We start from the raw sequence: 131,804 nt of genomic DNA, 5'->3' as shown, positions 1-131,804 counted from the left end.
ACTCAGAGACATGGCCAAGGTGAGAAAGGCTGAAAGATGACCACCACTGAACAAGACACACAAGCTGAAACGTCAAGACTGGGCCAAGAAATATCTCAAGACTGATTTTTCTAAGGTTTTATGGACTGATGAAATGAGAGTGAGTCTTGATGGGCCAGATGGATGGGCCCGTGGCTGGATTGGTAAAGGGCAGAGAGCTCCAGTCCGACTCAGACGCCAGCAAGGTGGAGGTGGAGTACTGGTTTGGGCTGGTATCATCAAAGATGAGCTTGTGGGGCCTTTTCGGGTTGAGGATGGAGTCAAGCTCAACTCCCAGTCCTACTGCCAGTTTCTGGAAGACACCTTCTTCAAGCAGTGGTACAGGAAGAAGTCTGGACAATGCTCCATCACACGCGTCCAAGTACTCCACAGCGTGGCTGACAAGAAAGGGTATAAAAGAAGAAAATCTAATGACATGGCCTCCTTGTTCACCTGATCTGAACCCCATTGAGAACCTGTGGTCCATCATCAAATGTGAGATTTACAAGGAGGGAAAACAGTACACCTCTCTGAACAGTGTCTGGGAGGCGGTGGTTGCTGCTGCACGCAATGTTGATGGTGAACAGATCAAAACACTGACAGAATCCATGGATGGCAGGCTTTTGAGTGTCCTTGCAAAGAAAGGTGGCTATATTGGTCACTGATTTGTTTTTGTTTTGTTTTTAAATGTCAGAAATGTATATTTGTGAATGTTGAGATGTTATATTGGTTTCACTGGTAAAAATAAATAATTGAAATGGGTATATATTTGTTTTTTGTTAAGTTGCCTAATAATTATGCACAGTAATAGTCACCTGCACACACAGATATCCCCCTAAAATAGCTAAAACTAAAAACAAACTAAAAACAAACTAAAAACTATTTCCAAAAATATTCAGCTTTGATATTAATGAGTTTTTTGGGTTCATTGAGAACTCGTTAATTTCTAACGATAATTTGTTTTCCCTTAGTCCTAACAGCAGCACAGATGGGGGGTTAACTGCCCCTGTGGACTGGTAGGACCGGCGGAATTTTAATGAGCCCAAGAACCAATAAACGATCTTCAGCTCCCTGAAAGGGAGGAGATCACCCCCCAGCCCACCGTGTCTTTAACAAGTATGATGTAAATTAGGGAGGGATATTTGTGTGCTGCTGTTAGGACTAAGGGAAAACAAATTATCGTTAGAAATTAACGATTCCCTTACGTCCTACCAGCAGCACAGATGGGGAGATAGCAAGATAAAACCCCTAGGGAGGGTCCTCATGCCTGGCAGAAGTAAGAACTGTCTGCCCGAAAGCCGAAAACTCTGCCATCCTAGCATCTATCCTATAATGGGAGATGAAGGTTGACTCAGAGCTCCAGGAGGCCGCCTTACAGATCAACTCTAAGGGGAGAAGGCTTCTTTCCGCAACCGAGGTGGAGACCGCCCTAGTAGAGTGGGCTCTCACAAACTCGGGAGGATCTAAGGTTTGGGAGACAAAAGCTTCCTTAATGGCCTCCTTGATCCAGCGACTAATGGTGGCTTTAGACGCTTTACGGCCTTTAGACTTACCGGCAAACAGGATAAGGAGATTCTCATCTATCCTGAACTCTCTGGATCTATCCACATAGATCTGGAGGCATCTAGAAATATCCAGCGGATCTCTAGCTGGAGTATCAGAGGAGGAGGCTGTAAACAAAACTGGTAAGGAGATTACCTGGTTGATATTCTGAAAAGTAGGCACCTTAGGTCTGAAGTATGGCAGAAACTTCAGGAGTACTCTGTCCTGTAGAAAAATAATATATGGATGAATTGCAGAGAAAGCCTGCAATTCAGAAACTCTTTTGGCTGAGGCTATAGCCAGAAGAAAAACCATCTTTAAAGTCAAATATTTGAAATCAACCTCCTCCAAAGGCTCGAAGGGGGAAGATGCTAGACCCCTGAGCACTACTGAAAGATCCCACTGGGGAATGGGTTTCAGTATAGTAGGCTTTAGTCTTTCCGCCCCTTTCAGGAAGCGTTTGATGAGTGGATCCCGAGAGTATGGCCTGTTGAGACAGGCCGAGATGGCACACATTTGTACCTTCAAGGTAGCTGGAGATAGGCCTCTATCTAATCCGTCCTGAAGGAAATGTAGTATCGCAGGAAGGGGCGGATCTGCAGACGCCACCTGTTTGGAATCACACCATGCCACGAAGATTCTCATGATCCTGGAGTAGGCCTTGTTTGTAGACTCTGCTCGGGAATGCGACAAAGTTCTCAGGACCGACTCGGAAAGCCCTTCTATGTTGGGAAGGGACTGATCAACCTCCAGGCTGTCAGGTTGAACCTGTGCAGATCTGGGCAGAGGTGAGTGTCCCACGATACCAGGGTCTGCTCCGGGGGGAGTCTCCAGTATTGTCCCCGACTCATCTGAATGAGCTGGGTAAACCAGGATCTTTTGGGCCAAAACGGTATGATGGCTATTACCGAGGCCTGATCCTGACGGATTTTCATCAATACCCTCGGTATCATGGAAAAAGGAGGGAAGATGTAAGCCAGCCTGAACCTCCACGGTATCGACAGAGCATCTATCGCCAGGGGGTTGTCTTCCCGGTACAGGGAACAGAACCTCAGCACCTTGGCGTTGAACCTGGTTGCCATGAGATCCACCTCTGGCATACCCCAACTGTGAACTAGCTGCCTGAAGACCTCCGGATGCAGAGACCACTCCATGGTCGGTAATCCTCGACTTAAGCGGTCTGCTATCATATTGAGGGAACCTCGGATATGAACGGCAGATAGATGGGAAAGGTTCAGCTCTGCCCACCGAAGAATCACCCCGATCTCTGATAGAAGGGGTAATGACCTTGTGCCTCCCTGCTTGTTTATATAGAGAACCGCAGTCATATTGTCTGACTGGACTTTCACCGCTTTGCCCCGAATTTGAGGGGCGAAGTGAAGGAGGGCTAGCCGGATAGCTCGCATCTCGCGAAGATTGGAGGAAAGATGCCGCTCCAAGGGGGACCAAGATCCCTGCACTTGGGATCCGTCCAGGTGAGCGCCCCAGCCTACAAGGGACGCGTCTGTAGTCAATATGACCCAACTGGTTGGGTCATAGACTTCCCTGCTGGCAGTCGAAACCACCATCTGAGGGAATTCCGGGTTTGACCGGACAGGGAGCACAGGGAATCTAGCCCCGCAGGGCTGCCGTTCCATAAGTGTAAGACCTCCGACTGAAGAGGACGGAGGTGCCATAGCGCCCAAGGGACTGCGTCCGCAGCCGCTGACATGAGCCCCACCATCTTCATGAGAGTCCGAATAGAGACTCGACGAGGGACATGAAGGACCTTTGCCAGGTCCTGAATCCGCGCTTTCCTTTCTTGAGTCAACCGGAGGGACATCTCCACAGAGTCGACCACGAATCCTAAATATTGGATTGAAGATGATGGGCTCACATTCGACTTCTGCCAGTTGATGATCCAGCCTAGGCGGAGAAGAAAGGAGATTGCGATCTGAAGATGGTGGGTAAGGATCGGAACTGAAGAGGCTATGAAAAGCCAATCGTCCAGATAAGGAATGATAGTCAGCCCTTGGAGTCTCAATGCTGCCACCACCGATACCACCACCTTGGTGAAGATCAGGGGGGCAGAAGAGATTCCGAAGGGGAGCGCGGTGAACTGAAAGTGCCTGCGAACCCCTGAAATCTGGACCGCGATCCTGAGAAATTTCCGGAAGGCGGAATGGATCGGGATGTGAAGGTAAGCATCTTTGAGGTCCAGAGTAGCCATGACATCCCTGAGATTGAGGATATGGGTGACTGACCTTATGGTTTCCATACGAAACCTTGTTTTCCTTATAAATCGATTGAGAAATCTCAAATCGATGATAATCCGGAGGTCTCCCGTCTTCTTGGGAACCAGGAACACTGGTGAATAAATGCCTAGGCCTCTCTCCCCTGCCGGCACCTCCTCTAGGGCTCCCTTGGAGATATAGTCCTGGATGTAAGATTCCAGGACCACTTGTTTGGCCGGCCCGAAGTTTCGTGTAGCGACGAATCTCTCTGGTGGGAGAGAGAGAAAGTCTACCCGGTACCCGACGGAGACCAAGTTCAGAACCCAAGGGTCTGCGATCAACTGACTCCAGGAGTCTTTGAAAAAGGAGAGACGGCCCCCCACGGGTGTTTGGGGGAGTGGTATGGGAAAGTCTAGAGGAGACACTGCAGGGGCAGCAGGGCTTATCCAAGAGCCTCGAGGAGGCCCATAGTCAGGAGGGTTTTGCCTCCTTGGCGGGTTTACGGGAGCGCCTCGAATACTTACGAGACGGTCCCCCCCAATCTCTGCGCCTAGATTGCTGCCCCGGGCGTCCTTCGCGCCTCTTTCCCTGCCTGGGGCGTCCCCGGAAGGGCTGCTGGGGGAGGCTCTTCCCCTTTTTGTCGGAGAGCCCCTCCATTATTTTGTCCAATTCGGACCCAAACAGCCTGTTTGGTTCAAAGGGGAGCCCACAGAGGTTGAATTTGGACGCGTTGTCCGCGATCCAGGGTTTCAGCCAAAGTGGTCTGCGGGCAGCCGAAACTAAGGCCATAGTTTTGGCGGCCAGCTTCAGCTGCATCTGGGTGGAGTCAACTAGGAAGTCCATAGCCAGGTTGGCTGATTTGAAGGCTGCCAGGATATCATCCCTGGATACGCTCTGGTCCACGTCTGTTTGGATCTGGTTAAGCCTAGAGCGTAAATAGGTGGCCACTTCAGTGGCTGCGATAGAAGTTGACGCGGAGGCAGCGGCCGCCGCATAACTCCTCCTAAGGGTGCACTCTGCCCTCCGATCAAGAGGGTCCTGCAGACTAGACCCTTCGTCTGCGGGGACTAGAGTGCGCCGGGACAACTTGGCTATAGCCATGTCCACCTTGGGAACGGAACCCCACGATTCCACCAAGGGTTTAGCCATCGGGTACATCAGTTTAAACTTTCTGGTGAGAACTGGGCCTTTCTCAGGTTTGCGCCATTCTGTGCGCATCACAGAGAGAAGGGTCTCATCCGCTCTGAAGACACGCTGTGTCCGAACGGCGGGATCGGAGGACTCCCCAATGTCAACATCCTGGTCCCCCGACCTGATGGACTTAAGTAACTTCTGCGTCTTTTCTGGAGGGAAAAAGCAAGAAGTATTTTCTTCTTCCTCAGAAGAAGACCCCACAGACCAGGGGGTAGGTCTTTCCACTGGTGCGACTGGAGCGACCACATCCATGGGAGTCTGAGAGGGTGTTGGTAACCTCTCATTGAGTAACTGCACCACTCCCTTAATGGAATCATCCACGTATGTCTTCGTCCACTGAAACATCTCCTGCATCGTGGGTTCCGTGGATGTCGTGCGACAACTCTCACACCTAGAATAGGGACAGCCGTCGTCTAGGGGCGTGTTGCAATCAAAACACGCCAAATGCTTCCTCTTGGCCCCAGACTTTCGCTGATCCGGATCCCTGGGGGAAGCCATAGTCTGTAATTGGAAAGAAAAGACAGGTCATAACACCTAAAAAATTGGAGGTGGAGAAACAAGACCTTAAGGGGGCCCACCAGCACTAGAAGAAATATAGAGCTGCAGCAGAGGAACACACAAACCCACGTCAAGCAATACAACTAAGGATATCACAAGGCGCAGGGAACTCTGGAGCTAGCTTGTCAAAGCGATGCAACCAGAGCACTGAATGACAGGCTCTGGGCGCTTAAAAGGAGAAAGCCCCGCCCCCTGGGCGGGTCCCAGATCGTAAATAGCCCAGATATAGAAGAGAGCCAAATACTGGCTCAGCCTGCTGTAGATAGCTCCCCTGGTTCATCCTGGATCCCAGGATGTATATAGGGGAGCAACTTTAATCAGGGAGATGAGGAAAAAACCTCAGATCGCGCTGCGATGAAACCGGAAGTGACGTAGCGCACAAAGTGCGCGTCACTTCCGGAAGATGGCGGCGCCCATAGCGCCGCATGCATGCGGCGATGGGAAGGAACGGACACCCGAAAACACTGAAAGGAGAGGGGAGGGGACACCCCACCCCCCGACGGTCCCCAGGTACAAAAAATCGCCGCCATCAGCCTAAAATAAAGGCAAAGAAAGAGAGCCAAAAAAACGGGGCGATCCTATCTAGACGAAAGGAGCCCCTAGCACTCTCAGCTCCCTAAAAGGGAGCGATACGCCAGTCCAACCTGTCCAAAGGACAGAAAAAAACACGGTGGGCTGGGGGGTGATCTCCTCCCTTTCAGGGAGCTGAAGATCGTTTATTGGTTCTTGGGCTCATTAAAATTCCGCCGGTCCTACCAGTCCACAGGGGCAGTTAACCCCCCATCTGTGCTGCTGGTAGGACGTAAGGGAAATGGTTGTTGTTCAATAATAAAATTAATCCTCAAAAATACAACTTGCCTAATAATTCTGCACTCCCTGTATATCAAATGGCAACCTGAGTTTTCTCGGTTACAAATGGCAGATGTCAAATTGTTGTAGGTATATATACAATGGCAACATACATTTGCTGTATTTAAATGCAAATATAGTGCCTGAATTATATCAGGTTTACTGATGATCTATATGACCTGCAATTAAATATGCACAAGATATCTTAAATGCCCTTAAACAATGATTAAATTTCATCAGGGACCACCCCCTAAGTGCATGTCAAATATCCATTGCTATAGCACCAAAAGTTATTAACACAATTGGCCCTGAGGGTCCAATACTTGCACTTCTGTAGAAAAAATACATCCCATAAGGGATAGATGATTTAATCCGGGGTGGCTGTCTTGTTGCAGGTATAGTCGGAGCGCTATGTCATATTGCAGTTGTCGGTCCGCGATATGGAACGGCAGATAAGGTAAATAGCGTGCTTTTTAAAGGGAAGGAATTTTTCTACTCCACTGCCTCTAGCTATCTGACCTTCTGATGGTTGACTTAGTCAGAGCTGTACTAGAAATATGTTCTCGAGAAAGATTGGTTAGTGTGAACCATGCTTTGATGCAAACCGTTTTCAGAAGACATGTTATAGAGATGCATGATGCTTGAAAAGGCTACAGAAGCGATCAATCCAGAAGTTAGGGCTGTTTTACACCAATAGATTATCTGACAGATTTCCTGACCAATCATTGTTCAGGTGGCCATTTACACACGTAGATCTTTTGTTATACACACCAATTAGTGGTCTGATTGGATAGAAATTGGTCAGATCTGTTGGTGTAATACAGCCCTTAGACAAATTATCTGCTAATGGAGAAAATCAAGGACGGTTGCTATGCTGGTAACGGGCATACTATTAAGATCACTCTAAAAACAGAATGGGCAATCCTGAAAGGGTTAAAGCAAAAAAAAAAAAAAAAAAAAAAATACAGAAGACCTGCTATAGCTGCTGGTGTTCTTAAAAAAATATTGAGGGACATTTCTGAAGCTTATTACAGTGGCGTAAAAAAGTTACATTATGGTGCGCACCATAATTTGCGACTTTTTAGGCTTCTTGCTATTTTGGGAAAGAGGCGGGCTTATAGCGGTCGTAGACTTCATTTTCTGGCGCAGGGCAGAGATGAGCTTGATTTGTTAACAGGCTTCTGCCTCTTAGGGTCCATTCACACATCCGTTTTTTCTTTCCTGATCTGTTCCGTTTTTTGCGGAACAGATCTGGACCAGATCTGGACCCATTCATTTTCAATGGGTCCTGAAAAAAAACGGACAGCACAATGTCAGATTTTTTTCAGGACCCATTGAAAATGAATGGGTACAGATCTGGTCCAGATCTGTTCAGCAAAAAACGGAACAGATCAGGAAAGAAACAACGGACGTGTGAATGGACCCTTAATAAATTAGGCGCCTCTCATGCCAAAGCAGGGAGATCAAGACTGGCGGATGGATGTGCAAGTCTTGATATATCTCCCCCATTGTGTACAGTCTCAAGTATGCCAAGAAGACCCTGGATGTTCCTCAGTGCTTCTGGGAAAATGTTCTATGAACAGATGAGACAAAAGTAGAACATTTTAGCTCAAATACATAACACCATAATGTTTGTAGGAAAAAGAACACTGCGCACTACACTAAAACCTTATCCAAACTGTGAAGCATACTGGAGGGAACATAATGGTGAGGGCTGCTTTGCTGCCTCAGGTCCTGGACACCTTGTGGTTAGGGATGAGCGAATCTACTTCTGATGAAACATCCAAAGTCGATTTGGATAATACTTCATTTGAATACTGTATGGAGCGAGCGCTCCGTACAGTATTAGAATGTATTGGCCCCTATGAGCCAAAGTTATTACTTCGCAAAGTCTCGCATAATAACTCAATAAATCAATTTGTACTGTAAAAAAACATTTCCTGAACTCAGGCTAGGTTCCAAGTGGTACCTTGGAACCAAACCAGAGTTTGGAAAAAAAAAAATTTTACCGTAGAAATTGATTTATGAAGTTATGCAAAGTCTCGTAAGACTTTGTGAAGTAATACCTTCGGCTCATCGAGCCAATACATTATAATACTGTACAGACCGCTCCGTACAGCATTCAAACAAAGTATTATTCAAATCGACTTCGTTTGTTTCATCCCTACTTGTGATCATTGAGGTAACAATAAATTCTTAGGCTACTTTCACATTAGCGTTCAGGGCTCCGCTTGTGAGTTCCGTTTGAAGGCTCTCACAAGCGGCCCCGAATGCATCCGTCCAGCCCTAATGCATTCTGAGTGGATACGGATCCGCTCAGAATGCATCAGTCTGGCAGCGTTTGGCCTCTGCTCCGCTCCGCTCATCAGGCGGACACCTGAACGCTGCTTGCAGCGTTCAGGTGTCCGCCTGGCCGTGCGGAGGCAAACGGATCCGTCCAGACTTACAATGTAAGTCAATGGGGACGGATCCGTTTGAATATGACACACTATGGCTCAATTTTCAAACGGATCCGTCCCCCATTGACTTTCAATGTAAAGCCTGGACGGATCCGTCTGAGCTATTTTCACTACTTTCACATCGTCTGCATTATATGAGCGGACCCGTCTGTGCAGACCCCAGACGGATCCGCTCTGAACGCAAGTGTGAAAGTAGCCTAAGGAGTATCACAACATTTTACAGGAGAATGTAAGGGCAACAGTTCATGACCTCAAGGTGAAGAGATCTGCCTTGAGGCGGTAAGACAATGACCCAAATTACACAACTAAAAATGGCTGAAGATGATATGTGTTTTGGTCAGAGCCCTGATCGTAACCCCTTTAGGACTGTGCCCATTTTCATTTTTGAAGTTTTGCTTTTTCCTTCCCACATTCCAACCATAACTTTTGCAATTTTACGTTTATATAGCCATATGAGGGCTTATTTTTTGCAGAATTTTTTGATGGCACCATTTAAGTTACCAAATTTTGTATTGCAAAACGCAAAGGTTTTTTGGGTTTGATATTACAGCTAAAAATGACATGACGTCTTTATGCTACAAGTCAATAAGAACACAGCGATACCAAATTTGTATAGTTTTTATTTTGTTTTACTACTTAAATTTTTTTTTATTTTAAGTTGCTTAGTTTTTATTGGTACCATTTTTGGGGTACACATTGCTTTTTCTTCACTTTTATTCAATTTTTTTTGCGGGGGGACAAGATGAACAGAAATGGCAAATTGTGGATTTTTTTCTTCGTTATGCTTTCACTGTGCAGAAATATTTTTTATATTTTAATACTTTGAGCATGTTAGGATGCAACGACAGTTTGTTAATTTTTTTATTGTTTACTTTTATATGTAAAATTGGGAAAAGGGATATAAATGTTTTCTTCCTGGTAACTTTTAGTCTGGATTGTGCAATCTTCTTATTGTTTGTCCCATACACCACAATAGAATACTATTGTGATCTATGGGATTCTGAGACACTGTCTGCTGAGCTGTTCCTCGCTCACGGTTTTACAAGCAGTTAATTATAGCAGGCCTGGGAACCTTTAGAAGGCCACCAATCCGAGCAATGTGATTTCCAGTTGGAAGGTGAAGGGAGCCCCTGCCTAACCTCATAGATGCCACGATCGATATTAACCACAGCATATGAGGAGTTAAATGACTGGGTTCAGCGTCATTCCTTATCCCGGCCATTGCGGCCAGGTGGCAGCTGTGTTATACAGCTGGCATCTGGCACATATAGAGCGTGCTTAACATTGTGGCTTGCTCAATACAGCCCCTGCACACTAATGCCCTATAATGTGCTTTATGGGGTTAAAGACAGGCAAAAAATTGTAAAACAAAGAATTCTTTTAAATTCTTTCAAATGTAGCTTTTATTTGATGTAGCTAAACAATTTAGGCAGTACGTAGGAAGGACAGGTACAAAAAAAGCTCATGGCCCCTTCGCATGAGTACATGTTTTGTGTTTACGTGTGCCACCCTTGCTGTGCATTGCATGGGCACCGTACATGTGGCCTGCACTGATGCAGACCGATTCAACTTGAATGGGTCTGCAATCCGTTCACATCGCAAAAAAAATAGAGCATGTTCTATTTTTTGCGGTGCGGAGGCACGGACCAAAATGCCACGGAAGCACTCCGTAGTGCTTTCGTGGCCTTCTGCTGCATATCTTCCAGATTGAGACCCATACAATACAGGCAAGTCTGGCACATGAGCCCTTAAAAAGGGTGTCCCAGTTACCTAAAAATTTCCTGAATGCCTTAAAATTTTACTATTACTAATGTATTTCTACTCAAATGCTGCAGTGGTGATATACAGGTATGCAAATACTGGGAGGAGGACCAGGGCTACATTGCAGACAATGGTCGAGAAGAAACGGATGAATATATAATTTTTGAAATTGTATTTTAAGGCAATTACTAGCATGGGAGAAGATATAAGGCAACTCAGACAAACTTCCCAACATCCACCGTACATGTACGGCAAATGTCGGGTATTTAAAGATGGTGCACGCTCCGGAGCAGAGTGAGAGTCATAGCTACTGGGTACCTGCTGTTTCATACAGCAGACACTCACTGCTAATGTCCATGATCGGCGGTAATGCCGATCACGGACATTTAACGCCTTAGATGCCATGGTCGAATGTGACCACAGCATCTGAGAGGCTGGAAACCCGAAAGCGCGCACTTCACAGGCAGGAACGCCACCCCTGGGCAGAGATTGGGGAAGGCGTTCCGAATAAGTGATGAGCTTCAGCCTGTACTAGGCTTCCAGGTTAATTACTTGTATATTACAATTCAGGCAAGCAGGTGGTAGCACTGAATTCTAATAAATCTGTATAGGATAATGGAGAAAATTCCACTTGGGGATCTAAAAAAAAAGTAAAAAAAAATATATAAAAATTCTAATCACACTTCTTTCCCTAAAATCAAAATAATTTATAAAAAAATTGCATCATGGGCATCGCCGCATGTGAAAACGCCCTTACTATGTACGCCCATATGGTGAATGGTGTGTCAGGAAAAAAATGGCCAATTCGCCGTTACCTTTTACCTCACACAAAAAATGTAATAAAAAGTGATCAAAAAAGTTATACACACCCCAACGTCATATGCACATGAATGATTAGTGGTGTGCTCACGCACGCGAGACTGCTCATTGAGCCACTGAAAACTAGAGTTCACAGCGGCAGGGAACAATGTGAATGATGGGGACATGGCTCATGCTAAGAGGCGAGAAAGTGGGCGCAGCGAGCTTGACTTTAGACGAGAAAGCCGCTGCCCCTTTGACTTCAAGACCACAATTTCCATAGTGTGCGCAGTTGAATAAAATTATTTGTTCAGACTTTTGGCACATCAAACAGCAAAGACACAAACAACGTTGGAATCATGCTACAGGTGACAATAAGGTAATGCTGACAGTTTAATATGCTTTTACTAGGTAACAGGTTCCCTCTCTAGACGTGTCTGTTTTGCATCCAATCGTGGAGCTTCCATTCGTATGTTGTGCCATGAATGAATTACTACCAGTTTGCAACAACCCAGATGGGTGTAAAATGTTGTCTCATCCCAGTATAACACTGGCAGCCCAGATTGTATAGTGTCAGACTGTACAAGGACACCCCCCCCCCCAACTAGTTACACCCTGCTGGATCTTCATTGTAAACGGCTATTAACTCATTCATAACTTCTGGCAGGAAAACTAAAGGACTGGCACGTCATAGATCCATACAAAATGAGACCACATTTTATTAGTAAGCCATGCAGAAATCCAGATAATGTAATTAGACCATGACATACACTCACCTAAAGAATTATTAGGAACACCATACTAATACGGTGTTGGACCCCCTTTTGCCTTCAGAACTGCCTTAATTCTACGTGGCATTGATTCAACAAGGTGCTGATAGCCCATATTGATAGGATAGCATCTTGCAGTTGATGGAGATTTGAGGGATGCACATCCAGGGCACGAAGCTCCCGTTCCACCACATCCCAAAGATGCTCTATTGGGTTGAGATCTGGTGACTGTGGGGGTCATTTTAGTACAGTGAACTCATTGTCATGTTCAAGAAACCAATTTGAAATGATTCGAGCTTTGTGACATGGTGCATTATCCTGCTGGAAGTAGCCATCAGAGGATGGGTACATGGTGGTCATGAAGGGATGGACATGGTCAGAAACAATGCTCAGGTAGCCTGTGGCATTTAAACGATGGCCAATTGGCACTAAGGGGCCTAAAGTGTGCCCAGAAAACATCCCCCACACCATTACACCACCACCACCAGCCTGCACAGTGGTAACAAGGCATGATGGATACTGAATGGATCACGAATATCCGAATTTCGAATTTTTATCGCGAATATAGGTACTTCGAAAATTCGTGAATATTTTGAATATAGTTATATATATTCGTAATTTCGAATATTCAAATTTTTTTCCATTTTTTTTTTTTTTTTTTTAATCAGTACGCATGATCCCTCTGGGCCAATAAGAAGGCTGCAATATACTGCACTTTAGGAGTAGTAGTGTTTGGGAATTTTGCTCTATATTCGTTTTTATTCGAATATTCGCTATATTGCTATATATTCTTGTTTTAGAATATTACGAATATTCGAAAAAGCTAAGTAATAGCAATATAGCAAATATTAGAAAAAAACGAATATAGAGCAATTTAGCTAATATAGTGCTATAATCATTTTTTTTATAGTTGTAATTTTTTTCCAATCTGAACTTCAGATGAGAAAAAAAATTACAACTATTAGACAAAGAAGATTATAGCACTATATTAGCTAAATTGCTCTATATTCGTTTTTTTTGAATATTCGCTATATTGCTATATATTCTTGTTTTAGAATAATGCGAATATTCGAAAAAACTAAGTTATAGCAATATAGCGAATATTCGAAAAAAAATGAATATAGAGCAATTTAGCTAAGGGATCTTTCACACTTGCGTTCTTTTCTTCCGGCATAGAGTTCCGTCGTCGGGGCTCTATGCCGGAAGAATCCTGATCAGTTTTATCCTAATGCATTCTGAATGGAGAGAAATCCGTTCAGGATGCATCAGGATTTCTTCAGTTCAGGACCGGAACGTTTTTTGGCCGGAGAAAATACCACAGCATGCTCCGGCCAAAAATCCTGAACACTTGCCGCTAGGCCGGATCCAGAATGAATGCCCATTGAAAGGCATTAGTCCGGATCCGGCCTTAAGCTAAACGTTGTTTCGGCGCATTGCCGGATCCGATGTTTAGCTTTTTCTGAATGGTTACCATGGCTGCCAGGACGCTAAAGTCCTGGCAACCATGGCAAAGTGTAGTGGGGAGCGGGGGAGCAGTATACTTACCGTCCGTGCGGCTCCCGGGGCGCTCCAGAGTGACGTCAGGGCGCCCCACGCGCATGGATGACGTGATCGCATGGCACGTCATCCATGCGCATGGGGCGCTCTGACGTCATTCTGGAGCGCCCCGGGAGCCGCACGGACGCTAAGTATACCGCTCCCCACTACTACTATGGCAACCAGGACTTTAATAGCGTCCTGGCTGCCATAGTAACACTGAACGCATTTTGAAGACGGATCCGTCTTCAAATGCTTTCAGTTCACTTGCGTTTTTCCGGATCCGGCGTGTAATTCCGGCAAGTGGAGTACACGACGGATCCGGACAACGCAAGTGTGAAAGAGCCCTAATATAGTGCTATAATCTTCTTTGTCTAATAGTTATAAGTTGAAAAATTCACAATAAAAAATTTGAATCCGAAAATTCGAATTCCGAAAATTTGCATATTACGCAATCTTTACCTTGCCGATTTTTCGAGTAAAAAAAAATCGTAGAATATAACGAATATTCGAATTTGCGAATATTCGATGAATATTTTACATAATATTTGCAAAATATCGTGAATTCGAATATGACCCCTGCCGCTCATCACTACTGTTTACACCAAATTCGGACTCTACCATTTGAATGTCTGAACAGAAATTGGGACTCATCAGACAAGGCAACATTTTTCCAGTCTTCAACAGTCCAATTTTGGTGAGCTCGTGCAAATTGTAGCCTCTTTTTCCTATTTGTAGTGGAGATGAGTGGTACCCGGTGGGGTCTTCTGCTGTTGTAGCCCACCTTTCTTTCCCATTCTGACATTCAGTTTGGAGTTCAGGAGATTGTCTTGACCAGGACCACAACCCTACATGCATTGAAGCAACTGCCATGTGATTGGTTGACTAGATAATCGCATTAATGAGAAATAGAACAGGTATTCCTAATAATTCTTTAGGTGAGTGTATATTGTAAAGGTCTATGTAATCTTCCTTTTGTTACTTAATCATTCCCATACAGATTCTGTGATGTGCTTAATTATTTTGATTGATGATTAGAAACTCATTATGCATAAAGGTATGTTCACACAGCAGAAAAATCTGTAGCAGTGTCAGTAGCTGAAAACAGGTCATTATTGGAATCCATAATTAAATCTGCTTCCAATAAGTAAAATGTCACTTCTCAAGAGTTTTTCAAATCAGCTACTGAAAAAAACAACATTTGTGCATGTGGTCAAGAGTTTTGCATTGAGTTCCATGGGAAACTCTTGATTTGAATGTGGATTCTGCTGAACCATCGGCAGAGTTTTGCTGTGTGCACATAGCCTAAAGAATTTGCCTATCATATTTGATCACATTCCACCAATATCACCAAATACTTGTGCAATGTCATCTATTTTGAGGGCAGAATCTTATATAAAATTTCCAAAAATAATAGAAAATGTCCTTTTTTGTCCAGTCCAAGCAAGATAAAATATATAGAAAAAATGGCAGCCACAGATATACTTGTACAGGCGGTTATGTGTACCTCTGCTGTTGTCCCGGGCCCTAACTGAATTTGATATGCAACCCTTTGATGTTTAATAATTAAAGGATATCTACCAAGGTTACGATTAAGAACGCTTCAGTTCGGAACATGTCAACCGGTGGTGGTGGGAGGTGATGTCCTGAACATGTAATGCGCAACACAAACAATAAAGACAAACCAATTGAGAAGTGATCCTGTGCTGGAAAATTTATTTATATATTGCTATGCGAAGAACCTGCCTTGGTCCTTTTCCGTGCACGGTGAGCTGGATATTTTATTTTTATCTAGACTGATATCTACCTTACACCTGGTGGTATTAGAGGCTCATCTTTCATTTCTTTTTGGAAAGAGAGTTAATTTGTATATCTTTTTTTCCCCACAGGACCATTGTCTGGTCTGTGCTCTTCATAAGGAGAAATAGTACCTCCAAATAGTGAAGGGAAAAATTGGCACTTTGGGCAGCAATTAATATCTTCCAAGCTATACACGTACTGTGGATATTTGGTCTTTACAGAAGGTGCTCGCTCAGGAGCTGAGCAGGCACCGAGTGCCTGCTATTTTCCATGACAGATACTCGATAACAAAGCCGGTGATTGTCTATAATGCCAATCATGGACTTTTAGCTCTTAAGATGATGTGGTCAATTGTGACCATTGCAGCTGAGTATTTGATGAGACTGCAGGAGCTGTTCTGTTGCTATGGCAGCCTCAGGCCTTCTGAAGGCTCCAGGACCTGTCATAGGAAAGTTCCCTAGTTCCATAAAGGAACTAAAGAGAATCTCCCACAGACTGCAATGGTAAGTCATTGGAAGAAGGGATCATATGATCACACATTAAAGTCCCACAGTCTAGGAGTCTCAAAGGGTTTTTTAAAATATGAAAAAATAAATAAAAAAGGTATAAAAATCTTCCCCTTTCCCTATTTTAAAAATACAAATAATGATCTTTAATATTGTCCTGTCCCATACCATTAAAATATAAAAGTATTTATCCTGTACAGTGATTGAAGTAATGAAGAAAAATCTAAATAGATGATTTGCAGTTTTTTGGGTCATTTCACCTCTCAATAAAATTGATTAAAAGTGGTCAAAAAGTCATACACATCCCAAAATAGTGTCAATGCAAAGTACAGCTCTTGATGCAATAAATGAGCCCTCACACAGCTCCATAGATGGAAATATAAAACAAGTTTTGGGGGTCAAATGTTTTTTTTTTTCAGTTATTTTTTAAAAGTATTAAGACACAAGAAAAACTAAATAAATGCAGTATCACTATAATCGTACTGACATGCGGAATTAAGTTAACAGGTCAGTTTTTCTGTATAGGGAATGCTGTAAAAATGAAACCCATCGTATGCAATATTCAACAGTGCCATTAGAAAGTGCAGCTTCCTCATATGGCTGTGGACAGAAAACTATGAAAGTTATGGCTCCAGGAAGGCATTGAAAATAAAGAAAACAGAAAACTGCTGTGTCAGGAACAGGTTGATATTCATGCACTGTGATCAGGATAGGTCATCAGTATCTGTTCAGTGGGGTTCGACTCCTGGCACCCCCAGTAATCAGCCATTGGAAGGGGCTGTGGTACTCAGCCAAGTACTGCAACCTCTTCCTTGGCCTGGGAAATTACATCCATCGATCACGTGGCCTTCAGCACCTCAGTCCCATTCCAGTCAATCTGATTGAGCTGCAATACCAAGCTCAGCCACTATTCAATGGATGGCGCTGTGATTGTATGCCATGATGAGGCCACAGTCCAAACACTGTAACCCCATCATACAGCTGATTAACAAAGTTGTTGGGGAGTCAAACCCACCAATCAGATATTGTATCGATGACCTATATATAGGTCATCAATATTTAATTCCTGCATATGAGGAACTTAACCTGTCCATTCTATTTTCCCTAGTATCAGACAGATGTGGAAAGGCTGCCAAACCTTTAAAACATTGCACTTTTGCCATACAGTAGTAGCCATATATTTCATCATATGTGAAACTACTTACTAGGGAGTCCTCTACTAACACAGTGAGTGAGGCTATATGATAACAAATGATGCAGCAGTAATCTTGTTAACTCATGGTTATAACTAGTAAATAAACACTGTTGCTAATAAAATACACAAAATCTCTTCCTATTTGTTATCTAATATATAAAGCTGAGTGTATGTGTGCATGTGTGTATGTCCGCTAAAGGAATCCGCATCGTCGCATTTACAATCACGAAATTTGGCCCACAGATACATCAGGTGTCCAGGAAGGTTTTAGACCAGATCTCGGCTCTCTAGGACGTACTGTTCCTGAGATATATATATATAAAAAAAAATTGCTTTAGCCAATAGAAGCCTGGTCACATGACCCTTATCAGCCAGTAGAAGCTCACAGGCCCTTAGTCTCCACATACACACAGTTTTACACCAGTTTTCCATAACAACAAAGCCATTTATCTTCACTGCTGTAGGTCAGCTATAAATGGGCAGGGCACTGTGGATGACACTGTCAAGGGAGCGGAGTGCTGTGGAGGTCACAGTTAAGGGGGTAGGTAGGGTGGCCATTCAGGCCACCCTCAAAAGACGGACTTAAAAACCCTACCCCCAGGTTCCACTAAGCCACACCTCTGACCTGGTTAGGCCAAGCCCCTTTCCACTCCACAGCTGATGTGGATTGAGAAAATGAAGGTAAAAATTAACTTCTGTCAGCTGCAGGGGTGGGAAGAAGGGGGACTTTCTCCCTGCAGCTCATGTTTAGACAGCATTGTGCTGCTGTCTGAGAGTGAGCTGTTCAAAAGGACATTCCCGGACGGAGGACAATGAGTCTGAAAGCCGGGCTGTCCAGCCTAAAACCGGACCTCTGGCTACCCTAGGGGCAGGCTGCGGTGGAGGTCACAGTTAAGGGGACAGTCCGCTATGGAGGTCAGTGTTAAGGGACAGATTGCTGTAGAGGCCACTGTTAAGGAGACGGGATGTTGTGGAAAATCACTGTTAAAGAGATGGGGTACTGTGGAGGTCACTAATAAAGGGGCGTCCGCTATGGAGGTCAGTGTTAAGGAGAAGGGTCCAGTACTGTTAAGAGTGCGGGGTGTTGTGGAGGTCACTGTTAAAGGGGTAGGATGCTGTATAAGTCACTGTTAAGGGGGTGGGGTGTTGTAGAGGTCGCATTTTAAGGGAAGTGAGCTCTGTGGAGGTAACTGTTAAGGGGCCGGGTTTTTGTGGAAATCACTGTTAAGGAGATGGTGTCACTAACAAAGGGGCAGCCGCTGTGGAAGTCACTGTTAAAGGGGCGGGGTACTATAGATGTCACTGTTATAGTGGATACTGTCGATATCTTTTAAAGACACACACAAACAATAAATGAAATAGATTAAATATACCCGTGAAAAGCCGGGTCCTTCTGCTAGTATAATATATAGTTTAGTCCTTATGAATGACAATGTATATCTGTCCATATGTGTATACCATTTTAACATAATAGTTTCTGTGAAACTTGGAAGTATGTAGGAACACCCACAATGAGTGTCAGTAATCTGGTTAGACTTGTCTATAAATATGTTTAGAGAGAACATTTCAACTCCCTTTATCATTGCGATGCAGAATGTTTTACATTGCGCATTGAATTGTCCACAAAATATCCCACATTTACAGTGTGCACCCCTCAAGTGAATTCAGGGAGCTGCTTCTTTGTTATATCAATTGGGGTCTCAACTGGACACCTATCGATCTCACCTTTCTGATTCCCAAATACCTGATACCTGTGATTCCCAAAACGTATTACTCCATGGGATCCCTTATGTCCTCTTGATGCAAGGGTGGGTAAAGCAAATTTCTTGCCTACTGCTATTTTAGTACCCCAGAACTGGGATTATCTGCAAATGTTATGTTTTGTTATGTAATGTACACATGACAAGTATGACAAGGTATTATTGGCAGGGACAGTGCTAACCATCCTGTCCCTCCCCTCTTAGTAGGAATAAGCTGGTCCTGCTTCCTGCCAAGAGGGGGTGTTCTAGCTAGGAAAATGTGGAGAAGGAAGCACATCCAATTTGCATTTATTCCAAGGGTTTTAGGGACCAGCACGAGATTCTACTCATATCACGTCTGATATGGCAAGTAACAGACTTGCGGAAAGAGGAATACCCTTCCACTAGGGAAAGGGAGGAGTGGTGACCCCTAACTCACCTGGCACTGGCACCTGGATACCCTGACATCACTAGACAGGCTGCTAACCCATACACCGATCAGTTGCCTTGTCCCTGGCTTAGCCTGAAATAAGTCTTAGGTAGTGAGTAGGGCGGTGGGACCACTAGTCCTCACTACTGACACCTAGGGTAACAACAGGGAAAGGATAAACACAACAAACTACCCCCGAGAGAACCGGAGATCTGACAGCACCAGTTTCAACAGCTCCACAGCAACTTCAACTCCAACTCCACCAGAGGTCAGAATAGAAGATCTGGAAAGAAGGTCTAAATCTGGCAACAAGGAAAGCAGAAAGGAAAAATATAGAGTAGCTGGGAGTGGCTGACAGAGAACAGCTGAAAGTAAAAGCTACAGATTCCTAAATGGGACAAAAAGGATCGCAAACCTAAGCAGGAAAACCTGAACCAGAATTTATTCTCACCACCTCGTGACAGTAGCGCCCTTTCTACAAGGGGCCACTGGACACTCAGGACCAAGTCTATCCGGAATTAACCTTCTGGCGTTTACTTTTCTGGCAACATACTTTTTGAGCGATTTATGAAATACATTATGAATTAAAGTTTGAGGTAGCTCTAGGCGAAATGCTACTAAGTTAATGACTGCGACTATTTTATAAGGACCAATAAGCCTAGGACCTAGTCGACAACCACACATAGTCATACACCTCTAGGTCCGGACCTGGCGAATGTTTATATATCTGCTTCTCATATTTTTCAAGTTGCTTTGAACCTTTCGCCATACAGAAAAGAGTGATGGCGCAAATTGTTCTTCTTCAGGGATCCCAGAAGGCTCCCCCTCATTGAAAGTGCAAAATTGAGGATGAAAACCATATGCACCAAAAAAATGTGACTTACCAGTTGATTCTTGATGGCGATTGTTTATAGCAAACTCTGCTAAAGGTAAGTAATATGACCATTCCTCCTGATTTTCAGACACAAAACACCTAAGGTAAGTCTCTAGGTTTTGGTTGGTGCGTTCGGTCCTCCTGTTCGACTGTGGATGGAAGGCTGAGGAAAAGGACAAATGTACCCCAAGACTATAACTAAAAGCTCCCCAGAATTTAGAAATAAACTGGGTTCCCTGATCCGAAACAACCCCCCGTGAAGCTTCACAATTTCACTGATAAAAACCTGAGCCAGGGTTTTAGCATTTGGCAACGCAGGTAAGGCAATGAAATGCACCATTTTACTGAACCTGTCTACTACTACCAGGATAACAGTTTTACCCGCAGATACAGGTAGATCAGTAACAAAATATATTGACAGGTGTGTCCACGGTCTGTTGGGAATGACCAGTGGCAACAGACAGTGTGCATAGGCCATACAAGTAGACACAAAATCAATTACATCCAGGGGCAACCTCGGCCACCAAAAACTACGAGACAATAGATGTGAGGTTGCCCTATTAACTGGGTGCCCAGCGAGTGCATAGTTATGGTGTTCTGGTGCCAACTTTCCTGGGGGGCATGAGACCAGGCGTCCCCCTGAGCCTCCAACACCATCCAGGTCTGAGTGTAACACAGAGACAAACACCCCCTTTTGTAAAATTGGCACCAGATAATCAACATCACCCCCTCCAGGAAAATTTTGGGATAACGCTTTGGTATTTTTTGCCCCAGACAATAGTTGATAAGAAAATTAAACCTGGTAAAAAACAAAGACCACCTAGCTTGTCTAGGGGTAAGATGTTTAGCAGACTCGAGGTATAACAGGTTTTTATGATTTGTAATCACTGTGACGGGATGAGCTACCCTCTCCAAAAAGTAACACCATTCCTCAAACGCTAATTTAATAGCTAAAAGTTCCCTGTTGCCTATATTATAATTCTTCACAACTGCTGACAATTTCTTTAAAAAGAAAGCACAAGGATGCCATTTACTTGGAGACGGACCCTGGGATAGTACTGCCCAGACCCCCACCTCCAATGCATCAACTTCCACAATAAAAGGTAGAGAAACATCAAAGTTCCAGCAGAAGAATAACCCCTAAAATCACAATATTAATGATATACGTTAAAAAAGATCCCAAATGGACCTACTATACCAACACAAAAAATTGCATACAGGATAATTGACTGATAGATAACATCCATAAACTAAGTGATATACCTGGGGTATGGGAAGGATTTATCCCTATGTCCGCTCCTATCCTAAAACCTCAGCCCAGGGAGGACTCCTGATGGTGGAGACCCCCTGTCCATGTTCCTAGACTATTGTCCCTAAGTTGTCCCTACAGGGATAAATACAAAAAATATTCTGGAGTACCCTAGGTATGAGGTAAGGATAATGAGGTACCTATGGTACAAAAATTTACTGAATGTTACTGGATGTTAAAGACAAAGTACAAACACGAAAAAAGGTCAGGGTTGATATAGTAGTCAAACACCTAACAAAAACAAAGTGCAAATACAGATAGTCAGGTTTGGCAATATAGTCAACACACCTGAATTAACCTAGAGAAACATCAGGCTGGATCAGTATGGGTGCCAAGGTGAAAGTCTCCTTCAGAGAGGAAAAACCCAGTTTAGCAGCATCAGACCATTTAGAAAAATCGGTCCTATTCTTTGTCATGTCCGTAAAGGGTTTGACAATCGCAGAATAGTTCTGAATGGATTTTCTATAGAAATTGGCAAAACCCCAAAAAGCCCTACAGAGCTTTTAGGTTGTCAGGAAGATCCCATTCTAGGATTGTGCAGACCTTCTCTGGATCCATACGGAACCCCGAAGCAGATACCCCAGGAATTGTACCTCCTGTACAGCGAATACACATTTCTCCAATTTAGCATATAACTTATTAGTCCATAAAATCTGCAACACCTGCCTGACATGTACCTTGTGTGTCTCCAGATCGGGTGAATAGATCAAAATATTGTCAAGATATATCACCACAAACCTGCCGACAAGATGACAAAAGATATAATTGACAAAAGTGTTGAAAGACAGCAGGAGCATTAGTCAGACCAAATGGCATGACCAAGTTTTCATAATGCCCCTCAGGAGTGTTAAACGTTGTCTTCTACTCATTCCCCTCTTTGATGCAAATCAGATTGTAGTTTCCCCTTAAATCAGTTTTGAAAAACCACTTCGCACCCACAATCTGATTAAAGAGGTCGGGAATGAGAGGATTGGGGTCTCGGATAGTTATCCGATTTAGTTCACGAAAATCTAGGCAAGGACGCAGGCCCCCTTCTTTCTTCTTTACAAAGAAGAACCCTGCATCTATGGGTGAAGAAGAGGGTCTGATATGTCCTTAAGCCAGACTCTCGGAAATGTAGTCTTTCATGGCTTGTCTTTCAGGGCCAGAAAGATTATATAACCTGGTCTTAGGTAACTTTGCTCCAGGGAGCAGGTTAACCAGGCAATCATATGGACAATGGGGTGGTAACTCCTGAAACCCCTTCTCAGAGAAAACATCCTCAAAGTTGCACATAAATGCTGCTAAGGTTGTAATGGAGGTGGCTGAGCAACTGCTACTTAGGCAATTGTCCCTACAATACTCACTCCACTCTAATATCTCCCTGGCCTGCCAATCAACAACAGGATTATGCGCTACCAATCAGGGAAGACCTAATACCATAGGAGTAGGAGCAAGAAGCAAGAAATAAACTCACTCAAACATGTATGTAATGTACAATGTGTGTCAGGTCCCCCTGAGTAAGAGGAGAGCAGAGTCAATGGAAAATATGGGGATTGATCTAGGTAAAGGACTAAAAGAAAAACCCAGAGTCCGAGCGAATCTGGCATCCACCATATTGACCCCCACTCCACTGTCCAAAAAAACTGAAATCGGCTCAGTTTTATTACCCCAAACTAGCATAGTTGGCAAAACAAACTTAGACGTTTGTATGGAGGAGATGTATACACCCAGGTTGTCATCCTCTGCACAACCTGGGGTCAGTAGTTTTCCGACGGTTGTTTCTTTTTTGGTACAGATGGGCAAGCTCTAATAAAATGACATCCCCCGACCACAGAAAAAACAAACCCCAGTCTTACAGAGAACCCCTGGAGGACCAACCTGATGAGTGGTTACCCCTACTTGCATAGGTTTGTCTGAGTCAGAACACACAGACTCCTGCCTGAGAAAAGTCTCTGGAGGACAAGAACTCCTCAGCCTATCCCCAGGGCATCTCTCAAGGAGTCTCATACAGCGCAAGCGTGTATTTTACTTTCTCTGACAACCCCCTGAGAGCGGGTCATTCCACAGAGTATCTGTGGCCCACCTTCAAAACTCGGAACAATAAACCTCCGCTGACCGATCTCGCTGCTAAAGTCGCCGTAGTCTAGACTCAACTAAGGAGACTCGGTCATGGTCATCGTATATAAGAGATCCAGGGCCTCAAAAAACTCATCTACCGACCGGAGGGCCTGGGTACCAGCTGGAAACATAAAAGCCCAGGATTGAGGATTCTCTTCAAGAAGGAAGATAAAAATCCCCACCCGCTGTTCCTCATTACCAGAGGAATTCGGGCACAACCTGAAATATAATTTACAGGTTTCTCGGAAAACAACAAATTTGTCTCTCCCTCCAGAAAATCTGTCAGGGAGAGCAAACTTAGGTTCTGGATTGACCTGGTTACCCATAGCAACCACTGGGCTCAAGGCCTGCTGCAGCTGCTGCTGCTGAAGGGCCGATGCCCTCAATTCTGTAACTTCAAGAGACAGACCTTGCAACTGCTTTGCCAAAGGAGCAATAGGATCCATAGTGGATCTAAAAAATAAATAAATGGTCAGATATAATATCACGTCTGATATGTGTCACGGCGTGGTGAGGTTGGTAAACTCCACACCGAACACAGGAGGGAAGGGAAAAGGTACTAGGCCTGGAAACTAGGAAAATGGGAAAGGTCACTACCTACTGAATCCCTAAACAGAGCCCTGACTGCTATCAGTATGAACAGACCTCAATGGTAGGAATGTTCATATGCAGGAACCTAGAGCCCTATCTGACCTTAAAGGGCCCTGGAAATAGTGTCAGGACAAAAAATTACATGTTCCTTCCCAGCTGAAGGAACAGGAGACTCCCTCAGGCCTAATACCAAAAAATAGAGAAATACAACAAACTAGAAATAGGGAAAAGATACGCAGAAGAGAAGGAACTCAGAGGAGAACCAAACACCAGCTCTTCCACAAACAGAAAGGAGCTATCAACTGCAAAGCATGATGGGTGAGACCAGACTAAATAGAGGAATTGGAATGACCACTTAAGCTACAACTGAGACGTGGTCATTACTAGCAACAACACAGAAACAAGTGAAACCAAAGAAGCTGTAAGATCTCATCACGTGCAGCCAGTCTTTTAGATATTCTGTGCCCTGTCACGGGAGAGACCGTGACAGTAGCAACCCCTTCTACAGGTGGCCTTCGAACACCCAAGACTGACTTTATCCGGATTAGCCCTGTGAAAGGCTTTCACCAGAGGACTAGCATTAACGTCGGCCACTGGAACCCACATCCTCTCCTCTGGCCCGTAACCCTTCCAGTGAACGAGATACTGGAGGGATCTACAGAGAATTCGGGAGTCCACTATCCTGGCGATCTGAAATTCCAGATTACCGTCCACCATGACAGGAGCGGGAAGCAGGGAGGACAGTTCAACAGGTTCAACATATCTCTTCAACAACGACTTATGGAACACATTATGAATCTTCAAAGCCTGAGGAAGTTCAAGACGAAAGGCTACCTGGTTAATAATGGCAGTGATCTTATATGGACCAATAAACCTTGGGTCCAACTTCTAAGAAGGTAGTTTCAACGTAATGTTTCTTGTGGACAAGCCACACAGAATGACTCACTCTCAGGTCCGGACCATTTATACGTCTCTTGTCAGCCATACGTTTATACTGGTTGCCAATTTAGATTATTTAGAATTTTCTGCCAAATAGATGACAAAGAAGAGGAAAATCATTCCTCTTCAGGTATACCCGAAGTCTCTGTACCAGAAAATGGGCCAAATTGCTGGTGGAACCCATAGGCCCCAAAGAACGATGACTACTACTTTACTAGGTAAAGGACCCTGCGACAAGACTGCTACTACCCCTACCTCGGATGTGTCAACTTCCACAATGAATGGCTGTGACACTTCCGGTTGCACCAGTATAGGAGCAGAAGCAAAACATTCCTTCACCGCAGAAAAAGCTTGTAATACCACATCAGACCAGACTGAGACATCTGAACCTTTCCTAGTCATGCTCGTTAAAGGTTTAACCACAGTCGAGTAGTTCAAAATGAATTTACGGTAATAGTTGGTGAACCCCAAAAACCGCATAAGCGCTTTCAGATTTTTGGGTTGATCCCAGTCGAACACGGCACGAACCTTCTCTGGATCCATATGAAAGCCTGAAGATGAGAGTAGGTAACCCAGGAATTGCACTTCCTGAACTGCAAATAGACAATTCTCCATTTTAGCATACAATTTATTCTCTCTTAGGATCTGTAACACCTGTCTCAGGTAATCCTGGTGAGTCATCATATCTGGAGAATAAATTAGTATGTCATCATAATACACAACAACAAACCTCCCCACCAGATGATGAAAGATATCATTAACAAAATGCTGGAAAACCGCAGGAGCATTAGTTAACCCAAACGGCATGACCAGACTCTCAAAATGACCCTCTGGGTTATTAAATGCCGTCTTCAATTCATCCCCTTCCTTGATCCTGACCAGATTATATGCCCCCCTTAGGACCAACTTGGAGAACACCATGGCACCAACAATCTGGTTAAAGAAGTCATGAATCAAAGGAAGGGGGTACGTATCACGGACCGTAATCAGATTGAGCCCATAGAAGTCCAGACATGGCCTAAGAGTTCTGTCTTTCTTCTTAACAAAGAAAAACCCTGTTTCCACTGGGGACTTGGAAGGTCTAATATGTCGCTTAGCCAAACTCTCGGCAATATACTCTAGTTTGGCCACTCTTTTGGGTTCAGAAAGGTTATATAACCTAGATTTGGGCAACTTCGCATCGGGAATAAGATTGATAGGACAATCATATTTCCGGTGTGGGGGGTAAACCCTGGCAATCACTCTCAGAAAATACATCAGAAAAATCAGAAATGAAAGAGGGAACAGCTTTAGTGGTCAAGACAGAAAAAGATGTATTAAGACAGTTGTCCTTGCAATAATCACTCCAATAGAGAATCTGTCTCGCTTGACAGTCAATGGTAGGATTATGTTTGCTAAACCATGGTAAACCCTGAAACAAAGGAGCAGGCAGACCCTCCAGCACAAAACACGAAATGGATTCCTGATGAAAATCACCCACTCTTAAATGGATGTCCTACACCATCTGTGAAAAAGATTTCTGAGTTAGTGGTGTGGACACTGAAATATTTTTCTCTAATGCACTTGTTGTCAACCCATGCAAACGGACAAACTGACCATCTACTACGTCAACCCTTCCTCACAGTCAATAAACACCTCAATTCCCACAGTTTTGGACTCTAGCGCCACCTCGGCAGACAGGAGAAATCGGGTACTACCAGTAAATAATAAAAGTAAGTTCTCTGCTTCCCCACCCACACCACCAAGAGAAAGATGGAAATTAAACTTTTTTTAAAAAATTATTTTCACCTTGACATTAACAAAATGTCCCCTTTTTCCACAGAAAAAAACATACTCCCTTCTTATGACTAAAACTCTTGCAAGCAGGCCCAGGGGTAGCACACCCTAACTGCACAGGTACGTCACCAGGCATAAACTCAAGGTGTCAGAGGAAGCCGCCACGTTATATGATAGTTCGTACTGAGAGTGAGGGACCTTAGATCTCTCTCAGGAGTCTATCCATAGGTACAGCAAGGGACCTAGCCGCCTCCAATGATTCAGAATTTTCGTGAAAGGCCAACGCGTCCTTTAGCCTCTCGGATAATCCCTGACAGAATTGGCTATGGAGAGTTGGATCATTCCACTCCGTATCCATAAATTCAGATGAATAGATCTCCACAGAACACTCTCCCTGCTGTAAACCATCTAACTTGGTCTCGGCCAGGGAGATCCAACCTGGGTCATCGTAGATAAGACCTAGAGCTCTGAAAAATGTATCTACCGACCGGAGAGACTGTGATCGGGTCAGTAGAGAAAAAGTCCAAGACTGAGCATCCCCTTTAAGCAACGACAAGATAAGACACACTCATTGACTCTTATCACCAGATGAAAGCAGAAGTAACTTAAAGTACAATTTACACAACTCTCTGAACCGAATGAAATTATCGCTTCTCCCCGAAAATCTGTCCGGAAGTGCAACCCTAGGTTCAGGACAGCTCTGCTAACTACTGCTGGCACCTGCAGCCTGTGATCCCTGGATCTGCGTGCTGAGGTCAGCTACCTCTATAGACAGGCCCTGCAATTGTCTAGCCAGTGCAGCGATTGGATCCATAGCCTCACTGACACAAACAAAAAATGACGTTTTTTGGCGGTTGATAATGTCACAGCGCGGTGTGGGTGGTAAACTCCACACCGAACACAGGAGGGAAGGGAAAAGGTTCTAGGCCTGGAAACTAGGGAAATGGGAAAGGTCACCACCTACTGAATCCTTAAACCGAGCCCTGACTACTATCAGTAGGAACAGACCTTGATGGTAGGAATGTTCATACCCAGGAACCTAGAGCCCTATCTGACCCTAAAGGCCCCTGGAAATAGTGTCAGGACTAAAGATTACCTGTTCCTTCCCAGCTGAAGGAACAGGAGACTCCCTCAGGCCTAATACAAAAAAAATAGAGGAATACAACAAACTAGAAATAGGGAAAAGACACTTAACTCCGAAGTACGCGGAAGAGCAGGAACTCAGGGGAGAACCAAACACCAGCTCTTCCACAAACAGAAAGGAGCTATCTACTGCAAAGCATGATGGGTGAGACCAGACTAAATAGAGGAGTTGGAATGACCACTTAAGCTACAACTGAGACGTGGTCATAACCAGCAACAACACAGAAACAAGTGAAACCAAAGAGGCTGTCATATCACATCATGTGCAGCCAATGTCTTAGATCTTCTGACCCCTGTCACAGGAGAGACCGTGACAATATGGCAGGTAACGGACATGCAGCACAGATGGGAGGGAAGAGGCGTACCCTTCCACTAGGGATAGGGAGGAATGGTGACCCCTAACTCACCTGGCTGCCCTGACATCCCTAGAAGCTGCTAACCCATGCGTTGATCACGTATCTTGTCCCTGGATTACCCTGAAATAAGCCCTAGGTAGTGAGTAGGGCGGTGGGAGCACTAGTCCTCACCACTGACACATTGGGTAACAACAGGGAAAGGACAAAAAACACAAACACAACACACAATCCCCGAATCCCCCAGATTCCTAAATGGGACAAAAAGGATCGCAAACCTAAGCAGGAAAACCTGGAGCAGAATTTATTCTCACCAATAGGTCATGGAGCAATCTCTTGAAAAACTGAGCGTGTAGCCACCTGCTGTGACCTTCTGAGCCCAGGCACAACAGGGTCAGCTATAGGCCGTGACACCCTCGTGACAACTAACCTGTGAGACCATCATTCCAGAGAGCCTACAAGAATACAGAACTACAGATATCTTAAATGCTAAAGGGTTTACAGACAGCAGACTGACCAGCAAACAATAGCTATCCAGACCTTATCTGCCACTTTACCCGCCACCATGCCTTATAATGGGCATAGAAATTGTGCTTTGTACAAAATACTGCTGGACAAGTTGTCTTTTGCACTGAGTAAAGATAGACATTCTTTTGCTTCTGGCCTGAGTCTTTTCACCTTACCATTGCACTGATCCCCAGGAAGAAACGGCCTAAGGGAGTACACCAGCTCCCCAGGGGCTCAGCGTTGTTCACTGCTTTGCAAAGTTAGGGTTATTTGCAAAGTTATGGTATCTTTGCGGCAGGAAACAGTTTAAGTTCTACCTTGTAAATCCCTTGGTCGACTCAGTTTGGGAGACTCTCGTCTGAACAGTGGTGAACACATAAATCACAGTGCCACATAAAACACAGCAGTACTTATGACTAGTGATGGACAAACATTGGCTGAGACAATTCGCAAATGCGCTTTCGTGATCAAATATTCACGAACTGCGCGTTTGCGGCGGGCCCCATTGACCCTAATGGCAGGCGAACCTGAGAAACCTTCGGTTCATATTTACAGCCACCAAATACTTACTAGAAGTGCACAAATAGTCCCAGAACATGGACATTGACATACCAGAGGGGGATCAATGGCAAAAATTCACATAAAAATATGTATTTTAATCAGGGGCCATTTTTATGCATCTTAAAGGAAACCTCTCAAAAATGTGCCCTGCTGGAGCCTAGAGAAAATTTGTACAGGCCCCAAAAATTAGGCACTCACCTAACAGAAAAAAACGTGATGATGATGTTGCTGGAGGTACATTAGGCGGTCACTGGATACAAATATTAATGTAGGCCAGTACAGGCCCAAAAATTTATGCATTCACCTCACAGAAAATAACCTGTGATGATGTGGCTAAAGGTACATTAGGAGGTCACTGGATATTTTTTTTTTTTACTGTAGGCCAGTACAGGCCCCAAAAATTAGGCATTCACCTGACAGAAAAGAACTTGTGATGATGTGGCTGCAGGTACATTAGGCGGTCACTGGATACAAATTTTACTGTCAGCCAGTACAGGCCCAAAAACGTAGGCATTCACCTGACAGAAAAGAACTTGTGATGATGTGGCTGGAGGTACATTAGGCAGTCACTGGATACAAATTTTACTGTAGGCCACTGGAGTACAGGCCCCAAAAATTAGGCATTCACCTGTCAGAAAAGAACTTGTGATGATGTGGCTGGAGGTACATTAAGAGGTCACTGGATACGAATTCTACTGTCGGCCAGTACAGGACCCAAACATTAGGCATTCACCTGACAGACAAGAACTTGTGATGATGTGGCTGGAGGTACATTAGGAGGTCACTGGATACAAATTAAACTGTAGGCCAGTACAGGCCCCAAAAATTAGGCATTTACCTGACAGAAAATAACTTGTGATGATGTGGCTGGAGGTACATTAGGCAGTCACTGGATACAAATTTAACTGTCGGCCAATACAGGCCCCAAAAAGTAGGCATTCACCTGACAGAAAAGAACTTGTGATGATGTGGCTGGAGGTAGATTAGGCAGTCACTGGCTAAAAATGTTACTGTCGGACAGTACAGGCCCCAAAAATTAGGCATTTACTTGACAAAAAAGAACTTGTGATGATGTGGCTGGAGGTACATTAGGCGGTCACTGGATACAAATTTAACTGTAGGCCAGTGCAGGCTCCAAAAATTAGGTATTCACCTGACAGAAAAGAACTTATGATGATGTGGCTGGAGGTACATTAGGCGGTCACTGGATACAAATTTTACTGTAGGCCACTGGAGTACAGGCCCCAAAAATGAGGCATTCACCTGACAGAAAATAACTTGTGATGATGTTGCTGGAGGTACATTAGGCGGTCACTGGATACAAATTTTACTGTAGGCCAGTACTGGCCCCAAAAATTAGGCATTCACCTGACAGAAAATAACTTGTGATCATGTGGCTGGTGGTACATTAGGAGGTCACTGGATACAAATTTTACTGTAGGCCAGTACAGGCCCCAAAAATTAGGCATTTACCTGACAGAAAAGAACTTGTCATGATGTGGCTGGAGGTACATTAGGCGGTCACTGGATACAAATTTTACTGTAGGCCACTGGAGTACAGGCCCCAAAAATTAGGCATTCAGCTGACAGAAAAGGCCTTTTTTGCCGCTGTATATACATAAGACAAGGACCATTCTTTGTTCTGTGTGGTGGCGGATATGTGTGGGCTGGCATGAGGAAATTCTATTACACGTGGTTGTCACAGGTTTTGAATTCCTCTGAGATTCATGCCTCATTCATTCTTAGAAATGTGAGGTAGTCCACCGAGTGCGCTTATCGGTCATGATCCACCCTGCTGCGCTAAACGTCCTTTCGGACAGGACACTCGACGAGGGGCAAGCCAGCTCTGGCCACAGGTCAAGCCTGCACACCCACTAGTCTAGAGATTCCTCGCTTCTCAGAGTGCCACATCGGCCCTTAACCTGATGTAGTCGGACACCTGTCGGTCTAGGAGTTCCCTATTGCTGGACCTGGAGGGCGACTGTCGATGTGTTGGCTGCAAGAATGATCTCATATCCGAAGTGACCAACACATCTTCAAACCGCTCTCTTCTTGCAGGCGCGGTAGAATAGATACCCGCACCTGTGGGTGTAAATTCCTCTGCTAGCGCCCACAACAGAAGAATGCAGCATTTCTCGCAGCAAGGCCTAGAAATGCTGTATTCTGCCAGCGCTCTGTGATGCTGGTAACATATCTGCCATTTTGTGTTTGTACCGGGGGTCTAAGTACGTTGCCACCCAGTATGCTTTTTATACAGGGGTCCCTCTTCAAACACTGGAGCATGAATGCCCCCATTTGCACTAAATTGGAAGTGGTGGAGCACCCTGGCTTCTGCTCATCGTCCAGGAGAATGTCGTCCTCAGTCTCCTCCCCCATCCACAGACAACACCAGGGATCCCTGAATAGTTTAAAGTCCCCCTCAAAGCCTGCTCTTCTTGCTCCTCGTCCTCCTCCTCCCTTCAGCCACCTTCCTCATCTGACTCCTCTTCAGACTCCTGCTGACTTGTCTCTGATGCTGTAGCCCCCCTTGGAATTCATTTAGCATTGCGACTTCCTCATCTTCCTGCTCCTCGACGGCATGATCAATGACACGACGCATTGCACGCTCCACAAATAAGGCATAAGGTATGATGTCAATGACCAGTTTGATGATCTTGTCGCGTCGCGCATAAGCAGCCACTGGCGCAGTAAAAGGTACCAAGCTCCCTAGAACCTGTCCTGCTGCAGAGTTTGTACAGTTAGTCGTTAACGGCACATTGCTGGAGCAGTCTGTCAAGCATATACAATGTGGAGTTACAGCACGTCGGGCTGTCACAAATCAGACGTCTGACGGGCAAGTGGAGTGGTGTCGCCGCTGAACGTCTGCAAGGCGAGCCATGGCTGTGTAAGATCTTCTAAAATGACCACAGATTTTCCTGGCCTGCCGCAAGACGTGCTGGACCCCGGGGTAGTTGGCAACGGCTAAGTTCCGGGGCGTGTGCCATGCATGGCACATATGTCATTTTGCCCTGTTTCAGTGAGCTCAGCAGATTGGCACCATTGTCGCACACCACTTTACCAACTGTCAAATTGAGCAGGGTTAGCCACTGATCGGCCTGTGATCGCAGAGCTGAAAGCAGTGCAGGACCAGTATGGCTCTTGGCTTCCAGGCACAACAGCCACAGCACAACATGGCATGGCAACGTCTCACCTGGGACGTCGAATAGGTTCTGGAGAGCTTGAAGGGAGCAGTGGAAGAGGCAGTAGCAGTGGAAAAGGAGGAGTCAGCCGAGGAGGAGACGGAGGATGCAGTAGGAGGAGGAGAAGAAGAGGCAGGCCTGCATGCAATCTTTGGCGGTAACACCAAATCCACATGGGAGCCACGGTTACATGCTTGACGACCGTCAGAAGATTCACCCAGTGGGCAGTAAAAGCTATGTAATGTCTGTGGTCAGATGTATCTTGGCACCGACACTGTGTGCCAGAGATACATTCACTTGCTGCTGAACATGGCCATATAGCACTGGGATGCCCTTCTGGGAGAAATATTTAGTTCCGGGAACCTTCCATTGCGGTGTGCCAATGGCCACAAATTTTCTAAAGTCCTCCGAGTCCACCAGTTTATATGGCTGTAGTTTGCAGGCTAGCAGTTCCGACAAGCCAGCGGTCAGCCATTGGGCAAGAGGGTTATCTGGCGTCATCAACTTTTTACGCTCGAACATTTGGGCCACGGAAGCCTGCCTTCTGCCAGATGAACGCGATGATGGCACAGTGGAAGGTGGAGTGGAGGACAAATGTGAGGGTAGAGGAGAAGGAGAAGAGGCAGGACGTGGAGTGCCAGGAGTGTGGCTTTGTGGGTTCTGACGGCATTGCTCCCACTGCGCTCAGTGATGGAAGGCCAGGTGCATTCTTAAGGCGGTCGTCCCTAGGTGAGTGTTGGCCTTACCGTGACTTATGCGTTGACAGCACAGGCTGCAGATGGCAACACTATTGTCAGCAGATTACACGTTAAATAAAAAAACACACTGAGGAGCCATGTGCCGGCGTACTGGGAGCGCCAGAAGTGACCGTGCATGGTGGATGGCTCGCTCCAGATACATTTGCAGTCTGCTTTTTGCCTCCTGTGCCCTGCGAGCTGTGCTTCCTTCTCCTCCTTCTCCTCCCTCTCTGCTGCTCCGTCTCTCCCTCTGAACTCCCCTCCTCTTCCTGACGACACGTCATCATCGTCACCTTCACCACCACTGACACTTGACATCTCGGAGTAGGCAGCAACAGCGGGGACCTCCCTCCTTTGGGCTGATCTGGATACTGTCGCCAGACCGCTGGGTGGCAACCGTTGCTACCTCCTCTTCCTCATCCAATGTCAAGAATGTCTGCGCATGGGTAATGTCTGGAAATGGATGGGAAAATAATTCCTCTGACTCGAGTGGAGGGGCTATGGTTGTGGTGGTGGTGTCTTTGGGGGTGCACACAGCAGAGAGTGAGGAGGGTAGAGATACAGAGGATAAGGAGGGTGCAAAAGTGGAAGGCTGAATGAGCCATTCAACCAACTCTGGTGTGTCCTTTGAAGAAATCGTACGCGCCTTCTCCAACTTCCCACTTAGGCTCCGGCCTGGTGCACCTGCCCGACCCCTACCACCCCAGCGGAACGGCCTGCCTCTTCCTCTGCCTGTCATTTTCGAAATGACCCCGTGCCTAAGTCCCTAGAGAAGATCAGTATTTGTGGAAGCAGTGATATCGCAGGCCTCAATCAATATTTGGTGGAAACAGGTATATTGAACCCCTTAATCAGTATTTTGTGGAAGCTGGTATATCAAACCCCTTAATCAGTATTTTGTGGAAGCAGCTATCTCGCAGGCCTCAGTCAATATTTGGTGAAAACAGGTATTTCGAACCCCTTAATCAGTATTTTGTGGAAGCAGTTATATTGCAGCCCTCAATCAGTATTTTGTGGAAGCAGGTATCTCGCAGGCCTCAATCAATATTTGGTGGAAGCAGGTATAAATAATATCAATCCCCTTAATCAGTATTTTGTGGAAGCAGGCATATATCGCAGCCCTCAATCAGTATTTTGTGGAAGCAGGTATATCAATCCCCTTAATCAGCATTTTGTGGAAGCAGGTATATCCCAGGCCTCAATCAATATTTGGTGGAAACAGGTATATCAAACCCCTTAATCAGTATTTTGTGGAAGCAGGTATATCGCAGGCCGCAATCAGTATTTTGTGGAAGCAGGTATATCGCAGCCCTCAATCAGCATTTTGTGGCGGCAGGTATATCGAACCTCTTAATTATTTTTTGGGCCACAACAGTTATATCACACCATCCTGTTTATTTGGGGCAACAGGTATATCGCAGCCCTAAATCAGTATTTTGTGGAAGAAGGTATATCACACCCCTACGAACCGCACACAACTGCTGCACAATACAAATGCACTATATACTTTCTATGTTAGGCTACTTTCACACTAGCGTTCGGGTGTCCGCTTGTGAGCTCCATTTGAAGGGGCTCACAAGCGGCCCCGAACGCATCCGTCCAGCCCTAATGCATTCTGAGTGGACGCCGATCCGCTCAAAAAGCATCAGTCTGGCAGCGTTCAGCCTCCGCTCCGCTCAGCAAGCGGACACCTGAACGCTGCTTGCAGCATTCGGGTGTCCGTCTGGCCATGCGGAGGCAAGCTGATCCGTCCAGACTTACAATGTAAGTCAATGAGGATGGATCCGTTTGAAGATGACACAATATGGCTCAATCTTCAAACGGATCCGTCCCCCATTGACTTACAATGTAAAGTCTGGACGGATCCGTTCAGGCTACTTTAGTTGTTCCAATAGCGTTTGTCCCTCTATCTAGCTGCAGTATCGCAGCAGAACCGCACACAACTGCTGCACAATACAAATGCACTATAATATTCTTTCTATGTTAGAACGTATATTGTAAGTATATCACACCTATTGATAGCACACCTATACCAGTCCTTGAAAATACTTTTATGGCTGTATTAGCTAGCTTTTGGTGTCCCTAATAGCCTGTCCCTGCTCCACAAAGCAACTTCTCCCTACACTGGCAAAACACAGAATGTAAAATGGCTGCCAGATAGGGTTCTGTGATAGGGCGGGGGGGAGGGGGGTGTCCATGTGCTGAAACGTCTCAATTGGCTGTCCTGTCCCACCTGATGGATGTCTCATGGGTCAAAGTTCGGCGCAATGCAAAAGAATATGGCGTCGGCGAACATCACCATATGTTCGCATGTTCGGCAAATCGCGAACACTCAAAGTTCGCCGTGAAATGACCGCAGGGCGAACCACAAGGCCATCTCTACTTATGACTATTCCATTATACCATATATATTGACCACATACAGCTATAATACCCATACATGCAATTGTCCAAATTATGCCACCTAAATCTTCTATATGTTGCCAGTCATAACTTAATCTAAGGTCCAACCAGGGATCTTTCTTAGCGTCAGTGCTGGGCTGGGTTTCCTAGGCCCACCACAGGATCCTGTGGCACTCAGATGTGCCAGTCCAACTCTATTTAGTGTAAAATTGGCCGTAAACTTCAGTCGACTGTCATTTCTCCTGACCCCCTCCATATGGAAAGCAGAGAGTAAGTAGCTGTCAAACACCTCTGGCATCAGCTTGTCTCCCATGAGAAAAGTATCAGGCATAATGAAATTATACATAGCCAAGCTCTGTGACACAACCATAACACATTGGTTTGGCTGACATTCATCTAATCTGTATGGCCACTGTAACGAATCTCCTGGCACCCCGACTGGGTACCTCCGTTGATGGATGCTCCTAGTGCTTCCCGAGGACTCCAAGCACTCCACTCGACACCGATACCACCACAGGAAAAGGGAACAGGAACAGCTCTTACAAGAGCTAGGAGTTATAGCCAGGGGAGTATACAGCGTATAGCATTCCCCAGTGTCGATCCGTTACCCAAACACCAGCCCAACTGTATCCCAATTACAGTTGCAAGAAAAAGTATGTGAACCTTTTGGAATGATATGGATTTCTGCACAAATTGGTCATAAAATGTGATTTGATCTTAATCTAAGTCACAACAATGGACAATCACAGTCTGCTTAAACTAATAGCACACAAAGAATTAAATGTTACCATGTTTTTGTTGAACACACCATGTAAACATTCACAGTGCAGGTGGAAAAAGTATGTGAACCCTTGGATTTAATAACTGGTTGAACCTCCTTTGGCAGCAATAACTTCAACCAAACGTTTCCTGTAGTTGCAGATCAGACGTGCACAACGGTCAGGAGTAATTCTTGACCATTCCTCTTTACAGAACAGTTTCAGTTCAGCAATATTCTTGGGATGTGTGGTGTGAATCACTTTCTTAAGGTCATGCTACAGCATCTCAATCGGGTTGGGGTCAGGACTCTGACTGGTCCACTCAGCTGAGCTTCAGCTGGTGGACAGATAGCCTTAAGTTCTCCTGTAAAAGGTCTTGATAAACTTGGAAATTCATTTTTCCTTCAATGATAGCAATCCGTCCAGGCCCTGACGCAGCAAAGCAGCCCCTAACCATGATGCCCCCACCACCACACTTCACAGTTGGGATGAGATTTTGATGTTAGTGTGCTGTGCCTCTTTTTCTCCACACATAGTGTTGTGTGTTTCTTCCAAACAACTCAACTTTGGTTTCATCTGTCCACAGAATATTTTGCCAGTACTGCTGTGGAACATCCAGGTGCTGTGGTATACTCCCATGAAATCCATTCTTGTTTAGTGTTTTACATATTGTAGATTCGCTAACAGGGATGTTAGCATATGCCAGAGACTTTTGTAAGTCTTTAACTGACAATCTAGGATTCTTCTTCACCTCATTGAGCAGTCTGCGCTGTGCTCTTGCAGTAATCTTTACAGGACGGCCACTCTTAGGGAGAGTAGCAGCAGTGCTGAACTTTCTCCATTTATAGACAATTTGTCTTACCATGGACTGATGAACAGCAAGGCTTTTGGAGATACTTTTATAACCCTTTCCAGTTTTATGCAAGTCAACAATTCTCAATCGTAGGTCTTCTGAGAGCTCCTTTGTGCGAGGCATTATTCACATCAGACAATGCTTCTTGTGAAAAGCAAACCCAGAACTCGTGTGTGTTTTTTATAGGGCAGGGCAGCTGTAACCAAAACCTTGAATCTCATCTCATTGATTGGACTCCAGTTGGCTGACACCTCACTCCAATTAGCTCTTGGAGATGTCATTAGTCTAGGGGTTCACATAATTTTTCCACCTGCACTGTGAATGTTTACATGATGTGTTCAATAAAAACATGGTAACATTTACTTGTTTGCGTGTTATTAGTTTAAGCAGACTGTAATTGTCTATTGTTGTGACTTAGATGAAGATCAGATCACATTTTATGACCAATTTGTGCAGAAATCCATATCATTCCAAAGGGTTCACATACTTTTTATTGCAACTGTACAATGAGCAGATAAAAGGTCCGGAGTTTATTTCCAGTGTGCTATTTGCATTTGGAATCTGTTGCTGTCAACTCTCAAGATGAGATCCAAAGAGCTTTCACTATCAGTGAAGCAAGCCATCATTAGGCTGATAAAACAAAACAAACCCATCAGAGAGATAGCAAAAACATTAGGCTTGGCCAAAACAACTGTTTGGAACATTCTTAAAAAGAACAAACGCATCGGTGAGCTCAGCAACACCAAAAGACCCGGAAGACCATGGAAAACAACTGTGGCGGATGACTGAAGAATTCTTTCCCTGGTGAAGAGCACACCCTTCACAACAGTTGGCCAGATCAAGAACACTCTCCAGGAGGTAGGTGTATGTGTGTCAAAGTCAACAATCAAGAGAAGACTTCACCAGAGTGAATACAGAGGATTCACCACAAGATGTAAACCATTGGTGAGCCTCAAAAACAGGAAGGCCAGATTAGAGTTTGCCAAACGACATCTAAAAAAGCTTCCACATTTCTGGAAAAACATCCTATGGACAGATGAGACCAAGATCAACTTGTACCAGAGGGATGGGAAGAGAAGAGTATGGAGAAGGAAAGGAACTGCTTATGATCCTAAGTATACCACCTCATCAGTGAAGCATGGTGGTGGTAGTGTAATGGCATGGGCATATAAGGCTGCCAATGGAACTGGTTTTCTTGTATTTATTGATGATGTGACTGCTGACAAAAGCAGCAGGATGAATTCTGAAGTGTTTCGAGCAATATTATCTGCTCATATTCAGCCAAATGCTTCAGAACTCATTGGACGGCGCTTCACATTGCAGTTGGACAATGACCCAAAGCATACTGCAAAAGCAACCAAAGAGTTTTTTAAGGGAAAGAAGTGGAATGTTCAATCACCTGACCTGAATCCGATTGAGCATGTATTTCACTTGCTGAAGACAAAACTGAAGGGAAAATGCCCCAAGAACAAGCAGGAACTGAAGACAGTTGCAGTAGAGGCCTGGCAGATAATCACCAGGGATGAAACCCAGCGTCTGGTGATGTCTATGTGTTCCAGACTTCAAGCTATAATTGACTGCAAAGGATTTGCAAGTTTTAAAAAGTGAAAGTTTGATTTATGATTATTATTCTGTCCCATTACTTTTGTTTCCTTAACAAGTGGGAGGCACATATGCAAACTGTTGTAATTCCTACACCGTTCACCTGATTTGGATGTAAATACCCTCAAATTAAAGCTGACAGTCTGCAGTTAAAGCACATCTTGTTTGTTTCATTTCAAATCAATTGTGGTGGTGTATAGAGCCAAAAATGTTAGACGTGTGTCGATGTCCCAATATTTATGGACCTGACTGTACGTAGGAAATAGACAATGGCATAGGATGACATGCATAAGGTTATAGAATCCCACTACTAGCACGGAGTGGGACACTGCATACTCTGCTATCTCTCACAGTCCCATTGAGATGAATGGAGCTGCAGTGCACATGCATGACCTGTCACTCCATTCATCTAGGGGGTCCCCACAGTGTACAGGATCCCCTTTCTCGTGATCAGTGTGGGTTCCAGAGGTTGGAATCCACCCGGTCTGTTATCCTCTGCATAGTGGATTACTTCTCACAACTGGAATACCCCTTTAATAAAAGTGGTGCACGGCATATGTGCCTAAACTCACCTTGAGGCAGAATTCTGGTGCATTTTCATTAGTAAGTCTACGCCATTGTGTTATGCCCAATGTAGTGGTGATCTAAATATCACCGTAGAGAATGCCAGTGTCATACAGCGCCCCCTCAGGCCCGGCATTAGTCATAACACGGGGTACTACTTTCACCTGCGGTGCTTCTAAGGTGATGTGTCCATGTCATGATTTTTCAGCCTTGACTCACAGTACACCTAATCTGGTCATGCATTTGGCATGTAGCATGTAAATTCCATGCAGGTGACACATTTCTCTTGACATTTACTCTTGCTCATTCAGCTACCAGCATTGTGTTCCTGTTTTACAGCTCATGAGGTTAGTCCCAAACTCTCAGTTGTCTGGTTACCCAGCAATAATGTTTGTGTTACGTACGTAATAGTCTCATTCATAATTAGCCACCTGTATTCAGTTCTGGGTGGCCTTTTCATAATTGATGACTTCAGGGGCTTAGCTATAGGGGAAGCAGGGGAAAACGCCTACTTTGGGGCCTGAACTCTCAGAAGGGGCCCACCCAAGGGTTGACTAAAAGATTTTATTGTCAGGACAGGGCCCCCTCAACAGTATTATAAAATGACATTATATACAGAGACACTGTAGGAAACAGACGGATAGGCTGATAGGCCTCGTCTGAGAGAGAGATCTTGACTAGCTACAGTAGTGGGGGGTTTTATGGGAGGGGGGATGCAAAGGTGCCTGGGGGGCCCTGTTCAAAAATTTGCTGTGGGGCCCAGTTATTTTTAGTTACACCACTGGATGACTTGATAATTTACAAACCATACGTATCCATTGGATGTGTCTGGCATTGTAGCCTTGAATTGAAAGACACAAGAATTGTGGTACTGGTTCTGCTAAATAAGCAGACCCATTTTCATAATCCTGACGGATAGGCTGATAGGCCTCGTCTGAGAGAGAGATCTTGACTAGCTACAGTAGTGGGGGGTTTTATGGGAGGGGGGATGCAAAGGTGCCTGGGGGGCCCTGTTCAAAAATTTGCTGTGGGGCCCAGTTATTTTTAGTTACACCACTGGATGACTTGATAATTTACAAACCATACGTATCCATTGGATGTGTCTGGCATTGTAGCCTTGAATTGAAAGACACAAGAATTGTGGTACTGGTTCTGCTAAATAAGCAGACCCATTTTCATAATCCTGACTAATGCTTTGAAAATAGCTTGGGAGCCTAGAATCCGTGTAAGGAAATACGTAAATTCCTACGAGACCTACAGTATAACACCTAAAACTTGAATCTTCACACTTGGCACCAAGGGCATAACAAATAACCCAGAGGTCCATAGCAAAACTTGAAATGTGGCCCCAATCAACTATGACTACTTTCAGCAGCAAGTTCAAAAAAGCTTTTGATTGGCTTCCCTAATATGCATCGCTAATGCGCACAGTGATGTCACAATACAGGAACAATGAGCACAATGATGTCACCGTATTGAGATAATGAGCACAGTGATGTCACAGGACTTGGATAATGCACACAGTGACGTCACAGTACAGGGATAACAAACACAGTGATGTCACAGTACAGGCATAATGCACACAGTGATGTCATAGTAAAGGTACAAGAGAGGAGAGAAGTGGAAGGGTATGTTCCCTAGTATAATACCTTAAGTCAGTCATGCTCAACCTGTGGCCCTCCAGCTGTTGCAAAACTACAACTCCCAGCATGCCGGAACAGCCTACAGCTATCAGCATACAGCAGTGCATTGTGGGAGTTGTAGTTTTACAACAGCTGGAGGGCCGCAGGTTGAGCATGCCTGCCTTAAGTAATGATAGCGGCCTAAAAAGCTAAGTATACATTATCATATGGTGCTGTGTATTCTAGCACAACACTAGAGAAGAGCGGAGTTACTCCTGGACAGAAGAAATGGCTTGCTGCTGCGCTCCTGTGCCAGTGAGACCTCGAGGGACGCCAGAAGGACCATGTGGAGAGACTTGCTTAGAAGCAGAAAAAACAACGGCACACTGCACTTGTATACTCCAATAAAACAGTATTTATTAAAAATTGCTAAAAAAAAATTACAGGCAGCTACGTGTTTCCGTGGCAGTCTGATGAAGGTGGTGGACCGCCACCGAAATGCGTAGCTGCCTGTAATGTTTTTAGCAACTTTTAATAAATACTGTTTTAGTGGAGTAAACAAGTGCAGCGAGCCTTTGTTTTTTCTGCTTCTAAGCAAGTCCCCCCACGTAAAGGGATAATAAACACAGGGACGTCACAATACAGGGAAAGTTGAGGGCAGATCCGGTATTAATGCATGTCAATGGGAAAAAAATGACAGATCCGGCATTCTGGCAAGTGTTCCGGAATTTTGAATGGAGATAAAACTGCAGCATGCTGCGGTATTATCTCCATCCTGAAAAGTCAAAAAGACTGAACTGAAGACTTCCTGATGCATCCTGAACGGACTGCTCTCCATTCAGAATGCATTAAGATAAAACTGATCAGTTCTTTTCCGGTATTGAGCCCCTAGGACGGAACTCAATGCCGGAAAAGAATGACGCTAGTGTGAAAGTACCCTAGTCCCAATATTTCATTCACTCCCTAAGGTACATAAAAAGACTTTCCTTCCTCCGTTACGACCCATTGTTTCTGGTATAGGCAGTTTAGGAGAATGCCTGGGAGCATGGGTAAAAAATTTTCTGAAGCCTCGTGTACAGCGTATCCCAAGCTATCTACAAGATACAAAACATGTATTGGAATTGACTGGTAACTTAGTGTCGGAAGAGGGGTATAGATGCACAAATTGTGATGTATCCGCTCTTTACTCCTCGATTCCACACCATTTGGGTTTGGCATGCCTCAAGAGACACTTAGATTTGTATAGTGGATATAGCGCTGCTTTGAAGGAATTCCTCTATTTGTCTGTGGGGTTCCTGCTAGGACATAATTACTTCTCCTTTAATGGGACCTATTATTTGCAGACGAGCGGAGCATCAATGGGTGCGAAATTCTCCCCCTTGTATGCAAATATTTATATGTCCCATTGGGAGGAACCATACCTTATGATCGAGGACAATGTTTTTTTGTCCTCGATCGTATGGTATGGAAGATTCATTGATGATATCATCCTGGTGTGGAACTTCACAGAAGATGACTTCAAGAATTGTGTGAAATATATTAATAAAAATGCAATGAACCTTTAATTCACTTACACAATAGCATTGAGTGACATTCCTTTCCTGGATGTCAAGCTTTCCAATAAAGGGAATGAGGTAGTCAGTAGCAACTATACAAAAGACACAAGAAGAAATACTTTGCTACTGGCATCCTTTTGTCACCCCAAACATGTCATCAATGGTATCCCCTAAGGTGAGATTATAAGAATCCGCCGTAATTGTACAGAGGACTCCACATATAAAAAGCAAAGTGCAGCATTATATAGAAGATTCAAAGCAAGGGGATATAGTGAGAACTTGCTATAAAAAAAAAAAAAGACTGTAGAAAAGGTGAATCTTTTAGATAGAAGAAACCTAATCTCCCAGGAAACAAGTAGGAATAATAGAACAGAATCACAAGAGAAAAAGGTGAGGTCGACAACCACTTATAGCAGTTTATTGAGCAATTTATTGAGGTACAGAACATCATTACTAGGTATTTACCGATTCTGAATCAGGATGACCAATTACGACAGATATTGGAATCAGGAATTCAAGTTGTGAGCAAAAGAGCTCCAACTATACGGACAGTATGTACTGTCTCAGAGTTTATTTTTGGAGAAATCAGGGTCTACAAGTAATACCTGGTTCAACATTACTGGCTTCTACAGATGCGGACATAATGTATGTAAAACCTGTCAATTTATTAAAATAAGCAAGAGTTTTAAATCTAGTGCTACAGGAGAAGAATTTAAAATTAAATCATATATATACTGTAAAACAAGTAATGTGATTTATTTAGCCACCGGCAGTAGCTGTAACGTTTAATATGTGGGTTGCACTTCAAACTGTTTGAAAACCAGAGTAAGGAAACACCTTTCAGACATCTCAAATTTGAAGGTAGTAAACATTTCCATGTCGTCTCGACATTTTAGAGACGTACATGGAGGTAACACAGCAGACCTTGAAGTCACTGGTATTGAAAAGGTTAAAAAAAAACATTGTGAGGAGAAGATCTAAACAGACTGCTTTATAATAGGGAGTCTTTTTGGATCTTCTTATTGCATACCAGGATTCCAAAGGCAGTGGCGTCTCTAGTTTTCAAATTTGGGGGGGGGGCACACTGGGGGCCAGGACAAAAGTAGGGGGGGGGGGCAGCTATAACAACTATACATTTACACAAGTACGCTTAGAAATGCTGCAATACTTTACCCAATACCTAAAACCGCAACAGGGAAGAAAAGTCCTGCTGTCTGTGGTTTAAAAAAAACAAAACAATCACTCAGATTTCAACATGTCCTAGTTGCCTGTGGATGACACTTTTATAGGGAGGGGGATCTGTGGATGACACTGCTATGGGGGGAATCTGTGGATGACACATACCGTATATAGCATCTTAATCTATATGTGTCATCCACAGATCCACCCTATGACAGTGTTATCCCCATTTCCCCCTTCAAAACAGTGTCATCCACAGATCCCCCTCCCTATAACAGTGTCATCCACAGATCTCCCTCCCTATAACAGTGTCATCCACAGATCCCCCTCCCAACAACAGTGTCATCCACAGATCCCACTCCCTATAACAGTGTCATCCACAGATCCCCCTCCCTATGACAGTGTCATCCACATATCTCCCTCCCCGCCGCTCACAGGAGTGTACATTTGACATTTCTAAACTGTAATCCATATCCTGCAATAACTTTAACTTTAAATCAGGATTAAGCGGACGCTCATCTCTACTAGTACCTTAAACCTTACACCACTCGGCTAGCTATGGTAACAGGACCAGGCTACAGCCTACAGGGACTGCCTGTTAGTTGTTACCGAGCGAGAGCTGATTTCTGCATTTCCAAGCGAGGATACGGATTACAGTTTAGAAGAAATGTACACTCCTGTGAGCGGTCCAGACCAGTGGTGGATCAGAGCCTGGTCTTGGGAGGGGCACTTCCAGATTATTTTCTGTCCGCCACCACAGAACAAGGGTGCTTATAGAACAGACTACACAGTGTAGCAGTATACTGTATATTGTGTGGCACAGTGTATGCAATAGGTGTATAACAAACATATTTCACATGAAAACTTACAATTACTTGGCTTGGCCCTTGGGGATCTCAGACACCACTTCAACATTTGGCTGGGGGGCTCGGTGGAGCTGATGTGTTTTATCCTAATGAGAAAGATTTCATAATAAGGATTTGGAGAAGGGGCAGAGGGATAGCAAAGCAGGGAGAGGCTGGTGCTGCTACTAGGGGGTCATACCATGGGGGAGTAATAAAGCCCACCATAATGCCCCCCCCCCCCCCAGTAGAAATAATTCTCCTTATAATGTGACAGTGCAAAAAATCCCCCCTTGTAATGCCTCCAATTGAGCTAATGTCCCCATAATGTGCCAGTATAAAATACCCCTATATAGTGCTCCTCTCCCCCCTTCCCCATAGTACCCACCATAATGTGTCCCAGTATAAAATGCTACTGTACAGAGCCCCCCATATAAAATACCACTTCTTTGTGGCCTCAGTAGATGCCCCTATAGTGCCCACCAATAATGTGCCAGTAATAAGTGCCCCCAATAATGTGCCATAATAAGTTCCCCCAATAATGTGCCAGTAATAAGTTCCCCCAATAATGTGCCAGTAATAAGTGCCCCCAATAATGTGCCAGTAATAAGTGCCCCCAATAATGTGCCAGTAATAAGTTCCCCCAATAATGTGCCAGTAATAAGTTCCCCCAATAATGTGCCAGTAATAAGTTCCCCCAATAATGTGCCAGTAATAAGTGCCCCCAATAATGTGCCAGTAATAAGAGCTCCCAATAATGTTCCAGTAATAAGAGCCCCCAATAACGTCCCAGTAATAAGTGCCCCCAATCACGTGCCAGTAACAAGAGCTCCCCCAATCACGTGCCAGTAACAAGAGCCCCTCCATCACATGCCAGTAACAAGAGCCCCCATCACATGCCAGTAACAAGAGCCCCCCATCACGTGCCAGTAACAAGAGCCTCCCAATGTGCCAGTAATAAGAGCCCAGCTCCCCATCACGTGCCAGTAATAAGAGCCCCCCAATGTTCCAGTAACAAGAACCCCCACCATATGCCAGTAATAAGCCCCCATCACGTGCCAGTAATAAGCCCCCCCACCATGTGCCAGTAATAAGCCCCCCCATCATGTGCCAGTAATGATGCCCCACTGTACCCTATATAATGCCCCCAGTAGGTGCATAGTTGCCAACTGTCCTGAATTAGTTGGGGGGGCACATGGGGGGGCTGTGGCCCCCTCTGCCCCCCCCCCTTGGCGACGCCACTGTCCAAAGGGCATGAATAATAGACACGATCTCATCTTTGAATATGGATTTATATTCTGTACGACTGTATGCGATTGTTGATTCATTTTTCCTTTCGTAGAAACTTGTTTTTGCAAGTAGTTGTATTTCATGATGTCACCAGACCACCCCCCACCCCACCCCCACGATTCCATCTTAGTGATTATTCACACATGGCAATGGAGGAGTGTCTGAGGTGGGTGAATCGTTATTTAAACCAGAAAATTTGGCTACACTGTATGGTCATGAATAAGACAGATTGTCGAAACGCGTAGACCGTAAAGCTTTATGGTCAGCTCATGGAATTTTAAAGGATTATAAAAAAGGAGATTGGATTTTATCCGTAGTGCATGTGCTGGATTTTTCATTTTTTTCAAGAAACAATACAGGTATAATAAACACAGTGATGTCACAATACAGGGATAATAAACACAGTGACATCACAATACAAGGATAATAAACACAAAGACGTCACAATACAGGGATAATAAACACAGTGACGTCATAATACAGGGATAATAAACACAGTGATGTCACTCAACAAGGAAAATAAACACAGTGACGTCACAATACAGTGATAATAAACACAGAGACGTCACAATACAGGGATAATAAACACAGTGACGTCACAATACAGGGATAATAGACACAGTGACGTTACAATACAGGGATAATAGACACAGTGACATCAGAATACAGTGATAATAGACACAGTGACGTCACAATACAGGGATAATAAACACAGTGATGTCACTCAACAAGGATAATAAACACAGTGATGTCACAATACAGGGATAATAAACACAGTGACGTCAGAATACAGGGATAATAGACACAGTGACATCAGAATACAGTGATAATAGACACAGTGACGTCACAATACAGGGATAATAAACACAGTGATGTCACTCAACAAGGATAATAAACACAGTGATGTCACTCAACAAGGATAATCTAATCAGTGATGTTACAACTAGTGATGAGCGAAGCGAGTTTCGGATGCTACCTCCAAAGTCTCTTTGTTCAAAACTTCGGATTAATACTGTACGGAGAACCATCTCTGTACAGTATTAGAATGTATAGGCTCTAATGAGCCACAGTCAATTATTGGGATGTAGCATCATAACATAGGAATTGTACAAATGGAGATGCAGGTGAAATTCACACAGTGCAACTTTGGGAGTCTATGTAAAATTTTGAATGGGGACACATTCAGTTTTCTATGCCACCTTACATACGCTTCACTAGAAAATGCACTGACATATAGAGCACATATTCTATGTCATTAATACATTTAGAATATTTTCATTTTTGACTGAATTCCACCAGGCCAGTAAAAAGGTTTGTCCATTACTTAGTATTATGGCATATCTTTATGATTCATGTAGTTACGCCCTCTGGGTTCTTTACCAATCTGGAAATGACAGGACAGAGGTCCTTTAAGGCCAACATATACATTAGCATTTTCAGTGGCACTGCCTGACAACTTAATGTGTATGGGGCGCTCTCTCTTTCCCTGAACAGTTGATGTTGCGAGAGAGAAGGATTGGGCAAAATGTTCTCCCATGGGATAAATTGCTACTAGAGGTTTCTGCCAGCTACTTTCTCCTCTCTCCTCATTAAAAACACATACATGTCCAGTCAGACTCATTGTGTATGTTTTGTGTTTGGCCAGCTGCTATTACAGGTATATGGGCACCTAGAGTTTAAATGGACCCTTGGTGCACTTGTATCACCATCCTTCCACTCAAACAGAGAACACCGTTCTGTGGATGGTGTTAGTCCCAGCAGTTCGACTTCCATTAGTAGGTAGTGGATAAAGTCTTGTTACCAAAATAACCCTTTAAATTTATCTCATACCGGTATTAGCCCAATTATTATGAATCCATGCTGGTGGATTACAAGTGGTGTCTCATCTGATGTAGACATTTCCTTACCTCATCTTCTCCATTTGTCCCATGAAAAAATATTCAGCCACGTCTTGTCTCTGCAGAGTTTACCAAACAGACATCTTAGGTTTCTCACATTTCTATATCATCATCTTCACCACCCGGCTGCCCCAATAAGTAGTGCCCCAGTAGTTTAATGCCCTCCTGTAGTGCCCCATTAGGTATAATGCCCCTTGTAGTTCCTCCAGTACTAATATTACCTTCCTGCAGTTTCCACAGTACTTAAAGTGCTCCCTATAGTTATATTGCTCCCAAAATAGTGTCCCTAGTAGATATAATTCCCCCTTCAGTGTCCCCAGTACTTGCAGAGTTCCCTTGTAATTATACCCCCCCCCCCCAGTGTCTCCAGCAGATATAATGCCCTGTTTAGTGCCCTACTGTACTTATATTGACCACCCTATATAATGCCCCCAGTAGGTGCCCAACTGTCCTGAATTTGGCAGGATTGTCAGAGACAGTCCCAGCAAATTTGTGCTGTCCCAGGCTGAAAATGGGCAGGTCTGATGCAAGCCCTGTTCATAAGTGGGTGTTCCAAGGTGTGGCTGGGGAATTCCGAGGGGCTGGGCTTACCTGCCCCGATATTACTGAAAGGTTGGTAAGTATGTAGGTGTAATGGCCACTTCAGTGCCCCCAGCAGTTTCAAAGCTAGACAATTTTTGCACCAAATTTTTGTCTAGTCCCATTGGGTGCCTTGTTTGGGTGTAGTCTTATACAGTTTTAGCCCATGTTTTGGACAAAACTATACTAGTTTTAAGGTGGTATAAAAGTGGTGTAATAGTCCGAGGGCTCATTCACTCAGCCGTGCCCGTATTGCGGTTACCGGCCATGCGCACCTTGCATCACGGATGTAGACCCATTCACTTGAGTGGGTCCAGAAGGTCGGTGCGGAACAGAGGCATGGAACCCCACGGAAGCACGACGGAGTGCTTCTGTGGGGTTTCTTTCCGTGCCTCCGCACTGCAAAAAAATAGAACATGTTCTATTTGTTTGCGGTCCGGACGGATCACGGACCCATTCAAGTTGAAAGGGTCTGGATCCGTCGCTGCAGCCACACAGATGCTGCCCGTGCATTGGGTACCGCAAATTGCGGCCCCCGATCCACGGAACGGCCGAACAACGACCGTGTAAATGAGCCCTTATAGTATTAAAGGGAACCTGTCACTGGGATTTTGTGTATAGAGCTGAGGACATGGGTTTCTGGATCGCCGCAAGCACGTCTGCAATACCAGTCCCCATAGCTCTGTGTGCTTTTATTGTGTAAAAAAACCGATTTGATACATATGCAAATTAACCTGAGATGAGTCCTGTACGTGAGAGGAGTCAGGGACAGGACTCATCTCAGGTTAATTTGCATATGTATCAACTTGTTTTTTTTACACAATAAAAGCACACAGAGCTATGGGGACTGGGTATTGTGGATGTGCTAGCGGCCATCTAGCAACCCATGTGCTCAGCTCTATACACAAAATCCCGGTGACAGTTTCCCTTTAAGCCATGTGAAGCATGATTTTTATTTTTTTGCCGAATTGTGTCACATCTTTCCTTCACCACTTTCTAAAAGTCATAGATTAAGACACACTTACCAATCCGAATCATACATTTGCCGCAAACCAAAAATGGTGCAGACAGAATATTCTGGCATAAGATAAACCTATCTTAATGTATTTATCCTGCGTATCAGTTTTTTGGGGGTGTTCCTCATCACTTATTTTAGGAAAGTGTATTACTACCACTAATATTAATGCAAGTGTCACTGTGTGAGATTCGCGCTTCAACAGTTTGTAAATGTATAAAATGCAGGCATTACATTGCATCGATTTAAGTTTTGCAGAGATTCATGTACAGCATTGGTGTACTAACATATGAATAGCCTGTGTGCTATTCCCTCCCACCCCCCATTTATTTGCACAGTTATAAATGTATAAGATGTATCCAATACAAGTGCTTTACAAGCAGGAGACCTTTTGAAGTCTGACTTAGCAATTAGTAAATGTTTAGTTCTACTGTGTAATCATTGTTTATTCTGCAGGAGACAATTTGTCATTTTCAGTGTTTCTGATTTTACTAGATTATATAACAACCGTCAGTGGATTCTCTCATGTATGCCTCATGGTTCCCTGATACTCATTTTAGGATGTGTATTTCTTGATGAGTAATCGAGATACTATGTGTGTACACTCACATTTTATAGGTTTCTGGGTAACACCTTTCGATGTAACACAATGAGGGACATTTATAAAGACTGGCGTTCCCATACTGCAGTCTTCATCATGAAACTGAAGTCTACACTAGCCAAGAGCTGCCATATACTCCAGCTATAGCCTACGAAAGTTTCTGGCAATAGTTATAGTAAATCTGGTGGGCCACACAAAGCCCCATCCACTCCCATTAGCCCCACTCCTTTTTCCACTACTTCAGAAAAGTGTCGAAAAGCTTAAAAAGTCAGAAATTATGGCGCACAGATGGCATCAGGGGAGGACTGGGAACTTAAAGTGGCCCTGAAAGTAAGTAAGCTAAAAGTAGCCCCATGTTGTTGGCGGCTCCAAATTGACAGAAGGTGGTACAACACGAGTAGACAGGAACAGCAGAAATTTGGCGGGTCCAGCAATACCAAAGTGCAGCACAAAATACCACCCCAGCAGAACCAAATATCACAGTGCAGCACAAAATACTGCTGCCCTTGTCGCAGTATTCCACTGTACCACTGTCCAGAGGATGGCAAAGCAGTTGAATTCAGAAGGGAACCTGTGGCCACCAGCCAGTTGAATAAGCACCTGATGCTCCTACATTAATTAATGCTGAGAGCATCAGATGTACCTGGCTGGTGGACTTGATGAAGGCTTGGGCAGCCCACCCAGGCATCACCCCACCTGGAAAATGTTCCTGTAGGGTCTACACTGCATGGCATGCCCATAATCTGCGACTTATTTACACCCCAAAAGTGTCGCAAATTGGTTGATAAATGTCCCTTAATCTCAGACGTGAAAAAACACAGATTATGCGCACCCCATATGTGCACCACAATTTGCAGCTTTTTAAGCTTCTCTGCACTTTTCTGAAGTGCTGAGAAAAGGAGCGCCATGTCATGAAGATTTCCGAATCCGGCACACAGCAGGGCAGAGATGTGCCTAATTTATTAAGAGGCACCTACCTTTACGTCAGTCTTGACAAATGTCCCTAAATGATCCATATTTACTAATTGATCTGCTTAGAAAATAAAAAATTTGTGCAAATCGGTTCAATTTGATGCAACTTCCATTTTTTTTTCAGATTTGCTTGAAAATAGGCAGGCCTTAGTGGAAAGGGGGCAGAGCCTTTGCAAGGAAAGGGGACATGGCCTAAAATGCCCCATTTTGCATCAAAATTGCTCCACTATTCTGGTGTAAAATTCTGTCTCAAAGTAAGCCAATGAATAGTTAGTATCGAGTCAGAGAAAAGTGTCCATCCCTGCACCACATTTATCATCCAGCTCAAGTCACTGTGATAATCTGGTGCCGGTCTAGACAGCCTGTCTAAGTTTTTACACCTGTTAATAAATTTTGTGTATCATACGTCAGAGTATTTTTTATTAAGGCTGTCCAGGCCTAATAAATTCAACATATAGGTATTCATAACGCTCACACTCCATTTGGGCAGCCACATTTGTAAAAACTTACCCGCAAGTGATCAGTGGGCTGCCTGCCATGGGTCAGGCAACTAAACCCACAACAATCAGCAACCACCAAAGTAAGCTCACTGCTGTGGCCAATAGGAATTGCTTTATTTAGGGATGTAACTACCAACATAGCATCTGTAGCGACTGCTATGGGGCTGGCACCAGCTGGACGCCTTGGGTCGCCAGACCTGAGACAGCAGCCAGGCAGTGCAGGAGAACTACTATCAGGGAGCCCGCGCCCAGCATACTGCAGTCTGACTCCTCTGTCCAGCTCCGCGCTAGACAGAGGAGTCTAGAGAGGATTGATAATTGCAGAAGACAGGCAACACGGGTGTAGTACCCCAGACCTAGGGTTACTACAAATTGTTTATTGTTATGCATTGTTGTGTCTTGTATATTACTACCAGTAAGGAAGGCATGGCAAAGGTTGTCAGGAGCAGGGTTAACCACCTAGAAAGTGGAGAGGACGCAGACTGCAGTGCTCCTGCTCCTACAGAGAATTCTCCAGACAGAACTATCACTAAATTGCCTCAAGTAAAGCCTTGAGAGGATAAAGACAGAAAAGGGAACTGCTATATTCAGCTTCTACAGACACTGCTGTGAAGGGAGAGACTACAACTAAGGCCTGTTACACACTTGCATTGCTAATTCCGGTATTGAGGTCCGGCAGAGGATCTCAATACCAGAATTAAACGGATGATTTTGCACATCAGGAGGGATCCATTCCGTTAGGATGCAGTTCTGTGAAATCAAAACGGATCCGTCACTAAATACATTGAAAGACAATGGGTGATGGACCCGATTTTTTTGACTCCTACAAACACAGATCAGTCACCGTTGACTCATATTATTTTCAGTGCCTGATCCGTTTTTTTCCGTCTTTTTCTGACCGTACACAAAACAGTAGCTTGAAGTGGTTTTATGTCCGGTCACAAAACGGAATGCTGACGGAATGGAAGACATCCTGACATGCATTCAGAATGCATGAGGACTAAACAGAAACGTTCTTTCCGGTACTGAGATCCTCTGCTTGGAAAACAGCAACGCAAGTGTGAAACAGGCCTAAGCAGCCTTTCACAAAACAACCACTAGGCCTGTATCACCAAGTGCTGAATCACCATCAATCACCACCAACCTGCATCTATATCCTTGCTGGTGCTAGAGAAGAATTGCACTAAAGCCTGCTGCTACTGTATGTATTTCAAGTTCTACATTGCACTTAGTAATAAGGACTTTGCTACGTTTAGCTCTGGCCTCCTTCTTTACTACTATAATTTTCACTGCAACGGACCCCAGGGAGTAACACAATGACACAACAACACTACATCAGGGCCACTACCACTCCCATGCGCTACACCAGATCCGACAGTTGGCTTGCTGTACAGGCAGTGGTCCAATCAGGCCTTCAGGCCCCCTCCCTCCTGAGGTCCTCATCATGAGCTATTGCTCCAGTCATAGGAGGTCCTGCCCCCTCAGTGAGTAGTCTTCAGACAGGCAGGTGACACCTACTATCTGTTCTCAGGGAGATCACTGTGTTATTTGAGGTGTTACACAGGACTGCAGATAACATCTATTACATTATCTGTATTCAGAGAGATCTCTGTGTTGTCTGTGGTATTACATAGAACTGCAGGTGACATCTACTACATTATCTGTACTCAGAGAGTTATCACTGTGTTATCTATGGTTTTACATAGGACTGCAGGTGACGTCTCCCCGTTTCCACACTTCCTCTACATTGCTGTGCCCCTCAGCTTATCATCTTGCTGCCTCCATAACATATCAATTCTCATTGGAATTTAAGCCACAAATGTTTGATTAGTTGGAGTCCTGTGCCCCTGTCGATCATCACACTGAAGGGGCCATGGCGGGCCTGTGAGTTCTGCTTCCCTTTCATTCATGTATATATGGCTGTATCTGTGCTTTTTCACTTAAATAGGACAAGGTGCAGTGCTGCATCTTATAGATGAGCCATTGTGTCTGTGTAAACAAAAAAACGGGGTCCATGAGTTGCAGGAACGCAGGAGATCTATTTGCTGTGATGATTGGTGGGGACCTTAGCGTTCAGACCCCCATGATCAGTAATGATGGCATACAAAAGGGGTCAGCAAATCTGGCGCTCCATTTTTTTTTTAAATTACAACACCCAGGACCCCCTTTCACTTTTATGGGAGTTACATGAACAACCAAGTGTGCATGCTGGAGTGCCAAAGGTTGCTGATCCCTAGCCTACAATATTTATACATGGCAGTGCACAATAGAGTTCTGTTTGGTGCAATGGTCATGTGTGTTAGGCTGGAGCTACACTGCGATCTTCAGTGCAACTGTCGTCACACAACCAAGGATAGCAGTGTTGTGGTGGAGTCACAGAAATGAATGGTGTCGACCCAAGAATCACCAAAAATTAAGTCCTGCTGTGGAACATAGAGATCTGTGTTGTCAGAGCACTTGTAAAGAACATCATGGAGCAAGCCTGTGTTATCACAGTGTTTGCCTGCTGCTGCACTTGCTGGTTATTTTCATAATGTTATGTGACTGAGTGTGTGGGGGGGGGGGGGGAATTGTATGGCTAGTGTGGCCGATCTTAACTAGGGGTTGCATGAGAGGAGGAGGTTGTGGGGAAGTAGCTGAAGGTGTGGGACTCGTTCAGAAATTTGTTATGGGGTCTAGTAATTTCTAGTTACACCCCTGGTATAGTCTGCATACAATAGGATGAAAGATATGATCATGTCTAGTTGAACATGAAACATATGATCATGTTGAGTTCAACATGTTGAGTTGTATGGCTAGTGTGGTCGATCTTGACTAGGGGTTGCATGAGAGGAGGAGGTTGTGGGGAAGTAGCTGAAGGTGGGGGACCCATTCAGAAATTTTCTTATGGGGCCTAGTCATTTCTAGTTACGCCCCTGGTATGGTCTGCATCCAATAGGATGAAAGATATGATCATGTTGAGTTCAACAGTGTAAGGGGCACTTTATGGTCTGTATGGCACCCATATGGTCTGAAAAATGAAATTTTACATAATGTAGATGGCCAGATGCATGTTTGCATCAATTACCTTGGAATAAATGGCAGCAGGATGCCGTATGGAAGAAGACATGCAGAGGCAGTGTGATGCTCTGGGCAATGTTCTAATTGAATACTTTGGGTCCAGGCACTTATGTAGATGTTACTTTGATATGTACCATCTACCTAAATATTGTGTAGGCCAAGCACATCCCTTCATGGTAGCTGTATTCCCGAATGGCAGTGGTCTCTTTTAGCAGGATAATGCCCCTGCCACGCTGCAAATATCATTTAGGAATGGTTTGAGGAACATGACAAAGAGTTCAAGTCCCCAGATCTCAATCTGATTGTTAAAGTGGTGGCCTGCAGCCGCTGCTGCTTTACTTTACAATTCCTGGGTTTCTTTTTCTGTAGCATGGACCCGCCTCTTGCTCTCGCCTACACGGTGGGCCTGGCCCCCAGGGTTGCTCTGTCTCTCCAAAGAGGTTGCAATCTGCTTGCCAGCAATGCCTTTCTTTCTCTGCCGGCAGGGCGCCCGTGTGTGCCCTCTGGCTCTCAAAAGACCAGCGTATATGGACTCCTAATCTGCTCCAGCCTATGGCTGGCTACCTTGGGGTACTGAAGACACAACACCTTCCCCAGGGAGAGGATGCCTGAGTAATAGATTCCTGGCCTGCAAATAATCATAAGCCACATCAATGCACTTCAGGCTCTATATATGGAAACATAATACATATGAATGTGTGCTCCCCAAATCAGAATGAATTCAGGAAGGCCTAGTATCGGCTTTGTAACTACATCATGATTCAGCTGTAAGTGATCTTCTAACAATGCTGCATCTAATAATAGGCTGATCCCATCCAGCAGTCACATTACACCCATCTCAGAAATGAACTAGGCGTGCGTACCTACCGTATTGTAACCAGACCAAATAGACACTTGTTTTCCTCGTCACTCTGGGAACTTTACAATCTTTCTTTACTCCTCCCTTTTTGGCAATTTTTTGACGTGTCTTCTATGAATTGTCATAAAGTACAGTCGGTCTAATTAACCATAAGAATTCTGTTGAGTAAAATGCTTATAGAGATCATAGTAAAATCCATCATAGTGAATAGAATTAAATTCCATGTGTGATTTAAAACTTGGTTGCACAATATCATTGTTTTTACAGTATCTAGGTGACAAGTCTGCGCCACTTTGTATATATTTTACCAAAGTCATGACAAGCAATAAATTCGATATAATTGAAGGACCATGTCACTGTTCACGTTCGCTCATGAGTGATTCTGCTGAGCAAAATACCCTGAAAATGGAATGACTAGAAACTGGCAATACACAAAACAGGCCAATTATATCTAATCCATCTACTCTGGCCAAATATATACATAAATCCAACTTTTATAGTAGCCTTTTATTGTGGTTTAATGAGAGCCCAGTACATAAAAGGGGATACATAATCTGCATAGTTGGCCATAGATATGAGAAATGAGCTGTAGACCAAATATGCACATGTCTCTTTTCTCCAAATTTAACCCTTAGGGGAGGTTGGAGGCCTGCATACAAATAAGGCTGAGTTCACACTTCAGTTATTTGGTCAGTTCTTGTGAACCAAAACCAGGTGCGGTCAAAAACACAGAAGAGGAGTAAATCTTTAAATTACATCTGATCTCTGAGTAGGCTCTACTGGTTTTGGCTCACAAGATCTTTCACCACTCCTGACATGTCTATTTAATATCTTCATGCATTCCACATGCAATAACAATCCTGGAACATCTATTCTTATGGCTCTATGTTGTGCGATTCCTTTATTATTTCTGCTAAAAGTTATGAATGAATTGCTATTAGCCTTCAATAAGGGTACAGAGTGGTAACTAAGACACAGTGGCTTCCATAATTCTTAAATAGAAGATGTTTGTAACAACCCAGGAATCTTTCTACAGCTGTCCACCTCACCAAATTAAGTAATCGGAGATAAAGGGGCTTGGTAAGAGAGGTGACCAAGAACCCAAAGATCACTCTGGCTGAGTTCTAAATATCCTGTGTACGGATGGGAGAAACTTCCAGTCAACCATCACTACATTATTCCATAAATCTGGCTTTATGGCAGAGAGGCCAGAAAGAGGCATCTACTCAGTAAAATATACATTAAAGTTTGCAAAAAAGCATGTAAAGTTCTCTCAGACTGTGAGAAACAAGATTATCTGGTCTGATGAAACCAAGATTGAACTTTTTGGTCTTGATTCTAAGCATCATGTTTGGAGGAAACCAGGCACTGCCCACTACCATCCCTCTAGTAAAGCATAGTGGTGTCAGCATTATACTGGAGGAAGGGGGTATTTTTCAGCGGCTGGGACAGAGAGACTGGTCCAGAGATATTCTTAATAAAATCGTGATCCATTGTGCTCTGGACCTCAGACTGGGCTGAATGTTCACCTTTCAACAAGACAATAACCACAGCCAAGACTTTGGGACAACTCTGTGAATGTCCTTTAGTGGCCCAGCCAGAGTCCTCCTGACTTGAAACCAATCAAACTTCTCTGGAGAGACACGAAAATGACTGTCCACCAACGGTCCTCACCCAATCTGACAAAGCTTGAGAGGATCAACAGATAAGAATGGCAGAAAATCCCCAAATCCAGGTATGAAACCTTGTGGCATTCTACCCAAGAAGACTGGAGTCTGTAATCGCTCACAAAGATGCTTCAACTAAGTCCTGAGTAAAGGGTCTGAATGCTTATGTCAAGATTTTAGGTTTTCCTTTTCAATAAAATAGCAAAGATTTTGAACATTATATTTTCACTTTGTCATATTAGGATACGGAGTGCAGAATGATGTGAAAATGTGTTTTTATTTTATTTTAGTGCAAGGTCGTAACATGACAAAATGTAAAAAAGTTAAAGGGTCTGAAGACTTTTCCGAGTGCACCGTATGTGACAATATCCCTCCTGTTTTCTGCCTTTAGTATTTGCATCCTATCTATTACGTACCCCCCTTTAGCCATTTACTCAGTATTATTCAGTTACAACTAAGTTGACCAAGTACATACAATACCTCATTTTCAATGAGGCACTGGCGCAGACTATCGGCGATGCGGCCGGACTAGTGTGGTAACCACACTTATCAGTTACTCCATGAGATCACCTTGATCATCTATTCCGGGGCACGCAAGTACCATTGACATATCAATATGGTGCAGTATCCTTTGTGCACCACATTTCCCTGAAGCCTATGGGAATCTCTCTCACCAATACTGTTGTGGAGGGGCTGGTTCTGGTCCATATGTCGGACTAGCTATAATGGTTTATCGCAAAAATTGTCTGCTGGAAATGACAAATCCATCATTGTCATTAGTGATTGTCTGCTGTAAATAACAAATCTATAATTGTCATTAGTGGGACATTTATCTATGTTTGATGCCTACTGGCATGCCTACTGTCCCCTAATGAGCCCAGGTTATTGGTGTGGGCGAAACGCGTTGGAATTTAGGGGCCTAAAGCATGGTGTTGCCAACTTCAACAAGCTTAGGCACCTATATCATTGTATCATAAACTGGCGAACAGTGTACTTGGCATCTAGTTGTCGATAGTCATATTTTCTATTGCATAAATGATATTATGTACTCAGCAGTTACTTTATATCTATAAAGATAACCGTATGTACTGAGCATCATAATTTTTCTATCCATTTATTTAATATCTACTATAACAACTATGTGTACTGAGCATTTATTATTTTTTTGTACCTAGAATAGGCCACAATACATCAATATTGGGCACCCCATATGGCTCTGCCTGTGTCACCTGTGCTCAGGGCCATTCTAGGGCATACAGGAGGTTCCTAAATATAGGATCGCCCCTATCGGGGTGGCCATTCTGTTCTTTAGACAGGGACTATTAAGAAAAGGGTCAGCATTAGGGACAGGTCCCAAATCGAATGCTATAACCCTACCTAGAGAACTGTCTCCTCCAGCATCTTGGAAAATTCAGGAACACCCGGTCCACAGTGTATCCAATGCTAATCCTCTTAATGCATTGTTGTTCTTTCCTTTTTTCTTCTTCTTTTTGTGTTATTTGTGGGGTTGTTTTTTATACCTAATTTATTAAAGGCTACGTTTTATAATAGGTGGTACTCTGTGATTAAATGCTATATACATACCGCCCGTAAATACTTTCCATCTGACCGGTTATTGTCTTAGCTGTGAATTCAAGTATATACAATAGAAATCATCTGAACCAGCATATTGGATTGATTATCTAGAGCAAAATTCAGTTTCCTCACCTGGATTTTGTGATTTTCTGCCATTCTTATCTGCAGATCCTCTGACCGTTGGTGGACAGTCATTTTCAGGTCTCTCCAGAGAAGTTCTATTGGGTTCAAGTCAGGACTCTGGCTGAGCCACTAAAGGACATTGACAGAGTTGTCCCTAATAGTGTTGGGCACGAATATTCGAATCGCGAATAGCACTTCGAGAATTTGTGAATATTTAGAATATAGTGATATTTTCGAATATTCTAGATTTTTTTTTCATCTGAACCCATGATCCCTCCCTGCTTCTTGCTTGTGGGCCAATGAGAAGGCTGCAATGTCTTTGTCTGAGCTTAGCAACATCCCTAGCAACCAAAAGGAAAGTTGCCTACCCGATAGCACTAAATAAAATATGTAAAGGTTTCAGCATAGTCCAGAAAGTAAAAACATATTTTCTCATTATACTGCTGGGCAAAATTAAGCTCATACCTAAGATAAATAAGCAATGTCTGGTTGCCTTTGTTAAGGGGTATACCTTTTCTATGTTTATGAGTTTGTATGGCTGTGACATAAAATGGATATAGGATGCCTGGGGGAGAGGGGGGAGAGTGCAAAAGTCTAGAAATATTCACAACATTTCTAAGAAACAGGCTATTTTGGGCTTTAAAACATTCACTCTGACACTGTAATAATATTTTATGCTACTTTAGTATTACTGTAAATATTTAAGCAATGCACTTTTTTGCTATATACTATATACAGGATTCACACTATATTGCTGGATTCACACTAGCATTAAAATAACATATGACAGTTGCTCAATGTATTTGGTCTTGAGCGGCCACATACTGAGCACAAGACTGGGCTCCAGACAATAGGGGTATCTTGAGTGTCATAGACCAATTGGTAATAGTGGAGGCTACCACCATAGGTGGCAATTAATCTCCATAAACATGTATACATTGACCCATTTGACGCTTTGACACTCTTAGTTCTTTGCAGTGCGATAGAATATTTATCAGTACTGACACAGTTGGGCTAGACTCAGACAGTATCAGTTGGAACAGAGTCTATTGGGGCTGATTTAACCATCATTATTCGGCCTCATTCACATGCACCAATATCCATGGGGTGTATGTGCGACGTCCAACAGCGGCAAAGGGTTCTTTTAAGAAATATTTGTGACGCCAGTTGCAGTGAAGCAACAATACAATGGGACAGAGTCGCTTTAAGAAATGGTGTTGGTGGTGGTACCCAGGTGTAGGAATGGCCGAGTGGTATAGGGTGACCTACAATGTCCCTTAAAGGGGTTGTCTGGGTTCAGAGCTGAACCCGGACATCCCTCCATTTTCACAGCGGCAGCCCCCCTGACATGAGCATCGGAGCAGTTCAACACTGTCTACTACTAATGTCCTTTAGGACTCAATTACACCACTTTCCCTGCACCTACCTACTTAACTAAGACTTAACTTTTATTTCTTATTATTTAATACTTATGGTGTAAATTACAGATTTTGTTAAAATTCTCAGTGATCACTGGCCATTTGTATATCCCTTTAAATCACCCTGTCAGGACTGTCATCTGACTGGGTTTCGATACACACTTTTGCTAGCAGGCTGCGCGCTTGCCTGTATTTTGTGTGTGTTCAGTGCAATTCATTTTATTATACTGTTATGGCCCAGTGATAGACTGCCATAAAATTCAGAGCCTCACGCTGCCCCCCGACATGTTTCGCCGTGTCACGGCGTCTTCAGGGGTTAGGGCAGTACTTGGCTTGCCCCGGGTGCTGGCAACCCACGCTACGCTTCTGGATTATACATATAGGGCAGCGCCCCATTTTTGGTTTAATCCTTGTATGAATAAAACATTTTTTGTTTTCTTTTACACCATCCTTTTCAGGCATCATTTAGGACTTGTCCTAAAGTAGCGTAATTCTGGTATCGTATAACCCTCCTAATTTTGAAGGCAACCACCTCACTTCCTAGCCCCCTGTTGTTCTGGTAGCGGAAAAGCCCTCTGGTTATACTAATAAAATCCATATAAAATCAAATTCCAGCCATTTATGACTGCTTGCATCCAACTGGCAACTATGCAGTAAGTGGAAATCTTGGTATTGTTATCTTGGTATTGACGACCTGTTTCCTAATGCCCTGCGAGGGGATAGTTTGGTGTTTTGTGCTTACCTTTTTAACCTAAAATACCATATGGTAATTTAGTGCAAGTGAATAGCATAAAAGTTACATGGCACACTAGTTTACCAGATTCTTGTGGTTTTCGTACTTTTGATGTCAGACACAAGGTAAAACTGACAAATAAAATGAAGGCAAAATAGCTCATAAGGCTGGGAAGCAGCAGCATAACTTCCATCACAGCCAGGGATGGACTGGCCATAGACCCTACAGGGAAAATAACTGGTGTGCCGATGACCAGGGGTCCACTCAAGGCCTCCTCATGGCCGCACATTACTATACAAATTGAACACTAGGAGGTGCCATTATTATGAAATGAATATCTTGAAAATGGAGCAATTTTCTAATGGAAAGAAACTTATAAAAGTAATTAGGTTTTCATGTTGAATTATTTTAAAATAATATATATTTAATGCTGGGATAACCCCTTTAGAAGCCTAGATATGGGCCAATAGTTGTTTATGAGCTCATAAACACTATACTGAACTAACAATATCATTTTTTTAATGTTATATGATTTCTAAAATGTATCTAATATAATTGATATAAAATCCTAGTGCCATAATTGAAAAAAATGTCAGAAATTAAAAGTCAGAGATGATTACGGCAGAATTCTTACATTTCATAAATTTTGCAATCTACAGGCAGTATCTTATAGAACAGGAGGAGCTGAGCAGATTGAAATATTATTTTGTGTGAAATGATTCAGAAAAACTTGCAATTTATACATTGAAATCTCCGCTCCTTCTGAGCTCAGTTGTACATGAGGGAGATGACAGATATGATTCTCTGTGTAATATTTTACATATACAGTACAGACCAAAAGTTTGGACACACCTTCTCATTCAAAGAGTTTTCTTTATTTTCATGACTATGAAAATTGTAGATTCCCACTAAAGGCATCAAAACTATGAATTAACACATGTGGAATTATATACATAACAAAAAAGTGTGAAACAACAGAAAATATGTCATATTCTAGGTTCTTCAAAGTAGCCACCTTTTGCTTTGATTACTGCTTTGCACACTCTTGGCATTCTCTTGATGAGCTTCAAGAGGTAGTAACCTGAAATGGTCTTCCAACAGTCTTGAAGGAGTTCCCAGAGATGCTTAGCACTTGTTGGCCCTTTTGCCTTCACTCTGCGGTCCAGCTCACCCCAAACCATCTCGATTGGGTTCAGGTCCGGTGACTGTGGAGGCCAGGTCATCTGGCGCAGCACCCCATCACTCTCCTTCATGGTCAAATAGCCCTTACACAGCCTGGAGGTGTGTTTGGGGTCATTGTCCTGTTGAAAAATAAATGATGGTCCAACTAAACGCAAACCGGATGGAATAGCATGCTGCTGCAAGATGCTGTGGTAGCTATGCTGGTTCAGTATGCCTTCAATTTTGAATAAATCCCCAACAGTGTCACCAGCAAAGCACCCCCACACCATCACACCTCCTCCTCCATGCTTCACGGTGGGAACCAGGCATGTAGAGTCCATCTGTTCACCTTTTCTGCGTCGCACAAAGACACGGTGTTTGGAACCAAAGATCTCAACATTGGACTCATCAGACCAAAGCACAGATTTCCACTTGTCTAATGTCCATTCCTTATGTTCTTTAGCCCAAGCAAGTCTCTTCTGCTTGTTGCCTGTCCTTATCAGTGGTTTCCTAGCAGATATTCTACCATGAAGGCCTGATTCACACAAGCTCCTCTTAACAGATGTGTCTGCTGCTAGAACTCTGTGTGGCATTGACCTGGTCTCTAATATGAGCTGCTGTTAACCTGTGATTTCTGAGGCTGGTGACTCGGATGAACTTATCCTCCGCAGCAGAGTTGACCCCTGGTCCTTCTTTCCTGGGGCGGTCCGCATGTGAGCCAGTTTCTTTGTAGCGCTTGATGGTTTTTGTAACTGCACTTGGGGACACTTCCAAAGTTTTCCCAATTTTTCGGACTGACTGACCTTTATTTCTTAAAGTAATGATGGCCACTCGTTTTTCTTTACTTAGCTGCTTTTTTCTTGCCATAATACAAATTCTAACAGTCTATTCAGTAGGACTATCAGCTGTGTATCCACCTGACTTCTCCACAACGCAACTGATGGTCCCAACCCCATTTATAAGGCAAGAAATCCCACTTATTAAACCTGACAGGGCACACCTGTGAAGTGAAAACCATTTCAGGTGACTACCTCTTGAAGCTCATCAAGAGAATGCCAAGAGCGTGCAAAGCAGTACGCAAAGCAAAAGGTGGCTACTTTGAAGAACCTAGAATATGACATATTTTCAGTCATAAAAATAAAGAAAACTCTTTGAATGAGAAGGTGTGTCCAAACTTTTGGTCTGTACTGTACATATCTATCATAGCTATCAATCACTGATATCCTCCTCTTGGAAGATGACTATCCAACACTCACGTGGTGGAGAGAAGTATATTGTGGTTTTACGTTCCTATGTTTTTTAATTTTATGGCACATATGGAAGTCCTGCTTAGTAAGAAGAGCTGTAATTACACTGCACCGCCTCTACAATGGAGATGGTATGCTGGGGATGCATCGCTCCCACAATCACCTCAGCCCCTTCAAACAACTGATCAGTATGGGTGCAGGGAATTGGATATTGATGACTTATCCTGAGGATACAGTAGATCATCAATATCTGCAGACTGGACAACAAGGTTTTCTCAATTCTTAAAGAGAACCTTTCAGCTCTCTTTAGATGTCTGTTTTAATAAATAATTGTACATGTGTACCGTAAGTATGAATAAAGTAACAATTGGGTGCTAACATTGGCCTTATCAATAAGGTGTGTCCCTACGCTTGAGTAAAAATTTGCAATGTTGGTATGCCAGGCAACTGTCATACAGGCCCTTCAATATTGTTTATTTTAGAGATAACATAATGATTAGAGGTGAATGAATTTCTCAAAAATTCGATTTGGCCGGTCTGCCGAACTTTCCAAAAACATTTGCTTTGATCCGAATATATTCGCAACGAATTTCGATAAAAAAAACAGCTATTTCCGGGCTGCATAGAGCCTTTATATGGGTGTAGAACACTGTGCCTTGCAGTAACACGCATAGGAAGTCTGCTGTGGTAGTGAAATAATACTGTGAATCAGTATGACATGCAGATGGCAAGTGTCACTATTAGAATCACTGCACACTTCACGTATTTGGGCAGTTATGGGGCCAAAACTGACCAAATAACTCAAGTATTAACTCAGCCTTACAGGCCGATGTTAGCGTCAAGAAGAAGCACACTCCTTTTACAACATCGTCAGCTGATTCCACATAGATGTTATCAGAACCTGTTCTATTAAATGCTTATACAAGTAGACCCCCCCCCCCCCCCGACAGATTGAAGAGGGTGTCAGCAGTAAGTTTGTGTTGAAGTCATTGATTATTTTGCCATTCCTCTGATCCGTCAGAACAATAACTTTACAAAAAACTGATCCTGTCTGGGGAGCATCCGCCTTCACTCGGTCAGCATTTGCTCAGTAATCCATGAGTATTGGTAATGCACCAAAAAATAAAAAAGAGTGGATCTAAAACAGAGATGACACGTGAAGGTAATATTTGCATGTCTTCTGTGTTTTGTACCCACTCCTGCTTTTGTGTACCAAATCATAAGCCAATTCTGATGCGACCATACAGGCCTCACAGCTGCTACACAGACAGGATCCGTTGTGCATGTAATTTTTCCTTCCTTCTGACCGATCAGAAGAAAGGTAAAATAAATGGTGATTTCAAGAAGGTCAAACAAGGACAATAACGACCCCGTCATAGAGTGGGGAGGGTGGTAACAGCATGAGAAGTCCACAGAGTGGCCCTATGACATAGTGTTGATGGAAGCAGCATGAGGAGGCCACCAAGTGGCACAATGACAAAGTGTGGAGGTGACAGCAGCAGTATGATTAGGCCACAGAGTGGCACAGTGACATAGTGTGGAGATGTCAGCAACAGCAGCAGCATGATACCACAGAGTGGCAAGGTGACATAGTGTGGACATGGCAGCATCAGGAGGCCACAAAGTGTCAAGGTGACATAGTGTGGAGATGGCAGCAACAGCAGCAGCATGATACCACAGAGTGGCAAAGTGACATTGTCTGGACATGGCAGCATCAGGAGGCTACAAAGTGGCAGGGTGACATAGTGTGGAGATAACAGCATCAGGAGGCCACAGAGTGGCATGATGACAAAGTGTGGACATGGCAGCAACAGCAGCAGCAGCAGCATGATACCACAGAGTGGCACGGTGACATAGTGTGGAGTTCGATGATCTAATCTGATGCATCAGGCATTGGTGGGTGGAAATCCTGGCTGATCCACGCCTGATTCATCTTGACAAAAGTAAGTCTCTACACATTTTGGGTGGACAGGCGAGTTCTGCTTGGGGTAACTATGGCTCCCACCGCACTAAACACCCGCTCTGATGCCACACTACTGGCCGGGAAGGACAGCTTTTCCAAGGCAAACTCGGCAAGTTGCGGCCACAAATCCAGTTTGGCTGCCCAGTAGTCCAGGGGAACTTCTATCATGGCTAGCAGCGTGCTGTCAAAGTATGCCACCACCTGCTGGTTCAGGTCCTGCTCCAGGTCTACCTGCTGCTGCTGGTGAGTAGTTTCTTCACTATGCGGGTAAAGAAAGCTGCTCATCAGCGACTCTAGACTCAGGCTGCTGGTGCTGCAGTAAAGTCGAAGATCCAGTTAACCAATCAAGAACTGCTGGGTTGCTGGTCAAGACACGACCGCTAGCTGACATGTGGTCCTGAGGCCTCGGGAAGAAACCCCTGCTGCCACGCCCCTTACTCCCGGAATTATTTACGCCTCTGAAACTCCCCTGTGCAGGGGCTGGCACTTCTCTGTCTTGCATGCTTTTAGCTGAACTAAATAAATTAAAAGCAAAGTAAAACACGCCTAAAAGCGCCAAATATATTATTCTTTTTTTACTGAGATAGGCAGCTAAAGGATTTGAAATTGACAACGAAACGATTTCAGCGTAAATAACAGCAAAAGTGAACTGTGTATATATTTCTCATGTTGGACTAAAATATGCCACTAAACGATTTCTAAGTAAATAACAGAAAAAGTGAACTGCGAATATTTTTCTCTTTTCCTCTAGAAATATGGCAATAAACGCTTTCAGCGCAAATAACACCAAATGTGAACTGCATCTAATTTTCTCGTATTGTAGTGAAATATGACAAGAAACACTTTTAGCGCAAATAACACCAATTATGAACTTAGTCTATTTTTCTCTAGAAATATGGCAATAAACGCTTTTAGCACAAATAACACCAAGTGTGAACTGCGTCTATTTTTCTCATATTGTAGTGAAATACGACAAGAAACGCTTTTAGCGCAAATAACAACAAATATGAACTTAGTCTATTTTTCTGTTTTTCTCTAGAAATATGGCAATACATGCTTTTAGCACAAATAACAACAAAAGTGACCTGCGCAAACATTTCTCGTATTGTATTGAAATAGGCCACTAAATGATATCAGCGCAGTTAACAGCAAAAGTGACCTGCGTACATATTTATCTTTTTCCACAGATAAAAGCCTCTAAAGGCTTTTCAACATAGCACTTGCACCCCAATAACTAATTGCTGGAATGACAGAGCTGTATTATGAGACTATCTGGATTCCCAAGTAATGTTTCCCTGCACTTGTAAATTGCTTTTTTTCACAATTAGGATTTTCCTATGACTCTCCCTAGCATCTGCACACGTCTCTCCCTGCCTGTGAAATGATTCCTCGCACTATCCTTTCCCTGCACTAGCAAATCGCTTCTTTTTTTTTCTTTTTTAACAATTAGTTTTTCTTTCACTCTCCCATGCGCCTGCATACACATCTGTCCCTGAACAATGTACGATAGTGAATGGAAGACTCTAAGATGGCCGCCGTATTTATAGGGCTGTGACATCACCAGGTTGGCTGGCTGCTAAGTGGCTGCATGCATGGCTTTATCGGTCATCCCACCTTCCTAGAGTTTCTTGCCCCATGTCCTCACATGTGTAGCCGCCATTTTAGTCCCCATTGTAGCCGGCTAGCCGCCATGTTAGGAAAAACCTAGTTTCGTTACCACAAAGCGAAAGGAAATTCGCATTCGTTGAGAATCAAATTTTTCCTGAAATTCGGAACGAATTTTACTTCGTCAGCTTCGATTCACTCATCTCTAATAATGATCTTTAGACTAACTTGCTATTTATTATATGTATGGTAAGAAGGCATTCTTGAAATATTATTAATTTGGTGGCTTTCTCTTCCCAGCACTATTGCACCTAACATGTATCCAACAATCTACAGCTCAAAGTAAGGGTATAGGTATATTACGGTGCTTTCATACAAATGGAACCATCTTTGTGCTGTACACTCAATTATCACATCGCATTTACAGTGAATTTTCTCAGGCTCTTATTGAAAGAAACAAGGGTAAAGCACTTGTTTTATGCATAGACACCATGTGGCCAAAAACCACACCCTTATAGTTAGACCATGTATCTGTTATGGAACTTTTGGAGAAGATGGTGGCAGCATTTCATGTTGACCTGACCTTGGCTATAGGTAGTGTGAACCTATTCAGGACCTCCACATGTAACTCAGAACTGATCTGTGAAAAAAGTGATATGAAAATCACAATATTCTTCTCTTCACAATATGAAGTGTTGGGTTCTTCTGTTCCATGAATGGGAAAAGAAGTGTTGTATGCCAGCACCACCATATTGACTTTGGATAGGACCTGAATCTCTTCTGTGTAGCAGAAAGCTAAAGGTGTGACATTAAGTCTTATTAGTAGTTGCCAAACCCAATCCTAAATTAAGAAACGTTCACAGGATAATCCATAGGCTGATTAGTACAGTTGAAGGGAAAGGTGCATCTCATTGGTGACGCCTTTGTAACTTTTGTAGTTTCGCTGTTTACATCTCCTGCGTTTGCATGTGTTCCTGATGTAATTTACTAGGGAACTACTTCACATTTTCCTGGCCCATCCCTTTATGTCACAAAGTTGTATCCACCCAGCATATTTCAGCTTGCAATACTTGTTTGGCTTCTTCAAAGTATAGTCCAAATTGTGACAGGTTCAAGAGCTCATTTCCCTTGAGTCAGGATCACCAGAGACTTCACCTTGGGCATCTTGTAAAGGTAAATATACATACACATATATTACTACTTTGCAACTTAAACTATTTCATTTTTATTCATTTAACTTTTGATTAGCTAGCAAAGGATAATTTCATCACCAGAAGGATTTGGATATATAACTGAATATCATGTGCAAACATTCTACTGTCATATGTTTAAGAATATTAACCACCTTTCAAATGGTTGGTGGCACTTTTTGAAAACATGCTGTACAAATGGAACAGTTACCAAGTGGGACTTTCTGTGCTCTATGCTCTGCAATGCGTTGCTACCACCATTTTATCCAAAAGAAAACCTGCATTATGAGAATACCACTCTGTAAATTTAAGAATAATAAGATATATGCCTGCCTACATGTATAAGACATATTTGCTTTTTTGCATTTAAGATCTGCTGTATCTTCCAAGGGTCTTGTGGAAGATGCTCCACATGATAAATGCAATTTATTTCTATTTTTATAGGTGAGGGTAGGATGGTGTTCTTCTTTTGTGTTTTGTGTATAATCTATATATAATGTCAGAGACTAAGGTGTCCATAAACATATTAGTCTAAAGCTGGACAACCTTAAGAGCATTTGTGTTTTGTGTTTTATCTTGGTGTCAGGGATTATGGTGCCCATATAGATATTAGTCTAAAGTTGGACAACCTAAAGCATGTTCATCCAGTGAATATTAACAGCCTAAATTATTTTAGCCAAATAATGACACCATCATCCATCATCTGGACTGAAGTCAGTAGACTTCATTCCAATAGATGGACAAGGTTTCCTACATTGTCATGAAGTTCTTTTATCCAATAATTATCTTTCTTTGAATGAACGTTCCTATAAAGATCGTTCATTCAAAAGTTGGTCAACAATCCACCTACTTCTATCTAAGTGTAGCCAGTTTTCTGGAAAAGGTAGGCAGTTGTCTGCGTTATTATTACGATCTGCCTTGCGTGACCAACCCATTGGGTGACAAGCTAACAGTGGACAATTGTATAGGGCAACTTTCTTCTTATTGTCCCATCATATGGATTGAAGGTCAGTTTCCCTGTGTTATGTGCTGGAGAGTCTGAATCAGGGGATTATATACCATATATCCAACCTGTGCATCTGCAAGGAGCTCCAGTTAGGGGGCCCCCTGCCCCCCTAAAATCAGCTGCCTGCTGCCTCCTGTCTATTAGATTGCATGCAAAGAAGAGAGCTAATCAATTTCAAGGCACAGTTAATAGTAGATTGTTAGAGAGAAATAACTAGGTGCACTGTAATAAGTGACCGGAGAGCATGGGGCCCATATATTGTTTTTGCACAGGAACCCTCTGCTGTCTGTTAGCCCCTATTCCAGATATGTATGGAGAGAACTCTACATCACCCCTCCCTTCACTACACACCACTGTGGAACCTACAGCATTTGCTTCCAATAATACAGTACATAGCAGAAGATCCAAAATGATATACTGATCCATTCCATTGTATTCCTTTTGGGTGACAGAGCTATGTTTTTCTCCAAATCCACTTGTTTCCTTCTCAGAGATATATAAAATTCTGACTCCCTTGCTGCCCTAAAGGTACCCATACCAATTAGTCTAAAGATGAACAAAATGAACAATTTCGACCAAAATGATAATTCGTTGGGTGACATTCAACAATGAACAATTGTTTTAGCCAACCGATGAAAGGCATCGTCTGAAAAGAAGTTGTTTGCCGTGTTTAAGACTTTCTTCCGATAGTCGCACAAAAGATCTTTCATTTTAAGAACATTCCAGAAAAGTTATTTCATCCTTCGGTTATTTGTCACTAGCAGAAGATCCTGGCTTCGCACGAGTATATTTCATCTACGGTATTTCATTTAATGTTTGTGTGTGTCATTAAAAGATATCGACAGTTTCCACTATAACATTGACCTCTACAGCACCCCGCCCCATTAACAGTGAACTCCACAGTCCCCCACCCCTTAACACTGACCCCCCCACAGTGCCCCGCTACTTTAAAATGGGACCTGTACAGCAGCCTATCCCCTAAATTTGACCTTCACAGCAGCCCACCCCTTTAACAGAGAGTTTCACGGCACCCCACCCTTGACAGTGACCTCCTCAGGAGTCCTCCCCCTTAACAGTGACCTCCACAGTACCCCGCTGCCTTAACAGTCACCTCCACAGCATTTGCCCCTTTAATAGTGGCCCCTGCCCCCTTAACAGTGACCTCCACAGTGTCCGCCCCTTTAACAGTAACCTCCACAGCAGCCTGCCCCCATAACAGTAACATCCACAGTGAATGCCTCTTTAACAGTGACCTCCACAGTGCCTGCCCCTTAACAGTGACCTCCACAGCTCCCTGCCCCTTTAATGCTAGGGCTACACGACGACATGTGTCGCGAAACATTTTTTCTCAACAATTTTTATAATGATAGGCATGGATGACATGGATCAACTTGCAGGATGACAGGCCGAACTGGATGGACAAATGTCTTTTTTCGGCCTTATGTACTATGTTACTATGTTGCACTGCGACATGTGACATGCTGCGATGCGACAGTCGCAAAAAATCCATCCAAGACTATCATTATAAAAATTGTTGCGTGACATTGGTGCGACATCAATGTCGTGCGACACATGTAGCAGTGTAGTTGTGCCCTATGTGTCGTGCGACCTATTGTCGCTTGGCACATGTCGTTGTGTAGCCCTAGCCTAAAGCTGACCTACAGCAGTGAAGAAAAATGTCTGGGTTATTATGGAAACCTGGAGTAAAACTTTGTGTATGTGGAGACTAAGGGCTTGCGAGCTTCTATTGGCTGATAAGGGACATGTGACCGTGTGTATGGCAGTTGGGATATGAAGATAAAGACTTGCAGGCTTGTATTGGCTAATGCAGGTAATTTTTGGGGAATATCTCAGGAACGGTACGTCCTAGAGAGCTGTGACCCCCGTAAGGTTTATTTCCAGGTAGCAAGGGATGTGTATACCAAGTTTTATTGAAATTAATGGTTGCGTTTTTGAGTGATCGCAGAGCATACAGGTCCTTCTCAAAAAATTAGCATATTGTGATAAAGTTCATTATTTTCTGTAATGTACTGATAAACATTAGACTTTCATATATTTTAGATTCATTACACACCAACTGAAGTAGTTCAAGCCTTTTATTGTTTTAATATTGATGATTTTGGCATACAGCTCATGAAAACCCAAATTTCCTATCTCAAAAAATTAGCATATTTCATCCAACCAGTAAAAGAAAAGTGTTTTTAATACAAAAAAAAGTCAACCTTCAAATAATTATGTTCAGTTATGCACTCAATACTTGGTCGGGAATCCTTTTGCAGAAATGACTGCTTCAACGCGGCGTGGCATGGAGGCAATCAGCCTGTGGCACTGCTGAGGTGTAATGGAGGCCCAGGATGCTTCGATAGCGGCCTTAAGCTCATCCAGAGTGTTGGGTCTTGCGTCTCTCAACTTTCTCTTCCCAATATCCCACAGATTCTCTATGGGGTTCAGGTCAGGAGAGTTGGCAGGCCAATTGAGCACAGTAATACCATGGTCAGTAAACCATTCACCAGTGGTTTTGGCACTGTGAGCAGGTGCCAGGTCGTGCTGAAAAATGAAATCTTCATCTCCATAAAGCTTTTCAGCAGATGGAGGCATGAAGTGCTCCAAAATCTCCTGATAGCTAGCTGCATTGACCCTGCCCTTGATAAAACACAGTGGACCAACACCAGCAGCTGACATGGCACCCCAGACCATCACTGACTGTGGGTACTTGACACTGGACTTCAGGCATTTTGGCATTTCTCTCTCCCCAGTCTTCCTCCAGACTCTGGCACCTTGATTTCCGAATGACATGCAAAATTTGCTTTCATCCGAAAAAAGTACTTTGGACCACTGAGCAACAGTCCAGTGTTGCTTCTCTGTAGCCCAGCGTTTCTGCCGCTGTTTCTGGTTCAAAAGTGGCTTGACCTGGGGAATGCGGCACCTGTAGCCCATTTCCTGCACACGCCTGTACACGGTGGCTCTGGATGTTTCTACTCCAGACTCAGTCCACTGCTTCCGCAGGTCCCCCAAGGTCTGGAATCGGTCCTTCTCCACAATCTTCCTCAGGGTCCGGTCACCTCTTCTCGTTGTGCAGCGTTTTCTGCCACACTTTTTCCTTCCCACAGACTTCCCACTGAGGTGCCTTGATACAGCACTCTGGGAACAGCCTATTCGTTCAGAAATTTCTTTCTGTGTCTTACCCTCTTGCTTGAGGGTGTCAATGATGGCCTTCTGGACAGCAGTCAGGTCGGCAGTCTTACCCATGATTGCGGTCTTGAGTAATGAACCAGACTGGGAGTTTTTAAAAGCCTCAGGAATCTTTTGCAGGTGTTTAGAGTTAATTAGTTGATTCAGATGATTAGGTTAATAGCTTGTTTAGAGAACCTTTTCATGATATGCTAATTTTTAGAGATAGGAATTTTGGGTTTTCATGAGCTGTATGCCAAAATCATCAATATTAAAACAATAAAAGGCTTGAACTACTTCAGTTGGTGTGTAATGAATCTAAAATATATGAAAGTCTAATGTTTATCAGTACATTACAGAAAATAATGAACTTTATCACAATATGCTAATTTTTTGAGAAGGACCTGTACATACATACACACATATATACGTCCTTTATATATATATAAACTAGCAGAAGGACCCAGCTTCGCACGGGTATATTTCATATATTTCATTTAATGTTTATGTATGTCATTAAAATATATTGATAGTATCCACTATAACAGTGACATCTACAGTACCCCGCCCCTTTAACAGTGACCTCCACAGCGGCCTGCCCCTTAACAGTAACATCCACAGCAACCTCCCCTTTAAAGGGGTTCTGCAGTTTTTTTAAACTGATGATCTATCCTCTGGATAGATCATCAGCATCTGATCAGCGCTGTTTGAGAAGGCAGCGGCGCTGGTAGTAGTGCGGCGGCCTTCTCGCTGTTTACCACAGGCCCAGTGACGTCACGACTAGTATCACTGGCCTGGGCACGGCTAAGCTCCATTTAAGTGAACAGATCTAAGCCCTGCCCAGGCCATTGATACTAGTCGTGACGTCACTGGGCCTGCGGTAAACAGCGAGAAGGCTGTCAAACCCCTGCCGATCATCCGTTTAAAAAAACTGCAGAACCCCTTTAACAGTGACCTCCACAGCAGCCACCCCTTTATTAGTGACCTCCACAGTACCCCATCTCGTTAACAGCGATTTCCACAATAATCCGCTCCCTTAACAGTGACCTCTACAAAGCTCTGTTTCCTTAAAATCTGACCTCCACAACACCCCACCCCCTTAACAGTGACCTCTATAGCACCCCGCCATTTAACAATGACCTCCATAGCGGACCGTCCCCTTAACTGTTACCTCCACAGTTCCCTGTCCCCTTAACAAAGACCTCCACAGTGCCCGCCCCTTTAACAGTGACCTCAACAGCATCCAGCCCCCTTAACAGTGACCTCCACAGCAGCCTGCCCCTTTAACACTGACCTCCACAGCGGCCGCCCCTTCATTAGTAAACTCCATCTCCTTAACAGTTATTTCCACAACACCCCGTCCCCTTAACAGTGGCCTCTACAGCAATCTGACCTTTAACACTGACCTCCATAAAGTAACAAAATGTCATCCTCATATCAGGTTGTTTTATTTCAGAGCTACCCCTCTATAACCTGCTGCCAGCATATCACACTGCATTTTGTGCTGACAGGTCCTCTTTAACTGTTAGATGGGTGTTCCAGCCCATGAAATCTTTTACAAACACCTAACAGTGATATCAAATGCCACAAAAAGGAATACTTTACCATACCAATCACCTGCTGCTCCCCACCGACACATGACTGCCGTGCAGCCAGTCACTGACTGTAGTGGTGATGTATCGATACCACTGAGGTCACCTCTGTAGCCAATGTACAGATGACACAACCTTGCTGGAGCCGGTTACACAGTGACCGGCGGTGGGACCAGGGAAAATCAGCATAGGAGTGGTAAAGGATTAGTAATGTGAGTGTTAGTCTTTTCGTTATTTAATACCATTATCAGCTGTTTGTAAAAAAAAATCAGGGGTACTGACTAGATCAATGGAGTCAAATAAGACTGGGGCTACACAGCAACGTTAACCGTAAAACATGTAAAGCGTCCAAAAATCACAGCATTGCAATGCTACTGTATTGTACATTGCATTGTAATCAAAGTGAATGGGGTCATGTTGCAAGTTGCAGGGTGCCATGAAAGCATCTCGACATTTGCAAGACGTTATATTTCTTGTAATTATTGGGTCGTGGCAACTTGCAAGTGCAACCCCATTCACTTTTATTATTCTGCAGTGTATAGTATAGCAGGGGCGTTGCTAGGGTCTGAATACATCCGGGGCACAAGCCCACTGTTCTGAAATTTGGGGCAACCCCCACAGATCATCCCCCCACCCCCCTTGTACTTGTTCCGCTGATCCGCTACTTGCGGGCATAAGTTCAGGAAATTCAGTGCGCAATCCCATCCTGCGGCGCGTGATCCAGCGAGACCCGTGACCTCCATTGTCGGGTCTCGTGGGTTCACGCGCCACAGGACAGGATTTCGCACCGAAGTGATTGAACTCATGCCCGCGCAGCCCGCAAGTAGAGGATCAGTGGAACAAGTACAAGGGGGATGTTGAGCAAACTGTGTTCATGCTGCTGAGGACTTACCCTGTTCAGTCAGCTATATAACTCATATTTCTGCCCGATCTCTAGCTCCATACATGCCTATAATGTATTGCCTCAAATGAGACTCTTTAAAGATGGCGTCAGGTAACACGAGACTTCAGTAGTCTTATGCATGCGCCGTTACTGTAAGTAGCAGCTCATGCATTAATATACTACATTACGAATCTGAACCTGGGTTCGTTAATGATTATGGCGCGCATCCATGATCCCGGGTTCGGATTCTTAATGTAATATATTAACACTAGCGTTGCCACTTACAGTAACCTTGCATGCACAAGACTACTGAAGTCTCATGTTAAGAACTTCATAGGAGGCAATACATTATAGGCATGTATGGCGCTAGGGGTCGGGAAGGAATATGAGTTAGGCTACTTTCACACTGGTGTTTTGGTTTCCGTTTGTGAGATCCGTTCAGGGATCATAGACTAAGGGGGGGGGGGGGGGGGGGGCGGGGGTCTTGGAAAGTCAACTAACTGTTGTGAAGCAATGTGAAGTATTCCAAATTTCCATGTTAGGTGTGACAGATATTGGTATGTCTGATATGTCCAGGATGACTAGCTGTACATGAAATATGTGTCACTATGTGGGTAATGCTGATTAACAAGTGTTAGTTGGACCTCAAGTATGTGATCAATGCAGAGACAAAGGGAGTGAAAAGTGTGAAAGTATGTGTGTCACTGAAGAACCACTTCGAGGACTGATTAGTGGAGTGAGGGGGAGGTTAGACGTGAAGATGCCAGGAATGTTGCCGGGCGAGTCCACAGCGGAAAATCCTGGTATAGTGTATGTAAACAATAAAGGGTTAAATTAATGCAACGCTAAGGGTACTTTCACACTTGCGGCAGAGGATTCCGGCAGGCAGTTCCGTCGCAATCCAGAAGCAAACTCATGGCATTTGTCAGACGGATCCGGATGCAAATCCGTCTGACAAATGCATTGCAATACCGGATCCGTCTCTCTGGTGTCATCCGGAAAAACGGATCCGGTATTACATTTTTGGGGCATTTTTAAAGGTCTGCGCAGGCGCAGACTGAAAAACCAGATCCGTTTTGCCTGAACACTTAATGCTGGAACTAACACACTTCAATGTAAATCAATGACAGTAAGTGTTCAGTATTTTTGGCCGGAGATAAGACTGCAGCATGCTGAGGTATTTTCTCCATCCAAAAAAACGTAAAAGGGACTGAACTGAAGCATCCTGAACGGGTTGCTCTCCATTCAGAATGCATTAGGATAAAACTCAATGTGACGGAACTCAATGCCGGAAAACAAAAACGCTAGTGTGAAAGTACCATAATACTGCTAGATTGCTATACTGCAACATAGTTTACTACATGCTAAGGTACATCTGCTGGATACAATTAAGGGTCCATTCACACGTCCGTTGTTTCTTTCCTGATCTGTTCCGTTTTTTGCGGAACAGATCTGGACCAGATCTGGACCCATTCATTTTCAATGGGTCCTGAAAAAAATCGGACAGTACAATGTCTGATTTTTTTTCAGGACCCATTGAAAATGAATGGGTACAGATCTGGTCCAGATCTGTTCCGCAAAAAACGGAACAGATCAGGAAAGAAACAACGGACGTGTGAATGGACCCTTAGGCTGAGTTTCCATCACTGTTTAGCTTTCTGTTCTTCTGATCCGTCAAAAGAAGAGAGAGAAAATAAAACAAAAAACAGGATCATGTAAAAAACCAGATGCATGCAGTACTTTTTTCCCGTCTAAAAAACGGATCTCAGACAGGCATGGCTCAAATAAATAACAAATGATGTAACAGGATCCGTTTTTTTTACAGGATCCGTTTTTTTTCTCTCTCTTCTTCTGACAGATCAGAGGAACAGAAAGCTAAACGGTGATGTGAACTCAGCCTAAGGCCTCTTGCACGTTGTGTGCCCATGGCCATATATGCGGATCCGCAATACATGGGCACCGGCCCATGTGCACTCCGCATCACAGAATGGGTCCACAATCACGGCGATGCAGAACAGAAGCACGGATCGGAACCCCACGGAAGCACTACAGAGCGCTTCCGTGGTGTTTCTCTCTGTGCCTCCGCACCGATAAAAAAATAGAATTTTTTTTGCAGTGTGGACAGATCACGTACCCATTCAAGTTGAATGGGGCTCAATCCGTCCCAGCCGCAGCATGGACGTTGCCCGTGCATTGCGGACCGCAAATTGAGGTCCCTAATGCACGGAGTGGATGCAAAACGTTTGTGTGCAAGAGGCCTAAGTGGGGTAAGGCTCTGTTCCCACTTGAATTCATAACAGAAACCGCAATACCTGATCGGATTCGCTGCAACTGGCAACCAAGGGATCTGATTGAAGATGGGGACAATGGGGTCCTTCTACTTCTGGTCCTCCAAAGGATACTTTGTTTTGAAGGGAAAAATTGTGCTACAAGTAGCAGTCTGCAACGGACACTCCAAAGTCAGATGCTGATAGATGTGAACGAAGCCTAACTATTTCATGAGCTTAGCACAGCCATTTGGATAACACTAGACTACGAGCCCCCGTAGAACGGATCTACAATTTCTTTCTCAGAGAGTATCAATAACTACTTCACTAATAGACCTTATGGAATATTTTATTTGAAATTTAGAAAATTGCTAATTAAATATTACCTATAATGAAGCGGATGTGAATCTGTTCTTTCACTTGAAAAGATTTGGCTAAGGACAAAGAAAATAAAGAAAAAAGCGGATCCTGTAAGAAAACGAATGCTGAGCATCCATCATGCACATTTGGCATTCGTTTGAGCCATTTCCGTCTGAGATCCATTATCTTAGACGAAAAAAAGTCCTGCATGCAGAACTTTTTTTCCATTTAAAATAATGAATTTCAGATGGAAATGGTTAAAACGGATGTAAAATGTGCATGATGGATGCCTAAAATACCGGATCTGTTTTTTTTAATATTTTTTATATTTTCTGAAACCAGCCTAAGGGTATTATCTAATTATCCCGCTCCCCCCTGGGTCTTCAACATTTGCATGCAGCAATCTCCTCCACAGTATCCTCCATACAGACTCATTGTTTGCTGGCAGCAGAGGCTGTTTACACAGTAGACTCTGCTGCCGGCAAACGATGATTTAGGTGCCTACACAAATGATCCCATTATCTGACGAACGAGTGTTTCACTTGTTAAGCAGGTAATTGGCGGCATCTTTACACCTCCATATAATCACTAACGACTGTTCCTATGAACGCACATTAGCGATTATCTGGCAGATTCTCAGCCCGTGTAAAGGGCCCTTTATACAGATCAGGCAAAACCATAATGGGGGACAGGCCAAGGTCAGGGCAGGCTGAGTTCATGCAATCCAGTAAACAATCTGAAGTCAGGGCAGTACAGAGCTGGATAGACACAATGGAAATTGGACTGTAAACCATCAGGTACCTGTACTGGATAATGATGACAAGTGACCTAGCTGAAAGAATTTGACAGCTTAGAAAATGCTGTGATTTTATCAAGTTTATATACACTATGGGGGTCATTTATTAAGACCGCTGTTCTAGACTCCGGTCTTAATAAAGCCCTGCACTGGTGGTAGATCCGCCAAAGTTATGTAGAGGCGTCCTGTACTTTGGCGGATCCACCGCTGCTTCTAAATGTAAGACAGCTTCCTAGCCAGCCCGTCCCGTTACCCACCCATGTCAAACCCAATTTTTTAGACCTGGGTTTGACAGGGAGAAGTCGCAGATTTTTTTAGACCTGGTGAGCAGGGAGAAGTCGCAGATTGTGGTGCAAAGGACTTTTGCGCCGCAATCGGCACCAGAAATACACCTAATTTATGCATATTTCTGTTTAATAAATGCCCCCCTATGAGTCACTATGTCCTTTATATCAGCTAGTAGCAGACACTTCATAAATTCCTCTTTTTTGTACAGCCTCATCTGGTATGTACAATTTATAATACACGTCCAATAGCTCCAATCTGAATGAGTATGTATCTGTTTTTACTTTGCCCCTTATATTATGTACCCGTTATGCTGTATTCTCTTAACAAGTATCTTGGCATGTGGAACATTTGGCTTTATTTTTAGTGAAAGGAGTCTGTCTGGTTTGACTGCATTTCAGGTGGGGTGCGCCTGTGATTTCTTTTGATCAATTTTTTCCTAGATTGTACAAGGAATCTGTTTTTCAGACTGCTGCCAACACTGGTCTGTTTCACGGTATGTTTGCTCGAGTACGTAGCTATGAGCATGACCATAAATGTTCAAACTGCGGATATGCAAAACACGGATAGCGCCCGTGTGCACGCCACATCACAGTGCGGACTTATTGACTTCAGTGGGTTCGTGGACCGCATGTTCCGGGGAAGTATAGGACATGTCCTAATATTTGCGGTGCTGCCATACGGATGCAGAAGCATGTGGAAGGGCTTCTGTGTGCCTCCCCATCTGTGCGACCGCACTGTGTTGTGCATGTCCTATGCTTCGCCACAACATGCGGACGCATTAAAGTCAATGGGTCCGCACTGTGATGCGGCATGCACACAGCTGGTATCTGTGTTTTGTGGATTCATGGTCTGCAGACAGCAAAACACTTACGGTGGTGTGCATGAAGCCTAACACTTTGAATAGGTCGTATCTGTACCCATGTTTATATTCATTTTGGATCCATTTAAAGAGGACCTGTCACCCAAAAAATGCAATGCAATCTGAAAGCAGCATGTTATAGATCAGGAGAAGCTGGGCAGATTGGTATATATATTTGTGGGAAAAGATTCAGTAAAACTTGTAATTTTTACATTTACATCTGCAGCCTTGTGAAGTGCTATAAGTACAGGAGGGAGGAGTTATCAGTGACTGACAGCGATCTCTGTATTCACACAATGCTATCAATCACTGATAACATCTCCCCCTGTACCGATATCTCTTCACGGGAGGTAGAAAAAAAGCTGAGATATAAATGTATAAATTACAAGTTTTACTGAATGTTTTCCCACAAAAATATACATCAATCTGCTTGGCTTTTCCTGCTTTACAACATGATGCTGACAGATTGGTGACAAGTCCTCTTTAAGCTAAATATTGTGAAACTAAACCATCAGTAATTTCCTAATAAAAATTTTCTTATTTTTATCATTCCTGATGATGGGGGGATATTTAATTGATCAGAGAAGAACAACAGTGAGGAAATCAAACTCACTGCAAAATACAGGTGCGGTGCTGAGCAGACTGTAATCAGTGAAGGTGCTAGTACAAAGGGCATTTCACTACCATTACCCGCCTTGCCCATAAAGGTTTTCATTGAAATATCAGTTTCTAATGTTGTGCCCCCCCACCCTGTAGATATCTATCTGTTGTGACACTACAACACCCAGCATTCCTGTGCATTATGCTAGAAGTTGTAGTTTTGCAACAGCTGGAGAACCACAGGTTGGAGACCATTTCTCTAAGATACAACTGAAATTGACCGCCAGGTTAAAGGGGTTATCCAGAGTCCTGATATTGATCTATCCTCAGGATAAGTCATTAATATCCTATGGGTGACTGTTTGATACTCCACCCCCCCCCCCCCCCCCCCCCCCACTGATCAGCTGTTCCCTGCAACCTCCAGACCTAGAACTAGTACTTGGAATGGAACAGGAACTGACCATCCCTTATGGTATAAGAGGAGGAGTATTTAAGGTAGTAGTGAAGAGCACGAACGGGGAAATCAAATTCAATACAGAATACAGGTACAGTAGAGTAATCTGTGAATGATCGGTTAGGGTCCGACACCCTGCACCCCCACTGATCAACTGTTCCCTGCAGCTAGAACTAGTAGTTAAAAAAGAACAGGAAGCACAATGACCATGCTGGGTTACTGAAGCTCTGCTACCATCGAAGGGAATGGGAGCTGAGCTGTAGTAAGTTAGCATGGCCATTACATCATGCTTCCTGTTCCATTCAGAGGACTAATTCCACTGCCAGAGGCTGCAGGGAACAGCTGATCGGTAGGGGGTGCATGGCAGAGCTGCAATCAGGAATTTCAGGGCCCCATACAGGCAAATTTTGTGTGTCCCTTCTGTGCCCCCGCCCCGGCTTCACCCCTCGACCTAGGGGGTGGTCACCTCAGGGATGTGGGGGGGTCTCCTCTTGGAGATGGGGGAGAAGTGCATGTTGTGGGGGTCACACTGCATGTTGTAGGGGTCACCTCAGAGATGTCGGAGGCACTGTATGTTGTGGGAGTCACCTGAGGTATGTCGTTGCTGTATCCCCCTTTCTCCAGGAAGCCCAGGGAGGAAAGTCTCTCTCCAGTCTGCACGGCAGCTTCTCCTGAAACATCAGCAGGCCCCTGAATGACAGGAAGTTGTCCTCCCAGCCCAGGCTGGCGTCCAAAAGCTCATATGACTTCCACAACCCGCAGTCCTGGCTCTGCCGCCTCACACATCTGTCATTTCCCACCTTTCTCAGGACATGCCCCATGACGGAACGACTCGTCCATTCAGAGCTGCAGCTGCTGTCGCTTGCTCCGTTACCATGGAGATAGGGATGTCAATAGCTTTGTGTTGTCTAGCGTCCTCTCCTGGAGACGTGTGGCAGTGTAGCGTTTCATGCTCGTGGGGCCCCTCACTTAGTAATAGTGATAGTAATCCAACCAGGGGCTTAGCTAAAGGCTCATGGGCCCTGGTGCAAGAGTTCAGCTTTGGGACCCCCCCCCCCCCAACCCTTACCTCCGAGCTATGGGGCAGGAGTGCACCTAGCCTTTCTGCTGCCGGAGGTAAAAATTTAAACAGCCCCCCCCCCCCACGCCAAATTTTCAACATAACCCCATCCCTCCAGTCCTACTGTTAAAGGGGTTGTCTTCTTTTTACTACAGATCATTAATATCAGATTGGCGGAGATCCTACCCCCGGCACCCCCGCCGATCAGCTGTTTCAAGAGAAGGCAGTGTTCATATGAGATATGTTTTCTCTGCTCTGTTTACCTGCCCCATTCACTTCTATGGGACTGCTCAGTCTGTTCAAGTGAATACCACAGAACCATCATATAAAATTGAACTGCTGCCTTATCTTCAAACAGCTGATCGGAAGGGGTGCAGAGTTTCTGATCCCCACCAATCTCATATTGATGACCTATCCTGAGGATAGGTCATCAATAGTAAAAAGCAGACAACCCCTTTAAAGACATACTTGGAAAACATTACATATAGAGCTACAGGACATACCGGGTAATACAGCGCCACATACTTCTTAATCCAGTGACGTCTCCTATGATTTTCTCTTTCCTCGTCTTCTCCTTCCATATCAGACCACCATGATGATTTCTTTCAGCCATCTTATCTCTCTGCAGAGTTTGACAGACATCTTAGTTTCCTACCTGTCCATCATCCTCCCACCTTCTGAACATCCCATCCTGCCACCTCCAATAGTGTGCTGTGGTCCCGAATACTATACTGCAGTCCACCTGAAAATACTTGTTCCACACAGATAGTTCCCCCTTTAATAATTATTGGCACACAGTGCCCTAAAAATTAACTGCACCCGGAAAATCATGTCCAACATTAATGTGTAAACATAATGTCCCCCAAAAATAATTGTGCTAAGTTGTGCCAGGTGTCCCTCACAGTAATAGTGTTCCCCAAAGTCCCACCAATATAAATAATTGTCTGCCAGAGTGCATAGTGTTAACAGTGCCCTCAATAATAATAATTCCCCCATTGTGCCCATACTAGTAATCATGTTTCCTATAGCCCCCCAGTAGTAATACTTCTCCTTATAATGTGTGCCAGTAGAAAAAATGCCCCCTAATTTGTGCCAGTACAAAAATATCACCTTATAATGTTTTTCTAGTGCAAACATCACCTTATAATGCTCACCAGGGCAAAAATACCCCCTTATATTGTGCGCCAGTACAAAAAAATACCCCTTACCTTTCAGATTAGATCCCCATATCAGATCATCCTCAGATCAGACCCCATATCAAACCTCAGATCAGACCCCATATCAGACATCAGATCAGACCCCCATGTCAAATCCTGAGATCAGACCCCCATATCAGATCCTCAGATCCAACCTCAGATAAGACCCCCATCAGACCTTCATGTTAGACCCTCCAATATCAGACCTCAGATCAGACACCCAATAGACTTCCGTGTCAGGCCTCCCACCAATATCAGACCTCAGATTTGACCCCCATTAGACTTGTATGTCAGACCCCCCCATATCAGACCTCAAACAAGACCCCCATTAGAACTCTCAAACCCCCCATGTATCAGACCTCAGATCAGACTTTAAAATAAATAAAGTAACTTACCTTTCCTGCTCTGCCTCCACTGTCCGGTTCCGGTGATCTCCCCAACTCTATTGTCTTCATAGTCGCCTGGGGAAAAAATACAGTGCCACAGACCCCCAGCAATTGGATATTAACCCCTTCCCGACCGCAATCTGTATATATACGTGATAGCTGCACATACCCCGTGCAGCTACCACGTATATAAACGTTCTGGCAGCTCTTTAATCCAAGCGCTGCAAAACGCTTGGATTAAAGCTTCTGCCCCTGCCCTGTATGCTGTCACGGACAGCATACAGTGCAGTAATGCCAGCAAGGGACCGATCAGAGTGGCCCCTTGCCGGCAATCGATCCGATTGGTTAGTCTGTGCAGACTAACCAATCGGATCGCGGCAGTGTTAAAATGCCGGTTTCAGGCTCTGATCTGCGCTCTGCAGATCAGAGCCTGAAAGCAGTGTCTTTGCAGCCCCCCCCCATCTGTGCAGCGCCCCCCCCCCGCCCCCGATCTGTGCGTGCAGACACCAAATCCCCCACCCCCGATCTGTGCGTGCACTTACCCCCCTGCCCGATCTGTGCTTGCCTATCTGTGCCCCGTCCGTCTGTTCCTAGTGCTGCGGCGCTGCCCCCTCCTTGAGTCCGCCCCCTGCTGCCGTGACATACCTCCCTCCCCCCCCCCCTTCCAGCGCTGACACCCGTCTGCCCCCCTGCTGTTTGATGGCGGCGGCTCCATTCCTGAGCCGCCGCCATCATCAGAGTGTCAGCTCTATGCTGACACTCTGCTGTAAATTCTGCAACCCTATAGATGCCGCGACAGCGGCATCCATGGGGTTAATAGAGGGAAGGGGCTCCCTCTCTCCACCATCGGGGCTGCTGCGCTGCGATGGCAGCCCCGATGGTTGCCCTGGCAACCGGACGCTTTGCAAAAGCGTCCGCTGTTGCCACCTACAGGGCATCTGAATGTATTACACTTTGCAATGCAAGAGCATTGCAAAGTATAGTACAGCCATCAGCCCCACTGGATCTTCATGATCCAAGAGGGACTTGATAAAAAAAAAAAAAAAAATGTGAAAAATAATAAAAGTAAAAATAGATAAATAAAAATGTAAAATTAAAAAAATTGCCTTTTCCTATAAAAAATTTAAAAACTACACATATTAGGTATCACCGCGTCCGTAACGACAGTCTCTATAAAGATATCACATGATAGACCCTGTCCGATAAACACCATAAAAAAATTAAATAAAAACTGTGTAAAAAAAAAAGCCATTTTTGTCACCTTACATCACAAAAAGTGCAACAGCAAGCGATCAAAAAGGCATATGACCCCCAAAATAGTACCAATCAAACTGTCACCTCGTCCCGCAAAAAATGATACCCTATTTAAGACAATCGCCAAAAAAATAAAAAAGCTATGGCTCTCAGACTATAAAACATCATTTTTTTTTCAGAAATTCTATTATTGTGTAAAACTTAAATAAATAATAAAAAGTATACATATTAGGTATTGCCACGTCCGTAACGATCTTCTCTATAAAACTATCACATGACCTAACTCCTCAGATGAACGCTGTAAAAATAAATAAATGAAAACTGTTCCAAAACAGCCAATTTTTGGGTCACCTTGCCCCATAAAGTGTAATAATGAATGGTCAAAAAATCCTATGTACCCAAAAATGGTACCAATATAAACCTCCACACTTTCTGCAAAAAACGAGCCCCTGCACAAGACGATCGGCAGAAAAATAAAAAACATATGGCGTTCAGAAAACCAATCCAGCACAATCTGCCTTCCAAAAACCGTATGGCATTCCTTTCATTCTGCGCCCTGCCGTGTGCCCGTACAGCAGTTTACGACCACATGTGGGGTGTTTCTGTAAACCGCGGAATCAGGGTAATAAATATTGAGTTTTGTTTGGCTGTTAACCCTTAATGTGTTAAAGAAAAAAAAATTGGAAAATGGAAAATCTGCCGAAAATGTGAAATTTAGAAATTTCATCTCCATTTTCCTTTAATTCTTGTGGAACGCCTAAAGGGTTAACAAAGTTTGTAAAATCAGTTTTGAGTAACTTGAGGGGTGTAGTTTCTACAATGGGGTCATTTATGGGGGGTTTCCACTATGTAAGCCCCACAAAGTGACTTCAGACCTGAACTGGTCCTTAAAAAGTGGGTTTTGGAAATTTTCTTAAAAATTGTAAGAATTGCTTCTAAACTTCTAAGCCTTCTAACGTCCTAAAATAATAAAATGACATTTCAAAAATTATGCCAACATAAAGTAGACATATGGGGAATGTTAAGTAATAAATATTTTATTAGGTATGACTTTCTGTTTTAGAAACAGAGAAATTGAAATTTGGAAAATTGTGAATTTTTCCAACTTTTTGGTAAATTTGGGATTTTTTCATAAATAAAGGTGAAATATATTGACTCAAATATATGACTATCATGAAGTACAATGTGTCACGAGAAAACAATCTCAGAATGGCGTGGATAAGTAAAAGTGTTTCAAAGCTATTACCACATAAAGTGACGCATGTCAGATTTGTAAATTTTGACCTGGACATTGGGGCATCAATGACCCTTGGTCATGAAAGGGTTAATGACCTAGCCTGAGGATAAGTCATCAATATCAGAAACCTGAAAACCCCTTTAAGCTTTACAAGACAAAAGTTTTCAAATCTTGTGATTTTTTTTACCATAACTTTGTCAACATTTCATGGTAATATGACTTCAAAAAGCTAAAATTATTTGGCCCATGTGACTTTCACATTCACAGGTACAATTATGTAAGTATATTTATTAGGAGCACTTACTGCAGTACTGGAGGCCATATCTCCAGAAGGATATAGATACTCTAGAGAGAGTTCAGAGAAGAGCTACTAAACTAGTACATGGATCGCAGGATAAAACTTACCAGGAAAGGTTAAAAGACCTTAATATGTATAGCTTGGAAGAAAGAAGAGACCGAGGGGATATGATAGAAACTTTTAAATACATAAAGGGAATCAACTCGGTAAAGGAGGAGAGCATATTTAAAAGAAGAAAAACTACCACAAGAGGACACAGTTTTAAATTAGAGGGGCAAAGGTTTAAAAGTAATATAAGGAAGTATTACTTTACTGAGAGGGTAGTGGATGCATGGAATAGCCTTCCTGCAGAAGTGGTAGCTGCAAATACAGTGAAGGAGTTTAAGCATGCATGGGATAGGCATAAGGCCATCCTTAATATAAGATAGGGATTCAGATATATTGGGCAGACTAGATGGGCCAAATGGTTCTTATCTGCCGACACATTCTATGTTTCTATGTTTCTATGTTTTAGTGTAATAGTTACATAAAGGTAAAACACTTTTTTCTATAATTACATAGCATTAAATTTTTCTACTTTTAAACACACTTAGTCATTGGCTTTAATTAGAAGAATATAGGTTATGATCTAGGTAGTGCATCTCCATATTTGTCACAATAGGACATATACAGACATAGACCTATACAGAGTGTTATGGATCAGTGGTTGTAGAACCACTGTGCCAAGTAACCGGTTTGATGTTGGGCCAAACCCTAAGGGTGTTATTCTGGCACTCCCCTAGTTTTCACCCTTTAACCCTATACAGGCATGTGGAGTTCGCTACAGGGAGCAACTGGACGTCTACCTCCTGGGATGGTCCCAGTTTACTTGGCAGCTGACTCCCCAGAATCAGGAACTCCAGTGCAAAGCAACAGGAGGCTCAGGAACTAGAAAACGCACCAAAACTTAAGACATGGTCTAAACAGGCACCAAGACTATAATACAGGTCCCTGGGATCCAGATTCGACAAAAAAACTAGCAGGCTTTAAACAGAGTTGAGACACCAGACTAGACAACTAAAACACAAGCTGAACTAAACTGAGGCCAGATGAGCAGAATAACATAGACTGAATACAGCAGGAACCCAGGCAGGATTATGTAAGACATGGTCTGAACAGGCACAAAGACTAGAATGCAGGTTTCTGGGATCCAGATAGCACACAAACACAAGTAGGCTGGAAACTGCAGGAACCCAGGCAGGATCATGTCATACATGACGACGGACACAGATCAGAGGTACAGGGGGTCATTTATTAACAACACCATGCCATTTTTTGGCTTAAATAAGTCATTTGGAGCCACTTTGGAGTGGTGAGGGAGCGGCAGGGGTGGTGAGGGAGCGGCAGGGGTGGTGAGGGGCTGGGACATCAGCCCAGCAAATTTTTGCTAGGCATATATACCTGCTAGGCATATATACCTGAGTTAGTCAGTCAATGATTGTCAAAAGATCTGTAATTACCTTATAATAACAGCTTTCATTAATGTCCTCTGTCCCTTTCCACTGCTCCCTTAAAAGACTGTTGCTATGGCTTGTCTGTCTTCCCTGTAGTATAAACAGAAGACAGAGGGGTGGTCCTTCACACTGCATTCCATGCATTAGGCTTCAGAATGAGGAGGCGTGTCTCTCAGTAATCCAATCTGATTGGCTTGCAGGGAGCTGCTGGCTACAGCAAGTGTGTATGGGAAGTGAAGTAAAGCAGTTTTGGCCTCAGAGAACTGGCAGAGGAGTCATCTTGAGAAGGTCCTCATATTGCAAATGTTTAAACAGTCGTAACTAAGGGAAAAACTCAAGGAAAACAGTGGTATGTGAAGAAACTAAAGATTGCTTTATGCATAATGCTGTTACAGCCGTAACATTTGCTAAAATTGATTCTTTGATGAAAACATGACAGTTACCCTTTAAATTTACACCTGAAAACAGGCGTAACAGAGGACTGAAAACTACCCCAGGAACTGACATAGTTTTCACTCCAGGTGCACAAACTGCCTGAGGTGCACCTAATTTATAACGAGGCCTGTGCCAGTCTTTGACAAAGTCACCGCCAAAGGCTGGCAGGAACTGGACAGGCAAACAGAACAGAAGCACATACTGTTACTGATGCTGTTGTTTAGCCAAGGGGCGGGATAGACAGATTTTTTACTGGATGGCTCTGTATGGAATAGTGTATTCAACTATGCTATTACATATAGTTTAAAATGAGGTATACCACTGTATACTGACACAACACATGCCAAATGGACACTCTTTTGGCATCTGACAAGTGGATGGAGCCCCATGCATATATTCATCAAATGAATAGGGTGAACAGATCATTATCTCAACTACAATTATTACCTTTCAGCAACCTCTACTGTAGTGGGCAGGCATGAGCAATCATTTCATGCAGTTATTGATGTGTCTGTCAGTAGCGGACATCACATTCAAGCTATAACTCCGCCCCGCTTTTCCCTGATTCCAGCATGAGGGCGGGCTTGGGCACTAGCAGGAAGCGTGCCTGGACTCCTTCCTGTAAGAATGACCCCCCTCTGGGCACCTTACTGACTCATTTGCATACCAAATAAACATTATTTTCAGAGGATAGAAGACATCTATTGCTGAAACAAAGGCACATCTAGAAATTAGGTACTAATTGCTATTAGGCCATCGCTTTATTTCAATAGCGATTATTCTGGTGACAAATTTCCTTTAAAGGAATTTTCCATGACTTTAACACTGATAGGCCAATAATATTTGATCAGTGGTAGCCTGACCTCCTGGGTCTCTATCTGCACAATGAAGGAGTGCAGCTCTCCAGCGAATGCAGCTTCCCTTGATACTGCACCTAGTCCCTTTCTAGTGGTGATACAAGCTTCATTACTAGGAATAACTACTTATAAGGATGAGCCTCTGTGCCTACACTGTGCTGATTGGTGGGGGTCCAAGAGATCAGACCCCACTGATCAAAAATTGATGGCCACTAAAGCCAATACTGTACACAAATTATTAAAGGGTTTATCTGGCCTTGGAGCCAACAACCCCTGGGGTCCTATCCTTTGCCCCAACAACCCCTTTACAACTCAACTTGATTTAGTCAATAGAAGAAAATAAGGTTGACATTTATGTTGCTCCACTGTCTTACCATTATTTATACAGGACTGAATATGTCATATATTTTGAAAAGCTCACAACAAAGAAATAGCACCAAATAGCACCACTAATCCCTTAGTATTTGTAATGTAAAATACATAGTAATAAAATCATAGGACATAATGTAAAGTAGATACTTGATGGCATCTTGCAATAAAACTAAGTTATTGTGTCACAGACTTAAACTAGATTCCTGGTGAATTACTGGATCTTTAATAACACTCTGGTCCTGAATATTCACTCTGCTTTCATCATCATACAATTTTTATCCTGAATGAGAATAAATTAAGAATGTACTATCTGACATACTTATATTACTTATATTCTACCTTGATTATCCATCTATCTATCTATCTATCTATCTATCTATCTACAGTACCCCAGACTTGGGGGTAACTGCAAAGGTTTGTAATGTAACGCTTTTGTAATGTTCATGTTGTGTCACACTTCATGCTATACACATTGTACACTAGAAGATGTAGTACGGTTGGCAGTGGCTGGCAAAAGGATTGGGACTTACTATCCCATTTCTTCCCTCTTAGTAGGAGTGAGTTGGTCCAACTTCCTACCAAGAGAGGGGCAGAGCAAGTTTGGGGAAGTGTGGAGGAGAGTGAGGAGTGAGGGAGCATGTGATCCAGCTTCCGCTATTGTGGGCCGTGAGAACCACAGAGTCAGCTCATCTGGAAAGACCACTACTCCAGAGAGCTGCAGGGTTCCAGGCTACAGAAGATCTGTAAAATATGGCATATTATTGTCAGCAGAGTCGTCAAGCAATCAAGCTATACAGACAAACACATTAAGACACCACCACAACAGTTCAGGACAGTCATAGCTAGAAGCCGGCATCATACAGTGGACACCCACAGCCACAGGTGCCAGAGTACAGCTGGAAGGCAATAAGGAGAGAGATATTGTCAGCTAGCAAACCTCTGAGTATCATTTTCTGCCACATTTCCAGCCACCATACCCCATTATATTTGAGGAGAAATTGCACTTTGCATGAACTGCTACTGGATGTGCTGTTTTTTTGTTTTTGCACTCAGTAAAAGAAAGGTGTTAATTGCACTATAATCTTTGCCTGGTTCCTTGACATGACTTATTTACTGCACCGAACCCCAGGGAGCGACGAAATGAGGGAGTGCCCTGTGACACAACACATCATCTCATCAGGGCCACTACAACTCCTATCCCCCTCAGCAGCTGGCTACATATCTATCTATATATCTATCTATTGAATGTAAAGTACATCCCATTTGATATCTAAGCATAAGCCAAATTAGTGGTACCAAGCTTTTGACCCCAGGGGCCACTGTGTCTTCTGTACCGCTCAGCCCCAGCAGAAGCAAGCAGTCTGAAATTATTGCTTCGGACTGAGTGTGTTCATGTTTTTTTAATCACAGGTTGACATTTTGTGAAGCTTCAGGAATGTGGTTGTGTTACATTTTTGCACAGGCTTTACTTTATGTGTACAAGCTGGGAGAGAAATGTCCCCAAGCTTAGGTGTATCTTATACTTCAAGTAATAAAGAATGTAATGTGTCAGAGCTTTAAAAATAAAACCAGAATATATTTTTTAGAAACTCATCATGCATTGCAAACGTACAGTACAGTAGACCACATTGGTGCAACTTAAAGCTCCTGACCCTAGTGCAGAATCTGCAACAGGGCCCCCACCCACCATGTGCTATTTATGACACTGATGTCTTCTTTAGTGACAGATGGGCCTTTGCACCCCCTCAGGTACCATTTCCTAGATATGACTTCTGCCTCTGCATCCCCTATAGCTTTTGTCCTGGTAGAATATCAGCTATCCAGTGATGGAGAGGAAGTTAAAACAATCATATTGGTTGTACTGATTGTCCCAGCATCAGACTGAATTTCCTTGGGTGCACCAGACTAAATTATTCTTAGGACCCACCCTCTGTGTATACAGGGCATATACACAATCACTTTTAAGGCATTTTTGTCATCATTGCACATTCAGGACCTATCATAAATACGGTTATTGATCATTAAGATATCTGGTGGTTATTGGTTCCAAGGTCAACTCCAAATTATGTTCTGCCAGAGCCGCCTAGGTACCCTGTTTTATAAGGGGCTCATTATTGTGTCAGAGCTTAGACCCACCCAAGGTTTCATTGGCCAGCCCAACCCTCCATTGTTCTTCAACTTCACATTTTAGACCCATATCCATAAAATTGCCGACCAGACAATTATTAATTTGAAATATCACCTCTTCCTCTGCCCCAGTAGGGAAACTACATGGCTTTGACTTAAAATAGGCATAACGAGTGTTTGAAGATGATTTGAAAGAGTATTCTCATCCTGACCTTTCATGGTCGAGCAAGGACTAACCTGTGTAAGGTCCGGCTGGGGATGCCCAGAGTTGCGGAAACATCCAAGTTGGCCGTGTTCTTCTGTTTCCATAACTTCTACAGCAGTGGATAGGAGCTATGCAAATAGCATAGCACAGCAAGTTACACTATTTCCGGTAAAAGGAGTGTATTTGTTGAGCTACTTCTATGGGAGTTACGGAAGCAGCAGCGCACAGCTAGTTCAAATGTTTCCAGAACTCTGCCCTCCCGGCCCTTACTTTAGTTATACTCATTATACTTTAGTTATACTCATCTATGTATTACAGCTCTGCTCCATTTACTTACACATCACATGGCGCTATTTTCTTAAATAAAGCAGACCCTTTAAAGGGGTTTTCCAACTGTTTTATCTGACCAGTGTTGGGGAGGCCACAGCACTCCAGTGAGCGCCATGGCCTTCTCGTGTGGCCTGGGTGCAGCTCAGTCCCATTCAAGTGAAAGGGGCTGAGCTGTGATACCAAGCACAGGCACTATAACATGTATGGCACTGTGCTTGGGGAGCAGAGAGAAGGCTGCAGTGCCTGCTCAAACAGCTGAATGGCGGGGGTACCGAGTGTCAGACCCCCGCCGATCAGATACTGATGACGGATAGGTTAGGCTAGGGTTTACATCACGGTTTTGTCTTATGTTTAATGTATAGAGAAAAGCGTATACGTTAAATGGATGCCTTTGACGGGTGCCATACATGGCATCTGTCACCATGGAGTTGCATTGTAAAAAAAAGTATACTTTTTTTTTTTACTGGACTCTGCGGGATGAAAAAATTTAGTGTACTATGTTTTGGATCCTTTTTTTTTTTCTAAATGTATGTTAAATGTAGGGCAGAAGGGTGATGTCAAGCCAGCCTTCTTAGTATAAAACACTCAGAAAACCCCTATAAGGTGATCAAATATAACCCCTTTAAAGGTGAAGACCTCCTTTGAGCAAGACAATGTATTAGAATTATGGACTTGCAATTATATTGACATTCATAGGAGATGGATGGATGGTGGGACCAGTCATAGATTTTAGGGATTGGCAAATATCTGCTAGATGATTGATATTAAGTAAAATATAGAATGTATGATGTAGGTTCAATGGCTAGACAATATGATGAGTGGGCTATATAGTATTCTTGTGGGTCACAGTTATATTGAGTAGTGGAACAACTGTTTTATAATATAGTTGACAAATAATGAGCAATATCCTCCTAAAACTGCTTTGACAGTCTAAAATCAAGTTAGAGCAGGAGGTAAGTGTGCTATTTCATCTTGGAGGGATAAGATACAAGTATTCCCAACACCCTATTATTCAGAGTTTAAAAGACGCATTTTGTCATAAGGACACCAATTACATTTGTTATGAGACAATAACATCACAAAGATCACAGTGTTTGAACTTTGACAAAGTATAGTGGTCATTTTACAGATTACCGCTTTCAAGTTGTCACCAAGATTATAGTCTGAAAGATGTGCTTCCATAAATCAGCTTTATTTTATAAGGTTCATATAGTGCTAATAAAAAAAAGAGGAACACTAAGTCAGGAGGACATTTTAGACCATCTCAGGAATGAATATGACCCTGTGATGTGACTGTTATGCAATGTTTACATTGGTCCCATGCAAGTTCAGCCTGCACTTCTACCAACCCAGTAAGTAAAGAGTATAATGTCAGTAAAACTGGTGGGCTTGGTGGTCTAAGCCAGTGAAGGGGTTAATGTCAGTATTAGGGATGAGCGAATTTCATATTTTGAAGTTCAAGTTTGTGTTCGGGTTGTGGTTTTTACTGAATTGCTTATGAATTCCGTTACCAGGGACCATAATGCAATTCCTTGAGGGAATGCATAACAGAATGCCTTTAGAGGCATTCTGTTATTCATTCCTCATAATAGAAGTCTATGGCCTGCATAATGGATCCTTCCGTTTTACGTTTTGCTGGAGTCCTCTCCGCAGTAAAACTTTTTTTGTTCCTATAGAGGTCTATTTAAAATAAAATAAAAGATGTGGCATGAAACCACCCTTAGGCCTGATTGACATGGTCAATATGGATGTGGAACCTACAGAGGTATAATAGAAATATTTGTGCCTCTTCTGCATTTTGAACCAACTAATTTTGGCTTATAAATAGTGATGCAGAAATACTGACCAAATACTGACTGTGTAAAAGATGCCTTAGGGTGGGTTAATACATAGGTTTTTAAAGGTGTTTTTGTGTTCTTTAATGGCATTTTTGCCACTAAAGTATGGTTTTTGGTGTGCATTACCTTCTCTAATAAATGGCAGAAAAAAATTCAAAAACTAACATGGTACACATATTCATTTTAAGAAAAAAATGCTGCTAAAACACAACCAGTGGTCCATGGCTTTCACCTACTTCACTGCTTGCTACATTTGCAGACCTAACTGTCGAGGGGCTGCATATTTCACAGTGTGTGTTGCTACATTGTATCATAACATTTACGTCTGTGTTTATCTGATAATTTGATCTAAGGTATTTACCTTTGTTTTGATAGATATGTGAGAAGATCCTGCATAGCATGAAAGTGTGACATTGTATGCAAAATGGTGAGTACTGTATATATACATGGTTTACGGTAACTTCTATGTTATGCTAGATGCTTAAGTTTGACACATCACGCACATACCTTTTTCTGTGATTATATCTCAAAATATGCTGTTGCTGCATATGACAACTGTGTAAAACCTTAGCGACAAGTCACAGTAAGAAGAGCTGGGTGAGCATTGTGTTATGTGGTCTGTGCAAACACTGCTGAAGTTACTCTTGACTTAAAAAAAAATGTATGCATGTTTTTCTATGCAATTATATACAGGTGAAACTCGAAAAATTAGAATATCGCGCAAAGTTCATTTATTTCAGTAATGCAACTTAAAAGTTGAATATATGAGACTCTTTACATGCAAAGCGAGATATTTCAAGCCTTTTTTTGTTATAATTTGGATGATTATGGCTTACCGCTTATAAAACCCCAAAGTCTCAATTTTGAGGTACCGTTTGCTCAGGGGGTATGGGGTATTAATTAGCTGTCTAGAGTGTGACACTTTGAGCCTAGAATATTGAACCTTTTCACAAAATAAAAATTTTAAGCTGCATTAATGCAATTCCTTTTAATTTGCATGACTGAAATAAATGGACTTTTGCACGATATTCTAATTTTTCGCGTTTTATCTGTAGAACCATTTGTTCCATAAAATTAGAAAATTGAGGCTATAGTTAATACTGACGCTGTGATCAGCAGACATAATTTCATACATCTACTTTACAGCTAGACAACACTGGTCGTACAACAGCTGCTTTGGCCAAAATTACAGAGTAGCGATGATCCTATACAAATCAATGGGATCGGAACGTGAGTCGCAAATAATCCAGCAGTGACCAGTGTCACCATGTAGACCTAGCCTTAAGTATTCCTCTGAGACCAGGAACTCCTTTTTTTATATGTGCCAGTAGAGTGCAAGTTTTAAAAAAAAATAGACTCACCTGTGACCAGTGCTCTGGTTCCAGCACCAAACACCCTTCTCTTCCGTGTCTGGTCCCTGCTGGACCAAAAGTGTGACGTGCCGTCTACATGTACGTCACTGCTGCCGGACAATCAATGATGCCATTGATTGGTCTATATGGGCGACATGCGTGTAGACAGCACTTCTGGAGAATGGAGCTCGGCGCTGGAGTGCTGATGTTAAGTGTCGAAAGGGTTCCGGTCTCAAAGATCCCCTTTATTGTCGTTCAATAGGGTGTCTACCCCCATTCCATGTATCTAGCTCTAAATGTATTCAAAATAATTTTCATACATATTTTTGATTGCTACTTGTAGTTCTTTACATTTATACATGCTGAACAAGATTTACTAATGTGTCTATGCCAAAAATCTGTTTGGTTCAGGTTGGCACATCTAGGGTCCTACACTTTTTTCCTACACACTCAACAAACGGGGTGCGGTTTAACAGAGAGAATGAATGGCTTCACAGGAAAGCGATAGGGTCTAGGATGTGCCATTTTGCACCAAAATTGTGCAACAATTCTGGCATAAAAATCAGTCTCTGAGAAAGCCAACCAATAATTAGTATTAGTTAGTTAGTGCCTATCCTTGCACCAAATTTACCACCCAGCCTGAGCCTCTGTGATCCATCTGGCGCAGGTGTAGACAGCCAGTCTAAACTAACGCTATCTTTATGATTAGATAATCTAGACCCACCTTTGGTTTTTTTCCTACACGCTCAACAAAGGGGGTGGGGTTTATCAGAAAACAGGTGTGGCTTCACTAGAAAGGGATGGGGTTAGGGTTATGTTGTGCCATTTTGCACCAAAATTATGCCATAATTTTGGTGTAAAAATCTGTCTCCAAGTAAGCCAACCAATAGTTAGTATTAGTTAGTTGGTTAGTACCTACGCTGCACCAGATTTATCACCCAGCTTGAGCCTCTGTGATCCATCTGGTGCAGGTCTTGACAGCCAGTCTAAACTAACGCTAACTTTATGATTAGTTAATCTAGGCCCATCTGCTTTGGATTGAGATGTGTCATATTTATTAAGAGGTGCACAATAAATTTCACCCTTTGTACTTTAGGTGTGACCCACAACACCAGCATGACACTGGTTGGTGTGGATTTGCAATGTTCTTGTCACCTTTTAACTTTTGATTTGTATTTAGGTTCCCTTTTTTACTCTGTGAGTGATGTCAACTAATGAAAAAATCACATTTGCTTGCATCAATTTTAGTCTGTCACCTGCTGATAAAACAGAATAAAGACTAATACAGTATGTTAGTTGATACAGACTGGTACACATTGGCATTCACTAGATGATTCCCATAGAAAGGAACAGCATTTGTTGACTGATCATTTTTCAACATAATAAATCAGAGCAAAAACATATGAGTACTGTAAAAGGCAGATGGTTAGACTGAAATACAGGGAGTGCAGAATTATTAGGCAAGTTGTATTTTTGAGGATTAATTTTATTATTGAACAACAACCATGTTCTCAATGAACCCAAAAAACTCATTAATATCAAAGCTGAATATTTTTGGAAGTAGTTTTTAGTTTGTTTTTAGTTTTAGCTATTTTAGGGGGATATCTGTGTGTGCAGGTGACTATTACTGTGCATAATTATTAGGCAACTTAACAAAAAACAAATATATACCCATTTCAATTATTTATTTTTACCAGTGAAACCAATATAACATCTCAACATTCACAAATATACATTTCTGACATTCAAAAACAAAAGAAAAACAAATCAGTGACCAATATAGCCACCTTTCTTTGCAAGGACACTCAAAAGCCTGCCATCCATGGATTCTGTCAGTGTTTTGATCTGTTCACCATCAACATTGCGTGCAGCAGCAACCACAGCCTCCCAGACACTGTTCAGGGAGGTGTACTGTTTTCCCTCCTTGTAAATCTCACATTTGATGATGGACCACAGGTTCTCAATGGGGTTCAGATAAGGTGAACAAGGAGGCCATGTCATTAGATTTTCTTCTTTTATACCCTTTCTTGCCAGCCACGCTGTGGAGTACTTGGACGTGTGTGATGGAGCATTGTCCTGCATGAAAATCATGTTTTTCTTGAAGGATGCAGACTTCTTCCTGTACCACTGCTTGAAGAAGGTGTCTTCCAGAAACTGGCAGTAGGACTGGGAGTTGAGCTTGACTCCATCCTCAACCCGAAAAGGCCCCACAAGCTCATCTTTGATGATACCAGCCCAAACCAGTACTCCACCTCCACCTTGCTGGCGTCTGAGTCGGACTGGAGCTCTCTGCCCTTTACCAATCCAGCCACGGGCCCATCCATCTGGCCCATCAAGACTCACTCTCATTTCATCAGTCCATAAAACCTTAGAAAAATCAGTCTTGAGATATTTCTTGGCCCAGTCTTGACGTTTCAGCTTGTGTGTCTTGTTCAGTGGTGGTCGTCTTTCAGCCTTTCTTACCTTGGCCATGTCTCTGAGTATTGCACACCTTGTGCTTTTGGGCACTCCAGTGATGTTGCAGCTCTGAAATATGGCCAAACTGGTGGCAAGTGGCATCTTGGCAGCTGCACACTTGACTTTTCTCAGTTCATGGGCAGTTATTTTGCACCTTGGTTTTTCCACACGCTTCTTGCGACCCTGTTGACTATTTTGAATGAAACGCTTGATTGTTCGATGATCACGCTTCAGAAGCTTTGCAATTTTAAGAGTGCTGCATCCCTCTGCAAGATATCTCACTATTTTTTACTTTTCTGAGCCTGTCAAGTGCTTCTTTTGACCCATTTTGCCAAAGGAAAGGAAGTTGCCTAATAATTATGCACACCTGATATAGGGTGTTGATGTCATTAGACCACACCCCTTCTCATTACAGAGATGCACATCACCTAATATGCTTAATTGGTAGTAGGCTTTCGAGCCTATACAGCTTGGAGTAAGACAACATGCATAAAGAGGATGATGTGGTCAAAATACTCATTTGCCTAATAATTCTGCACTCCCTGTATATTCAGTATGCTTTAGGGTACGGGCACAATATGTTTAGGTTTCTTGATGCCATTTTGGAAGCCAAAGTCAGAAGTGGATCATAAAAGTAGAGAAAGTAAAAAGGACCGATAAGATTTCTCTTTTTTAAATTCACTTCTGATTTTGGCTTCCAAAACTGCGTCAGGAAACCTGAGTATGTGACCATACCCTAAGTGTGAACATTTTGTGTAAAAGGTTACACAATCTATAGTTGGAAGGACTTTTACTTGCACGAAATACATTGCAGAGTAACCACTGCTTTTGTCACTAGCACATTAGTATATTATCCTAAGCAATAACAAGTTTCTATTGTACAGCATATCATTCAGTTTCTAGAAGATACAAGAACCCATCCTATGTCCAAATAGTGGTTCTACAAATTGAAATATCTAGGATCTCTACTCTCTTATTCTTTCAGAGTTATATATTGGAAAACAACAATAAGGTGCTCCTCACCGGACGCCCCGGAAGCATTTCTGATCTGCTGACCTTGGATGATGACAATGGGAGTGTTGTTGTTGCTGGGATAAAACATAATGACCCTATTGCAAGTTCTTTGGGACTGAAAGAAGGTATGTCATGTCCAATTCTTTTCAAGAATTTTTGGCAGACAAGGAAATCATCTATTTTGTACAATTTTACATTTGACGGCTACAGCGTCTGGTTCTACTTGCAAACTTTCATAAGACTTGAAGGTAGTTTAAAGGGTCACTGAGCTTTAAAAAAAAAAAAGATGTGTCATAGTGACATAACAAAGGTTTTGATTGGTGGAGGAACGAGTGCTGAGACCTCCACTAAGCGCTAGAACAAGGAGAGAGAAGCGCTCCTATATTGTTCACTCACTCCTTGCTGCATCAAGACGGGCTCTCAGTCTTTCTATTGAGCCCATCTCTTGCATGAGTGAGAGAGAGTGCGCTATGTGAGCGCCTCTCTCTCCTTGTTCTAGAGGTCAGTGGAGGTCTCAGCCTTCAGACCGCCATCGAGCAATACCTTTGTATGACACTATGACCTATCAAATGTTTTTTTGAAAGCTCAGTGACACTTTAAGAATTTTCTTGGGAGGTTCTTGCTCCAGAAACTGAAATCTATGCTTTCTGGCATAAGTCTGGTTAAGACAACTCCTTTTGACATGCCCTACAAGGTATTTTCATAGAGAGGGTACTCCCACCAATCAGAGAAGAATGCTGTGCCACACTGCAACGTCTGTGCAAGACATGATTTCAATGAGTGACATGCACTGCTTATTCAGGCTGCTCTCCATGATGGTATCATCTGATTGTTAGGGGTCCCAAAAGTGATATACTCTTTTACCATTACATTTTTTCCTGATTACTAAATAGTTAAAATCCCTATGGACATGAGGTTTACTCTAGACAGGTAATGGTTTCTCTACACCTACCATTAACAGAAATTCACTATTCAATGCCAATGCCAGTCCTGTCCTTCAACAAAACAGCATTTATCAATTTATGTTGCCACATAAAATACACTGCATATAATACAGAGCAGTCCACACAACAGGTAATACTGTATATGTTATTTCAATTTCATAATCAATATGGAGAATACAAATTGCCTCCAGATGCAGTAAAGCTGTAACAGCCAGAGGCAGTGGCCAAATCAGGGTTTATTACTTAGAGTAGATGTGGAATATCAACCTCAAGTCACTGCAATGCTCATGGCATATGTGAGTTACAGAGCTACTGGTTGAAGGGGTTATGCAGGTTTTCCCCCATAAACAGAAATCATAGGGCACCAGAAGTAACATTAAATATGAGCCCTATAGCATTTCTCTGACATTTTTTGGCTTGTAAAAAAAAAGGTCATGAATGTCATATATTTTGTGGTGCCTATTTAACATTCACACATTTAAAAAAAAATGTTGCTTTTTTCCAGCATTTTTTCAGCAAAAAAACTCCACTGACCCAAAAAACGCACCACAAAAATGCACTGTTTGTAGCATATTTTATATTTCCTTACTGACTTAATGCTAACAACTGGTTGCAACAATTTTTGAAAGATCAACACAGGAAAATAATAGCCCAAAATGTTTTTTTTTTTCCAAAAAACATTTTCTATTAAAATCAATCCGTAGAGGTGGATTAAAGAAGCTAGAACTGAGCGTTGGGGAGCAGTTAAGTATGCTTCTTTCCACAAGCCCAGAAGGAGGGGGCTACCCAAACAGGTTTAAAATCTGGAAAGACCCTTCGACATGCCCATTCACTTTTAGAAAGAGCTTTTGCACACTGCAGGATATGCATACATGAGGAGATCAGTAAAAGCGGCTGCAAACTGCTCATCTACCACAGGAAATAAAGAATTTAGCATTTCCAAATCCAACATGTTCGAACCTTCTTTCCCTCGTATGTGCTGTCAGATTGGGCATTGCAGATTTCCACCAACTTACATCTAATATGCATGGGCACCATTAGAGAAAAAGCTTTGTACACAGACAGAAAAATGCAATGCAGAAAATGAATGTTAGTGTGCTTGCATTATTGAAAACATCTCTCCAGTTCAGATGACCGTATACGGAGTTGATGTTTGAACTGCACCAAATCCCTATCTAGAGGTTATAGAAAAATACATGTAAACACCTCCATAATAAAAAACATAAAATACTTTATCCCATATACTCACAGAAGTCAGATAAATAAGTACTTGCAAAAAAAAAAAAAAAAACATTTAGTGCACTGAATCCTAAATCTACCCTGCCTGTAGCCTAATGATTTCTTAATCCAGTAGGTCCAAAAACGCAGAAAAAGGGTAAAAAGTCATAGCACAATGCTACCCTTGTACTACAAGGAATAGGAAGATGACATGAAAGGACAACAAACTTACAGTGAGATGTTATGGCATGTGTGACACAGTGAGAGGTTTTGTCTGAGAAAAGAAGGTATTTTCCTCCCAGCATGTGCTGCGGGGTTGATTTACAGCCAGGTGAGGTCAAATACTGGACCGGATTTTAAGTGCCGATCCGGGTTTTGGCAGCACCTGGCTGTCCTTAAATAGGCAGCTGGGCTCAGAAGCCGTGTCTCTGTGTTGGGATCTGGGATCCTTGTGTCTGGATGAAGGCTTGCTACTTGTTTGGCGTGAAAAAAGGTTGGTGCTGCTATGGTCAAGGACTCTGAGGCAAAATTGCCTCATGGTGTAAATTACCACCAACACCGTAAGGTGTCTTTTTGTTTGATTATGACTGCTTGTTTTGTCACTTGCCTAAAGTGTGAATAAAACACTGAACTGTTTAATCCAAAGAACTTATTGTTGCTTCTATAGTGCGTCCACTAATTCTGTCTGCCAGAGCGAAACCCCACACATGTTGGAGCCTATTCTTGCATGTATGCTTTATATAGATAAAGCTTCTTATGCTATTAGTTACATAGACAAAATTACCCAATTCATGTATTAATGAAGCGTTCTTGCATTTTAGGAGATGAGCTTCTTGGGGCCACTATATATTTCGATAACCTACACAAAGCAGAAGTACTTAACATTTTGAAAGCTGCAGAGCCTTACAAAACTAGTGTCCAGCTGCATACAAAAAACGGAGCACCGCTCTCTCCAGTCAGTCCATTCTCTCTAAAAACAGATAAGGTGGTGAGTAAGCCTCCATTGATCAATTATACTACAGTAAACTAGTTCCACAGGAGTGAAACTAATAATAATTTTCTTTTTATAGGCTGTGAATACTTTGGCATATGATGAAATCTTCAACAGCAAGATTCGCAGATACCTTAAAGGTTCAGTCTCTATGCAAGATTTGTCCCAACAAGGCACTAGAGAAGGGCAACGTAAATCACCAATGACAAACGACAAAATGACTGCATTTGGCTCATCCATGCAGATGTCTGGAATTACATATCCGGAGCTCAATGCTCCAAATGTATATGGGCAAATCAATGATGTACAGATCAAAGCACCAAGAATCAATGTTAAAGGTTCACCAGTTAAAGGGAGTCTTCCAGATTATCAAATGTCCTCTGTTAATGTTTCAGTGCCAAAAATAAATGCCCCTAATATAGATGCAGATTTTAAAGCACCTTCATTTAACATGTCACAGGCACAGAACGGTGTTCCAAATGTTGATGTGAATCTGAAAGCCCCAAATGTGGAGTTTCCTGATGCAGCAGTAGATGGTAAAACAAAATTTTCAGGAATGGATCTCACCACACCAAGTATCTCAGGTAAAGGGAATATCTCCGATGTAAGCTTTGGTTCTACAAATATAAAAGGGCCCAAGTTTAAAGTACCCTCACTAAACCTTTTCCATTCTAAAAAGTCTGATCAGGATGTGGATTTTAATGTTCCAAACATATCAGGATCTGTCAAAGTTCCTGAACTTGATGCTGGTCTCCCAAATGCCCAAGGTCCTAACTTGAATGTGACTCTCCCTAAAGCAGATATACAAGGCCCAAAATTCAAAAATCCAAAGGTAAATGTTGACTTTCCAAAATACAAAGGTCCAGAAATGAATGTAAACATCCCCAAAACTAGCATTGAATCTTCACAAATCAAGGCACCAGAACTTAATGTAGATCTTCCTAAAATGGATATGAAGGTAGGAAAATTTCCTGATGTCAGCATTGATGTTCCTAAAGCGGACATAAACATTCCGAAGGTGAAAGCTCCAGAGGTAAATGTGGACCTTCCTAAAGCTGATTTTCAGGTTCCAAAACTTAAAGGTCCAGATATGAATATTCAGTTTCCTAAAACTGATGTAAAAGTTCCCAAACTAAATGGCCCAGATCTCAACGCTAATATCCCCGATATCAGTTTAAATAGCCCTCAACTTAAAGGACCTGAAATTAATGTGGACCTACCAAAGGGCGGTATTAAGGGCCCCAAATTTCCTGATATGAAAATTGATATACCAAAACCTAACATAAACTTACCAAAGATAAAAGGTCCAGAGCTAAATGTTGATCTGCCCAAACCAGATTTACATTTGCCAAACCTGAAAGGTCCAAATGTTAACATAGACCTTCCTAAAGCTGATATCAAAGCACCAAAACTTAAAGGTCCAGATGTTGACATTCCCAGTGCTTCTTTCAAAGTTCCTGATGCTGATCTTGGAATTCCTAAATTCAAGGGACCAGAGATGAATATTGATCTTCCTAAAGCCGATATCAAAATTCCAAAATTTAAAGGTCCAGAAGTAAACATGGACATTCCAAAGGCAGATTTAAACATCCCAAAATTTCAGGGTCCAGATGTGAATGTTGACCTACCTACTTCTGACATAAAACCCCCCAAAATGAAAATTCCAGATGTAAATCTTGATTTACCGAAATTAGACATGAAAGTTCCAAAACTAAAATTTCCAGGCGTAGATTTAAATCCTCCAGAATTAAAAGGTCCAGAAGTCAATGTGGATCTTCCTAAAGCAGACTTAAAAGCACCTAAATTAAAGGCCCCAGAGCTCAATGTTGATCTTCCTAAATTAGATGTGAAGACTTCTGAATTTAAAGGCCCTGAAGTTAATGTTGACATGCCTAAAGGTGCAATAAAATTTCCATCACCAAAGACTCCAGATGTTAACCTTGAAGTTCCAAAACTAGAAACAAAATCAAAATTTAAGATGCCTTCTTTCAACTTATTTAGCAAAAAGGGAATGCCTGATGCTGACTTTAGTTTTAAAACTCCACAAGTCAAAACTGGAACTGTGAATGCAGGTCTTAAGGCCCCCAGCCTTGATGTAAATGCTCCTAATGTAAATGTTTCAGTTCCAAAAATAAAGGGAGATCTGACTGGCCCAGATGCAAATATTGATTTTCCGGATGTAGATATGAAAGGTCCTAAATTTAATTTGCCCTCTTTCAATATTAAGGGTCCTAAGAATAAATTACCTTCACTTGAAATGTCTGGGCCAAACATTCAGACTCCTGATGTAGGTGTTGATACATCCTTTTCGGCTCCTAAAGTAGATTTAAATGCACCACAAGTCAACCTAAAAGGTCCTGATGCAGATTTAAGTGCTCCTAAGTTTAAAAAAAACACATTTAACTTCCCTTCTTTTCAAATGAAAAGCCCAAATATAAAAACACCTGATTTAAAAGTGGATGGGTCTTTAAGAAGTCCACAATTAGATTTTAATTCCCCTGATATTGATGTTAAAGTACCAGATGCAAACATAAATCCCCCTAAATTTAACTTGCCCTCATTTAAAATGCCTTCATTCCAAATGTCTGGTCCTAAGGTTGAAGCTCCTAATTTAGAAGTTGGTGGGTCTCTAAAACCTCCACAAGTTGATGTAAATGCACCCAATATCAATGTTAAAGGTCCAGATGCACAGGTAAAAACTCCCACATTTAAAATGCCAAATGTAAAATTGTCAGGCCCACAGTTAGAAACACCTGATGTAGAAGTTGGTGGTTCCTTAAACACACCAAAAGTAGATTTTGATGGCCCCAAACTTGATATGAAAGCTCCTGATGCAAAGATGAATACTTCAAAATTTAAAATGCCATCATTTCAATTACCTTCATTCCAAACGTCTGGTCCAAATATAAAAACACCTGATTTAAAAGTGGATGGGTCTTTAAGAAGTCCACAGTTAGATTTTAATTCCCCTGATATTGATGTTAAAGTACCAGATGCAAACATAAATCCCCCTAAATTTAACTTGCCCTCATTTAAAATGCCTTCATTCCAAATGTCTGGTCCTAAGGTTGAAGCTCCTAATTTAGAAGTTGGTGGGTCTCTAAAACCTCCACAAGTTGATGTAAATGCACCCAATATCAATGTTAAAGGTCCAGATGCACAGGTAAAAACTCCCACATTTAAAATGCCAAATGTTAAATTGTCAGGCCCACAGTTAGAAACACCTGATGTAGAAGTTGGTGGTTCCTTAAACACACCAAAAGTAGATTTTGATGGCCCCAAACTTGATATGAAAGCTCCTGATGCAAAGATGAATACTTCAAAATTTAAAATGCCATCATTTCAGTTGCCTTCCTTCCAAACGTCTGGTCCAAAGATTGAAACTCCTGATTTAAAAATTGATGGGTCGTTAAAGTCTCCAAATGTGGACATGAAGACACCAAATATTGATGCAAAAGGTCCAGAAATACAGTTAAAAGCTCCAAAATTTAAAATGCCTTCATTCCAAATGACAGGCCCAAATGTGCAAGCACCTGATATAGAAGCTGGTGGCTCTTTAAATGTACCAAAAATGGATATAAATGTTCCACAGGTTGATTTGAAAGTACCAGATGCACAAATGAAAGACCAAAAATATAAAATGCCTTCGTTCCAACTCAAAGGCCCAAATTTAAAAACTCCAGATGCACAAGTAGATGGCTCATTTCAAACTCCTCAAGTAGGAATAAATACTCCTGAGGTAAATTTGAAAGGTAAAGAGCAGAAAATTAGCCCCCCAAAATTTAAAAAACCCACATTTAATATGTCAGGAGGTAATATTGATGGACTTGAGTTACAAGCACCACGCATTGAAGCCAAAGAATCAAAATTTAAGTTTCCAACTTTACGTATATTTCACCCTAAATCTAGCTTTCCAGATGTTGATTTAGGCATTGAGTCTGCAAAGTTAGATACCCCTTCCCTTCCAAATTTACAAGGAAGTGCAACTTTGCCAAACATTAGTGCTAGGGCACCAAATGTCAATCTTAAGGCATCTGATAAGAAGATGACTATGCCAAAGTTTAAGATGCCAACATTTGGAAAATCTAGAGCAGATGATCTTGATTTCAAAGTGAGAACACCTGATGCTTCATTGCCAGATGCTAGTGTTCAACTAAAAACTCCAGAGTTAAATGCAAACTTACCAAGTGCCAGCATAAAACCTCCAACATTTAAAGGACAAAATGTTGATTTGAAAGTTAGAGTACCGGAATTGGAAAGTGGAGTTACTATACCAAATGTTCAAGCAAAAGCACCAAAAATTAGTCTAGATAGCTCAGGAGGAAATATTGCATTGCCTTCCACTAAAGTATCAGCCCCTGAAATTGACATACATGATAGCCAGGTAAAAGTACCTGGTGTAGAGATAGTTCAAGCACAAATAAAGGGACCCAAGTTCAGCACAGGTTCACCATCTGCCAACATCAAAACACCAAAAATAAAAGCCCCAGTGGTGCCAGATGTGAATATGTCTGCTCCAAAGTTGGAAAGTGACGGACTAGATGATCTGGATATAGATGTCAATCTTCCATCTGCACGAATGAATTACCCAAAGTGGAAACAACCATTCTCAGGTCAAACAGAAGGACCGGGTGTTGATATAGACATTCCACAAGTGAGAGGAGACATTAAAGCCTCACCACCTAAGCTGCAAATGTACCAAAATGATGATGCCTCTTTGGATGTAAATTTGCCTTCCGTACAACTGAATGCTCCAAAGTGGAAAAAGCCTTTTCCTGGTCAAACAGAGGAACCAGGAGATGACATAGATGTTAGAGTGCCTCCTGCTGACATTGACATAGACCTTAAATCACCAAGGACAAGGGACATTTCTTCATCAAGGTTCTCTTCTTTGTTTTCTGAAACCAATTTCTCATTACCCGATGTTGGCTTTGATTTCACACCTCCTCGTATAAGCACATCATAACGGTTGGGGGAAAAAAAGCTCTGTAAATCAGGAAAAAGTATAGTAAAAATAATCTATGTTAGGTTATCCAGGCTAATAGAGATTATCCAGGCTATGAGGTAATCTAATTTTGTATATAATTTAATAAAGGAATAAGCAATAAATCTAGTTTAGAGTTCCAAAAATTTATTACATTTCCAAGTTTTGCTACCATTCTAAAAGTGACATCTTGGGGTATTTGGGATTTGTATTTTAAAAATGTATAGGTGAAGTTAATGTAGCTTAAACCTTTACGGTCTATGATATCATGTGGAATTAATTTTGTATAGATAATTGTACAGTAGTGTTGAGCGAGCATGCGAGCACCAGTGCGGCTCGAGCATCTCGGCACATCGCAGAGTTTGGCCAAACACCACGTGTGCTCGAGTCAGTGTATTTAAATCTAATTTAGCCTCTATTTCTATGCAGAAGATCGCTGTACAGTGAGGGAATCCCTCAGTGTGAGTCCGCGGTTTAGGAGTCCCTGCTCTGACTCCATATATAGTTATGTCCATATATGGAGTCAGTGCTTGGGGACACCCCAGTGTTCTAATTTAGCCTGTATTTCAGGAATACTTACTAGTGTATATATTAGGCTATGCAGCTATATAGTGTAGTGGTTAAAGTTCTGCTATGTGATGCAGAAGCTGTGAGTTCAAATCCCATCACAAACTTTTTCAAAAATAGAGGTTAAATTAGATTTATATATTTTATATATTTTTTTGTAATTGTAAAAAATGTATGGCACAAAATAAATGTGCAATTGCTAAAAAAAAAAAAAGTTAAGAACTTTAAACACTACACTATATAGCTGCATAGCCATTCACTAAAAATAAAATATGAGACTTCTACTGTATAGGTCTCAGTAGAAGTACAGTACAGTAGAAGTCAAATTTTATTTTATTTTATTTTTTTATTTTATTTTTTTAAAGTAACTGGCTATGCAGCTATTATAGCTGAGTGGTTAAGTGCCTTGCCTCTAATACAAAAGGTTGTGAGTGTGAATCCCGCAGGAAACTTTTCTGAAATACAGGCTAAGTTAGATTTAAGTACACTGGGGTGTCCCCAAGCACTGACTCCATATATAGACATAGCTATATATGGAGCCAGAGCAGGGACTCCTAAGCCAAACTAGAGTCCCGACACCCTCCTCTCTTCAGAGAAGGGGGTTCCTGGGGTTCTCCTATTGACTTCCATTGTGCTCGGGTGCTCAGTAAAACACCTGAGCATCGCGAACACTATTGTACAGTCATTTTATTTACCACATTCATATAAAGATGAGTGTACAAGTAGTAATATACATAACTGTAAGACCTATATTAGACGAGTAGATCATCCAGGCGATTTGCAGGAGGAAAGCGTCTCTTTCCTGCAATCATGTGCAGGTCAGCGGAGGAGATTGCTGCTATTACATGCAGCGATCTCCTCCACTGTATGAGGGGGAGCGAATGAGAATGAGTCATTATTTGCGGCAGCAGATCGTGATTAGACAGCATGAACTGCCTTTGGCAAACAATGATTTTTAAACCTGCAAGCTTGTTCATCAGGGGATTGGCGGCAGTATTACACTGCCAAATCATCGCTAAGAAGCATTCATTGCTTGTTTGCGATGATCTGCAAGATTATCTACCCGTCTAATATAAGCCTAGGTACCAATAATTAATTGCCATTTAGGAAAAAATTTATTTTTCTCCAGAAATTGCAACACTTTTATCCATGGTTTCTCACTTAACAATCAAGTAAATGAAGCTAAGTTCCAATACCAGATACAGTGCATGAGCGTCGCTATTTCTGGGAGAAAAAGGAGACCCATTATTCTGATCTCTTTGCATGTGCTTTAAATATCATAGAGGCTCCCTGAACATTGGGAATAAAATATAGACATGTAAAAATTATTATCAACAAAAATTCTTGAAAAGTACGATTAACATAAAAACTTGATTTAAATCAATCTGATGACACATTCCCTTTAAACAGTCCAATGTGGTTAATCAATCATAACTAGGAATGCAAATATAATAAACCAGTAAAAATATGTAATTAATAGGAGATGTATTACTGTATCTGCAATATACTATATCACTTAAAATATTTTAATGTGCAGTATGATCAAGTATAAATGTATTTGTCCAATACAATGTAGTATGTAACTATGTATATTTTAATGTTGTTTTTTGCTATAGGACATACATATTTTATTTTCCTTAGATAAATCTTGCATGTTGCCAACATTTATATGTAAGCATATCAATAATAAGCTATGATATATTCTTTATACTTATTCTTAGAAATATCATAATTATTATTTCTCATTAATAGAGTTGAACAAACAAATAAAGAACAAAAAATGCGATGCACAGTCTTCTTTTGGTTTTATTAATATACGGAATATCCAGTTGTAAAGTTGTGATCTTAAAGAGGTTTTCCACGAGAAGAACATTTTAAAGAGGGCCAAGGATTATTCACCTCACCGATTCTCCACCACCGCCATTCTGATGCTGCTCTGTTCTCTGCTGCTGCACTTCCTGGTTAAGGTTCCACACACAGGAAATGGCAGCAAAGCCCACTCAGCCAGCCCGTGGGAGCATCAGTGAACTGCCATAGCTAGTATTTCCCTCTATTTCCTGTGTCCAGTCGGGACCAAAAAGGAGGAGCTGTTGGCATTATAGCAGTGTCAGAACAGCAGCCAAGAGGTATTAGCGAGGAAAAAAACTCTCCCTTCTGAAAATAATATAAGTCAATGCCTATGGGTGAAGCTTACCTGCTGTTTAGTTTCCACAGATGCTGCTGTTTATTTGCTTTCTTGCTCTGTTCGTTTCGACATCTGTGACTACATCTTACCTACAGTGTTTACAGGGAATCTGAGGTAGTCTGAAATCTGCTTACTCTCATCATTAGTTAGAACTGCTGCTCTGTTTTCTGACTCAATAATTAAGCAGGAAGGGTTGAGGTTCATGAAACAATATGACTATGGTTCTTTGTATTGACATGTGCTACTTTCTCCTCAACCATCATCAGCTTAAACTCCACTGAAATACATGTATAAAGAATCCAGACGAGATATATTTCCAGACTGAATCCTTGTCATTATGCACACACGGTTGGTGAAAGTTTTTTTTTAGTGTTTACAGAGCAAACATTTATGTAAAAGGCCAGCAGGGGTGGACTGGCCATAGAGCCTACAGGGAACTTTCCTTGTGGGCCGATGCTCAGGGGGCCACCCAAGCCCTCCTCATGGCCACCACCTGGATACCTAACAATCTGATGCTCTCGATAGAAATGAATGCTAGGTGCATCAGGTACTTATGCACTTAAGACTGGTGGCTGCAGATGCCCTCCTAAATTGAACTGTAGCATTTTGTACTCTGCTATGATATTGCTGCCCCCGACTAATTCTATTGCCTTGCCCCGTCTTCTGTCAATTTGGACCTGCCTACAACATGGGGCCTCTTTTAGTTTTTTTCCAGGGCCACTTTAAGCTTCCACTCCACCCCTGAACGGCAGCAAACATAGGATGTCACGAGGGTGTCAAGAGCCACGCCTGACTCCGTTGTACCCGGGGTCAGGAGGTTGCAGCGGTTTGCTGCACGCTCTATGTAAGATAGGGATGTTTCCTTATTGTAGCTTTCTGGGTTTGCTTTGCAAACCCTTTTGGCTCACTCAGGGATCCATAGCTCCTTCTCTCAGCTGTTCCTTGTCCAGCACTCCCAATCCTCCTTATATTCCCCTCTCACACTTCTCTGGTTGCCAGATATAGAGCTTCCTGCCTGGACATCTATTCTGACCCACTGGAGCTGTGTTGCTGCGTTCTCTGATTGTTGCTTTAGAACGCTACCCTCCGGATCCCTGTTGGACCTTTGTGGACAGTTGTTGTCGTCCACCTGGGTATTTGTGTTTGTCTGTGTTTGTCTGTCCTCTCCCTGGTGTTTCCCTCTTAGTGCAGTGGTGAGGACTAGCGATCCCACCGGCCCGTTCATTATCTAGGGTTCATTTCAGGGAAAGCCAGGGTTTAGGCACGTGATCGCCGCACGGGTGAGGAACCCGTCTAGGGACGTCAGGGCAGTCAGGTGCCAGCCGCAAGGAGAGTTAGGGGTCACCACCTTTCCCTCTCCCTTGGGCAGGACTTTCCCTTTTTCCTCCCTGTGCGTGTTGCCGTTCATTACATTATATCTGGCCCTTATTTTTGTGTAGGTAAAAAAAATAAAAAAAAATTTTTTTTATTTTTTTTACCTACTTAGAATCCAGTATGGATCAAATTGCTGCTCTGTCCGAACAATTTCATGGCCTGTCTTTGGAGGTGGCAGGATTGAAGGCGTCGGTCCTCCAGCAACAGCAGCATTTACAACAGACCGCAAGCCCAGCGGTTGCTACTGGTAACCAGGTTGTTGCGGAACCCAAGGTCCCTCTCCCTGACAGATTTTCTGGGGGAAGGGACAAGTTTTTGACTTTCCGTGAGGCCTGTAAATTATACTTTAAACTGCGCCCTTACTTCTCTGGTAATGAAGAACAGCGGGGTGGGTGTGGTTATTTCCCTGCTGCAAGGGGACCCGCAGTCCTGGGCGTTCTCTTTACCTACTGATTTTCAGGCGTTTCGGTCAGTGGATGAGTTTTTCGGGGCCTTGGATCTCATATATGACGACCCTGACCGAGTCGCACTGGCTGAATCAAAATTACGGAGACTCCTACAAGGAGAGCGGCCGGTAGAGGAGTATTGCTCTGACTTCCGTAGGTGGGCTACGGATACCCAATGGAACGACCCGTCTCTCAGGAGTCAGTTCTGCTCTGGGTTATCCGAAAGGGTTAAGGATGCGCTTGCATTGTATGAGACCCCCTTTTCCCTTGATGCAGTTATGTCCCTTTCTATCCGTATAGATAGACGCCTTAGGGACAGGTTGAAAAAACCGGAGCCATTGGTAACCCCTCCCCAAGCAGCAGTTAGTCTGTACGGACTTAGACGAGCCTATGCAGCTAGGAGGAACTACTCGTCAGGTCCGTCCTCCTGTGGTTCGCCGTAGGCGTGGGGTTTGTTTTTTTTGTGGGGAGAGGGGTCATTTCATTAATGTCTGTCCTTCTTTCCTCAGAAACAAAAAAACGTCGGAAAACTACTAACCCCAGGCTGTGTGGAGGATGTCAGCCTGGGGGGTATACGTTTCCTCCATACGTACATCACAATTTGTGTTGCCAGCGGTTATTGTTTTTGGTGATAAGACAGAGACTATTTCTTTCTTTCTAGACAGTGGAGCAGGGGTAAATTTGATAGATGCCCATTTTGCCCGCACTATGGGTTTGTCTCTCTGTACACTACAGAGACCTATTCCCATATTTGCTATTGATTCTGCTCCTCTGTCTCAGAGAAATCTCACCCACATTGTTCATAATTTACACCTTCGGGTAGGGGATCACCATAACGAGATGCTCTCATGTTTTGTTCTGGAGGGGCTTCCCGCTCCGGTAGTGCTGGGTCTTCCCTGGTTGGTAGCGCACAATCCAGTGGTGGATTGGCAGGCCAGGGAGATATTGGAGTGGAGTGAGCCGTGCAGAGAAAATTTCTTAAATAGCAATTGCTTAGTCGCCTCCATAGCTACCCTACCTACATTTGTTTCGGACTTTGAGGACATTTTTTCTGAAAAGGGTTGTCAGAAGTTACCACCTCATCATCCTTATGATTGCCCGGTTAACCTTATTCCCGGCGCAAAATTACTCAAGACCAGGTTATATAATCTTTCAGGTCCAGAGAGACAAGCCATGAAGGATTATATCTCCGAGAGTTTGGCTAAGGGACACATCAGACCCTCTTCTTCACCCGTGGCTGCAGGGTTTTTCTTCGTTAAAAAGAAAGATGGGGGCCTGCGTCCTTGCCTAGATTTTCGTGAATTAAATCGGATAACCATCCGAGACCCATACCCTCTTCCTCTCATTCCTGACCTGTTTAACCAGATTGCGGGTGCTAGGTGGTTCTCCAAACTCGATCTTAGGGGGCCTACAATCTGATTCGTATTAAAGAGGGGGATGAGTGGAAAACAGCTTTTAACACCCCTGATGGGCATTATGAAAATCTAGTTATGCCTTTCGGCCTGACCAATGCTCCTGCCGTCTTTCAACATTTCGTTAATGACATTTTTAGTCATCTAATCGGCAGGTTTGTGGTAATATACCTAGATGATATCTTAATTTATTCGTCTGATCTGAGAACACATGAGGAGCATGTCAGACAAGTACTACAGGTCCTACGGACGAATGAATTATATGCTAAAATTGAAAAATGTGTTTTTGCCGTTCAGGAGATACAATTCCTAGGTTATTATTTATCTGCGTCAGGTTTCCGTATGGATCCTAGGAAGGCCCAGGCAATTTTGGATTGGGATCTTCCTGAGAACCTCAAAGCACTACAACGGTTCTTGGGCTTCGCGAATTTCTATAGGAAATTCATTAAAAATTATTTGGTGATCGTAAAACCCCTTACTGACATGACTAGGAAGGGGACTGATTTTTCTAAATGGTCTGACGCCGCTAAAGTTGCTTTTTCCTCTCTAAAAGAGAGGTTTACCTCAGCACCTGTACTAGTCCAACCTGATGTCTCCCAGCCTTTTATTGTTGAAGTCGATGCATCAGAGGTGGGAGTGGGGGCTGTACTCTCAGGGCCCGGCTCCTGGCAAATGGCGTCCTTGTGCTTTCTTTTCTAAAAAACTATCTGCAGCAGAACAGAACTACGATATTGGCAATAGGGAACTGTTAGCTATTAAACTTGCGTTTGAGGAGTGGCGTCACTTCTTAGAGGGGGCAGTCCACCCCGTCACTGTGTTTACGGACCACAAAAATCTGCTGTACCTCGAATCAGCTAAGCGTCTCACCCCTAGACAGGCTAGGTGGTTGCTATTTTTTACCAGGTTTAACTTTGTGATTACCTATCGTCCTGGGGCAAAAAATACCAAGGCTGATGCACTATCTCGTAGTTTCACTCTGCTTTGGAGGGGAAGGTGTTAGAGGCCCAGGGGGACGCCCCGGTCTCTTGCCCCTCAGAGAAATTGTTTGTACCGTTGAACCTACGTCTCGAATTATTAAAGGAACATCATAATTCGGCACTTGCTGGGCACCCGGGTGGTAAAGCAACCTTGGAGCTATTGTCTCGTCGTTTTTGGTGGCCAAGGTTGCGTCAGGATGTATTGGATTTTGTGTCTTCTTGTTCTACCTGTGCGCGCGCAAAAGTTTCACATACACGCCCTGCAGGGTCTCTATTACCACTCGTCATTCCCAATAGACCATGGACACATCTGTCTATGGATTTTATCACTGACTTACCTTTGTCTGCGGGTAACAGTTATTTTGGTAGTAGTGGACAGGTTTAGCAAAATGGCACACTTCATTGCGTTACCCGCACTACCTAATGCTAAAACTCTTGCTCAGGTATTCGTCAGTGAGATCGTGAAGCTTCACGGGGTCCCCTCCGATGTTGTTTCGGATCGGGGAACCCAGTTTATTAAATTTATCTAAATTTTGGAAAGCTTTTTGTTCCCGTTTGGGGGTTCCCTTGTCCTTTTCCTCAGCTTTCCATCCTCAGTCGAATGGACAGACTGAGCGTATCTAAGGCTACTTTCACACTTGCGCTTGATCGGATCCGTTCTGAACGGATCCGTCTGCATTAATAACTTAGAAAAATTTCTAAGTGCGCAAGATGCCTGAGCGGATCCGTTCAGACTTTCAATGTAAAGTCAATGGGGGACGGATCCGCTTGAAGATTGAGCCATATGGTGTCATCTTCAAGCGGATCCGTTCCCATTGACTTACATTGTAAGTCTGAACGGATCCGCTCGCCTCCGCACGGCCAGGCGGACAGCTGAACGCTGCAAGCAGTGTTCAGCTGGCTGCCTGGCCGTGCGGAATCGAGCGGAGCGGAGGCTGAACGCTGCCAGACTGATGCAGTCTGAGCGGATCCGCTCCATTCAGACTGCATCAGGGCTGGGCGGAGGCGTTCGGGTCCACTCGTGAGCCCCTTCAAACGGAGCTCACGAGCGGACCGACGAACGCTAGTGTGAAAGTAGCCTAAGATGTTTTGTGTCTGAAAACCAAGAGTTGTGGTCGTCATATTTACCCTTAGCTGAGTTTGCCATAAATAATCGCCGTCAGGAATCCACTGGCAAGTCACCATTTCTTGGTGCATATGGTTTTCATCCCCAATTCTGTACTTTCAAAGAGGGGGGGTCTTCTGGGGTTCCCGAAGAGGAATGGTTTTCATCATCTCTTTCATCGGTATGGCAGAAGGTGCAAGCTAACTTGAAAAATATGGGAGGTAAATACAAATGCATGGCTGATAAGAGACGGTCGCCAGGTCCGGACCTAGGAGTGAATGACTATGTGTGGTTATCTACTAGGAATATCAAATTGAAGGTTCCCTCTTGGAAACTGGGTCCTAGGTTTATTGGTCCGTACAAGATTGTAGCCATCATCAACCCCGTAGCTTTTCGCCTGGAGTTACCTCAGACTTTTAAAATCCATAATGTCTTTCATAAGTCGTTACTCAAAAAATATGTTCCACCTCTAGAACCGTCACCTCTGCCACCCCCTCCTGTTGTCGTGGATGGTAATTTAGAATTTCAGATATCCAAAATTATTAATTCTCGTCAGGTCCGCCGCTCTCTCCAATATCTGGTGCACTGGAGAGGTTACGGTCCCGAGGAAAGAATGTGGGTTCCTGCATCTGAGGTAAACGCCGACAGGCTAGTTCGGATTTTTCATGCCTCTCATCCTGAGAGACCTGGTCCTGAGTGTCCAGAGACCCCTCGTAGAGAGGGGGGTACTGTCACGAGGGTGTCAAGAGCCACGCCTGACTCCGTTGTACCCGGGGTCAGGAGGTCGCAGCGGTTGGCTGCATGCTCTATGTAAGATAGGGATGTTTCCTTATTGTAGCTTTCTGGGTTTGCTTTGCAAACCCTTTTGGCTCACTCAGGGATCCGTAGCTCCTTCTCTCAGCTGTTCCTTGTCCAGCACTCCCAATCCTCCTTATATTCCCCTCTCACACTTCTCTGGTTGCCAGATATAGAGCTTCCTGCCTGGACATCTATTCTGACCCACTGGAGCTGTGTTGCTGCGTTCTCTGATTGTTGCTTTAGAACGCTACCCTCCGGATCCCTGTTGGACCTTTGTGGACAGTTGTTGTTGTCCACCTGGGTGTTTGTGTTTGTCTGTGTTTGTCTGTCCTCTCCCTGGTGTTTCCCTCTTAGTGCAGTGGTGAGGACTAGCGATCCCACCGGCCCGTTCATTATCTAGGGTTCATTTCAGGGAAAGCCAGGGTTTAGGCACGTGATCGCCACACGGGTGAGGAACCCGTCTAGGGACGTCAGGGCAGTCAGGTGCCAGCCGCAAGGAGAGTTAGGGGTCACCACCTTTCCCTCTCCCTTGGGCAGGACTTTCCCTTTTTCCTCCCTGTGCATGTTGCCGGTCATTACATAGGAAGAATGAAGGGACTGATTACATACCTGGATATAGGGAGAGTGCAGAGACAAACTTCAACAGGAAGCACACTGCAATAACAACAATAAGTGCATACAAAATCATAAAACATGGGACATGGCACTCGAACTCCCCACTGCCTCTTTAGATTGACTGCTGTGCTTGAGCATAAGCTGACCAGGATGTCAGTTCATACAGAACTGATATCCATAATAGCAAGAACAGCATGGCAGAATCTACTAATTAAAATAAATGTTCTCATCAGAGGAATATCTCTGTCTCTAATGCTGGATTGTACTCAGGTATTTGGTATCTTAAAAAGGTATAATTAATTATAGGGAGTCGTCCATTCTGCCTATAAAAGTAACACGAGCTCCAGGTTGAGAACAAATATTTGCACAAGCATACCTATTTATTTTCCATGGATGCAGGTTCAATTGTTGGCAAAGTCAAGTTTCATGAAATATTCAAATGACCCGGCAAGTGCCCAGTTGGTGGTCCGGAGCATGGCAAGTGCCCAGGCTATCCTCATTATTGGAATCTCTATATCTGTCCTACATCACACAGCTTTGCAATTAAATCTCACTGATGTGCTGTGAAAACCCTGGACAGCAGGTGCGCAGTACATTCCTTGGGCATCACCTGATTGACTGACTAAAAAAGAGCAATCCTGGCATTGTTCTTATTTATTTTACAGTGTTCTCCATTTGGATCAAATATCATCATGATTTTACAATTCTGGGCATTCGGATGCAGCAAACCTCCACCATCCTTCACTGTTGCCTGCATACACTAACTATTGTACACTAAATTGCCTTCTGTTACGGCCAAATGTTTCAAATTTTGGGTCATCAGACCACAGGACCTGTTGACATTTTTCTGCACCTCAGTTCCCATGTTTTTGTGCATAGTTGAGTGGAAACAAGTCTAAGTGACTCAGCTATGCATGGAAATATAGGAACAGAAAAACGGTAACTGGTGCTGTGGACTGATGAGTCAAAATGTGAAATATTTGGCTGTAACAGAAGGCAGTTTGTTTGCCGAAGATCTGGAAAGTGGAAAAGCATGGTAGAGGATCAGGGCCGGACTGGGACAAAAAATAGGCCCTGGCATTTTTGACTGAGCAGCCCAATCACATGACCCCCAACAGGCCCCACCCCCTTGCAGTCTAGGGGCGGAGCCAAACCCGGAAGCACAATTGAGGGGCAGGGCCAGCCACCAGTAAGATAGGAAGGCTTCAGCCAACACACAAGCTTTGCAACAATATAGGAAGCTACAGACAAGTCTTATAATATCCTCAGTGGATCTCAACCTCCCTATCCTCCACACCCTGTACAGGTCAGTGCCCCCGAAATTGCACTCACAGTTCTCCAGCAACTCTGGCAAATACCACCTATTCCATACAGGGTGGGTTTACATCTGCGCTATGCCATTCCGTTATAGGTTCCGTTTCAAACGGAATATAACGGAATGGCCAGATGGAATGCAAAACGGAAACCTTTAAGGGTCCATTCACACGTCCGTTGTTTCTTTCCTGATCTGTTCAGTTTTTTGCGGAACAGATCTGGACCAGTTCTGTACCCATTCATTTTCAATGGGTCCTGAAAAAAAAAATCAGACATTGAGTTGTCGGATTTTTTTCAGGACCCATTGAAAATGAATGGGTCCAGATCTGTTCCACAAAAAACGTAACAGATCAGGAAAGAAACAACGGACGTGTGAATGGACCCTAAGAGACATTCCGTTTTGCTCTGTCCTAATAGAAGTTTATGAGAAAGCATAACGGATCAGTCTGGGTCCCCTTATGCAAGACGGAAAACAAAGTCCTGTCGACTTTGTTTTCCGTCTTGCATAACAGGAACCAGATGGATCCGTTTTGATTCCCATAGACTTTTAAGAGGACGGAGAGCAAACGGAATGCCTCTTGCAGAGTCTGCACTGTACGAGAGAGAGAGAGCAGTGGCTGTGAAGGGAAAAGTTCCAGAGCACAATGACGGCCCTAGAGCCTTTCTGCTGCCTGACCAACCGTATGCTGCCACAGCGCCAGCCCAGCCTGCAGGACATCAGAGAGGCCGGGGGTCCACATTATAGCACCACTACATTTACTTATTATCAAAAAGCATCATACATAACCAAGCAAAAGCCAGAATATAATAAAATAAAAAAACATTAAACTACATTTATAATAAAACAATTTACTTACAAAAGAAGCTGTTCAGTCGTCTGCTGTACCGTTCTCTGCTTGCTTCCACTGATTATTTGCCTTCCTTTCTGTCTCTCCTCAGTGCGCAGGCGCACTGTTATGGGGGATCTGTGGATGACAGTATGACACACTGTTATGGGGGACCTGTGGATGACACACTGTTATGGGGGACCTGTGGATGACACACTGTTATGGGCATCAGTGGATGACACACGGTTATGGGGGCATCTGTGGATGACACTATTATGGGGGCATCAGTGGATGACGCACTGTAATGGGCATCAGTGGATGATGCACTGTTATGGGCATCTGTGGATGACGCACTGTTATGGGGGCATCTGTGGATGACGCACTGTTATGGGGGCATCTGTGGATGACGCACTGTTATGGGGGCATCTGTGGATGACGCACTGTTATGGGGGCATCTGTGGATGACGCACTGTTATGGGGGCATCTGTGGATGACGCACTGTTATGGGGGCATCTGTGGATGACGCACTGTTATGGGGGCATCTGTGGATGACACACTGTTATGGGGGCATCTGTGGATGACTCACTGTTATGGGGGCATCTGTGGATGACTCACTGTTATGGGGGCATCTGTGGATGACTCACTGTTATGGGGGCATCTGTGGATGACGCACTGTTATGGGGGCATCTGTGGATGACGCACTGTTATGGGGGCATCTGTGGATGACGCACGGTTATGGGCATCAGTGGATGACACACGGTTATGGGCATCAGTGGATGACACACGGTTATGGGCATCAGTGGATGACACACGGTTATGGGCATCAGTGGATGACACACGGTTATGGGCATCTGTGGATGACACACGGTTATGGGCATCTGTGGATGACACACGGTTATGGGCATCTGTGGATGACACACGGTTATGGGGGCATCTGTGGATGACACACGGTTATGGGGGCATCTGTGGATGATGCACTGTTATTAACAGTGCGTCATCCACAGATCCCCCCCATAACAGTATCATCCACAGATATCCCCTTAATAGACTGTTAAGGGGATATCTGTGGATGGCACTGTTATGGGGGCATCTGTGTGGAATGATAGAATCTGACACAGATGCAAGGGGCATCTGTGGATGACACTGTTATGGGTGGCTGGGGGGGATCTGTGGATGACACACATATATGGCAGCGCAAGCATCTTGTGCTATATATGTGTCATCATCCACATGATCCACAGATATCTCCCCCCCCCCCCCCATAACAGTGTCCCTATTGTAAGTGAGCTATTGAGCTTGTAAATAAACTTACTTGTGCAAGGTATATGTTACTATCTAATAATCTATGTCTATCACTAACTTACTGGGCCAGTCAGGACTCCAATAGTACTCACAATTGAAAATTCATCAGTTTTTCTTTTTCACAGACAGTAGTGGTGCTGCAGTGCACAAAAGACATCACTGTCTGTCATTCACCACATCCATTCACTGTGGGGCATGGGCAGCCACAGCCAGTTGGGCACAACTGAGGCGGGCAGGCAGGCTGGTGGCTCCAGTCCCGCTCTTCAAACATTCAAACTAGGCGGCCGGCGGCAGCGTAACGTGACGTCACGCCGCACGCACATGCTCCTCCCATTTTATTAATGAAGGAGGCGGAGCAGGCGTGTGACCTCGGCGTGAGTGACGTTACGCAGCCGGCCGCCGGGAGATGGAGTCACGGAGGCGGAGCGGAGCAGTGGGGGTGGACTGGTGCGTCACTCAGTATGTGTCTTTGTGTGACGGGGCTGGCAGGCGGCAGTGCAGGAGGTGGAGCACAGGGGTGTGATTAGGGTGTGCCCAGGCACACCCGGCACACCCCGTGCGCACGCCTATACTCGAGCCCTGAGGCGGCCGGGCGGCCCCCCTGAGGCGGCCCGGCCCACCGGGCAAATGCCCGGTCTGCCCTATGGCCAGTCCGGCCCTGTAGAGGATCCTTGCAAGTCTCCAAGATGTTTGGAACAACCTCCCTTCAAAAACTGTGTGCAAATGCATACCTCCCAACTTTAGAAAATCGCAAAGAGGAACAATATGTGCGGCATGCATAGCAGTGCAATGTATTGAAGTACATTGTGCTGCTGGGGAGCTCCGGCAGCTGAGCAGAATAGTGAAGCGGGGAGCAGACAGCTCGCTGTGTCACCATTACAATCAGAAATATCTCAGCTGTTCCAGGACAGCAGGACAGTCACCGAAATCCTGGGCGGTCCTGCCAGATGTGGGGCGGTTGGGAGGTATGCTGTGGCACAATTTTATTCATACTCTAACTCCGCCCAAAGCATAACTATACACATCCAGTCCCCTTAATGCCCCCACATAGTAATTATTCCCCCTTTGTGTCATCACAAAGTAGTAACCCCCACACTGTGCCCCTTCACAGTAATAATGCCCACATGTGCCCCCTTCACAGTAGTGATGCCCATATGTTTTCCCTTCACAGTTGTTATGCTCATACATGCCCCTTCACAGTAGTAATGCCCACATTGTGCCCCATTCACAGCAGTCATGCCCAGATGTGTCCCCTCACAGTAGTTATGCCCAGATATGTGCCCCCTCACAGTAGTTATGCCCAAAGATGTGCCCCCTCACAGTAGTTATGCCCAAAGATGTGCCCCCTCACAGTAGTTATGCCCAAAGATGTGCCCCCTTAACAGGAAGCAAAAAAAAGAAAAAAGTAAATGCTCACTTGGTTCCTCCAATGAATTCTGAGACTGCCCTGCCAGATCCAGGATGGTTGAAAGGTATGGAGAGCTGTATATGTAGCAGTGCTGTGTTGTACAATCACTCCACTGTGCCCTGTACCCTGCACTTAACAGTGTAGCGGACAGCGGCTCCTGCTACACTGACCTGCGCATTTGGCTCAGCTGCTCCTGCTTCTCTGTCGCCAGCGGGTCCTGCTGCATTCAACACCTATGTGGAAGCACTGTACAGGGATGTACAGCATGATGTAGGCGGTACCTAGCTGAGAGGTGGTGCTCACCGGCTTCTGCGCTCAGTCACTCTTGCTGCATTCAACGCCCACATTGAAGTGCGGCCCTGGTGCAAAAGTTCATCTTGGGCCCCCCTTCCCTCAGTGCTTTTTGGCATGGGGCAGGGGTGCACCTAGGCTTCTGCTGCATGAGGTAAAAATTTAAATCCCCCCCCATGACAAATTCTCAACCTAACCCATTCCCTCCAGTCCTACTGTTAAAGGCGTTGTCCTCTTTTTTACTACTGATGACCCTCTGCAATGTCACAACATTTATTTCCATCCAGTGTTGCATTAATTTTTCACCAAGATCTTGCATTGATGATGGTAGAGTCTGACTGCTGCGCAAAGCCTTCTCCAGCACATCCCAAAGATTCTCAATGGGGTTAAGGTCTAGACACTGTGGTGGCCAATCCATGTGTGAAAATGATGTCTCATGCTCCCTGAACCACACTTTCACAATTTGAGCCTGATGAATCCTGGCATTGTCATCTTGGAATATGAAAACGAAACGCGTCTGGTGATCAGTTAACCCATGAAATAAACTGAAAGATTAAAGCGCTTTAAATCAAGGAAAGAGAGAGATCGGTAAAGAACTGTGCAAAGGGGAAGCTGAAAATTGCATCATCTAGTGAAACCGGACCAAGCGTGGAATCAACCGCTCACGCAGGATTTACACCAGGTACCGCTAGAACGGCACACCCAGACACAGACACCGAAGATTCCGAGTCTCAAACACAAGTCTTTTACAAGCTGCTTGGCTATTAAATCAAGAACCGGATTACAGTCTATACCGACTCCATCACACGTGGGACGCCACCAGTGATGTGATCAAACTTAGTCCGACTACTAAACAGTGAGTAAAAGCAACATTGATTTGCTACACAAACCAATTGCGATACGCAACAATATTGTATAGTTTGTACAAAGCTAAAGTTATTTAGTAACTGTATCCAGGATCCGATCATATTAGACTGCTTTATGCTATTCAAACTCTGCTGACCGAGATATCAACTGCACCATCTAACCTGTTGTGGTAAAAGCACAGTATTTATCTTATACGAACTTTGTGCATGATTGCGATGCGCAATAATATTGTGTGGAAAGTGTAAAGTGAAAACCATCTAGGAATTTTATTCAGGATCCTATTACATCAGATTGCTTTGTGCTATTCAAATATTATTGATCGGGACATTAGCTACGGCTTTTAACCTTTTGAAACAAAACAGAGTGCTTATTACATACTAACCTTTGATGCACGGCTAAATATAGAGAGACCTATATTATGTTTTTTATGTTTTAAATTTTTATGTATTTTTATTATTAATTTTTATTACAAGTATACTGATTATTATGTACTTTTATAATACCATGTTTGAATAAATAAATACATTTACAATTAACCCTTCATGTGTAACCAAGTGAAGGTGTGCCCTACTAATTTTTACTTTGGATTGCATTAACTTTAGAAGATTGGGTGAATCTTCTCAGTAGGTGCACCCACACCTTTCCTGATCAGTAGGTGAGCCCTCTCTAAATATTCATCTTGGAATATGCCCGTGCCATCAGGGAAGAAAAAATCCATTGATGGAATAACCTGGTCATTCAGTATGTTCAGGTAGTCAGCTGACCTCATTCTTGGAGCACATACTGTTGCTGAGCTTAGACCTGACCAACTGCAGCAACCCCAGATCATAGCACTGCCCCTGCAGGCTTGTACAGTAGGCACTAGGCATGATGGGTGCATCACTTCATCTGCCTCTCTTCTTACCCTGATGCGCCCATCACCCTGGAACAGGGTAAATATGGACTCATCAGACCACATGACCTTCTTCCGTTGCTTCAGAGTCCAATCTTTATGTTCCCTAGCAAATTGAAGCCTTTTTTTCTGGTTTCCCTCACTGATTAGTGGTTTTCTTACGACTACACAGCTGTTCAGTCCCAATCCCTTGAGTTCCCTTCACATTGTATGTCTGGAAATGCTCTTACTTTCACTATTAAACATAGCCCTGAGTTCTACTGTTGTTTTTCTTCGATTTGATATCACCAAACGTTTAAGTGATCGCCGATCACGATCATTCAGGATTTTTTTACCGCCACATTTCTTCCTCGAATACGTTGGGTCCCCACTATCCTTGAAGTTTTTAATAATGCTTTGTACAGTTCTTAACCCAATTTTAGTAGTTTCTGCAATCTCCTTAGATGTTTTCTCTGCTTAATGCATGGCAATGATTTGACCCTTCTCAAACAGACTAACATCTTTTCCACGACCACAAGATGTCTCTTTCGACATGGTTGTTTAAGAAATGAGAAGTAACTCATTGCACCAGTTGGGGTTAAATAACTTGTTGCCAGCTGAAAGATAATCGCCCAGTAATTATCCAATAGGAGGCTCATAACTATTTGCTTAGTTAAATCCAGGTGGCAACAGGCAGTGTGTATATATATATATATATATATATATATATACTGTATATATACCGGTATATATATATTTACAGTTTGTAAATGGATGGAGTTTTTAAAGTTACTTTTATTCAAACAGCAAGTAATTTTTTGACGGGAAATGACATAGGTGTCTCCCAAAAGATAATAAGACGATGTACAAGAGGCATTATTGTGGAAAAAAATATTTCTCAGCTTTTATTTACATTTGAGCAAAAAATACAAGATGTTCCACACTGTGGAAAATCTCAGAGGACGTGGTCAGAAGCCAAAAGCGACACCTGTGCTGGCCAGGAGGATAGTTAGAGAGCTGAAAAAGAATCCAAGGATCACCACCAAGGCCATCCTGGTGAATCTGGGCTCTGCTGGTGCCGTTTACTGTGATTAGGTTCCCTGGTCCATTGGCTGAAAAACACCCCCAAAGCATTAGGTTCCCACCACCATGTTTGACAGTGGGGATGGTGTTCTTTGGGTTGAAGGCTTCTCCTTTTTTACGCCAAATGAAGGAAACATCATTGTGACCAAACAATTTAATTTTGTTTCATCTGACCATAACACAGAAGACCAGAAGTCTTCTTCTTTGTCCAAATGAGCTTTTGCAAAGGCCAAGCAAGCTTTTGTGTGCCTGGTCTGCATCCGTGGAACCCAGCAGTGTGCAGTGTCCGTTGGATTGTCTGCCTTTGAGACATTAGCCACCAGCAGAGCCCAGGTTCACCAGGATGGCCTTGGTAGGGATTCTTGGATTCTTTTTCATCTCTCTAACTATCCTCCTGGCCAGCACAGGTGTCACTTTTGGCTTCCGACCACGTCCTCTGAGATTTTCCACAGTGCGGAACATCTTGTAATTTTTGCTCAAATGTAAATAAAAGCTGAGAAATGTTTTTTTTTCCACAATAATGCCTCTTGTACATCGTCTTATTATCTTTTGGGAGACACCTATGTAATTTCCCATCAAAAATAACTTGCTGGTTGAATAAAAGCAACTTTAAATCAAAATTTGCCAGGTGTATGAATAATTATAGGCAGCACTGTAGCTGTAATAATATAGAAAGGCTGACACTCAGTGGCAAATTCTGGAACTGCCCAAATTCCAATATACGATGTTTCAGTGTTTCAGTCTCAAGTTGACCTCTAGTTATATAGAAGAACGATTATAGTGAAAAGGTGTGCAATAATAAGTTTTCTAAATATCAAACATTGCAAGGAGCAGCCGCGGTCCATGCTGTGGGCTGCTTATATCTATGCACTACAAGGCAGAGTAGGACTCTTTGTCTCATAGTGTATAGATATGAGCAGCCACGGTATGGACTACGCCTGGTCATTGCTGCTTTTTAGAAGCAGAATCGTCTATGTATGATATCTACAAAAATGAGCAGGCTCCTGCACTATAATCACTGGTTTACATAATTGGAGGTACACTTTAAAGTGGTTGTCCACCTTTGTAGTGCTTTTTTCAGAACCCCCCCAGTGTGGCCATACCTGTAGTGGGAATCACTTACCTGATCCTTCCGCTGCCAACCATGTGTCACATGACCCATGTGTCACATGACATGTCACCGTGGCGCAGATTCTGTCACATGCCATGTTGCAGCAGAATCTGCAACTTGTGACTTCCTCCCCACTCACGCCAAGTCTAAAGCAGGAGGAGTGGTGTGGGCGGGGAAGGAGGTAGTCCGGGAGGTCCGTCTCATTTATAATTTTCTACACTCGGTTTAGGCATAGAAAATGGTCTAAATGTAAGACAGCTAGGAAGCTAGCGTACATTTAGACGGGCACTGGATGCGCCGAAGTTATGGAGAGGCCTGCACCTCTTCATAACTTAAGCAATCCCGTCAACAATTGAAATCCTTGCTCTCACACTTTCATTCCCTACACTTAGTAGACATATGGCGGATACTTCATCCTCAAGGTAAAGACTACACATTCTATTCTACTTCACACCAATCCTATAGCTGCATAGATATTTTCCTTGTTAATAACCACACCTTAGCCTGGAACCTACAGGCCTCTATTGGAGACATATTGTTTTCAGATCATGTGCCAATCTACTTGAAAATAAACTGACCTGACACACTCTCCAAACCATGGAACTGGAGGTTAAATGACAACCTTCTTAAGGAAATCGTATGCACAGCAGATATCCAAAAAACAACTGAAGACTTCCTTTTAATACATGCCACAGATAGCACCCCCTTACCCATGCAATGGGAGGCGTTGAAATGTGTCCTTAAAGGGATCTTTATAAAACATGGAACAAGATTGAAAAGAGAAAGGGCACATAAACTAACTAACCTTCTTACTCAGGCACACAACTTGGAAACTTTACACAAACAAACACTTTCATCCACCACGCACGTAGAATTAATCAAAGTCAGAGATTCCATCAGAACATTTATGGATCAACAATATAAAAAGTACCGGGATCAGGGAAAACGTTTCTTATACGAACATTCCAACAAGTGCTGTAAACCTTTAGCTCGATAGCTACATCCTCGAATTTCCCAAACTTATATCTCTCATATCAAAAAAACAAATAGTAGAGATACACATAACCCCAATGAAATACTAGAGGTGTTCAGATCCTATTACTCACAACTTTATAACATTAGAGGCCAATTTGCGGATATGACACCCTCATCTCTGTCCGCACGGATATATAAATACACAACCGAAACAGCTCTACCCAACATTTCTGAACAGGATAGAGAAGGATTAGAAGATGACTTTTCTGAAAGGGAAGTAATGACTATCATTAAAAATTCTCCTTCAGGGAAAAGTCCAGGGCCTGACGGATTTACAACTGCCTTCTACAAACGCTTCAATGAACTCATTTCCCCCTTTTTAACCAAAGTTCTTAATAGCATTGGATCGAAGTCCTTGTTTCCCACCCAATCACTGCAAGCCCATATCAGCGTCTTACCCAAGCCTGGAAAAGACATCACCATAAATTCTAACTACAGGCCAATTTCTCTGATTAACATAGACATAAAAATGTACTCCAAGGTACTTGCAGATTGGCTAATACCCAATCTAATTCACACAGACCAGGTAGGCTTTGTACGTGGAAGAGAAGCTCGTGACAATACGATTAAAACCCTGATTCTCACCAACATAGCAAAAACGGATACCCCCCATGTGTTTATATCAGTAGATGCCGAGAAGGCATTTGACCGCATTCATTGGTCATTCCTGAACTCCACCCTATGACAAATTGGTCTAGGACCAAAGTTCCTCAATAAAATTAACGCTCTCTACACTAACCCCACAGCAAAGGTTAGAGTGAATGGGCTTCTATCTCCTTCTATACCTATTGGAAACGGGACCAGGCAAAGTTGCCCACTATCACCACTACTGTACGTTCTAGTGATGGAACATTTAGCCAACTATCTCCGCGCTAACACATCAATACACGGATTCACATTTAAAGGATCCCATTATAAAACAGCCCTATATGCAGATGATCTCCTAATGTATGTCACTCGGCCTCATATATCCCTCCCTTCGGTTTTATCCGAATTTGAACGATTCGGTCATTTAAGCAACTTCAAAGTTAACTAATCAAAATCTAAAATATTAAACATATCCATTCCCCAGGCTGAATTTACCAGACTTCTCACTGCTTTTCCATTTAGACACCATGCATCATCACTTAAATATCTAGGACTCCTTATTCCTACATATTTTGACCACCTTTTCGATCTAAATTACCTTTCTTTACTGGAGCGAACAACAAAAGATCTTGCTATTTTTAATAAAAATAATTTATCATGGTTCGGTCGAATAAACGTTCTTAAAATGGACATTCTACCAAAATTCTTGTACATATTTCAAACCATCCCATTAACTCCACCTTCGGTCTTTTTTCGTAAACTGAGAACAGCAATTACTCATTTTGTCTGGGGACGGCTTAGCCCTAGGATTGGATATTCTACATTAACTAGACTTAAATCGCAGGGAGGAGCTGGCCTTCCTGACTTTAAAGAGAGACTCTTTCTGTGGAATGAAAGCTATGGAAGAACCACGCTTTCATCATCTACTATCTGGAAGCTCATTACCTCCTCAATCATTAATAAGTGCGAAATTCCCTAACACACAGATCTCATGGTTTGAATACGAACAACTAAGGTCATACATATCCTCTAGGGGAGAGAAGTGCGCCTTTGAGACTTCTCTTATGGAAGCTGAGAAATTATTCACTTTCTCGTCTCCACCAACCCACTTGATCTCTCAGTTGTATCAGAATTTATTGCAAGACACAAATAAAACTGCTCTAGGCTTCATCACAGGGTGGGAACAGGAACTGGGTTCAGACATAGAAAGTGCTGATCAGCAAAACGCCTTCACATTTTTTCATAAACTCTCAATAGCTTGTTCAGCACAGGAAAAGAACTATAAAATTTTGTCTCAATGGTATAGGTATCTAGCCAGATTACACAGAATATTTGCCACAGTCCCTGAGATCTGTTGGAGATGTAATAAAGAGATAGATACAATGTTACATATTTGGTGGGAATGTGACATGGTTAAACCATTCTGGGACAAGGTTTTTGAAGTTGCCCACAAAATCACACAAAAGGCTGCTCATAACTCCCCCCAAGTGGCTCTCCTCTCCATCCTGCCGGGCTCCATTGCATCCCAGAAAAAGAGTCTATTAAGGTTCTTCATCACAGCTGCAAGATCGGTAATACCCAGACACTGGCGTACGACAGATATACCTACCATGAGGGAATGGTACCAAGAAATGCTACACATTGCTAGAATGGAAGAAATCTCCTCAAATGCAAACAATCAGTGTTCTAAATATATGACCGTATGGTCAAGCTGGTTAGAATTTTAGTCCTCCCCAGATCTTCCAACATTGCTCTCTTCTTGAGTAATTCCTTTTGGGATATAGTGGAACACTTTCATCAGGCAGTCACCCCTTTATTTCCCACCTCCCCCCCCCCTTTTTTTTTTTCTTCTCTTCCGCTCTTTTTCTCCCCCCTCTCTCTTCTTTCTCCTTCTTTTTCTTCTCCTACTTTAATTACTTCCTTAATTAGCACTTTGTGATTATCATTTATACACCAGGTGGAATTGTAAAATGCACTTATGTATGTGTCTTCTGATTATATATATTTGTGATCGGATCGGCTAGCAGATAATGACCCCTAACCTTAGCAGTGGAGGTATGGCGGAACTGCTTACGTGAGGATAGCCTAAAGGGGGCCACCTTAGGATGGAGGATATGAGAGCTGAGGGCTATAGGTGGGAGGGTAAGACGTGCTGTGAACCGCATCGCTTAGGAGCTCACAGCCTCCACCTTATGTAGCTGCAGCTGACGCCTCCCCTCACACAAATGCGGCGTCTACCGCGCCTATACTTGTGATCTGATCGGCTAGCAGATAATGACCCCTAACCTTAGCAGTGGAGGTGTGGCGGAACTGCTTACGTGAGGATAGCCTTAAGGGGCCAAAAAGGAAACACAAGACCCAGATGGTACAAAGGACTCATGTTACAGACTTACAGCAATAATTTCTGGAAAGCATTAGACATTTCTGAGCGAGGATTGGGAATGTACCTGGTATAACAGGAGGACTGCCATCGACCTAGTTTCTTAATGATGTGCGCCGGGGTACCATTTTTAGATGCTGCGGAAGCAGCGCCTATCCTAAATGAATGCCCCGTAATCAACCGTGGATTTACCTTCAGCTTGGAGAGGAGGATCCGTACGTGTTTCAAGAAAACTTGAATGCTGAGGGGAACGGAGCCAAGCGCTAACAGGGGAGACTGTGCAGGGGCCTGTATGATGGCGTCAGACCAGTCCCGTAGGACCGCTACCGGGCACCAAGCATTCCCGGTGGGAAAATATCTCACTTGTACGGTTTATCCCAGCCGCGCCATCTTTGAATGCTGTAAAGAGAGTGAGAACAGGGAGACCAACCTGGACGAGGTGTCCATTCTGGAGGTAATCGGGGGAGGAGCCTGCGCATGTGAATTCACCTGGGCGTAGGAAACCGTAGAAGCTGAGATATATCGCTGTCTTGATGAGTAGACTAGTATGGTGCCCGAAAGGCTCGTTGTCTAACATGTGAGACAGGGATTTGAACATTTCCCCTGTGATGGGTTCCCGTGATGTCTTAGGTCTCACTGTTGTACATAGTATCCCCTTTAAGATGGCTTTGATGGGGTGTGCCAAAACTAACGATGGTCTGTCGGGGTATATGCTGTACCAGAAATGCTGGATGCCGGTTAAATACAATTTGATCGTGCTATGGGATAGTTTGAGAGTCTTGTGGCAGTATGCTATGAACGCTAAGATATAAGAAACATGATCTAAGTCAGATTGCGGAAATAAGCGTTGGAACGCGATGAAGTGTCCCTAGGCCGTGTTGTAATTTCTCTGTGTGTTTTTGGAGAGTGACTGATTAATGAGGGACCTAGCCACTTCCAGGTGGTGCCTCAATCCATGTGGAGGAGGTTGTGAACTGGTGTTGGAGTGAGGAATGGGTCTGCATCTGGAGAAACCTAGAAGAAAGACTGCATGTTAAGTCTTGACAAGGCATCTGCGGCCAAATTTGCCTTCCCGGCAATGTGCGCGACTTCATAGTTAAAGTGATATTGTAACGCCAACCACACGAAGCGCCTTAAAAACGCCATGATCTGCCTGGATGCTGATCTCCCTTTGTTGACCAGATCCACCACTACCATGTTATCTGAAATGAAAAGCACCGTCTTGTTAGACCAGTGACTACCCCAAGCCTGCGCCGCTGTGACTATGGGGTAAATCTCAAACAGTGGCGATGATCCGGAAAACCCCGGGATGCTGGATACCTCTGCCGGCCACGCACTAGCCATCCAGTGCCCACCATAAATTGCAGCAAAACCTACTGATGATGAGGCGTCTGTGTGTATGATGGGGGAGTTGTTGGAGACCATGGGTATGAATAACGAGACTCCATTCCAGTGTGTCAAAAACTGGTCCCACATTAACAGATCTGCCCTGGCCTGGTGATCGAGATAGATGAGAGAATCTTGATCTGTCGCCTCGGGCAACAAGCAAAGGAGTCTGGAGATGAATGATCTACCCTGGAGGATGATCCTCATAGCAAAATTGAGCATCCCTAAGACGCTTTGCAAATGGACTCTGGACGTGACCCCCCCTTGGATCAAGGTGCGCACCGCAGCTCTGATTCTTGACAACTTGTCTTCGGGTAGACTGGCCTGACTCGTAGCAGTGTCTAACTGGATTCCTAAAAAGGTAATCCTGGTGAAGGGCCCGTCTGTTTTGTTGTCAGCGATGGGTATGTGGAGTTCCCTGAAAACCCGCATCAGTGTATTGAGGTCACCTGGCGATCGGGAAGAGGGTTCGATCAGCAGGAAATCATCTAGGTAATGTATGACGTGGCATGCGTTGAATTTGTGCTGCAAGATCCAGTGCAGGCACTTGGCGAATTGATCAAAAAGCCATGGACTAGATCTAGACCCAAACGTTAACTTGTTGGCGAAATAATAACTACCCTCCCATTTGACTCCGTGCCACTGCCATAACTGAGGTAAGATAGGGAGGAGTTTAAAGGCATCCGTGATGTCAGCTTTGGATAGCCATGCCTGTTTACCTAAGGACAGAATGACCTGGATGACTTTGTCTATGGAGGAATATTTCATCGAAAATTCCTCGGCTGGAATGAGACTTGCCGTGGATAAAGAATGGGGCGCTGACAAGTCATAAATCAGTCTTTTTTTATTTGAAAACTTCCCAGTGACTACCCCTATGGGGTTGATCCTAAAGGATACAAACGGGGTTTAACGAATGGTCCAATGAGGTATCCCTTCCTAGCTCGGCCTGGATCAGCTGTGATACCACCTCAGGGTTGTTTGAGGCAGATTGTAAATTCCTACATTCAAAGGAAGCCTGGGGAATAGCAACCTGTCCTGTGTGGAAACCTGATGAACATCCTGCATTTACAAAGTCAACCCATGCTGTGTCTGGATGACCCGACATGTAACGCGTGAGAGTATCGATATTAACAACACTTAGTCATGCGGGGTTGTGCCCTTTCTGTGGGCAAGCGATGCGGGGGTGTGCCCTGAAGCAATTTGCGCAAAGATGCAATAGGCGGCACTGATTATAAAAGCAGCTCCCTGCGTTGAAATTGTTACAGA

The 131,804-nt window shown here is 43.4% G+C and overlaps 1 protein-coding gene across 1 annotated transcript; it reads left to right on the top strand.

Moving 5' to 3' along the window:
* Positions 1–68,148: 68,148 nt before the first annotated feature.
* LOC122936135 (neuroblast differentiation-associated protein AHNAK-like) lies at positions 68,149–107,314 on the top strand. The gene is made up of 5 exons (XM_044292168.1): positions 68,149–68,255; positions 94,012–94,063; positions 98,431–98,584; positions 101,443–101,609; positions 101,692–107,314. Exons 2-5 carry the CDS (start codon positions 94,061–94,063, stop codon positions 106,576–106,578), a joined length of 5,211 nt encoding a protein of 1,736 aa, XP_044148103.1. The 5' UTR covers positions 68,149–68,255; positions 94,012–94,060; the 3' UTR covers positions 106,579–107,314.
* The last annotated feature ends 24,490 nt before the right edge of the window (positions 107,315–131,804 follow it).

The sequence above is a fragment of the Bufo gargarizans genome, chromosome 4 (genome assembly GCF_014858855.1).
Source record: "Bufo gargarizans isolate SCDJY-AF-19 chromosome 4, ASM1485885v1, whole genome shotgun sequence".
In the NCBI taxonomy this organism is placed as follows: domain Eukaryota; kingdom Metazoa; phylum Chordata; class Amphibia; order Anura; family Bufonidae; genus Bufo; species Bufo gargarizans.
The sequence above is the reverse complement of the archived record's forward strand: the minus strand, read 5'-3'. Positions and strand labels throughout refer to the sequence as shown.

Bases quoted from the DNA above. Each gene is read 5' to 3' on its own strand.
- LOC122936135 (XM_044292168.1), top strand. The intron at 98,585-101,442 runs GTATGTCATGTC...CTTGCATTTTAG, and splicing joins TTCTTTGGGACTGAAAGAAG to GAGATGAGCTTCTTGGGGCC. The intron at 101,610-101,691 runs GTGAGTAAGCCT...TTCTTTTTATAG, and splicing joins CTCTAAAAACAGATAAGGTG to GCTGTGAATACTTTGGCATA.